The sequence below is a fragment of the Aedes aegypti genome, chromosome 2 (genome assembly GCF_002204515.2).
Source record: "Aedes aegypti strain LVP_AGWG chromosome 2, AaegL5.0 Primary Assembly, whole genome shotgun sequence".
NCBI lineage: Eukaryota > Metazoa > Arthropoda > Insecta > Diptera > Culicidae > Aedes > Aedes aegypti.
The window spans coordinates 103885704-104029882 of record NC_035108.1 but is presented as its reverse complement, the minus strand read 5'-3'; the positions used below and the strand labels follow the sequence as shown (position 1 = coordinate 104029882).

Below are 144179 nucleotides of genomic sequence, written 5' to 3'. Positions count from 1 at the left end.
TTGATTTCCGCAGTATAGACCACTCTTCTGGAAAAGCTTCCTGTTGTGCCATTTTCCATAGAAGAATCTCAGCCTGTGCCAACTCTTCTTGAGTGAGTATTTGGCGATGTAGCTTCTGACCAACATTCCGTCGACGCAAACTGTTGGAAAAACGGATAACGTACGCAATTACGCGAAGGAGCTTTTTCCATCTGCTGAATCGATTGTAGTTTATCACTGGTTCGTGATTCCAGTGAGTCTGAACACGCCGAATTTCCTCATGTGTAGTGGTTGTGCAGCGCTGCTCGGGCCACGATGCTTCGTCTAGGTGTAAAAACCTAGGTCCCTTGAACCAGTGGCTATTACTATCAAGATTCGGGCCGGTTTTCCACTTTGTTGCATCGTCGGAGACATTTAGTTTGGATTCCACCCATTTCCACTCCTGTGGTTCGCTGAGAGTTAGGATTTCTCCAACTCGTACCGACACAAACTTATGGAACTTCCTATGATCTGAACGGATCCAGGCCAATACTGTAGTAGAGTCACTCCAAAAGAATCGTTTGGACACCAGAAGAGAGTGGTATTCGAGAATAGCAGCAACAAAACGTACTCCTAGGACTGCTGCTTTCAGTTCAAGTCGTGGGGTGGACAAAGTCTTAAGAGGCGCCACTTTACTTTTGGTTCCTACCAGTGCTGTTTGGATATGGCCGTCATACACGAGTCGGAAGTACACCACACAAGTGTATGCAATATCGCTGGCGTCAACGAATGTGTGAACTTGTAGATCATCAATGTTGGATGGAAATGGCGCGAAATAGCACCGGGGATTTTCAGTTCATCTAGTTTCGGGAAAAATTATACCCAGCGACGCCATTTTTGGTTCAGGTCTTCGTTGATCGGTTCATCCCATCCCGTTCCAGCTGCCCATGTTCCTTGAATAATAACCTTCCCATGGACAAGAAAATGTGAGATGAGTCCTAGAGGGTCGAAGAGGCTCATAACAACCTTTAATATCTCTCGCTTGGTAGGGATGTAGGCTTCATTAAGTTTGGAGCGTAAATCTTCTCGTAGGTTAAAGGAGTAGGAGAAGCTGTCATTGTTGGGGTCCCAACTCATGCCAAGAACAGACTGACTGGTAGAATTTCTCTCTAGCATTAGTTCTTTCGGTTCTGTAGCTATTTCTTCTCCTATTTCTCGAAGAAGTTCCATGGAGTTCGAACGGAAACCACGAATCTCGAAGCCTCCATGCGAGTGAATCAACGTAACTTCCCTCACTACGTCTGTGGCTTCTTCCACGGTCATGAAACTATCTAAATAGTCATCGACATAATGACCTTTTATTATTGCTGTAGCTCCACGTGGATATAGGTTGGCAAACTCCTGCGCGTTTAAGTTTTTCACATATTGCGCAGAAGCAGGTGAGCATGTCGCCCCGAATGTTACTACGTCCATGACGTAGACCGCTATAGGATCACCTGGACTATTTCGCCAAAGGAAGCACTGCGCCATGCGATCCTGCTCACGGATTAAGAGCTGGTGAAACATCTCTTTGATGTCACCGCAGACTGCTATGGGGTATTGCCGAAATCGGCTAAGAACTGCTGGAAGTGGAGTTAGGAGATCCGGCCCTTTTAGTAGTTTTGAGTTCAAGGAGACTCCGTCCACCATCGCTGCCGCATCCCATACGAGTCTTATCTTGTTAGGTTTTTTGGGGTGAACAACTATTCCTAACGGCAAAAACCACACTCGCTTGCGATCTGTGCTCTCCAGTTCTAAATCAGTAGCCTTGTGGGCATAACCCTTTTTCAAATATTCGTCGATTTTTTCACGAACTCGCTCTTGTAAAGATGAATTTTTGTCCAATTTCCGTTCTAAAGCCTTTAATCGACGTACGGCCATTGGGTAGCTATCCGGAAATTCAGGATCGTCGTTTCGCCACAGTAGCCCAGTTTCGAACCCGTTTTTGGTACGCTTCGTCGTTTGTCGCAATATAGTCCTCGCACGTATTTCGTCATCGGATTCTAACAATTCCGATTGTCCGCATACTCCAGCTTCCTCCAGTGCGAAATATTCACGAAGCTGCTCGTTGAGCAAGCGGTCGCTATCGACAGGTGTGGCGACATGGAAATGAACTACAGCACGTGGTGACGGTGAACCAGTCAAGCAGCCATATACGCTCCAACCCAGTCGGCACTTTGCTGCTATCGGATCGGTAACTCCGCCTTCGCGCACTTTAAGGGGAACAACCAGGCGGAGGTTGTCCAATCCAATGAGTAACTTTGGTTGAATTAGCTCATAATCCTTTAGGGGAAGGCCACGCAAATGTGGATATTGTATGCACAGTTCTCCGTACTTCATTATTTGGGTGGGTAATACTAAGCAGCTCACTGTCCTAACTTCACGCAATTTATAGCGGTTTAAGCTATCCTCCCCGGAGATTTCAAGCTGAATGCGTTGCGATCTTCGTTCTTCCCGTGTTATCTTGCCGGTCCACTGCAGAGTAAGTGGTTCTGCGGGCCCGGATACGCCCAAACGATTTGCGATTGCCTCCTCCAAGAACGTGTTTGACGAACCTTCGTCGATAAAGGCAAATACGACTTCTTGACGATTCTTGGCATAGAGCACTACTGGAACCACACGAAACATAGGAGAAACCCCACCATTATGCATAAGATGATTGATGGAGACATTGGTGGTAGTTTGGGAAGAGGGGGATGGAGAAGTGTATGGTGTTTTTCGCGACAACCTTCAAACCCACAACCTTGCCAAGATTTACATGGCCACTTGCCGTGACCGTTCAAACAAGAACAGCATAGCCCCTTCTGATGGACGACTTCCCAGCGCTCATCGACGTTCATCGCCTTAAAGCGATGGCAATCTACCACTCGGTGTCCCTCGCGTTCACATGCTGCGCATGGCTTACCTGACTTTCTCTGACTTGATGGTGAATTCAGATGCCCTGAATATGATGACATCAAAGAATGGGCGTGTAATGAACTCTTCTCCTTTGATCGTCGTTGCTCACCCCTGAAGCTTTGAGCTGAGGTCGGCAATTCGAAAGTCACTTGGCTAGCAGCGTCCACTAACCTCGTCATGAAATCACCGAACGTTGCAAGAGTCGGATACGAATGCTTGCCCTTGAAGATTGCCCAGTCCATTTTTAGCGAACCAGGCAGTTTCTCAACTAACTCCTGCATCAGTACGGGGTTGGCCAAGTGTGTGTATTGCTTCGCCGCTTTAAGATGGTCCACAAGATTTTGGACCACTAGCCCGAACTCGATTACTGTCTCGAGACGGTCTTGTTTAGGAGCTGCAGTGCGATGCACCTTCTCGATAAGGGTTCTTATCAGCAACTCCGGTCTGCCATACAGTGTATGCAATGTGTTGATGACTTGTGGGACACTCGAGGGAAGAAGGAGCCGACTACGCACGGACTCGAGCGCATGGCCTCTTAGGCATCGCTGTAACCGAATCAAATTTTCGGCATCGGTATACCCACAAGCTGCTGTTGATTGCTCGAAACTGGAGAAGAAGATTGGCCAATCTTCAGGATTGCCGGAAAAACTCGGCAACTCCTTCCCCATGACTTGCCTGGCTGCAAGTTGACTCGCACTAAGTGCCACGGGAAACGCTACCTCCTCCGGATTCGGTCGTGACAATTCAAACGGCCAATGCTCATACGGCCGGTTGGAATTTCGTGGTTGTTGCGGTTCTGATTCTGGCGGAAGTTGTTGGCCGGCACCCAGGTGGGACTGCACCGGACGACGGCACAAAAATCTTAAATTATTATAGACTTGGAGTAATGGAAAAAAATTGAGATCTTAACAGTTTACAATGAATTCAATTTTAGCGGTTTTTAAAGAAGTATTTTTTTGGGAGTATGAATGTAAATGTAAAATGACAAAAAATTTGATTTCCCAAATAGGTATGCCAAGTTGTTTTTAAAATTTATATTATTAAATAAAAAATTTTGGTGATATAAAAGACACAAACGGTGATCTTCTTCAAAACATCTTTCTTAAATTTTGAAAAGTTTGGAAATCTGCTAAAAAAGGATTATTTGTGTATTCTTATTTTTCTTTTTAAACAAATTGGTGGCAATATCTTGAAATTTTGGAAATAACCAAATTTGGTATCTACTCTACTAGACAGTGATGCATTTGAACGCGTTCAGTTCGCGTTCCAGTTCATTTTTTGGAACGGAGCGATCAAGTAGGCTTGCTCATTGTTCAGTTCAAAAAATTGAACTCTAATGAGCAAAAATTTGAACGCAGATTGTTCTGACAGATTTCACGGTATCTTATCGTGCCAAAATTGTTTATGAGGTGAACAAAGCAAGACATAATATATTCATTTATGACCGAATTGATTTTATTATTGATTCAAGACATATTTTTCAAGTAAATACCTAAATCTATGCTTCAATTACCATTGTAGTGCATTGCGATCTGAACGGGCCGTTCGAGAGCAGCGACAGGCTCCGGCTCGCAAGTTCACTGTCTACTGCGTTCTCGTGCATTTTTTGAACTTGCTCCGTTCAGTTTTGGCTCGCGTTCAGTTCGAAATGCATCCCTGCTACTAGACCTACTACCTACAGTAGATCATATTGGGTATTCCCTTCTTCATAGTAAAACAGTGTTGTAGAACTAAAAAAAATAATTACGTTTTGATTTTCAAGTCACTTTTAGTCACTTTTTCGAGAATCGGAAGTCACTATTTAGTCACTTATTTCTCGAATCTGGTCACTAAAATAACTTTTTTTGGCATCACTTTTTGCTACCAGCCCTGCAATTCAAATTTCTCATCAAAGTAGTCTATGAAACACTTTTAGAGCTTCAAAAAATGCGTAATTTGGTGAGTGAAGAAACTCTCTATCTCCTTCCGTTTAGGAGTTATTGTTGTTTTTCTCTCAAAAACATGCCTACTTTGATTGTGAATATCTCTGATTGGGGCAAATATAAAAAATATCTTTTGATGGCATTCAAAAAACAAAATAAAATTGTATATTATATCAAAAAATTACAGATGTGTTAATTTTGTAACTCTAATAAAATGCCTTGAAAAACAAAAGATTTTAAGCAGAAAAACTTTAATAACTTTTGAACTAAAATAGATATCATCAATATTTTTGCATGAAAATTTGCGTTTTGTTAAGTTCTTAAAGTCGTTCATAGACCGCTTTGACGAGAAATCTGAAATAGGAAAGATAGGGCTCTAAAACTATTTTGAAGATTTTCATAGTATGTATTTCTTTATTATGTTGCATTTTGAGCATGCAAATGAAATTTTAGACAAAAATGATCTTCTATAAAATTGTTTCTAAAAATATAAGCTTTCATACTGTGTCATTTGAAACTAGGGTGGTCCACAATATCACACATATCATATAATCAACTTTTTTATTTGCAAAAATACTGGTATATGCTCTTAGGCAAAGCGATAGAACTTGAAATTTTGATCAACTTTGCCAAAAAAAGTTTTTATGTAGCTTAAAATTTGACCAATCTAGAGCATTTTTTCTTAATCATCGCAGGGTGGTCCAACAAAAATAAGTTTTTTAACTCTAGTTTTTTGAATATTATTTTCTCGTCAAAGTCGTCTATGAACGACTTTTAGAACTTAACAAAACGCAAATTTTCATGCAAAAAGATTGTTGATATCTATTTTAGTTCAAAAGTTATTAAAGTTTTTGTGATAAAAAATATTTGATTTTCAAGACGTTTCATTAGAGTTACAAAAATAACAAATTTGTAATTTTTTGATATAATATACAATTTTATTTTGTCTTTTGAATGCCGTCAAAAGATATTTTTTATGTTTGCCCCAATCAGAGATATTCACAATCAAAATAGGCATGTTTTTGAGAGAAAAACAACAATAACTTCTAAACGGAAGGAGATAGCGAGTTTCTTCACTCACCAAATTACGCATTTTTTAAAGCTCTAAAAGTGTTTCATAGACTACTTTGATGAGAAACTTGAATTGAAAACTCTAGAGCCAGAAAACCAGTTTTGTTCGGACCACCCTAGGTCACCGTAGGAAAAACGCTCTAAATCGGTCAATTTAAGAGATACAAAAAAAACTTTTTTTGGCAAAGTTGCTTGAAATTGAACGGTCTACTTGCTGAAGCATGTATAATATAATGTCTACAAATAAGAAAGTTAGTTACACAATTTCTAGGAAAATGTGGTCCACCCTAATTTTCAATAAAACCAAACAAAGGGCTCAACTAATACAAACAACTTTGTAGAAGACCGGTTTTATTTATTTATTTATGCACCATCTTCGGCTACGCCGTACAGACTGATTTCTTAATAACTACTTAATCTAAACCTCTTATTCTAACACTGAATACATTTTTGGACATATTAAAATCAAACTCGTCACAAACATTATTGAACGAACGCAAACACATATGAAAACAGTTGATGTATCCAAAATTAGATCTATGGAAAGGAATCACGAATAACACTGAATTACGAAGACGTCTGGAAGGAACATTCCACGGAATCAATTCTAACAGATCAGGGCAGTCTATATTGTTTGTGATGAGGTCAAAAATGAATAATCTCTGCGATCTGATGCGCCTTGCAGAGAGAGATTCTAAGTTAATTAACTTAAGTCTTTCCGGATAGCTCGGTAAATTTATCGGATCATTCCAAGGAAGATGACGCAAAGCAAACCTTAGAAAGCTTTTTTGGATACGTTCAATTGCCAGATTATGCTTTACGTAGAATGGCGACCAAACCGGAGATGCATACTCAAGAATGCTGCGTACTAGAGAACAGAATAACGTCTTAAGACAATAAATATCGGTAAAACCGAAAGCATTGCGACGGATGAAACCAAGCACGTGTCTAATGTTTCATTCTAAAGCTCAAAATGCATCTTTCCGCGTAAAACTGATTCCTGGACCATAGTGCAATGGAATGAAAACCCAGTTTGATCAACGGTGACTACCCCCAACCGTCCTTTTCAGGACGACAATTTCATTTTAAAAGAGTTGTGAGAATTTTCCACCGTGAAGAGCGACATTACTGATGATTGGATGTGATTGATTCAGATTTTGGTCAGTCATTTGCACGCAACCATAAATGGGAAATAAATTTCCCATTGTGCGCGCGCGGGGCAATCGTTGACAGTGTTTGCATGAGTCGGATAAATTGCGAACGGCACTTGACCTCCCGGTTAGGTCCGCATTTAGAGATGATCGCATAATGCCGTTGTCGCCGTCGCTACCTACATGATACTAGAGCGATCAGTATCAACTCGTCGAACACAGAGCTAAAACTAATCAGCAACAGCTTTGTTGACGTTCGATTTGGTAAGACATTGTCGATCGAATGGAAATACGCACACAGAAAAGACTGCGAAAATGCTACCGCCGCCCGACCCGAACGACGGGAACCTATGTTGAACTTTGTTTGCCTTTTTTCTCCTTTGAAAACTTATCATCCGAAACTATAATTGATAACTAAATAAATTATGTAATCAATTGTGGCCCTGAAAAGGGCAGTTGTTTAAAATTGTGCTTCAATGCAATTTAGGCGCGTTCGCCACGGATACGACGAGTATCGAAAGGCTTCGGAACCCACTTAAGCAATCAATCTTAGTGGATCATGCGTGGACCTTCAAGCGGAATATTTGTTTGTTGAGCAAAAGTTACCGCTCATGCTTCTTCTTCCATCGACCGGTTGAAGTGTTAATCGAACCAACCAAATAATAACACAAAATGTTCATAATAGGTCAGAATTGACATGCAACAAATAGTGTGAAAATTGATTAGTAGAGCACTTATTTCCGACCTACAAGAATTCTGTGCCAATTTTCGGATTTTCATACAAAGTAGGCCAAAACCGTATCGAAAATCGGTCGGTCGAAAATCATCGAAAATCGGTCGAAAATTAGTGTTGGGTCGAAAATTGGTGCTGTTCTCTTAGAAATCTTTCATAAGTTCGTTACGGTCTCAAGCCAGGAAATAGAAGAAGCTAAAGTTATCCAACGTCACTTTGGCGGTCGTATCTCGGAAACAACCTCTTACTTTTTAACTTTATTTTTGCAAAAACCTTAATGTTTATATACACTCCGATCTCTTTTTACGACACCTGTTTTTTATTTATTTATTTATTTTCGTCAACCGACGTAGACTAGTACATTTTACATATACATATTTTTGTTTTATTTCTTAATACTAAAATTATGAAATTTATAAAAAATATTGAAAAAGAAAGTGTAGTGTAAGTAATGTTAATTTAATTTTGTTTTATGTTATGTGTTGCGATTTCTAATGGATTTGAAGTATGTTTTTAGATTTTGCCGAGACATGGTAAAGTCAATAGTTTCGCAATGTTGATTGTAAATGGCCATCATTTGATTTAAAGGTCCGTTTTTGGCATAATTTGTTCGATGATGATTTGTCAAGAATAAGTTACGATTTCGTAGTTGCCTAGAAGGAGCGTAGAAATTTAATTTTGATAGAATTTCTGTAGAATCAATACGTTGCGAAACGATATCATTTACAAATGAAACTCTTGCGATTTCACGTCGCTCTTTCAACGTTTGTATGTCAATAAGCATGCAGCGTGCTTTGTAGGGTGGAAGTGGAAATGATGTCCAACCTAATTTACGAAGAGCATATAGTAGAAATTGTTTTTGTACAGATTCTAATCTTTCTTCGTGTGTCATTGAGAAAGGAGACCATACAATGCTGCAGTATTCCATGATTGATCGTACATATGCAATATATAGAGTTTTAATTGTGTATGGGTCATGAAAGTTGTAGCAGAAGCGTTTTATGAACCCTAGCATGTTATTAGCCCTGTGAATTATTGTATTGTAGTGGTCTACGAAAGAAAGCTTAGAGTCTAAGATTACTCCTAAGTCCCTTACTCTTTCACATTTTTCCACATTTTGATTTCCTAATGAAATTGAAATGCGTGGTGTTGTTCTTTTTCTGCTAAATGATATTAGGTTGCATTTTTTTACATTCAGTTCTAATAGGCTTTTTTTGCACTATATGTAGAATTTTTCTATTTCATTGCGGAATACATTGATGTCTTCTTCATTTCTTATTTCCAGGTAGAGCTTCATGTCATCGGCATAAATTAACACTTTGAGTTTATTGAAAATGAAGGAAATGTCGTTTACATACATAATAAAAAGAAGAGGTCCCAAATGAGAGCCTTGAGGGACACCCGAAGTGACTTGAATTGGTTTTGATTTGTTTCCTTCGAATTTAATTATTTGTTGGCGGTCAGTTAAATACGATTCAAGCCATTTCAGCAGTCTTGGCTCGATTCCATTTTTTTTAGTTTGAAAAGTAGCATTGGTATGTCTATGCGATCAAATGCCTTGCTAAAGTCCGTATAAAGAGCTTCTACGTGGTTTCCATTGTCCATTGCATTCAACGAATAGTCAACAAATTGAAGTAAATTTGTTGAGGTCGAGCGCCCCTTAAAGAAGCCATGTTGTGTGTCAGTAATTCTATTTTTGATTTGAAGAAATAGTTTTTCGTTGACAATTGACTCGAAAAGTTTTGGAATACAAGAGATAATGGCAATACCACGATAATTACGTATGTCAGATTTTCGGCCAGATTTAAAGATAGGCACTAAAAAGGAGCTTTTCCATATTTTTGGGAAGATTCCGGATTCAAGGGATTTATTAAAAAGCCAAAACAATGGCGCTGTAAGTTCTTTTGCTAAATTTTTCATAAATATTGGTGGAATCGTGTCAGGGCCGGGACCTTTTGAAGCGTCCAAATTCATTAGAGCGTCTGAAAATTCCCGCACATGGATTTGATTTACACCAATATCTCTAGAAAATTCCGGATAAAACGCAAAATAATTGCGATCGCGGTCTTCTTCCGAAAATGTAGTATAGATTTCTTGGAAAAAATTTGCATATAGATTGCAAATTTTATCTGAGTTGTCACCCACATTTTCATCAAGGTGCATAACGGATGGAAAATTGTCAGATTTTAGTTTTGTTTTTACATAATTGAAGAAGTTCTTTGGACAGGACTTTATTTCAAGTTCAGTTTTTTAATTGTATTCTTCAAAAGCATCACTGATGGCAAGATTCAGTTGATTGCAAATGTCCAAATATTTTGCTAAGTTTTCATCTTTCTGGTGTTTCTTATAAATTTTGTGTGCCTTTTGCTTCCAATTTTTCAGATTTTTTATGTGGTTGTTACCATATTGGATTTTTTGTACTGAGGTTTCGCCGTATTTTTTTGGAAGGAATTTCTTGTTTTATGATTTCTAGTACAATTTCATTGAATATGTATGCAGCAGTGTCAACATTTCCTTCATTTCCGATTATTTCTTGCCAATTAACACTATTTAGTCTACATTTAATTTTTTCATAGTCTGCTGATTTGTATTCAAAGGCTTCCTCGTATTCATAGTCGTTGGGTCTTGCATTCTTATGGATGAATAGGGAATATTCGATTGTGTGAAACGCTTCATTTTTCCATAATGGATTCAATGACTCAGTTACACAGAAATCTTCGTAAATGTTTGTCAATAAGAAATCCAAATAACAGTTTTGTCTGTTTTTAATATGATTAATTTGATTTAGTCCTAAATTTGCGGTTTTATCGAAAATAAACTGCAATGTTTCATTGTCCCCGACTACTGGGAGTAAAATACATTCATTTTCAGAGTCCTGAATGAAATCAGCATTGCGTTGGTTAAAATCACCATAGATGTGAACCTTAACCTCTGGGGGGAGTTGTGATAAAATTTGTTCGGCACATTGTAAGAAATTATCATACGTGCCTTTATGTGAATGGTCAGGTGGAAAATACACTGAGGCAAACAAGTGTGTTTCACCTGCTATGTGTGACTTTACCCAGACCTGTTCGAATTATTTAAAATTTTGCGTATTAATAATTTCAGAATTAAAATCAGTTGAAAGAGCAACGAGTACTCCCCCGCCTGATTTTCTTCCGGACTCTGAAAAATTTCGGTCGCCTCTGAATACGTTGAAGCCGCTTCCAAAGACTTCTTCGCTTTTTACGCTTTCATCCCAGCTTGTTTCAGTTGCCAGAATAACCGAAAAGGATGAGCCTAAAATGTTTTTATAGATTTCCTTCATTTTTGCTGGGCTTTTCATGCGATTGAAATTCTGACAGTATATCAAGATTTCAGCCACACTCTGTTTACATCGCAAAGAAGTTTTTGGAGGCACATCGTTTGATAAAATTATACTGCGTTCTTCCGTGGAAGTGGGCGTCCTTACTTGCGAAAATTTGATGGTCCTGGTGAGGGAGAGAAGAATTTATGCGAATTCTCCCGCAATTGCTGAAGTCGGTTAGTACGCTCGCTCGATAGATACCGACGATACGCCTCCAGATCCGCTGCTGCTTCAGCTGGGCCAACTCCATATTCCTGGTGTACGTCCGCAAAAATTCGTAGAAGATGATCGGGATCCGTTGGCAATCCTTCCGACGCAAGTACCATCTTGATGCTAGTTGGTGTGTTGCCATCGATGCAGATATTTGCAGACTGGTCCTTCATGTATGCCAGGTACAGACGGTTCTTTTTATGACCACCGAAATTCAGATCAACGATCGTATTCATAAATGATCAATATCTTCAAAAAGTTATTGAAATAGAGGGTCATGATGTTCAGCAAAATTGATCAGCAGATTAAGGTCTAACATGCGGGGGTCATTGAAATTCGGTGTCTGCCACCAAGCGGCGCTGTACGCATGAAAATTTTACTTTTGGGTTTATCTCAGGATCATGACCACTTAGAAAGATGGCGTCTTCGACAAAGTTGTTCAGTAACTCAAGGACTATTATTATTTGAGCCGAAAAATTCGAGATTTCGCCACCAGGCGCTAGTGAGCATGAATCTTTTGTTTTGCAGTTATCTCAGGATCCTTACCACTTAGAAAGATGGCGTCTTCGGCTAAAGCAGTAGCTAAAGCGCTTTCATTATAAAACCCATGAGATTAGAAATTCAGCTGTGCAAGTGAGCATGGAACTTTTGGTTTGCAGTTATCTCAGGCATTTTATATATTTGTTACATATTCCCCGAGCATTTAACTATCTCATTTCATAGGCACGATAAATCTGCAAGAGTTCCTTGCCCACACTTCACCGAGAGCAGTCTCTACAAATTACTCAAACTTTGTATGAGAAAACGCCATAAAAGGCTCAATCTGAATAAGCACTTTCCACGTTAACAATTTGAATTTCCAATATGTAAAACCAATGTAACTACTGTTTGCATTTCTCGTCCTTCCATTCCATCAACAACATCCACCTTCACGTATCGATAGATATGTAGGTATTGGTCCCGATTTGACAGACTGGGAAACAGCCCGTCACGTAACGTAAAAGCGCGAGCAGCGTGAATTGATAATTCATTTGTTTCGTGTCGCCCCATTCCCCCTACTGCAACAACAGCGACCGCAACGAGCATTTCTTTTTTTTTCCCCGCGGTTCGATCCAATGCAAACAGGAAGCCCTTTACCAGCCCTTCGCCGCCTGGTAGCTCGATTACGTTGTGGTTTTGGGTAATAAAGTATAGCCTTTCCGATCGAACGCATGTATGTAAATATCAATTTGTAGCCAATTAAAATGACATAAAAGTAATGACCACTGTCGAGCACAATGTATCAATAAAACAAAAAAAAAACATTTGTTCGTGGTGGAATTGTTCCCTCCTTTTTTCTGGTAGAGGCTTCAATTGACTGAAGCTTTGTGATATCGGTAACACTCTGGTCATTCAATCATTAATTTCATTTATTAGTGTAACATTGCATTGTGATTAGAGTCTAGATTCAACGCAATAATCATGGATTGTCGCTAAAATTAGCGCTTTGGGACCGAGCTCACATTTTCGTCCTCCCATAACAATTCACTAATTTCGGCGACAAGTAATAAAAATGTTAAATATAAAATTCCTCACATCTACGGAACCGTCCAAACTTTGTCGCCTCTAAAATTGAAAATTCCTTAGCTTAGGCAGCCCATGTCGCACCCAAAGCGAAACACTTTGTAGACCCATCCTGGAATATTAATTACCGCACGCTAGTCTGGACCCCCTCTTAGCGCACGGACCGCACAATACATACAGTGTTGGTCAATGCATTTGTAACTTTTTCGATTTAACATACAAAAGGATCGATTTCAATGAAATTTTCATAGTTATTCAAACATAACTTGAATTTTAACATAGAATTTTGATTGATTAATTTATTTTTTTGATTATAATGCATTGAAAATTTTCCATCGATAAATGTTAATTCCAACTTCTTACTAGGAGGGACATTCCGATTAATTCTACCCCGCTGATCGATGTTACCCCGTTTTATGATAGGACTTTGGTATTGTCAAATAAAAAGTTATAATTTTTATCAAAAGTAGCACTTTGGTGAACGTTATTAGGGGTAGTCGGGGCGGTTTGGCCAATGGGGTGGAATGAGCACCCCCTTAAAACTGCATAAATCCTTTAAATTTCATCTGAAATAACATGCAACCTCAAAGCTGATAGAAAATTAAGCAATAGGCATGTTATAAGTCAATGTTCAAAACTCAAATAAAAATAAATAAATAATGTGCGAAAAAACTGCCCATATCGCCCGAATTACTCTTTTAAATTTCATCATTTCAGAATGATTGTACCCCGTTTGGCATAAAGTCGTTTGGCATAATGGTCGTTTGGCATAATGTTTGTTTGGCATAATGGCTGTTTGGCATAATGGTCATTTGGTATAATGGTCATTTGACATAATGATTGACTTGAAACAAATATCGGCATTTTTTAAGCTTTTACCGAGCTCAACACCACCGAGCCCACAGCAAAAAAATTTGGTAGGTTCTAAACAAGCGTGGTGTTCGTTCAGAGATTATCCGAGCTAAGAATTTCAAAAATTGTTGTGACATTATAGAGCATTACTAAATAAAACTCGTGACGGGTCTCTACATCTCAGAACATAGAGTACCCTTGAGCTTGTTGCGATATACATATTTGAAAACAGTAAATTGGCAAGGAAAGTTCGTAGTTATTCATCAAGGGAACGCTCATAGAATATTTCGCTGCATATCAAGCTCTGTCCTAGTTTGGACGTAACACTCGCTGAAAATTACTTGATAAAAGAATGATTTTTTTTTTGCAAAATATCAAAAGCTCTAATCAAAAGATCTAATTATGCAACTTAATGCAAAAATAGCCTTTATACGAGAGCAGATTATTTTTCGTTTAAAATGTTTCAGACTCTAACGCAAAAATATCTTTTCACAGCACAGCTCAAATGAACAACATATTTTTAATGGAAAATATTTGTGGCAAAACTTTTCAACGGTTCAATATAAATTTTAATTTTGGGAGTGAACATCAAAAGCACCGTCTATTATCGAGAAAAGGGAAAATTTGTGATTGAAATAATATATTTTCCAGCATATCTCGTAAGGAAATCACGCGTTTGCCCCAAAAAAAGTTTATATTGAATATTGGCATGTTCTGAAATAATTTTAATTCTAACAACACATCTGGCAAGAATTGATAATAACAATGGTTCACAATTAGCTTTACTAAATAATAAAATTTATAACAGTATAAACATAAAGAACAGCCTATTTTTAAAAGATGGCAAAATTTACAATTAAACCAATACAAGAATTGACGCCAAAAATTATTGCGGCAATGACTGGTTCCCCCGAAAAGTGGTAACGAGAAAGAACGATGAACAGTCAAAAGAAGGAAGTATTCTGGCATTCTCGGCTATACACATGTTGGCAAAAATGCTGAAGACGGTAAAACTCGAAAGAACCGCCAATTAAATAAAGAAGGGTGCATATTAGATGGTCAGTTAGTTCACCCCCTGAAATGTATATAGTTACGACAATTATGGGTGCTAAAAATTTTCCGGGGGAGTGGGCTAGTCGAGGAAACGGGATATTCGGGAAATGGCATTCGGGGAAACGATATTCGGGGAAAAGTAGCACAACCCATCAAAGTAACTGCAGTAATCGATTTCTTTTTTCGCTGATAATTTGAGCAGATCAATGTTATCGATTGCCGCCCTTTTGTCAGTTGTATACAAAAATACTTAAAAAATATAGCTCCAAAGAACAGCCTATGCATGAAAGAAGGAGAAATTTATTGAAATTTGAAATCAACAGTTTTCATACCTATAATAATGGTTACATCATATTTAGGAAAAAAAAAAATAGAACAATTAATAGAAGGGTAAATTTGTGCTAAATATATAAAAATCTTCAGTGCAAAAAATTGTTCCAATAGCGAAACTCAAAAGAAGAATTAATATATGAAAGAAGGGTAATTTCTGGATAAATAATAAAATGCTATTGGCAATAGGGTACCGGTACCAATGGTTGTAATGTACCAGTAGATTGGACTATGGAATAAAACGTACATTTTTCGATAAAAACGAAATGTGCTATTTTTGGTGGATAGATCGCATCTAGTTTAGTCGATTTGTCAAATTTCAGCTTTTTATCTTATCAAAAAGTCATATAAATAATTAAGTTTACGTAAAAATTGGCTTCCTTGCACCAATAGTAGCCGTCGTGTTCCAGTAGTGGATCAACGGTTAAAAGCAGTTTTTCAAATGGATGTATAAAAATGAAGAAAAGTCCCAGAGATGATCTTTATGGTTCATTCGAAAGATATTAGTTGCTGTTCCGAGGGAAAAATGTTAAACCTATGTAAAAATTTACCATTTTGTTTAAAATTTCTTGTATCATTCCCGAACGTCTACTACTGGAACACGTGTACCAATAGTGGCTCAAGAGATTTTATGTTAAAAAATCAGTTTTATCACTCTTTTTATATTTTTCCCATATAGTAGAGGTTGAAATCTTTCTGTTGACACCAAAAGATCTCTGTTAGGACTTTTCGTTATTTTGTTATGATTTTTTATAGCTTAGGTAGTCCACTAATGGCACCGGCACCCTACCTTTCCTAATATGCTTAAATTTATTCAAGAGGGAATGATTGTTGAAAAGAGTGCCATTTTGTACCAATTGACTCCAAAACAAGCCTTGTGTCATCAGAAAGATTCAATAGAAACCTAAAAACGAAAATTAAGAAATTCTTGGTTTCAGACTCATTATGCCAAACGACCATTATTCCAAACAACCATTATGCCAAGCGACTTTATGCCAAATGATCATTATGCCAAACGGCTTTATGCCAAACGACTTTATGCCAAATGACCTACCACCTTTCAGAATGATGATGTTTGACTGTTAGAATATTTTTAAAAAAATATATCTTCTTGCACGGAGTATTTATAAATACTAATAACCTTCAAGTGTAGTAACAAAATAATTGAATTTTTAGATTATATGAGATTATATTGCAATCAAAAATGGGGTGCTGATTGATTGATTTTGAAAAATCAATCATTCATCCGTGAACTTAATAAGACAAAGGGAATCATGCGGATCTATTGTATTCATCTAAAAATTGTTGGAAATCATGCAAACATTCGAAAAATTCATAATATTTTCAGCAGTTTTATCGACTTTTCCTTAAGGTGGACAAACTGCCCCACTTTCCCCTACTTTTGAATTCGTGATTGGAAAAATTGCTCAAAAATATGAGTAGAAATTCAAGAAATGAGTTCTAGCTTAGCAAAGTAGACCATTTTGTATGGCACCTCGAAAACGTTGCACATATATTGTCCAATACTGTACATTCAACGAGCCAAGCCCTCAAAGAACCGAGCCGACCGATCGCACATTTTATGTTCCATTCAATTGCTCGTCTCGAATAAAAAAAGTGAGGCTTCCGAAACGCATGTGTGATTAAGCGCGCGGCTTTCATTCAAGTATAAGATAGAAACGGTTCTTTTAAACTTCGACTGAAGAAAAAGAACGCCGAGATTCGCACAACTTATTTTTCTCAACTTCGTGGCCTCGGTAGACTGCTTGGGACTGAAGTTCGTTAAGAATGCAAAAATTTGCGATGGGAAAATGGTGATATGACTTATTTTTCCACACTCCGATGGTGACGAATTTAATTTACAGCAAGAAAAATGCAACAAATCCACGTATGACAATCACGCACGGTTCCAAAGAAAGACGTCAAAATAAATCGATTAGGGTCGATGTACCAATAGCCGCATAGCTAAGAACAAAAATTCGTATAAAATCGAAAAATAATGCTAGCGTCATTATTTTTACATCATCTGATAGCATTTTATCTTGGTTTTGTGGGAAAAATATAAAACCTACGAAAACTCAAATGTTTGTATTTATTATCGCGTGTGCCACTATAGTAGCACTATTTCTAATTTCTGTTCCTATAGTAGCACTAGTATCACGGCGTCGGGAAAATACTTATCCTAACCGTATTTTTACAAAACTTTTATATTTTTCCTACAAAGTGTGGATCTTACGCTTTCGTTTGATGTAAAAAAAGTTATTATTTCATCAATTATTTCGTATAATAAAAAATAGTTTCTCTCAGTAGTGCTACTATAGGAACAATAGATTTACTATAGGCGCAAGGGAGCTCAAATTTTAAGCAAAAATATTTTTTCGATCATTTTTTGAGCAAAATCAAGATGTAAATCAATGGTACTTAGATAAATAGGTCCTGACCTTTATGTCAAAAAATGTTTTGAAAAGATTTATAGCAAAACAGCCGTGAAAAGTCACTAGTGCGACTATAGGGGACTGTCCACTAAGGGAACACCGACCCTAGTTGTATTTAAATTGTACCTTTCGTGCAATGTGTGTAAGTACTATGCGTCACATTTGCATATAGGCCAGCGCGGTACTTCTTCTTTCTGGCGTTTCGTCCCCACTGGGACAGAGCTTTCTTTGTACTTCCCCCAGCATGACAAAGTAATAAAAAGAAATAGTTTAGTCATTTTTTCAATTGTTTCTCAAATTACATACCATTGCTGAAACAAGTAAATGTTATAAATGTTGTAAACACAATTATTGGAAAACTGAATATTATTTAAAAAGTGAAGGGGCGGGGCAAAATGAGCCACCTACATTTAAGCAAAAAGAGAAACACAAAAATACATTGCCTGAAATTACTAGATAATTTTTTACTGCATAGTCATCTTGGTGAACCATTACAAATAGAACACTCCGTTAGAAAATAAGTTGAGCCAAGTGTTGCAAAATTATTGGGATATGCCGTAGATCGGATTATTAATTAAGAACAACTCTCGCGAAACATTACTAAAGGACCTATGTACAAATGAGAGGCTCTATTTGTTTACTTTCTCTTTGATCAATAACTGAGTCACATTAACCTCTTCTGTTGCGTTTTTTTGTATGAAACGCTAGTCAAGGAAATTGCCTTTCGATCTGTAGTGAAAAACTTCGCAAAAGCTTTACTATTCCACTGTGTTAATCGAAAGAGAGCAAGAGAGGAGAGAATCTCTCATTTTTACATAGGTGCTTTAGTAATGTTTCGCGAGAACTGTTCTGTTCAAAGGTTGGGAACGATCTCATTCACATTTATTTAACGTCAAATTACAATTATTTCATGGCTTGCTGGTTCATCAAGCGCCTACTCTTCAACACTCCTCCTCGATTGGTGAACTCCTACTGCGTCACGGAATCTTGCCAGCTTCTGTGGTGCCAGCGGCTTGGTCAGTATATCCGCTACCATTTGATCGGTGGGGCAGTAGCGGACGTCGATGAGATTGTCTTCGTGCAGCTTGCGGACAAAGTGGTATTTTGTGTCCACATGCTTCGAACGGTTGTTGACCTTCGTTGACTCCAACTGTTTGAAACAGGACTGATTATCTTCGTGTACCACCCAACTAACAATTCAGAGCCACAAACAAGCATGCATGTTTAACTATTGTTCAATAATGGTAATGGCAGCTGAATAAAAAATTTGCTCTATAAAGAGCTGAGAAGGTGCTTTTTTAACACAAACTTAGATCAATGTTCAACGTTATGCATTAGAATGAACAAAAGTTGAATCGCCACTTATTAAACGTATCCAAAGATTCTCATTCGACTAGTCAAGATTGTTCTACAAATGAGCTGAACAAGACATGTTTCCCCCAATTAAAAAGCCAATATTCCACTAAACAAATGTATATGTATAAAAGGATATTCAGAAGACGAACTAACGTTTTACTTGCGTCGCACTTCAGCTATTCCCACATGTTTAACATAAGCATGAATAAGAGCTGAATAAGTATCTTATAAAATCCTAATTCAGCTTCAGTATATTATAAGAACAGTTGATCCAATAGAGGCCATAATGACGATTAACAAACACATTGTTCAGCAGTAAATAAGCCTTGTAAAAGCGATCACACTATAGCTAAATTTCATAAAATGGACAAAATATCCGAAATTCGTGTTGAGTTCCGAATGCATTTCAAAGCTCATAAATTATGCTTTCTTAAAACTTTTGAAATAGCTGTTCAGGAAATAAACATGGTCAGTCTCCAGAAATGCAGAATCATTGTGAAAAACAAAAATAAACATTTAAGCTAAGTATTCCGAGTAGGAGCAAAGTACTGACAAACAAAGCGTGATATTGACTTGATTGACATAGGAGATAAAATATCTGAAGACAATATCAAAATTTTGTTCCTGGAACTTATAAACCTATGAAAAATTTGATGTACGCAGATCTAATGAATAGCTCGCAGCTATTGGTAAAATATTGTAGAATCTAAATATGACATGCCAATTTTGTTCTAGTAGTTTATTTTAGATATCATTTCCAGATGTTTTAAACCATATATCTATCAAGTTAATATAACTTTTAGCTATCCATATTATATTTTCTATTGCCAAGCCTTTTTCGCCTGCTCGGGATGTTTTTCCGTACAAGAAAAATGGAAATTTCTTTGACAGAATTGATTAAATAAATTTCTATAGCCAGCTACATTTGAAATGACATTTCTTCACAACTGAATAAAAACTGCGCTCTAAGAAAAATGATTTACTTGGCCATTTCTGAAAATAAAAATCGCATCAAGATTTTCGAATATTTTTCTATTCAGGTGGGTTCTGAGGACCTTTCAAATTATTACAGAGAACTTTTACTTCAATGCATATGTAAGAGGTTTATGAAAAATACAAATAAAAAAATAATCAAACTGTAATTTATAAATTTAAGTTAAATAATCAGTTTTGAACAAACTAAAACTTATTATGAAATTAGATTAATCATTTCAGACTGTTCTTACTTTGTGTAAATAAACATTATTTTGACCAACATCGACATAAATTTTCTCACTGTGCGTTAAAAATAGCCGACTGAACTCAGCTAGGATCAGCACTCAACAGCAGCTGAATAATATGCTTGTTCAGTTGTAGATTAGCGTACCATGTGTTGATTAGACGTTGTCGAATAGAAGCTCGAACATGGTCAATATTCAGCTATGAGAAGTTTGTATTTTGCACTGGACGGTATAATCATCAATTCTAGGATGGCGCAGATGGCAAGGCATACCGCTGAGGATTGGAAGGTCTCGAGTTCGAATCCAGTATACAGACGATTTTTAAATAAGATTGTTATACTATCATAATAATAGTGCGCACTACATTTATAAAGTGCCTAGAAAAATATTTTTTGTTTTTATTAGTATTTAATTATTTTTAGATCAGCCGTATAAAAGCTGAACTAAATGCTTGTAAAACGTTTTTAAAGCTGCAAAATAAAGTTGGTATTCAACGACATGCTTTAAAGTTTCTCCAAATTTGTGTGAACAATGCTTTAACAAAGGTTGGCCATGAAAATTATTAAAATGTTATAAAACATGATGCTGGATAAAACTGCCATAATGGTGTTTGTTAAATGAGTGAATGTTAGTTGGGCAGCACCAGGGTTGGGACATCAACGGAGAAATCTTGGAGCATCCGGACGATCCACGTGAGCTCCTGACAGCACTCGGCGAGCGCCACGAATTCGGCTTCGGTACTGCTGAGCGCCACGCACGTCTGCTTGCGCGAACCCCAGTTTATTGATCCGCCGCCGAACAGGAACACGTATCCGGAGTTTGATTTGCGACTGGCTGCATCGCTTGCCCAATAGTGTGGGACAAAATTTAGATTCTCGCTCCAGTCCACTTTTTGGATTGCATTTAGGTCCCATAACAGCTGTGCAAAATTTCAGCTCGATTGGAGAAACTACATTTACGCGCCAGCTGTTCAAAGTTTGTATGGGATTTACTATGGGAAAACTTTCTTTTGCAAATAAAAATCGCCAGAGGTCGCCCATTGACCTCTATAAAAATTCTGAACACAAACTTCGATAGGTATTTTTACTATGAAGAATATTGCCGAAGACCGCGAAACAATCCGACACTTGTGAAAAAAGTTATTCAATGAAAACCTGTTGGCAAGGCGACGTTGATTAACACGTAAAGGAATAACAATAATAACAAAATCAGGCTAAATTTCCGAAGAGTCTATGCTGAATAACTTTTTCCACAAGCATCGGATTGCTTTGCGGTCTTCGGCAATGTTATTTATCGTAAAAATACCTATTGAGATCTGCGTTCAGAATTTTTATAGAGGTCAATGGGCGACCTCTGGCGATTTTTCTTTGCAAAAGTAAGTTTTCCCATAGTAAATCCCATACAAACTTTGAACGGCTGGCGCTAAAATATAGTTTCTCCAATCGAGCTGAAATTTTGCACAGTTGTTATGGGACCTAAATGCAATTAAAAAAGTGCACTGGAGCGAGAATCTAAATTTTTCATATAACCGTGTCCCAGGCTATTGCCCAATCTGCGTCCACATAGACCTCCAAACCGGAATCCTCGGCCTTCAGCGTGAGCTTGTGGTCCATCGTCGACTTCAAATAGCGTAGGACACGCTTGGCCTCCGTCCAATCGGCTTGAGATGGTGCACTTACTGAACGTCCCAGAATGGCTACGGGTGCAGCGATGTCCGGTCGAGTGTTTACCGCCACGTACAACAGACTTCCTACCAAACTTGCGTATTGTTCGTTGTTCGGTAACATCTTCTACTCCTCCTTCTGTTTTAGGTGGCCAGGATCCAGGGGATACTTCGATGGCTTCGCTTCATCCATTCCGAACCTCTGCAGCGCCTTTTGGATGTAGGCCTTCTGGTTGAGTGTGATAGCCTTACCATCACGTTGCACTTGGATTCCGAGAAAATGCCGGATGTTGCCCAACGAAGAAACGGTGAAGTGCTTGTTCAGGTCCCGCATCAAGTCCTCGTACTCCTCCTCGCTGTGGCACGCGATAACGATGTCGTCCACGTAGATCACGAGGTACGTGTTGCCTTGACTACCGCTCCGAACGTAGAGACACGGGTCGTGGGCGGACTGCCGGAAACCCATCTGCTTCAACACACCGTCGATCTTCTTGTTCCAGATACATCCGGCTTGCCTGAGTCCGTACAGGCCTTTCTTGATCAAGCAAACTGCATCCCTGTCTTGCGCTTCATATCCGGTCGGTTGCTTAATGTAAACTGCCTCCTCTAGTTCTCCATGAAGACAGGCAGTTTTGACGTCGGCGTGTTTCACCAGCAGCCCCGCTGGCCGGCAACTGTCAGCAACGTCCTGAAGGTGACTTGGCGGACTACGGGCGCGAATACTTCATCGAAGTCCGTCCCGTACTTCTGAGAAAATCCTTTGGCTACTAATCGGGCTTTGTAGCGCACGATGTTTCCGTCCTCGTCCAGTTTGACTTGATCTCGTCGTCCATTGCTGTAATCCACTGTTCCGCTTCAGGACCCTCGATTGCTTGCTTGTAGGTTCTCGGCTCCGCGATCGCTTTTCGCACCATACCAGTCGTTTCCCGGTACCGCAGAAGCGCCATCCACTTCGTGCTGCGGCTTGACCTCCGAGGTATTACAACTTCATCTTCACTTACTTCATCTGCTTCTACTTCACAGGTCGAATCATACAGGCTGGAATCGGAATCCGCCGGCGTAGCCTCCTCCTCAAAAGTACCTTCGTCATCGCTGTCATCTTCAACTTCTTCATTTGCATCGAGTGTGTCTTGCGGTATTACCGACTCGTACTCCACGGTTGTCGGAAATGGTTGACCTCGCTGGCTGACTGCTTCTTCTTCTTTGGCGAATCTTGCATCACGGCTGATCACGACTTCGTTCGTAGCTTGATCGATGAACCGGAAGGCTTTGTGGTGATCCGAGGTACCAACAAACGTTAGCTTGATTGCTTTCGGTTCCAGCTTCGTCCGCTTGACTTTGGGAATGTGGACGAACGCTGCACATCCGAACCTCTTGAGATTTCCGTAGTCTGGTTTCTTGCCGAACCAGAGTTCGTGTGGAGTCTTCTCTACCGACCGAGACGGTAGCATGTTCTGCAAATGCACCACCGTGTTGACCGCTTCTGCCCAGAAACGGTAGCCCATCTTCGCATCGAGCAGCATGTAGCGCGCCATCTCCACGATCGTCCGGTTCTTGCGCTCCGCAACTCCATTCTGCTGCGGTGTAGCTTGTCGTGTATTGCGGGACGATTCCGTTCGCCCTGTAGAACTTGCCCAGCCGCTTCGCCTTATACTCGCCTCCCTGGTCGGAGCGAATAATCACGGGATTCCTTCCGAAACGATTCCTGACCATGTTGACATACTCCTCAATTTCTCCACGGCCTCTGACTTGCGCTTTAGAAAATATACCATGGTGTACCGACTGTAGTCGTCGATCATCGCGAGGAAGTATCTTGATCCACCTGGCGACGCACAGTGGTTCCATTTGTTCTACGAAGCAGTCATAAATCATTTTACTCAATAGCCGGTGGCAAATACCATGAGAAATCGTCAAATTAATTATTTTTGACTGTTAAAACTCCGTCGAGGTTGATGTCGTAATTCATATCACTTCAAAAATTCTGATTAGGATGCGGAGATCATAATACGAAGGCTCTGTTGTATGAATGATTATATGTGCGTAAAACCGACTTTGCAATTATATTTCCTTCCGTGTACAAAATTAACTAAAGTATTTAATATCTTGAATAGGACCATGAAATCTCTACATTGAAAACAATATATCAGGATTATTTTTTTTTTTCAACTTGAGAAGATTCCCTGCTCAGACTTGCTTCACATGCTCAAAAGCCTAGTTTTTAGTATGTGGATATAAAAAGGTATTGAACACTTTTCTAAGTGCCGGAGATGTATATACCAAATGAATACTTGAAATATTTATTAATTGATAAAACCAATTTCACATCAAATCTCTATCAAAATCAAATAACGAACATGTCACCTAATGTAATTAACCCTATGTTTAAAATACTTAAAACTAAGAAATAATTAATGAATTATTTGTTAATATATTGTTGCTTCTTAATACATTTTTTAATCTCAGTTTTATTTTTTAGTGCTGGATCTATAGATACTGGTATTTTGTTGAAGATCTTGTGTTGATGTACAAAATAAATAACATTTTCATTTTGTTCCTCCTACACTTTGAGAAGTCATGTCAAATATATTAGAATGGCTGTTGTTCCATTACTAATATATAAGGATTTTATCATCTCAGCGCTCACTAAAACTACTCATCAAATCAAAGTACAATGTTGCAAGTGTATTCATAGTGAATTGAAGTATTAGTAGTGAAAATTAAATTATTTTGTCCATTCATTCCAGCCCGCATACTCGTGAACCATATCTGTACTGTTTCCGGTATTATTCACAACCATTCGCGACAATACCGTAACAGTTCCATATAACATGAAAAATAACAATAAACACACCACACCAGAAACAGTTTTTACCGTTCCGCAAATAGTAATTGGGCAAATCACAATGTGGGGAATAGGCGGTTAAGTTATGTAACCATAAAAAAACACAGATTTTCCCGAACAAAATTTTTCGTTCACAATTCTTCAAACTGTTGACATACTATCCATTTTTGCCTAATTCAGTATAGAACAAACAGTTGAAAAATAGTTGAACTATAAAATCACAAAGAGAACGAATAATGTTTGATTAATTGTTGATTTACGTTGCTGTATGGTATTTTAGTCATTTACTGTACAGTTCTGTTACTGTAATATTGTACCGAAATAATTGCTAATTAAATGTCCATAAGAAACAATAATATATAAATATTAATTATGTTTATTCATTATAAAATTTTGTTGTCGTTAGTTCCTCCAACTGCAAATTTCAATTTATTTCTATAGCTTATTTTTTTTTTGTTTCTGCTCCATACTTGAACCCTCTAAATATCGACTCTCGGAGGTTTGACTGTATGCCTCTTGGCCTCTGGGCCGCCGGCGACATCTTTGCTGATGGGTTCAACCCAGCAGCTTCACGACTTTACACTTCAGATACTGCTACGATTCCCGAAGGTATGACCAGTACAGCCTACAAGAAAAAAACACATAACAGTGGACAAAAACGTCGAGTCTTGATCATGCTTTAATTTTTTGTAGCTTACCTATTTTGTTGCACGTAAAGTCGTTAGCGAAGGTGGGTTCGGTTGCTCCGGATCCGGCCAAAATGTTCCAATTTGCAGTCCCATTTGCAGGTAATCTTAATCTTGCTATTTAAGGCAGCAACGGTGGCGAGTTTCACTGATTTTTGCAGTCAACTATTTTTTCTTAATTGAACGCACCACTTCGGGAAATCGAATTTGCACAAGCAAAACAAGCAGCAAGGCGATGCTGTGCAGTTTTCGCGAACTTCCAAATTTCTGTGTTTTTTCTTCAACTTTTGTTGACAGTCAAATGAGGTGTGCAGTTACAAACACGCTAAAAAATGCTATGTGACTGAATTAATCTCACACATTTTTTTTTCGCGTTTCTCCACCGCAATGTAAAATTGTTTTTTTTTTTTTCATTTCTCTAAATGAACCAAAATATGTTTGATTAAGTTGTATAAAAACAAAATAATGTTTTATTTTGGTTTTATTGTTGCGTGAAAATTATTGACCATGTAAGTTATAGCCGTGTATAAAAATAAAGCTCACAATTTACCAAACTGTAAAAGTAAGGTAATATATAGTGAAATATACATGTGTATTTGTTTTTGCATAAAAAATGCACAAACCATTTGGGAGAGGGTGGTCATACATTGCTACTATTTCTAACGATCTTTCATTCTCATATATTCCAACAAATTATGCACCTTTCGGTATATTGTTACCAGGTCCGTCACACTCGGGCTCAGATTGGGTACCACTTCTAGTACTGCATTTGGTCCCTCGGTAGTGCAAAAGGTACCCACGTTTGACAGATCGCAGTACACTTTGAACGGCATTCTAGATTACCTTATGAGCCATAAAATTTTGGGTAACTGCAAGGGACATGGGGGTCTTTAATTTGTCTTTGTTGTTACAGTTTGGTATAGATTGAACAAACCAGTTTTTACAGTAAACAAAAATCAGACTCGTATTGTTCAACATAAAGCACACTGTTTGTGATACACTAACATTAACAGAAATCAGAAATATACTGTTCGGAAAGTATGACAAATTGTGTTTTTCTATGCGGGAGTTAGCTACAATTATACTGGCATGTAATAAATTCTTTGAATATTTTTATCATTGCCATTATTGGTAAAACTAACAACTTTGAAGGTACGCTGCTAACTTATTTGCAAATATTTGCAGCTAGAACCTTCACAGGTTCATTTTCCTACTCAAACATGATCATGTGAGGGCTGAAGTTTTATTAAATGTGATTAAGAACATATTCAAAAACGTACTTCAAAAAAAGTTATGTTGTTATTAAGTGAGTATATTTCTATCCTCTTTAACCACATCAATACTGACTCCTAGATGTCACATAACACTCTAAAATGTATTGGAAGTGATAGATATACATCTGTACTAAAGTTCTGTAATCTAAACTGATTGAAAAATCAATTGATTTTGGTTTGCGAAGACAATGAACAAAGTGCTAAAATCGCTCAATTTTCATTTTTAACACATGAAAAATACACTCCATCATTCATAGCCCTACAATGAATATTATACAGGAACGCCATCAATATTTATGTTTTTACAATCTTGAGATCATAAATGATCCATGAAAAGGTAAAGGAGTGACAAACGAGACAATTTGTTTTTTGATTTATGACCTATGGGCGGTACCACTGTGCGACGTCGTGTTTATTGGACCGCAGATGTCCGTGTGAACGATGTCCAGAACCTTTGATGATTGTCGTGCGGCCTTCTTGGGAAATGGTTGCCTTGGTAACTTCCCCTCCGCACAGCACTCGCACGGACGCTGGATGTTGCACTTGCGCATGGCCACTCCTGTAGCCAAATCCTCTCGCACCACTCGCTGGATCGCTTCAGGATCTCGATGGCCAAGCCTTCGGTGCCAAACGTGGACACAATCCTTCGGATGGTTCGCAGCTGCCACTTGCATACCTTGCTCCTTGACGACCTTCAGGTAGAACAAACCGCCGACCTTGCGCGCTACAGCGGCTACCACTCCTCTGCACTTGATGACGCATCCTTGGGCCTGCGAAAAATGCACGTCTGCACCCTTCGCCAGTAATCTGCTCACCGAAATCAAGTTGGACTCCAGTTCGGGGACGTAGTAAACATCCGACAGGGTAACCTCGTGTTCTTCGCCTTGGTTGTCACAGCATAGCAGCTTTCCGGAACCGATTCCCTTCACGTGCGTCTGGTTGCCGTCCGCCAGGGTGATGGATATCCCCGGACAGCTCCGCATCTCTTCAAAAAACGTTCGGTCTGCGCACATGTGGGATGTCGCGCCCGAATCCACCACCCACGCCTTGGATAGTTTTCGTCGATCGCAGCCTGCCATGAACGCATACGATGACAGCTTGCCAATTTTCGCACTTTTACCTCTTGCTGCACCGGTGGCAAATCACGCTTCGCTTCTCCCCGCCCGCTCGCAGCATCGCTTCTCCGTGGTGGGACTTCTCCGTTCGCTTCTGAGCTTCGTCGAGCAGCTTCCGCTTTACCAGTTCCATCGTCAGCTTTTCATCGGACCTGCTCTCCAGCGCCGTCGTGAGCGTGTCGAAACTCTCCGGCATGTTCTTCAGCACCATCGCGACTTGAAGGCTTGATTCCAGCTCCTGCCCAGCGTTGGCCAGGCTAGCGAAAAGCTCGTCCATCCGGAAGAGGTGGCCTTCCATATCTCCGTCGTCTTGATAATCCGCCTTGCACAGCTTCTTCAGCACCGAGACCCTGGTGCACATCGTGGTCTTCTGGTGATGGCCCTCCAGAGCTTTCCACGTTTCGCTGGCCGTCTTGCAGTTTCGGATGAGAGGATGTTGGCTGTCGTCGACAAGTAGGGCAATCGTGGCTCGAGCTCTTGCATCTCCGTCCTTCCAGGCATCCGTCAGGGGGTTTTTGGGCGGCCTCCGTGACATGCTTCCAAAGGTTCTCCCGGATGAGCAGCATCTCGACCTTGAATCTCCAACTCTCGTAGCCTCCGCTCCGTAGCTTCTCAACCGCTAACTTGCTTCCGTCCATTTCTTCTTTTGAAAAAAGCTTCAATTCTTCAGTGGGAAAAAACGGCTGCCCATAACCTATTGGGATATGCCGTAGATCGGGTTATTAATTAAGAACAACTGTTCTGTCAAAGGTTGGGAACGATCTAATTCATACATTTATTTAACGTCAAATTACAATTATTTCATGGCTTGCTGGTTCATCAAGCGCCTACTCTTCAACAAAAATTTCCTTCATTGTTTTCTCTTTTCATTTCATTTATTAAGTTAACAGATAACACTGAATCAACAATTTCACGCCACAATACTCGGTTCGTGGCCGCATCTCTCCATCCTCGGTTCTGCCCCACGTTCCCCAAATCGATACGCACTTGATCCGCCCACCTAGCTCGCTGCGCTCCACGCCTTCTTGTATCAACCGGATCCGAAGCGAACACCATCTTTGCAGGGTTGCTGTCCGGCATTCTTGCAACATGCCCTGCCCATCGTATCCTTCCAGCTTTGGCCACCTTCAGCATACTGGGTTCACCGTAGAGTAGGGCGAGCTCGTGGTTCATCCTTCGCCGCCACACACCGTTTTCCTGCACGCCGCCGAAGATCGTCCTTAGCACTCGGCGTTCGAAGACCCCAAGACCTTGCAAGTCCTCCTCGAGCATAGTCCACGTCTCATGCCCATAGAGGACTACCGGTCTTATGAGCGTTTTGTACATCGTGCATTTGGTGCGGGGGTGAATCTTTCTTGACCGCAGTTTCTTCTGCAGCCCATAGTAGACACGACTTCCACTGATGATGCTCCTTCATATTTCCCGGCTAACGTTGTTGTCCATCGTCAGCAAGGATCCGAGGTAGACGAACTCGTCCACCACTTCGAAGTTATCCCCGTCTATCGTAACACTGTTTCCTAGGCGGGCCCTGTCGCGCTCAGTTCCGCCAACCAGCATGTACTTTGTTTTCGACGCGTTCACCGCCAGTTCGACTCTTGTTCCTTTGTTTCAAGCGGGTGAACAAATTTGCCATCGTCCGCGGAGCAGACAAATTGTCCGGATCTCGTGAAAATCATGCCTCGACTGGCTCTCCGCATGACACCTTCAAGCGCAATATTGAACAACAGGTACGAAAGTCCATCACCTTGTCGTAGTCCCCGCCGAGACTCGAACGAATTGAAGTGTTTTGCACACCGTCCATCGTTGCTCTATTAATCTTGTGAGCTTTCCGGGAAAGCTGTTATCGTCCATGATCTTCCATAGCTCTAAACGGTCAATACTGTCGTATGCCGCCTTGAAATCGATGAACAAATGATGCGTAGGGACCTGGTACTCACGGCATTTCTGGAGGATTTGCCGCACGGAAAAGATCTGGTCCGTTGTCGAGCGGCCGTCGGTGAAACCTGCTTGTTAACTTCCCACGAACTCGTTTGCTATAGGTGATAGACGACGGAAGAGAATCTGGGATAGCACTTTGTAGGCGGCGTTTAGGATATTGATTGCACGATAATTTTCACACTCCAGTTTGTCGCCCTTCTTGTAGATAGGGCATATAACGCCTTGCTTCCATTCCTCCGGTAGCTGTTCCGTTTCCCGGATTCTGACTATCAGCCGATGCAGACAAGCGGACATCCTGTCCGGGCCCATCTTGATGAGTTCGGCTCCGATACCATCCTTGCCAGCGGCCTTGTTGTTCTTGAGCTGTTGAATGGCATCCTTAACTTCCCCCATCGTGGGAGCTGGTTGGTTTCCGATGTCCGCTGTGCTGACGTAGCCATCGCCTTCGTTGTCCTGACCTTCTGTGCCTGTGTTCTCTGCGCCATTTAGGTGTTCATCTTTCGATCACCTCGCGTTCATCCGTCAAGATGCTCCCATCCCACAGTGATTTTTTTTGCCGATTTTGTGATCGTAATGGAATAGCGTCTAAATAGTTGGTTTTAGCGAAAAAGTTTGTTCAGGGAAGTTTCTTGATTTGTAAAAGCGCTTCTTTTGATACTAGCGGCCAGGTGATTAAATCACCTAAAAGTGAGATAAAAAAATATTTTTTTTATCTGTTGAAGATAGACGGTCGGTGTCTTCAGCAAAGTTGTAGCACATGTTAATTCAAGACACTTTGTCGAAGACACCAAATTTCTATCTCTTATACATTAAAAGATATGTCATTTTTTCTTAAAATTACCCTTAAAAATCAAAATTTTAGTATAACTTTTTTCTAACATTTTTGACATTTTTTGTGCCTTCTACAAAGTTGTTCATCTACCAAAACTACATGTTTTTGCTGAATATTGCAACTTGCTATCTCTTATGGTAAAGTAGTTATTTTCAAATAATCGTTTTTTATGAGGCTTTTTTGGACTAATAGCATTAGTTTGGACGCAGATTGACGCACTTGGCGATTTGCGATTTTGAAAGGGCTATTTTATGACTTTTAATTGACACAAAGAACTTTTGGCCAGAAGCGGTCTATTGATTGCTATGTTTTAACTAGTTAAACCATAAAAATGCATTTAATTGCGGTTTCACGACATTTTATCGTTTTTATTACGTTATTTCATATTACATATGTTGCATTTGATACGTTATGGTAATTTTCAATATATTTTTATTTACTCCCTCACCTACAGACATCATTTAGCATGGAAATTTTTATCTTTTTTATTTTTGTTTGAGTCATAACGTTTCATCAAACTTCTGACTCTTCATAGAGCGTTACGTAATTTGTGAACGATGCCATTTGTTTGTCACGCAACTATTATTTGTTAGTGGCAGAGCGTAACATACTTGCTTATTTCAAAATCTCGCAATACGCAACATGGCTAATAAACAATCCTCACTGCTTTCTTTTCCACGTTCCCTCCTACTTCAAGCATCGGTCTGTTTTGCCGGTAAACAAATTAAACAAACAAATAAAAATGATTAATCATTGTAATAAGGAATGGTACAACTAAATTTTAATAAAATTTCTAGTTGTATTTGTTAAACCAGACATTTTTCAACAGCTCTCACTGAATTCACGGAGTTTTTAACAGTTATAACAGAATTCAAAAACATGCACTGAAGTTAAAGTTCTGATTCATGTGCAGTTGGCGCTCACTGGTACAGTTTTATTTTAAATCAGCAAATACTTTGTCTGCATTAGTATGAGTGAAATTTACATTCACTATAGAAATGTCGGCACACATATTATTCACGATCAGTTTTGTTTAAATTTTGTCCCTACATCATAGAAGAATGTGTATAATACAAAAACGATTTTTATTAGCTATGTCGCGTGTCGTGAGATTTTGGAAGGAACAAGGACATTACATGGTAGCAACAAAAATAAAAATTGCGTGACAAACAAATGGCATCGTTCACAAATTACGTAACGCTCTATGGAGAGTAAAAAGTTGGGTCAAACGTTATGACTTAAACAAAAATAAAAAAGAAAAACATTTCCATGCTAAATGAAGTCTGTAGTTGAGGGAATAAATTATAAAATAATGAAAATGACCATAACGTATCATACGCAGCATGTGTCATATGAAATAACGCAATGAAAATGAAAAAAAAGTCGTAAAATCGCAATTAAATGCATTTTTATGGTTTAACTAGTTAAAACAAAACTATCAATAGACCACTTCTGGCCAAAAGTTCTTTGTGTCATTTGAAAGTCATAAAATAGCCCTTTCAAAATCACAAATCGTTAAGTGCGTCAATCTGCGTCCAAACTAATGCTATTAGTCCAAAAAAGCCCCATAAAAATCGATTATCTAGAAATAACTATTTTACCATAAGAGATAGCAAGTTGCAATGTTCAGCAAAAACATGTAGTTTTGGTAGTTGAACAACTTTGTAGAAGGCACACAAAATGTCAAAAATGTTAGAAAAAAGTTATACTAAAATTTTGATTTTTAAGGGTCATTTTAAGAAAAAATGACATATCTTGTAATGTATAAGAGATAGAAATTTGGTGTCTTCGACAAAGTGTCTTGAATTAACATGTGCTACAACTTTGCTGAAGACACCGACCGTCTATCTTCAACAGATAAAAAAAATATTTTTTTATCTCACTTTTAGGTGATTTAATCACCTGGCCGCTAGTATCAAAAGAAGCGCTTTTACAAATCAAGAAACTTCCCTGAACAAACTTTTTTGCTATAACCAACGGTTTAGACGCTATTCCATTTCGCATTTCGATCACAAAATCAGCAAAAAAAATCACTGTGCATCCTTATCCCGGCACATCTCAGCTCGCGGCACGAAGCCTTTGCGGGATGTGTTGAGCTTCTGATAGAACTTCCGCGTTTCTTGAGAACGGTACAGCAACTCCATCTCTTGGCATTCCACCTCCTCCAGGCGGCGCTTTTTGTCGTATTCTTTCAAAATCAAACACTTTTTTCATGGCGTCACCAAGTAATATATGTATTTTTTCCAAATTATTTTTTTTTCACCTCGCGCGAACTGTACTCAACCGTCCGCGTCAAAAATCGTTATTAGACTGAGGAGCATGCGCAACGACATCGATCAGTCTTACTGCGTCACACACCCCTGTCTCTTTTCCTCCTTCACTTCGCATCATTCCATTCCATTCAGTACCAGTGCCAGTCATAGTGTCAATCGACGTATTTCTCTTCCGCATCCATTCAGCTCAACCCCTCTGTCTCGGAGCGGAGACTCTCCGCTTCCGTTCTCGTTCTTCGCATCGTTCGCATACATTCTCGTGTTCTGTTCACTTGCGCTGGAAGCGAATGCAAAACTTACGATTACACTGAACGAAATGTTCTAGAGATTGAAATATGCAAAGTTTTCTTTTAGCGACAAACTTAATAATTTTGTTTCCTTACGATAGAATTATTTTTATTTTCTAATTTACTCTATAATACTACATTCGCTCTCTTCTATACTCTTCATATGATTGATACATAAACTGCTGTCATATATCTCTGCTACAAAAGTGTTAATATATATGTTTTTTATATATCTCCTTCATTTTAAACTTATTATTTGATTTAAACAATAATTAACAAAACAATCATTCTATACGAATGAAACGCATGCAGTATCCCAACGTTTTGTTACAAAATCTTGCTCCAAATATATACATAAATACATGTGGATACATATGGATTTAACTATTTTCAAGAAAAATTGCGTGAACGATAATAATTGTTCAATCGTGTACAATCAGAACATAAAATTTGAAATTCATTCATTCTAATTATTTGTATCTATTATAAGTCTTAAACTCTTCGTTTTATCTTGTCAATTGTTGCATCTTTGACTTTTATTATTGTCAAGATTTGGTAATTTTATAGACATTATTGATGTTTGAAACTGTCCTTACGTGAACTTATTTAATTCAATTGTAATACCTTATTACTATGTTTCATAATTTATTTAACTGCAAAAATCGATTACATTAATAATTATTTATTCGAATATTTGATGAAAATACTATGAGAAACATGATCATCATAATATGCATCAGCAAAACTGTCCTATTTATATCAGACTTTTATTTGTTATTATATAAATTCAACTAAACAAAACATACTCATCGAAAAGTATCATCATTAGTTCATCTTATAAAACCATTTTTGCCAAAATAATATCGTCTTCCGCATTATATTGTGATTTCCGTGTTTTTTTTTTATTATTTTCACATTTTGCTACAATCAAATTTAATCAATCTTTCATCGACTGAAAATCATTGAAATACAATTTAAATACAATTTAAAACAATTTAATATTATGTTACACAACACTGTTTTGCTTTTTTTAATGTTTTATTTTTTTTATCTTACAATTTTGGTCAAGTTCCTATTTTCGTGAAAACAACTGTGGCTTTTTTTTCGTACCTGTGTAACTTAACTGAAATTAACTGCATAAATATAACTATTCAATTTTTAAATACAAAATATAATATTGTTCAGTATAATGTTTTAACTCTGTAGTAAACATTGACCTTTAGTTTTGATAAAAGAAAAGACAAGATCAAAAATTCATGATTTATTTTCTATGTAGGTATTTATATATAGAGTTGTTTTTAATGCTTCGTATATTTTTTATTTTTCAAATTAACCTTTGATAATATTTTCACAATAAATACTAGATTATTACATAATTCGATTCATCTCAATATTCTTAACAATGAACGTTTTCAATAACATATTTTAATGAGAATTTCTTTAGTGTTTTTTTTATGAAGACAACTTTTTTACCAACATTTCTATACATCGTAATAATATGTTTCAAACTCAGATTAAACCTCGAGGAATCATTTGTTTTTGTTAAACGAACACTGGTACATTATTATCGGAGTAGTTTATTCACTTTATGAATTTTGAGCACTTAAATGTATCACCTTCGAATTTTAAAACATCCGTTTTTTTTTTTTGCTATTCAATATTACTGTGATTTCCGAAGAAGTTCAAAAACCATTTTTTTTTGCACATTAAACATTTAAGAGTTTCCCACCCTTCATTTCCATAATACATTTTCTGTTCTTATAATATGTATCATATTTCTTGTCATATATTTTTTTAATAATATTTATCAAATTTACGAATAATAAGCCAGATAATTTCCAATAACCTACTCATTGAATGAATTTTCATGTTCTATATCTTAAGAAGCCCCTGAAAAATCTATCCAGTAAAAACAGTTAATTTACTTTCAAATTTATACAAATTTTACATTTTCTATATCACAATACTAGCTAGTTTTCATCACTTCTCTTAGATGGAGCTGACCACGCTCCTGAAAATCCGTCTAGTAACCAAACCAGAACAACAAATTTTACAGGTTCAAAATACAAATAAGTATTACTAACTGATTTTCATCACTACTCTTGACTTATGATAAATTTTCGCGACAAATGAGTTTTAAATGTTCTAAATCTCACAAACTAGCTGATTTTCATTACTTCTTTCGAATGGAGCTGACCAGACTCCCGAAATATCCATCAAGTAACATAACCAGAAAACTTCGAACCTAGTTTCACAACAAACGAATTTTCCATGTTCTACATTTCGAGGTAATACTAGCTGGTTTTCATATTTTTTTTTTTTACTGACGAAATTTTTGAAAAAATTTCAATTTTTTTCAAATTCTTATCAATTTTCTAGATAAAAGGTTTTTTTTATGTTCTATTTCTCAATAGGTTCTGTTTGATTTTGATCACTTCTTTTGGATGCAGCTAACCAGGCTCCTAAAAATCCATCCAGTTACACAGCCAGACAACCTGCAATCAACTTTCTCAACAAACATATGTTACATGTTCTATACCTCAATAAGTAATACTAGCTGGTTTTCATCACTTCTCTTAGATGGAGCTGACCAGGCTCTTGAAAAATTCCGTCAAGTAATAAAACCAAAAAAAAAAAATGATCATTTTTATTCACCAAACAAATTTTACATGTTCAATATTTTAATAGTTAATACTAGCTGGTTTTCATAACTTCTCTGGATGGAGCTGACCAGGCTCCTGGAAAATTCCATCAGGTAATAAAACCAAAAAAGTTTTTGATCAGTTTTCTTAACAAACGATTTTACATGTTCTATGTTTAAATAGGTAATACTAGCTGGTTTTCATCACTTCTCTTGGATGGGACTGACCAGGCTCCTGAGAAATTCCGTCAAGTAACAAAACCAGAAAATTTCTAAACAGTTGTCTCAACAAACAAATTTTACATGTTATACATTTAAAAAGGTAATACTATCTGGTTTTCATCACTTCTTTTGGATGGAGCTGACCAGGCTCCTGAGAAATTCCGCCAAGTAACAAAACCAAAAAAATTCTAATCAGTTGTCTCAACAAACGAATTTTACATGTTATACATTCAAAAGGTAATACTCTCTGGTTTTCATCACTTCTTTTTGGATGGAGCTGACCAGGCTCCTGAAAAATTCCGTCAAGTAATAAAACCAAAAAAGTTTTTTTGATCAGTTTTCTCAATAAACGATTTTACATGTTCTATATTTAAATAGGTAATACTAGCTGGTTTTCATCACTTCTCTGGATGGAGCTGACCAGGCTCCTGAAAAATTCCGTCAAGTAACAAAACCAGAAAATTTCTAATCAGTTGTCTCAACAAACGAATTTTACATGTTATACATTTAAAAAGGTAATACTATCTGATTTTCATCACTTCTTTTGGATGGAGCTGACCAGGCTCCTGAGAAATTCCGTCAAGTAACAAAACCAAACAATTTCTAATCAGTTGTCTCAACAAACGAATTTTACATGTTATACATTCAAAAGGTTATACTCTCTGGTTTTTATCACTTCTTTTTGGATGGAGCTGACCAGGCTCCTGAAAAATTCCGTCAAGTAATAAAACCAAAAAAGTTTTTTTGATCAGTTTTCTCAACAAACGATTTTACATGTTCTATATTTAAATAGGTAATACTAGCTGGTTTTCATCACTTCTCTGGATGGAGCTGACCAGGCTTCTGAGAAATTCCGTCAAGTAACAAAACCAAAAAATGTCTAATCAGTTGTCTCAACAAACGAATTTTACATGTTATACATTTAAAAAGGTAATACTATCTGGTTTTCATCACTTTTTTTTTTGATGGAGCTGACCAGGCTCCTGAAAAATTCCGTCAAGTAATAAAACCAAAAATGTTTTTGATTAGTTTTCTCAACAAACGATTTTACATGCTCTATATTTTAATAGGTAATACTAGCTGGTTTTCATCACTTCTCTGGATGGAGCTGACCAGGCTTCTGAGAAATTCCGTCAAGTAACAAAACCAGAAAATTTCTAATCAGTTGTCTCAACAAACAAATTTTACATGTTATACATTTAAAAAGGTAATACTTACTGGTTTTCATCACTTCTTTTGGATGGAGCTCACCAGGCTCCTGAAAAATTCCGCCAAGTAATAAAACCAAAAAGTTTTTTTGATCAGTTTTCTCAACAACCAATTTTACATGTTCTATATTTAAATAGGAAATACTAGCTGGTTTTCAACACTTCCTTTGGATGGAGCTTACCAGGCTCCTGAAAAAAAAAACAGAACAAAATTCTAATCATTTTTTCAACAAACGAATTTTACATGTTCTATATTTTAATATGCAATACTGGGTGGTTTTCATCAATTCTCTTGTGTGAAGCTGACCGGACACCTGAAAAATCTATCTAGCAGCAAACGAAATTTTAAGTTCTATTTTTCAAAAGAAATATCGATTTCCATCACTTCTTTTGAATGGAGCTGACCAGGCTCCTGAATAAATTCGTTAAGTAACAAAACCAGGAAACTTTCAATCAATTTTCTCAACAAACGGATTTTATATGTTCTATATAAGTAATACTAGCTGATTTTGATCACTTCTCTTGGATGGAGCTGACCAGACCTCTGAAAAATACCGTCAAGTTACAAAACTAGTAAACTTCCAATTACCTGTTTTTTTTTCAACGAACAAATTTTACATGTCCTATATCTCAATAAATAATACTAGCTGATTTTGATCACTTCTCTTTTATGGAGCTGACCAGGATTTTGAAAAACCCGTCAAGTAACAAAACCAGAGAAGTTACAATCAATTTACGTAAAATAAAACAATTTCAAAATTTTCAATAAATAATCCAAGCTGTTTTTCATCACTTCTCTTAGATCCGTCAACAAAATCAGAAAACTTCCAAATCAATATCTCAACAAACGAATTTAGCATGTTCTATCTCTCATCAAGCCATACTATCTGATTTCTAGCACTTCTCTTTGATACGGTTAACCATACTCTTGAAAATCTATAATGCAAAACCAGAAACTTTCCAATCAACTTTTAAAACAAACAAGTGTAACATGGTCTACGCCCTACGGTAACGCGCAATTCATTTATCTGTAGTTTTTCTTGCAGGACACCATACAATAAACAACAGCAAGTTGAAAAAATAAAGTCCCACGCATTTTTTCTTTTGAGTCTTAACCTCTCTCTTCATTCATAGTTATATTTACAAACGCTTCAAATCTACTTCTTGGTGGCAGTAGCCCACTCGCTTTGCATTTTAATTATTTCCTTCAAATCTCATTTTTTTTCGTCTAGCATATACAGAAATCACCTAATTTGAAATGTTAACAGTAGCCTACTCGCTTTGCTGATTCAATTCTTTATTTTAACTCTCTCGCTGCCTTATTAAGCATCATGCAGGAATCCGCTCATCTGCAGCGCTAGCAGCTGGGTTGCCAATATGCCAGATTAATCTGGCACTGCCAGACTTTTCATCGAGGAAAAGACAAAAAGACAAACTGCTCAATTTGCCAGACCTTTCCCAATGAAGCCAGACTTTGAAGCAGTAAACATTTTTTTAGGAATATCCTGAAAAATATGGCACTCTAAACACTTACAAGAGCGGTGTACAAACTAGGAAATAAATATGCTGGTATTGTAAACGAACAGCAATATTCAATAAGATTTGTATTTTTGTTTAATTTAGCTGCTTTTCATTATTATACGTTGATATATTGGCATTTAAAACTCATTTTTTTGTACACACTACTGCTCATTCACAACTTGACGGTTAGTAGTTCGAACTATTTTCAGATAAATTTTGGAGCGCAGTTCTCATTCATAAAGCGATTAAGATTTTTGTAAACAGACGCATGGCGAAACTTTTTGATGGTTCCATCGTTTGATCTAAACTTTTACAATCATGAGAATCCAAGTACCAGTATCTAAATCAAACATAAAGGACTCATTTGATAAATACCAAAGGTTATATACTAGAATGTTTTCCAATACAGCCTTATGTATTTAAAAAAAGGCCAAGCTCAAGTTTCAGTGTTTTCTTCACTAAAATTCTGATTGAAGTGAAATTAGGGTAACTTTTAGTTCATTTTCAGTTAATGGCGTATTATTTTTGTTTCGTGGTAATTTTTCATCTACTAGAATTTCTGAAAAAAAGGTGTCTGCCAGATTTTGCAAGACTTTTTATTTTGAGCTCGCCAGACATTTTCCAAAATGTACTGGCAACCCTGGCTAGCAGTAGCCCACTCGCTCTGCTGATTCAATTATTGAATGACCACCCCGAATATCCTTTAACTATGTAAAAATTTAGATTTTAAATTTCGTAAATAAAAATCAATTTGCAAAATTTTTGCAATTTTACCTTCGATTTCTTGATACTTCTCCATTGTTCCCACTGAAAATCTTACCTCGAAATTTCAACCGCCATGTTCACTTTTACCTTTGATTACCAAATACTTCTCCACCGTTCTCACTAAACATCCTACCTCAACATTTCAAACGCCATGTATCCGATCTACTCCTCTGCTTTTTTCACATCCGTCTTATAGCATTCCTATCGTAGAAAAATAATCACATTTGAAATTCACACAATAATCAATAAAATAGTGCACAATTATATTGCCGATTGAAGTTAGTCACAAACAACACTAACGACTGCGCCATGTCGTATTCTTTCAAAATCAAACACTTTTTTCATGGCGTCACCAAGTAATATATGTATTTTTTCCAAATTATTTTTTTTTCACCTCGCGCGAACTGTACTCAACCGTCCGCGTCAAAAATCGTTATTAGACTGAGGAGCATGCGCAACGACATCGATCAGTCTTACTGCGTCACACACCCCTGTCTCTTTTCCTCCTTCACTTCGCATCATTCCATTCCATTCAGTACCAGTGCCAGTCATAGTGTCAATCGACGTATTTCTCTTCCGCATCCATTCAGCTCAACCCCTCTGTCTCGGAGCGGAGACTCTCCGCTTCCGTTCTCGTTCTTCGCATCGTTCGCATACATTCTCGTGTTCTGTTCACTTGCGCTGGAAGCGAATGCAAAACTTACGATTACACTGAACGAAATGTTCTAGAGATTGAAATATGCAAAGTTTTCTTTTAGCGACAAACTTAATAATTTTGTTTCCTTACGATAGAATTATTTTTATTTTCTAATTTACTCTATAATACTACACCAGAATAGGCGGGTTTGCTGTTTCCGCTTCAGTCTGTATCGTTCCCCGTTTTGCCGCGTACCATGCTGCAGCATTGCAGCCCGCGCTGCATTCTTCTCCTCTATAACCTCCTGGCACTCCTCGTCGAACCAATCGTTTCTAGAGCTCCGTTCCACATATCCGACAATGCTTTCGGCAGCGTCGTTAATGGCTGCTTTAACTGTCCTCCAGCAGTCCTCAAGAGGGGCTCTATCGAGCTCGCCCTCATTCGGCAACGCTGCCTCAAGATGCTGCGCGTACGCATTGGCGACATCCGGTTGTTTCAGCCGCTCGAGATTGTACCGGGGCGGGCGTCGGTACCGTACATCATTGATGACGGATAGTTTTGGGCGCAGTTTCCCCATCACCAGGTAGTGGTCGCCACGATAGATTCTGACGTCGGTTATGTCGGAGAAGTGCCGTCCATCGATCAAAACGTGGTCGATTTGCGATTCTGTCTGCTGAGGTGATCTCCAGGTGTACCGATACGAGAGGCTGTGCTAAAAATAGGTGCTACGAATGGCCATATTCTTGAAGGCGGCAAAATCTATCAGTCGTAGGCCGTTCTCGTTCGTCAGCCGGTGGGCGCTGAACTTTCCAATCGTCGGTCTGAACTCCTCCTCCTGGCCAACCTGAGCGTTCAAATCTCCTATGATGATCTTGACGTCGTGGCTTGGGCAGCGGTCGTATTCGCGTTCAAGCTGCGCGTAAAATGCGTCCTTGTCATCGGCGACAGAAACGTCCCGCCAAAATAGTGTTCCAGCCAAGCCATCTAAATAAACCACGAGTTTCAAGGTAAATATTATATTTTAATAGGATCACCACGCCGAAAGCTCCCCCATCCGAAACGCCCTGGGGGACCTGGGAGTCGCAAGAGGCCTTCGGTGCCCATCCCGGAATCTGCCGTTGGCTAGACCATCTGCTTGGGGCTTAGGCACGTCCCCGTCTGGAACAGCACGATTTACTCCCAGGGTCAAACGTAGTTTCACACTGAACGGTGGCAAGGACAGGTGCTTCAGTTTCCGTTTGCTTGTTTCCCTCGAGCTCAAAGAGGTATTGCGGACTCGATCTTAATCAATCCTAAAAAGCAAGGGGATGATTAAAGGCGATTAAAAAGTTATACATGCAAATCGGAATTAGATTTTGGTTTGAGTTGTCAATCAGCAATGAAAATTATCATTATTATTGATGGGTTACTAAGGTTTTTTTTCGAGTTTCAGTTCAGTGGTGGTAGTGTGCTTGTGTCAAATAATTTATAGCATGACGAGCGTAAAAAGCTGGTTACATCGTTTTCAGTTGTTTCCGATTAACTTGGAAGCTTCTGAAAGAAATTAATCATATTTTCCTTTATCGGTATTTCGTATATTCGTAAGCGAGATCATCGGGTTGGTAGTCAACAAAAGTTGTATAAAATACATCTACAAATTTTACAGTCCGATTGAATTCGGTGGTATAATTTAACCGGAATCTTCTGATGGATTCATACCGCATTTATTGTGCTTCTTCGGCGGCTTACCGAAGAAGAGTATAAATAAATTATTATAAAACAGATTCAGCTGTTACGTAAATAAAATGGTAATAAAATGCTAAAATCTTTAATTTAAGTAGGGGAACTTACGTATTCTCGGCAGTCTAAGCCGATGCCGCTCTTCTTTTGTAATTTTCTCGGACATCAGCTGACAAATTCCGTGTTTGTCTGTTTACATTTATGCGTTGCTCAATCCTCTATCGATTCACCACACCGACAGACTTCAAAATGCTCTTGGAAAAAAATGCTTTTGGAAATGTTTTTACAACGCTGCGAACATCACTTGTCAGTGTGACTATTATCGGCATGCACATTCTCTTCGGCGACTTTCCCATAAGATCTGCTGGTGAATTTCTTCAGCTCCAAAATCAGTCGCATTCTGAGGCGTGTTCATTTGAATTGATGACATCTCTGGCGATATCGTTTGTTCAGTCTCGGAAATCTCGTCAGCGGGAAGCGGGCCGAACAAACAATTATCTGAATATTTCCATTGATGTGCTTTAATAGAAATATACTGTGTATTTGGTGTTTGAAATTTGGTTGCCGATAATAGCCGAATGGTGCCGAAGCCGTAAGTATCCCTATGTACAAAAAATATATTGAAATCATATTCAACTTTAATTTGAAAATTGGGTCCATAAATGAACCTTGACACTTGAGATCATGTTTGACGTTCGCTTAGTCGACAAAAACACCACAGGGGTTTTAGTTTTAACACTGGGGTTGTTCCTATCTGACATTTCGGAAGGACACGGAAAACAAAATACACCCAAAATTTGAGTTTAAGCCAAGGGGTGTGACAAATTCTAAAACAAAAAAAACGACTTAAACCAACGGAAAACATTAGAAAATTGAGTAAACATTTGTTTTTGGCCTAAACTTAAGCGTATGGCACTAAAATCGGGACAGGGCTTTAGGACCCTATTGACGCTTATATTGAGCTGTTCGGTAATCCAATCCACATGGTTATTAAATTAATTAACTCATTAGGCGTGGTAAAGATGGACAAATTATGGGTGAAATTATGAAATAAACCCACGTACTCGGCTGGGATTTGAACCCAGGACTCTTATATGCTAGACGAGCGCTTTACCAACTAAGCTAACGAGCCACTTGGTGACCCAATAACTGAATTGATTACAAGTTTAGAATTCAAATCCCCACAGATCACACAGACTCCTTTCATAACCCATATCCGCTCGGTAAAGCGCTCGTCTAGCATACAAGAGTCCTGGGTTCAAATTCCAGCCGAGCACGTGGATTTTTCCTTTCATAATTTCACCCATAATTTGTCCATCTTTACCACGCGTAATGAGTTAATTAATTTAAACGAAATAGAGTTTGAAAAACCCGTTGCGGGATTTGCATGCCAAATTTCAATTGGTTGTTAAGAACCTCCGTTTAGAAATTTGGATGAAGCACTAAATTGCAAAGCAGAAGTTGCGAGGTTTTGCGTTCCATGTCACAGAAACGACAGATATCATTCTGAACCGGGACAACATTCTTCAAATGATGTCTACTCGTACAGTGTCTAGTTACTAGACCAGGAGATTTCTATAAAATTTCTTCCAGATATATCTACAAGGGATTCATCTGAAACATTTATAGTTTCTATATTAGAACGTCGCTAACAGCTCATTGTGTAATTCCACTAGAATTTTGTGCTGCGATTATTTTGAGATTCTTCCCGATATGTCTTTGCTTCATAGTTGCGAATCTCAGCACAAAGTTGAGGAAAGTTCTTCTATTCCAAGGAATTTCTTTTCAGTTGATGATTAATGATGATATCTCAGACAACCAGAATGTACGCATAACGAAATCACCTTTTGCGTTATGCGATGCTCATATGCGCAAAATTTCATGCCTAAGATGTTGCGAAAAGGCCTTATACGTACAAAAGTGGAGGCGATATACGTGCATATTTCATATGATGAAAAGCAACATGTAATGCGAGTGTGTAAATTTTATTGCGATTCAGTCTGTACTCTTATGCGACTTAGTTTATGATAACAAAGTAGATTTGACAGCTGCTACGGATTGATCCGACTTACTTTGTACGTGTATACGGGACGAAACGAAATGTACATATGAACTCATAAAACAGCGTTTTATGCGAGGAAACTCATCGATCAAACGATATCATCCACCATGTAGTGCGGGTGTGATGAAACGATTGTAAATAAACGACTTTGTTCGTAAACTGTTATGCGACTTTTGGTTGTGTGGGATGGTTCTACCATCTGCCATCTGCAAGGCATCTGCCTATAGCACTGGAATAATCTGAAAAGCGATTTGATCAAGATTGTACTTTTGTTTGGGAGCAGTCAGTCTTCTGTATGAAGGGCCAAAAATGGATGTGCGGACCCACAAGCATAGACACTTGCACGAAACCCGCGGCAGGGGAAAAGAATCTCCTTCCAGAAGAAAGTTTTCACGAACAACTGTAAAATCAAGCCCTCGATTGACAGAATACTCCCAATAGATGGGGTCGAAGAGCCCGCCTTCAATCCACGAAATGTTAACAACAGGGAGGAGGCAGTCCCAGGCTCCCTGTCCAGATCGCTTCAATCGGGTGCCCTGTTGGTCCCTCACGTACCCCGTTATTTATAGTGGCATGTTTATGTAATATACAATCGGTTACAATTCATCTTACCTTTATTTATGTGTATTTAAGTACGATTTTTTAATTAGTATTCACTCTTTATTGTGTTCTACAGTAGCTATTCCTATTAATGTATCTCTATACATTTAATCCCTATTTATCCTTTGTAGTTCATTGACGTGTTGCCGTGTTTATCAATTAATAGTATATTTTTGCGTAAAACCGACGTTATTTTGGCCGTTTTATTATTTTTTTTTTTAATCGTGTTACTTGTATGTCATATTTCTATTGTTTATGGGTACCGTAATCCGGGGTATCATTGATCAGCGGGGTTACATTGATCGGTATGACGCATCTCGTAAAATGTTCGTATCATCTTTTATTGATGGAACATTTCCAAATCATGAATGGTACTTCTCTTTCTTGTATTCATGAGCTAATGAAAGTGAAGATTTTTGCGGAAATTGCGTTTACCTTATGCGTAAATTTGTCAATTTTTCGAAACAATGATTTTAATGGGTAAGGATGACACTACGAAGATTTATGTCTCATATAAGTTCTGCAAACGATATGAGCAAGGAAAATGCGATTTTTACTAAAATCGGCATCGCCGAAAACGATTCCGTTGTCAAAACTATCATAAGTATGCTCAATTAGGCAGCATTAACGAATTACTGTAAAGTGTATAGAATTTCCTTAGGAAATTGCCTACTTTTAAGCGTTTTCCTTGGGTCGGCGTGTTTTTAATTTTAAAATAACTCAAAAAGTAAATGACTTGTAAGCGTTTGACCTTCATATTCGGCTTCGGGAGCCATGATTTTAGTAAGTAACGACTTTTTCAATATTACCGAATATTGTTAACACAGGTGATCAATGTTACCCCATATCGACTATATAAAAAAAATACTTAAAACATTGTTTAAACATGCTTAAATCTTTCAAAACACAAAATGCAGTATGTAGTCACGAGCTATGGCTGGCAGTACTTGTTTAAAAAATATAAAATTTGCAACATTTGCATTTTCAAACGAAATATTTAAGAAATATTCAAAAAAAATGATCAATGTTATCCCGGTTTACGGTAACATTTATCTGACATTAACTAAGCTGAACATGACCCTCCATGGCTACATTGATTATATTGAAATTCACCACTGCAATTACTGCTACTAATAAATTTACTTTAAATAAGGCGAAGATGAATCGAAGCCAAACCTCAAATCCTCAAGAGCACGGATCTGGTGAACCAAGCATCCGTTTAAGCTGAAAACCTAAAAAAAAACCTAATCGATCAGGTCCTTAGCCCAAACGGATGCCTGGCTCTCCAGATCCGTGCCCCATAACATCCGAACCTTGGCCTCGATTCATCTTCGCCTTAACCTAAACATTTTATTCGATTACGTGTCCCGTTACATCTATTTATTATTAAAGGTGGTACACAGGTCGTTAGTTAGTTTGAATCAGTACTATCGAATTGTGTGTTTCTTTCCTACTCATTTTTACCTTTCAATTATCTATCTAATCTCATCACTCATTTCTTCATCTCTTCATTTTTCTCTTCCAATGCTTGTACTTTTTACTTCTACCTTCTTCTTCTGATGATTCACCATCTGAAATTTCACTGAAAGTTTCTTTATATATTTCTTCTGCTTTTTTCTTTAGCTTATCTCTATCTTCAGCCAATTGTTTCCATTCTTCTCTATCTACCTCGCTATATCTGTTCAAATCTTTTTCTAAGGAGCCTTTCCACGGGAAACTTGGTCTTCCTTCTTTTTTCTTTTTGAAGTTTAGTCTATATGCTAATCTTATGGGGTGATTTTTCTCTCTTCTAAGTATATGTCCGTTGTAACTAATTCTTCCTACTCTGACTCTTCTATTTATAATTTTTCCATCTAACAGTTTTCGCGCATCAAATCTTATGTTTTGTGGTCTCCTACAATGATTATATATACTCCTAAGAATAAGTTTTTCATAGTTTGCCATTCCTATTCTGCTTTTTTCGTCAACACCGCGACTTTTGTTCCGTAAGTTATTGCAGGGGCTAAAACTGTTTTATAAATTAACTTCCCTAATTCCCATGAAGGTTTAAAACTCTTACAAAACTCTATAACTGATCTACCTGTTCTATATGCGTTTACGCATCTCTGCCTATTTGTTGCTTTTCGATCTAAAGTTGCCGCTAGACACACTCCAAAATATGTTATGCTATCACACACTGTATAAGGCCTACCACTTAACATAATTTCGTAAGGCATTTATCCTTTGTAATTTGGAAACCTTAATAATAGTTGACACTTGTCATAGTTTAATTCCAGTCCTACCTCTTCTAGCTGTTTCGCTAATTCTTTAACTATTTTTTCCAATTGTTCCTTACTATCTGCAATAATTAGCAAGTCTTCGGCAAAGGCTAAAAGCAAGGGTATTATGAGGCTATTCACATCCATCAATTTCAATTCTGGAATTTTTGAGGCTACTTTTCTTATAACATCCTGCATAATATAATTGAATAAAATTGGAGACAATGAACATCCTTACTTTATGCCCTTGCCTCTTTTTATCTCCTCAGAAAATTGACCATTCCATAACACTCTTGTCATTTCGTCTTTCATGCAAGCTATTACTCTATCTACTAACGTCGTTGGCACATTCAAACCTAGCAGTATATCTTTAATATTGTGTACTTTAATTGTGTCAAAAGCTTTTCTAATATCTAGTGCTAATATATATAAATCTTTTCCGGCATTCCAATTTTCCTCCATTACCCTTCTAGTTACAAACATGTGTTCATCTGTAGATCGATTGTTTGTGAATGCTACTTGATGTAAATCTGGTTGCCCTGCATATTTAGTTATTTGTTTAGCTATCCACTTTGCATTTACTTTATAAACTACGCTTCATAAAAAGATTCTTTTAAAATGTTCTGCCTCTGTTGCCTTTACTTTTTTTGGAATTGGTATTTAAGTTGATTTGAATCAATCACTCGGATAAATGTTTTCTATGTATGCTTTTTGTATAACTTTTACAAGGTAATCCTGGGTTTCCTTGTCTGCATTTTTAATATATTCCGTAAAAATAAGATCTGGCCCTGCTGCTTTTCCATTACTTGAATTTCAGATAATATCCATAATTTTTTCGGATGTTGGAGGTTGTATCATTGGTGTGTAATCATGCGTATCACAGAACTCTATTGTTGGCCCCTCACTCTCTCTAAGCATTCGATCCTATACCCTCGTACTTATATTAACTATTCTCTTTTGTTTTTGTTTTACGTATCTTTTCAAATAACTATGTGTTTTCCTGATTCGTTGTCCTACATCAAAATCATTTAGGTTTTTAAAGAAATGTTTAATTTCTTTTTCTTTATGATCATTTACTGCTTGAGTGAACTCTTGTCTCCTGTTTTTTAACTTATATTTATAGTTTATCATATCTGGGTGTTTTTTAAGAAATTCTTATTACACCTTTAAACTATCAAATGCTTTTCTTCTTTTAGGAGTAGACGGAATCGTGGATAATCTTATTGTTTTGTTAGCTGCTCTTTTCATTCTGCTCGATAATTCTTTGTAACATTCCTCAATTGTATTTTCCTCAATTTCTTTTTGACTTTTGTTGAGTTTTAATTGCTCTTGATACTCCTCTTTTATTTTATTATCCTTAAGTAGCTCTAGGTTTATTTTAGTTGGCTCATTTCTTTCATTTGTATTTCTCACTATCTTCTCAAATTTTATTCCTATCGTTACTAATATGTGATCAGTATTCAAGTGTGTCCAATTTCCCCTGATGTATTTTATTTTGAAATCGGTCATCGTTGGACTTAGAATATGATCTATCTGACTACGTCTACTGCCACTTCTCCATGTAATTTCAGTGCCCACGCCAATTTTTGATGACACATTTTTTAGTTTTGCCGTGTGAAGAAATATTTTGAACGTTTCTCCGTTATCATTGCATTTATCATGTCCTATCATTTTACCTATCCATTTTTCATCTTCTTGGTTCATGTCATTGATCCCTAACTGAGCGTTGAAATCACTTACTACTAAAAGATGTTTACGGTCTTTTTCGTTTGCTGTTATTTCATTTAACTTACTCAAAAACGCTGCTGGCTTCACATTAGGTGCATGAATATTAATAATAATGAAAACGTTATCCTTTGCTTTGATTTTGCACCACAGTATTCCTTGTCTAACCTGTTTCATATTTTGAATTGTAATGTTTTACGTTCCATGTCACAGAAACGACAGATATCATTCTGAACCGCGACAACATTCTTCAAATGATGTCTACTCGTACAGTGTCCAGTTACTAGACCAGGTGATTTCTATAAAATTTCTTCCAGATATATCTACAAGGGAATCATCTGAAACTTTTATAGTTTCTATATTAGAACGTCGCTAACAGCTCATTGTGTAATTCCACTAGAATTTTGTGCTGCAATTATTCTGAGATTCTTCCCAATATGTCTTTGATTCATAGTTGCGAATCTCAGCACAAAGTTGAGAAAAGTTCTTCTATTCCAAGGAATTTCTTTTCAGTTCTCCAAAAAATGAACTTTAATTTCCATAGTTGCTACGCAAAATTTTTGTCGATTAACACAATATAGTTTCTACAATACATAAATAAGTACGATTAAAATTGGAATGTTTCAACATCAACTTACCCTTCTAGTTCCTTTCACAGATGATTTCAACGGCATTTGGCTCCATGAGGATCGGCTCCAGGCATCGCAGAACCGCAGATCCAAGTATTTCATCCAGCAGAACGTGAATCAAACTGAAAATGTGAAGATGTCATCGATACTAATCTTGAGCCATCGATTTAATACTCAAACTTACTTCTCATCCGTCACAAACCTCCACAGATTCATCTGCAGATAATGTGCGTCCACCTGAATTTGCTGCAACCCATACTTGCTGAATGTCCTCAGCCGAACGCACTCCAGAAGCGTCTTCAGGCAGATCTTTATGATTCCGGTTATGATCGAAACCTTGGAGAACTCGACCGAACTGAAGATTTCGATCTTCTCCGAGAACAGTCGATGGATGTTGGACACGAAGCTGCTGTCCATCTGCGAAGGCGTGTAGGTGGACCACGTGGACCGATACTGGGACTGTTTCGATGCGGTCAAACTGAAATGGGTTTTCCGGCTGGAATCGCTGCTGGCTGCCGTGCGCAACTCGCTGGTGTCGTACAGTTCGCCGAGCACAAGGTCAATGGCGGCCAGTTCTTCCACGACGCGCTTCATGACCGCTCGAACCGAACGGGGTTCCAAGCAGTTGAGCCAGTCTCGCGTTTCGACACTTTTACGAAGCATCTGCGACAGATTCAGCCCTTGGAGGCGAACGTACGAATCCAGGAGATGCTGAGCCGAGTCACGCATTTCCGAGCAGAGCTCCGTTTCGTGCACCAAAGTGGTGCTGTTTTCCGAGTCGATATCGTAGAGTTCGTCCACCAGTGAGATTAGGACATGAACTCCGCTTTTGTCCATCTCCAGGCACATCTTGGACAGAATCAATAGCAGGGTCGGTGGGCTGGAGGAGTTGAGGCTTCCAAAGGCGTTCATGGTGCTGGAAATGTGTCGCAAAAATCCTACCAGGAGGTTCTCTCGGATGCTTTCGATGCATGCAGCTCCCTTGGGATCAGTTTTCAGATTGAAAGACCAATCCGATTGGAGGAAAATGAGCAAATCTTGAAGGAGCCCTTTCACTTTCTCCATGGTCGAAACGTACAGATTCGTGATTAGCTCTTTGAGACCGGAATGGGTAGAATTCGACGACGATGATGAAGTGTCCGACTTGGCGGAGACCAAAGCCAACCGAATCGAACTGAGATTGTCCGAGAAGTGATCCTTCAGTGACTTCATGTGGGACTTGCACAAATAGTAAGCAGCGTTGATAATGATATCGATTCCCGATTTGTTCATATCCAACGCCTTGCATAACGACTTCATTGCCGTCAATCTTCGGTGCAATCGATCCAGCCCTCTCAAAATGATCTGCGAATCTCCGTGACCAATCTCAACTTCCGCTCGGTCCTGCACCAAAGCCAAATACTCATCGATGTTCCGATTGACAAACTCATTCAAATCCATCCGGGCGATAATTTCGAAATCATCAACTTCCTGTTCGATATGCTTCACAAGGAACATATCATTATAAGAGCTGATCACCAACGTCAAATCATTCAAGAATCCCTCGATCCCCAAATCGATAAACTCGATCATATCCCGATCGGTCTGATCCTGCAGCATAACCAGCTGCTCGTGCAGTCTCTTCGTAGCGCACTCCAACATCTCCTTGGCCAGCGCAGACGGCTTTTCATCCAGCTGCAGCAGCAGTTCCCCGATCTCCGTCAGCGATTGGGCCGTCTTTCCGGTCTTCTGGAACTCCTGCTTCAGCAAGCGCTTCAAATCGTCCAAGATCTTCACGCAATCCTCCTGAATGCCCTGAAACGACGGCTGATTGCCGTACTGCTGCAGCACCTTCTGGGCATGGGAATACTCCTGAACCGCCTGCTGGTAGTTCCCCTCTTCGATCAACGTCTTCAACTTGGCCGGAAGCGACGACAGGAATTGCAACTTCTTCAGCAGCTGGTGCTTCCCCGAGAGCCTCGTCAACTGGGTCCGAGTCTCCTGCAGCGTGTCCGTAATCTTCTCGCTGCACTCCGTTATCGAGGCCATGTTCGACACCAGCAGATTCATTTCCGTTTCCATGCTCTTGAAGTCGGTTTTCATCTTCCGGATCGTGTCCGTGGCCGAGATGAACTTGTTGTAGTTTTCGTACACCAGGGTTTGCATGTCGCTATGCAGGGTTTGCGTCTGGCGGACGATGGCCGCCTCGGTGTCCATTATTTGCTTGAGGGAGCATTCCTTCAAAATTTAGAGGAAGAACATTAGTGGATTTTCGTTCCGATTCACCGAAGAGGAAAATGGTAAACAAACCTTCAACAGCTTCTGCAAGTAGCGATCCGAATCGAAACTGGAACTATCCATATCGTATGGATTGCTGGATTTCTCGCTCATGTTTTGATGTTGTATATTAAACGTTTTAAAAGTTTATTTAGTGTAAAATTATTAAATTACTGCAAATACTGAATAGTTACACTACGCGAAATTGTTATTTTGTTTGGCTTTTTGTCATTGATGACGTCCACTTCTGTCAAAATCAGCTGATGATCATCAAGAGAGGGTTCGGACAAGTTTGGCCGAAAAAGTGTAGAATGGTTTCACATGTGAGCAAGATGAATAAATATGTAAGGAAAAACTTCTCCGCCCGAGAAAAGTAAAAGTCAGCTGGGTCAAGGTGCAGCTTCGTGATTGCTTGTTGTTGCCGAGTAGCGCAGAACCTTGTTCCCCGCATCAACAAGTACTATATCAGTACAGTTTCCCGAAAGGTCCACAACCATTTGGAACAATATCTGAATGGTTTTGGTTACAATGAAAAATAACAATATATCCACCATACCCGAAACGTTTTTAACAATTCGACAAACGGTAAATAGAAAAATCACAATGTGGGGAATAGTGGTTATCACGCCCAATGGTATGGGTGCCTTAGTGTAGATGTGGTTGTGAACCTTAGAAGAAAACAATGGATCAATGCACGAGTTCACTATTTGACGTTTGAGCGGTGCCGTGTTATTTACGTGACCATGGCAACAAGTGAATTCGGCACCGCTCAAACGTCAAATTAGTGAACTCGTGCATCGATCCATAAGCACTCTGTCTCGAAAAACACCCAGATTCCGGGTGTAATTTCTTCAAATTGGGTAATATTTCCATATGCATTTTGAGGAGTCTGGAAAGCGTGTGCAAGTTTCTTTGAGGAAAACAAAAACAAACTGTGTATGACGAGCGTATGCTAGTCTACGTGTGTTCAAATGTCACTAAGCTCTATAGGCGGTTAAGTTATGTAACCATTTGAAAACGTCGATTTTCTCTAACAAAATTTCTCATCAACAGTTTTCCAAAAGGTAGACATACTGTCTATTTTCCGGCAAAATTAATGTTAGCCAAATAGTGTTGATACATTTGAACCATATGTTTCTAAGGGAAAAAAATAACGTATGCATAATTATTGGATTACGGTGCTTTATTGTATTTTTACCCTATTCTATACTGTTATGTAATATAACACTTAAGAATCAAACACAGACAAACAGACGTAACACTTAGAACAAATTTCTTAAAAATCCATCGCCCATTTTACACCATCATCATCTGGTGAGCATGTTACACGAAAAGGTGTTTCGTGCAACAAGACCGGCAGATGGCGGTAGTGTGAAACGTCAAACGCAAATAAAAACGATGCGCGCGCCTCTGATTGTGAGATTTGTAACATAACGAATTTGAAATGATCGTTAAATGAGTGGTCGATGGAAATTTCGTCAGTGTTACGTCTGTTTGTCTGTGATCAAATATTTGAATTGAATTCAATAAATAAGAAATAATGAAACAAATGAATACGTGAAAAGAAAAATAATGCTCCAACTTGATCAATTCTTTACTCAAATCATCATAGTCCCTTAAAAAACTGACTTCAGTGGTACGTTATTAAAAGTTATTCCTTGTGTTGGGGTTAGGTTGCACTAAGTCCTGAGAGCAAACTCGAAATTTGGTGATGGTAAGCTTCAAGCTACAAAAAGGATTTATTTAGTAATTCATTTTACAATTTAATTATCTGGATACTCATATTTTTAGTGAACCGACAAAAAAAACGTAAATTGAGTCTGCAATAGGGTCCTAAAACCCTGTCCCAATTTCAGTACCAAACCCTTAAGTTTAGGCTAACAACACATGATACCTCAATTTTTAATACAGTGGGGATTCGCTCGTTGGGGGTCCGCTACATGGAATGACTCGATGGTTGGATGTTCGCTGGTTGGAAAAAATGCCAACTAAAAAGCACTCGAATGTCAAGAGAAAATGTCAAACTGACTTTGACGTCTGACTACCCGCGCATTGAAGTCTCCATATATAGAACAAATGTGTATGTATATGTGCGTTTGGTGACGATTTGCGCTCCAGATGCGTTAGTCTGGAGCATTTTCACCAGCTGTCAGTCGTTCCAACTAACGGGTCGGATTCGTTAGATGGAAGGCAGTCGTGTTTCAACCAGCGAATCCCGGCTGTATTTTTTTGTTGTGTAAGCCCAAAAAACATTTTTTTGTGTTTTTGTTGGATTTTGTCACACCCCTTGGCTTTAACTCAAATTTTGGGTATATTTTGTTTTCCGTGTCCCTTCCGACATGTCAGATAGGAACAACCCCAGTGTTAAAACTAAAAGCCCTGAGGGCAGTTGTTAATTACACCTATCGTCTGATGAGTTGCAAGATTAGTGTCAATGATGATGTCGCGCTACACGATAAGTGTTCATCTGCAACAACCAGACAGCTCACCAATCCACCCCGAGGTGGATCGTGCTGAGTTGTTGAGTTGAAGGAGAGCGAAAGAAGGAAGGCACAAAAGTCTGTTTGACAGCTCTGCAGAAAGCGCGTGCGCACGGAAAGAGCGCCAGTTCGGCTCGATTTGCAATGATCGATTATTATTATTAATATTTTTCCGCTATTGGATATTCTATGGTTTGGTTGATCGATGTTAAAGTTTGTTTTAAAAGCAGCTCCACTTATTTTGAAACATGTTGCCGTGTACAATAGTAGACCTGGGAGGGAGAAACCAATACAAAATTTCTGTACGTCATAGTGAGCCGGGATTCCGCTGTCACGAACTGTCACTGTGAGCCCAGATCTCAAACATTGGACTAACATGGAAAAAGCGCGTAACTGATTAAAACACATTTTCGCATTTCATCAAAAGTGACAAAAATCGAATGAAAATCAATTCATGCACACAATGCAAGTAATGTCACGTGAGCACCTTTCAATCGGATTGAATATAAAGCATTGAAAAACGCATCGTTTTACGTTTTCCAATAAAAATGAATATTTAGTGTATAGAAAACTGTGGCCCTTTTTCCATGTTTGTCAGGAAAAATCGAAAGTACACAACAAAAGAAAACTAGCGATTTTCCCCAAGCCTGCCTTGATTGTTGTTGGCAAGCTGGAGTTATCTTGCAGTTCAAACAAACATCGTTCTATATTTCGTGTGTAGTATCGGTGCCTCCCTCCCAGTAGTAGACAACACAACTAATTTAAGTAAAATAATTTGAAATTATAATTAGTACATAAACAAAAGGGGAAGAACTTTTAGGCTGGTTGTGCATTACGATAAAATCTCTTAACATAAGCAATGCTCGTTGTTGGTTCTTGTGGAAGGATCAACATATTCGGCTTAACGAATCTTATTTTAAATATCGAATAACGCCACATGCAATTGAACAAAAAGGATGTGATTACAATAGACTTTTGATATTTTCAATTCTGAACCACCGCAAAAAAAAAATATTGGGAATCAAAATTCTCCTGAGAGGGATGATGTGGTGGAGGCTCATTCTAATTAATATTGTCGTTCAATAGGGTAACGACTGTTTATTTCGTTCTTAAACGCTAACAGTTGGCGCCAGCGGCAAAAAGTACAGGCAACAACCTTTCGAACATTCAGTTTCTTCCACTGGCCGCCGTGCGACGACACTGTTGTTTGTATCCCTCTCACTGATCGCGCTACGCTGGATTCTCAAAGTTCTCAAATTTTCAACACAAGCGCATGGAAGAATGGTAGTCGGAGAACTGTCAAAACGTATGGAAAATAATGAAAAACGTAAATTACTTGCAATTCGGAAACTGGATCAAAAAAGTAGTGATTAGAAATCAAGTGCAAAGTGAATACATAACTTTTTGTGTTTGGTTCATCTTCCGTGGTGCTTTCTTTGCTTCAGGATTTCGTTTTTACTACCACTGAAAAAGAGCCATCTATTGCCTTTTCAGTTTTGAATATCGCCCTATTATGGGGATAAATTAAAATTGTTATTGTTCTATACATACTTATTTATTATAATTACCTGTAAATATTGATACAGCACAATTCAAGTATTGAAATATCAAATAGCAAACATAGATATGGTCGGTGTTCAGACAGACTGAACCAAGTGTTTTTTTTAATCAAGTATGAAAAAGGTACCCCAAACATGTGAAACATCAAAATATTATAGATATTTACTGTAATAATGGAACTTATCTATTTGATGATACATTTGTATCAAAACAACATGGAAGATTTAAAATTGATGGAGTTCTTTACGTATCCTTAGAGCTCCAAAATTCATCTAGTCTGGTCTGTCTAAACACCGACCATATGATCCTCAAAAACTCATGAGAATGGTATTTCATGTGCTTGAAAGATTTATAAATTAAATTTATTATTGATGTTACGAGCTGTGTCTGCAGTGAAACTTAATGCTACACAAGAAATATATTTGAATCAAAGTATTTTTATATATAAATCATATGAAAAAAAATTGTTCCAGAAATTACTCTAGAATTCTTTGGGAGCGTCTCCCGGGATTCTTCCTAAATCACTCATGAATCCTTCAAATCTTCTCTGGGATTGTTCTGAAAATCTTGAGATTATTTCTGAATTTTCTTCCAGATATCGCTTTTGGATTCATCCAAAAATAACGTTACCATTCCGGTATTACTTCTGAGATTCTTTCGGATATCCCATTGCGATTCTTCTGGATTCTTTTTGGATTTTTTTTGCAGAACTCTGTATGTGATTTTGCGTGTATCTCCTTAAGGATTACTTTTGAAATCCAGGAAATTAAATTCTTTGAAATTCTTGAAAATTGTTTTTGAAATACTATGGAAGATTTTACCAAAAATCCTGATGCAATTCATTTGGATATTTAAAGAGGATTTTATCAAAAAATGTACGACTCTACTAGAAATTCTTCGAGAATTCCTCCGAAAATAACTCTAGATTTTTTTCCGGAAATACTTCTGGTATGAGGGGGTGGGAAACTCGGCTCACTGTGCCCGGCACATTATTTTTAAAAAATCCATCACATTGGGAGCGGTAGTGTTTCATGCTGTCAATGAAATGTGATCGGGGTAGTGGCGGGACGCATACGCCACTAATGCCATCTGTTAGCTGATTGCCACTTGGTGATTTGTGGCGGCTTTGTTTTTACACAAGTGGCTGAGTCTAACTTGAACGTCTGTCTGCGGTGTAACGTAGTCTGCACAAATCTCGCGTAACAATTCAAAAGGGCCAATCCTCAGATCGTTGACTCTGAGAAAATTCGATTTGAATATTATTCACCACATTTTTAATTCCTATTTTTCAGTATTCAAATCAATCAATGTGATTTCTTGCTAGTTGAGTGACCATTTATTATTACTACCCGCTAATAATCGATTTTATTCTAAAAACTGACAAAAATGTGGAAAAAATGATGAGTTTAAATGCTTGGCCCATTTCCGATTTTCATCAAGGCATGGGTCTTTTTTATTGGCCAAAATATAATTTTATTAGCGTGTTTGGCCCAAGGCTAGGCCTTTTCGGTTTTCAATGAATGAGCAAGAGAGAGTCATTGGTCTCTCACCATGCTAAGGCCAATGACAGTATGCGAAATTTTCCGATTGTAGGCCCTCTTGATGGAGCGAGAACCAATCATTGGCCTTTTCGAGCGAGGGCCAATGAATGGTTTGGAAAAAACCGGTTATTGGCCGTTTTGAAAACCGAGTTTATAACGGTAAGTTTTATGATTATGTTGACAATGTTTGCATAGTTTGTGGGTGTTGGGAGATGCTATCGAATGGTATCAAAACGCGATTTGTTTACAATTTGATCATTGGCCCTTTAGAATTGTTACGCGAGAAATCAAGTGGTGCGATGTATTTAATTTAAACCACCAACATAGTATTATGCGTGGCGCGAAAAATTCTCGCGCCGGCGATCTTAAAAAACGCCTGTAGATCGTCGCAGTTACTTCAGATCGTTTTGGCGTCTTCTGCGCGATCATGCCTTGGACAATCAGGAATAATCGCGCAGAAGGCAACAAAACGATTTCTCGAATACTATTTCAAATGGACGTAAGTCGCAAAATGTAGGAAAATGGGTTTTTTGTTACAAACGATTGCAAAAGTAGCAAAAAACATGCCAAATTGAGAATTTTAATGTATACCGTCCATAGAAAATTTTGGAATTATTTTTACACAATGACGAAACATTACTACCATCCCTTTCGAAAAAAAAATCGGTTACACCATGTTGGTAACAAATCGACGAATCCATCGAAACAACTGAAAGCATAGATACGCTAGAACGAAAACAGCGAAAGTAGTAAAAATATAAACATTGAAACAAATCGACATTCGTCGTTTTGATGCCAGTTGTTGTGTTTGATTAAAACCACATTGTGCAACTAAGGGTTGAACAAATCAGAAGTGGAATTGGGGTTATTCAATCAGAATTTACGAGTCAAGTTCTATTCAAAGCCGTTTATGCTCAGATATTATATATTATAGATATTATGTCACGTTTTAATGGGAGGAGGTAAGCGTGAATAACCTTACAAAATTTTCGGTAGTCTCATACAAAAAGTGTAGCGAAGACCCTCTTCTGGCAGGTGTGGCAAAAAATGTTGAAATTGAGCGTGAAATAATTTGTGTACCATACCTTAGCTTCCGGATCCACAGCGTCATGCGTTCAACTTAAATAAATAAAAAAAGTTCCTCTACTCGTTCCTCTTCTGCACATTGGGAACCTAAATGTTTTGGGCGGCCAAATCCATGACGATGTTCCCCAGGTCTGATTTGTCGCCGGTTCCTTCGTCGACAGAAGCGACACGGCCGTGTAAAACAAATCCGTACAAAAAAGAGAGCACTTATCCTTTGAGCTGGAACGTTTCCGTTGCCGTTCCCGTCGATGGCGATCGTGTTCATTGGAGCGGCAATACCCTCGGTAGTCTCAGCTGCTGGTCGATTTTTCGGTGGTGGTGATCCTTATCACTGCAGCTCGAGTGTTTATCCCTATCGCGAGATTTTGACCAGGATCGCCGACGGGGATGCTCCCTTGAGCGAGACGGCAACCAGGAAGTAGGCATATCTGGTTTGGGACGATTGATATAAGTATGTAGTATATCCTAGAAAGTAATGTACACTTACCTCACAGAAGATTTGGTTCCAATTCAATCAAAACTAACTGCAGACTCAGCTGCAAACTAACAAAACTAACTTGGCTATTTCAAAACATACAAAAACAACCCGTTGTTTATCTTTATAGTATACTGTTTATAAACATTGAGATTCTTTGTTTAATTTAAGTGTGGCGTAAGTAATGTTTTCGTTTGCAAATTGACGGAACATTACGACGTAAGCAAACATGCAGATGATAACATAACGTAACGTATTGACGAAAGTAACGCACATACTTTCAGCTCGACTTATGAAAATGTCTTATCTCGGTTTATGGTAGCAAAACGTGGTAAAATATATTTTCTCAAAAAAACATAATAATTCCCAATTAAACTGTTATTATTACCGGCAGAATGGTAGATCTTTTATATATTATGTATAAACGACATATTCTCATTGAATAAAACGCCTGGATCTTAAATAGTGTGATATTATTCACTAATTTATAAAGTTGTACATTTAAATGAAAACTATCTTAGGGTTTAATGATATTTAGTTTGCAAAGTAACATCGACTGATAACGTGTGTTCACTAAAAGATCTCAGTTTTCAAACTGACGGTCTGAACGTCGGGCCTACTATGTTTTTTCAGATTCACCACATCTCCCTTTCTTCCAGATCAAAGTTGATTTACAAAGTAATCTCGCTGCCAGGATGGTCGACACATTATACGAGGAGGGCGACTTGGTGGTGCTTGATCTTGATTGTACATCGGATTGTCGTTAGTGTCATCAACGGTGGATGATGGTGGTGGATCCTGATCGTTCATCGGGTTGTTGATTGTATCGCCCATTACGGATGTTGATGTTTCTTCATTCGATATTGCTTGTGGATTGTATATCTTCTTGAGATGGGCGATATTCCTTTCCAGGACGCTCCCTGAAACAGGATCAAGAATTTTAACGCGGTTTCCTTTTCTTTCCATGACTTCGTATTGGGTCTTGCCGAACGTTGTAGTAAGCTTTCCGGTTGATATAAGGTTTTGTAACAAAACGCGATCGCCTTTTTGAATATCTGAGGGTTTTGCATGGCGCCTTACATCTTCTCTTTCTTTGCCTCTATGTTTCAGAATTCTATCCCTATCGTGAACTTCAGAGTTAACAGGAGGCGCCGTCTCGATATCGCTTATTGATGGTATTTTGGAACGGATTAGACGATTCTGCAACAGAACAGATGGAGCTTTACCTGTAACGGAATGTGCAGTTGTATTGTACATCATGAGGTACTCAAGCAAATCATTTTTCCAATCGCGATTCGTTGAATGACTTATTTTTAGCCGCTTCAAAAGAGAACTGTTCTGCCTCTCAACTTCACCGTTCGCCTGCGGCCAGTATGGCGCTGTGTGATTCAGAGTTATATTTCTTGAAAAACAGTATTCTTCGAACTCAGTACTTATAAACTGACGACCATTATCCAGAGTAATTGTTCTTGGATAACCTAAACGGACGAAGATGGGCTCAATTCTCTTAATAGTTTCCTCTGACGTAATCTTCTTCATGGTGCACACTTCCTTGTATCTACTATAGTAGTCCACAATCACTAGAAGGTATTCGCTCGATGGTAGAGGCCCCAGAAAATCCATGGCAACGTCTCAGAACAGTTCTCTTTTGAAGCGGCTAAAAATAAGTCATTCAACGAATCGCGATTGGAAAAATGATTTATTTTTTAGCCGCTTCAAAAGAGAACTGTTCTGCCTCTCAACTTCACCGTTCACGATGGGTTTATCATCATATTCGTCTTCGAACTGTATCAAAACAGCTCCTAAACCAACGGGCGATGCATCCGCAATGACTCTAGTTCGACGGTTGTTATCGAAAAAACCGAGCGTTGGCGCTGAGCATACAGCCCGTTTCAAATTATTGAACGCTATCTCGTGCTTCGTCGTCCAGTCGAATTTTTGTCCACTGACTGTCAACTGCCGTAGGTCGAATGTTTTAGTTGCTAAATCGGGAATGAATCTTCCTACATAGCAAACGAGTCCCAAAAAACTTCGAACTTCTTCGGCAGATGTAGGCGATCTGAACTGCTGCACTGCTGTTATCTTATCTTCCGTTGGTCTAACGCCTTGCTGAGAAATGTCATGGCCCAAAAATTCTGTTTCCGTAACTTTGAATTTACATTTCTTAGTGTTCAACACGACATTGTGTGCTTCTAATGTGCGTAGAACACTTTCTAAAGCAGCGTCATGTTCAGCCTCCGTCTTCCCATGTACAAAAATGTCATCTTGATAGTTGAAAGAGTTTGGACAATTGCTCAGAATTTGCTCGATAATACGCTGGAAATGTTCTGACGCGCTGCAGATTCCGAACATCAACCTGGTGTATCGAAACATACCAAGATGAGTAATAAATGTCGTTATGTGTCGACTTGACTCGTGCAACTCCACTTGGTGGTACGCATCCTTAATGTCAAGACGAGAGAACCACTTGCAACCGTTTAACCTGATCACAGAAGTTTTCTAAATAATTTAATTTGAACAATTAAGTTGTCTAATACAATACCTTGCGAGAAGATCATCAAGCGTAGGAATCATGTGATACTCTCTTCTGATTGCGGTATTAGCTCGACGCATATCAATGCACAGTCGAACATCACCGTTATCCTTGATAACAATTACTACGGGGGAAACCCACGGGCTGGGACCGTTAACTCTTTCAATAATACCCATTCTTAGAAGTCGGTTGATTTGATCTTCAACTTGTCGACGGAGAGCAATGGGTACACGACGGACATGCAGAGCAACGGGCGTCACGGTTTCATCGATATCGATTCGAATTTTAACACCTGGGCACAGGAATGATTAGGATATTATCTTTATTGATGACATATTAATAGCTACCTTTAATTACAGGAAATTTATCAACGGTATTCTCAGAAACATGTTGGATGAACTCCGAGTTGTTGACACTAGGCAAACCAATCAGCAGCACTCCCAATCGTTTTGCAGTGTCTCTACCAAGCAAATTCTGCTTACCATCTTTTATTACGTAGAAGGCGGCAGCAAAATTCAGATCATTGCCCTCCACAATCGCTATGTTTGCATCGAACGTGCAAATGATGTCCAATGAATCCTTTTGTGCATATGCTGATAGACGTTTTGTGGACGGTTTCACATTGTCGACTGCAGCATTCCTGCTTTGCAAGTAGACCCATGTCTGTTGATCAATGATGTTGTATTTGCTGCCCGAGTCAATCATCATTTCAACGAGTATATTGCCCACCTTGCACCAAACCATTTCATCGTGGTTATCGCTGATTGCGTATATGAAGGAGTCCTGCACTTGAGCTTCCGGCTTCATATCACGTGTTGTAGAGGTTTCATCATTGTTAATAGCATTAACTTTTTGTGTTTTGTGACCGCGAGGGTTTGGATTTTCAGCAGATGGTTTGCGTTTCCAAGTACCTTTGTTGGAACCAAAATAACACTTCTTGGCAAAATGTCCAACACGGTTGCAGTGGTGGCATTGAACGTCTTTGGCTGGACACTTTTCTCCTGGCTTGTGCAGCCTCAATCCACACCGACTGCAATCAGCTGTAGGATGACTTTTCGCCCAACGTGATCTGTTTTCACTCTCAGTGGTAATTTTGTTGACAAACGTGTTACCACGACTTGCTTCCAACAGATTTCCAGCACCGGAGGTACGCTGGCCAAGCTCGCGAACCTGATGCTGAACGGATAGATGGGTATTGACGAGGGTAGTTAGGTCATCCAAGTTGATTTTGGGCTTTTCTAAAATTTTCCGTCGGAATTCGGGAGGCGCAAGCATGACGATCTTGTCTATAACTGCTGCATCTCTGCTCTCTTTTTCCGATGATCCAAATCGACATTTGTTGGCCAGGACTTTGGCCCGTAACAAGAACTTGTCCAATGTTTCTCCGGCATCTGGTTTTTGAGTCCAAAATGAATATCTCTCGAATGTGTCATGCTGCTTGGGAGCAAAGTAATGGTCGAGTCGACGAATCATACTATCAAATTCGTCCTCTTCATCCTCGCACTCTTGGTTTACCTCAGGCAAGCTTTCGTAAACCCGTTGGAGTTGACGACCAGAAACAGCAAGGAAAATGCTCTTCAATTTTCTCTTCTTTTTCTTGCTCATGACGGCCGCGATATACTCGAACTGCTTTTTATAGTCAAACCATTTTTGCCTGAGTTCCGTTATTGGAACGCTATCGCATTCAAAAGGCGGTAGTTTGAACAGTTGTTCTTCCATGTCTGAGAAATGATTGAAATTAATTTCAATAGTACCATGTGCATGGTGTAAGTACAAATATTGGAGAATTGTTTTGAATATTTTAGTCTAGTTAACACGGGGTTGCCATTAGCAACCTATTGCCGACCGCCTGACACAACGGACCAATCCGTTGTATTGGCAGTTTTTTTTTTTTGTAATGATCTAGCCATTTTTCCGCCTGACTCAACGGATCAAAACCGCTTCTGAGGCAGTTCACTTTTAAGGTGAACTTGTTTTTTTTTCCGCCTAACACTGAGGCAGTTCGCTGTTAAAACGAACTTGTTTTTTTTCCGCCTGACTCAACGGATCAAAACCGCTCCTGAGGCAGTTCCCTTCTTAGGTGAACTTGGTCTTTCTTTCGCCTGACACTGAGGCAGTTCGCTGATAAAACGAACTTGATTTTTTTTCCGCCTGACACTGAGGCAGTTCACTGTTGAAGCAAACTTGATTTTTTTCATTCCGCCTAACTCAACGGATGAAATCCGTTCCTGAGGCAGTTCCCATGTAGAGGGAACTTGTTTTTTCTTTTACCCGCGTATCGCAATCTGTTGCTGGGCAACCGCTTGTTTAGCTTGACTTTTCTTTCTGGAACAATCTCCCAACATTTGTAAAAAAACTGATTTGGTTTACCTTCTGATTTTGTTTGCTTGAATCACCGCAGGTTCTACTCGTCGCCAATATGTGATATTATTCACTAATTTATAAAGTTGTACATTTAAATGAAAACTATCTTAGGGTTTAATGATATTTAGTTTGCAAAGTAACATCGACTGATAACGTGTGTTCACTAAAAGATCTCAGTTTTCAAACTGACGGTCTGAACGTCGGGCCTACTATGTTTTTTCAGATTCACCACAAATAGGAATTAAATTTAGATCAAAAATCTTCGAAGTTGATTATCTCAACAAAAAGTGCAAGGGACTTACGTCTATTTGAAAAATTGTTCGAGATTTGAAGTAGCTTCGGCGATCTACAAGCATTTTAAGAAGTTTTCAAGATCGCCGTCGCGATAAATAATCGCGCAATGCACAGTATTGACTTCGCAGCACCGTTATCAGGCTTGGATTCTATGACACTACCCCGAACGCCACTACCCCGAAAGCCATTACCCCGAATGGGTCATTACCCCGAACGCCACTACCCCGAATGGGTCACTACCCCGAACGCCATTACCACGAATGGATAACATTTTGAGACATATTCTAGTTAGAGAGTGGGGAGATAATTGTACGATTGCTTTTGAGTATTTCACGAGTTTGGCTCAAAAATGTATTTCTCAAATATTAGAAGATAAAAAAGCAGCTAGTTGTTCAGCAAATAATTTTTACACACTAAGTTTTGTCCTCTAATTTTGGGAAGATTCACACAGCCACATTGCAATGCTCTGAAGAACAGCCTATTTCGAAAAGAAGGGTGAATTTATTATGAGAAGGATAGCTATAATATGTACAAAATTAGGATGTAGTAAAGTCTCTTATTGGCCGTCGGTAGCCACTTCCTTTACTCATTTTATAGGTGTCGGGCATTAAGACTAAGATCTTCTTAAAAATTTTGTTTCGTAAACGATGGTAATGGAAGTTCACCCTGAGATAGTCGCTGCAAAAGTTGTTCTATGGAACCCGCCTAAAAACCAACCTAATAGACGACCGTTCCGCTATCGCACCTGTACATGTTAGAAAAATCGGCGTCCTCTGATTGACGCTACAGTAAGAACTTTTGATGATTTGTGGGATCATTAATTTGAATTTCTGTGAGATAACAACAAAAAAAAATATTTTTTTTATTCAAGATAATGAAGAAATGATGATGGCAGAAAAGTGGTGAGTAAATCCATAAGAGACCTGTCTGTTTTAATACAAGAAGATAAAAGAAAGGGAAAATTTCCGATAAGAATTATAGCAGAAATCACTTTAGTGAATGCCTTCAAGATATATTCCTGTATAAAAAGCAGTTCTATATGGAAATATTAGTGACTAGCTTATCCAACAAAAACGTGAAAGAACAGCCTATTTAAAAAAGAAGGGCAAATTTCAGGTGAAATGTTTGCAGCTATGACGTGAATGATCACTGTAACAACGTGATGCTATGACACAACCTATATTCATAAGAATGAAAAATATTTGTTCAAAAACAAAATTGAAATATGAACACCACCAACAAGTCCAAATACTGGTGATTACGCATCTGTTAAGCAACACCATATTGAGGATTATGGATTCGAATTCCTTTCAGTCAATAAGAGGCTTATTTTATCAAAGCCCATTCACAAATTTCGTAACGCTGAAGGGAGCAAAAAAGTTTGTGGGTGGTTGTCCTCAAAATGTTACAGCCCATTCACAATATGTAGAATTTCCATACAAAAAAGTACGAGGGGGTGGGTAGGTGTTAAAAATGGCAATTGTTGGCGAAATGAAATTTGTGAATGAACCCTTGAATTGCGAAGGTGCCCACTGAGCTGATAAACAGGCACTGTCTCAGAAAGAATGAGAAGAACATAGTTGCCATCAAGATATTTCGAAAGAATAAATATATGATGAACATTTTACCGACGAATTTTAGGTGCCATTAATTACCAGCCATCATTAGAGACGCATTTTTGCACGCAAAACAAGATACTGTACTGTATCTTATACTATTCGGGGTAATGGCTCATTCGGGGTAGTGGCGTTCGGGGTAACGGCGTTCGGGGTAATGGAATGGAGCCCACGCTTGCCTATGAGATGCGAAGTTTTCTGGATGCGAAAGTATTGTCAAAATCGAAACAATGGGACGGCGGCTGTGAAGACTCCGGGTGGCTGTCACAGATGTAAATAAACGGCTAAGCTGAACTCGAACACACTAAGTCATTATTGACGAACTCCAATGAAATGTTATACGCCTTGTAAAATTAATATCTATAGTAAAATTAATCTATATAAATAAAAATGGAGTGATGTTTGTATGTCACGAAATGGCTTCCGAACGGGTCAACCGATTTGAATGATTATTTTTTCGTTTTGTTCGTCAAGTGTTCCGACGTGTTTATGGGTATAAAAATCTCAGGATATTCACCGGGAAAGTCGGAAAAACGAGCGGGAACGGAACTGTCATTTTGTATGGGACGATCCATAGCGTTTTTCAACAGCCTACTTGATGGCAAACCGAAGTTTGCCGGGCCCACTAGTTAGTAATAAATGTGAAGTCTCATTTATTTTTCTGCCTGTGGTGTAAGAAATTAAGGGAGTTTTCATACTTTGTTCTGGGCAATTTTCTCTCAGTATGTAAATGAGTTCGCAGCTCCAAACTGAGATGCGATCGTATTCTGGATTTTACCAAAAAAACACAATATTTTTTACCGCAATACTGCTCTCAGTGTGACTTCGAAGCAGCGTGCAAATTATTTTCCGGGTTGTTCTCATTCACATTCTAAAAACCTTTGTCGACCACCATGTCCGAACCCTCCCTCTGTATCTTGAAAAGCCTTTTGTTGTTCTTTCCGACGCCAGCATTAGTCAACAAAAGGCTTTTTTGCTCTCACTGCACTGCTCTCTCTTCGCGAGAGACGCCAAACGACGGTCACGTCGAGCAACGACGCCGCGCCGACGGCAGAAATGTGTCACTCCTAAAAAGATTTACAGATCTTTAAAATTATAGAATGATTTTTTATAATTTTCACATTATATAGGAAAATTAATATAAAATAACCGATACTCACTCCATTTAATTCATGAAATTTTGGACATGTCATATAATGTAAGACATGTTTATCTGAGATTAACTTGTTGGGACATTGCCCATATTGCGCTGTATAAAATCCATTAAGCGTGCCACGTTCTTGTCGTCGTCAGGGTTGCCACATTTAAATCTGTATTTTTTCTCTCAATTATCTGTATTTCTGTATCCTAGAACAAAATATCTGTATTTTTAATCTGTATGCTTCAAAATTTAGCTAGAAGTTGAAATTATGCAGAAAAAATCATGAAAATACCAATCATTTGTAACCACATTGCGGAATTGTCACATCAAAGGTTGAATTATAAAGTTTTCAAAAATAGAAATTTTCGTTTCACTCAAAAATCTGTATAAATCTGTAAAATTTTGGCCAGATTCTGTATACAGAATCTGTATATCTGTACTTCAACAAAAAATCTGTAATCTGTATTTACAGATTCTTGGTCACAAAATATTCGAGAAAATCTGTAAAATACAGATAAATCTGTATATGTGGCAACCCTGGTCGTCGTCGCCTTTCATTCAAAGTCAGTCCGCTTTGGAGCTCTTTACTCCAGTTACCGTCCATCGTCCGGTGCGAGTAGTCGTGTTCTGCTGTAGCGTGTGAGTTTTGACCGTTCTTTGTGCGCGTCTTCTGAAGTAGCTCAACTTATTTTTCTTATTACCTCTCCTCCTCCATTGACAGCGAATTCCAATTTTGTGTGATATTTTTCTCATTAATTTATAATCGAAGAGAGGTGAATTGGGATTTGAGTGACTTAACGCGGATTTGCTCGTTTCAGTGAAGATTCCAACGAATAATTTTGTGTTCGGAAACTGTGACAAATTTTAGCTGGAAAATCTCCGGAAGAAAAAATTGCAAACGTGGTTGACACATTCAACAGCATCATCCGTTGCCTTGCCACCCGCAACTCTACGCCTGCTGCGATTCTCTCACACTGAGCTCCGGGAAGGTATCAATCTGTTTTTGTGTTGGTGGTGAAGAAGAAGCGATGATTAATTTCATTGAAGAAAACAAGTGCGATTGAGGAGTAAACAAATAAGTATTTTACGGAAGGAGGATAGCAAATGCCCCGGCCGCAATAATGTTCTTCCGCGGGGGCTTCAGCTTCCGGCGCAACCTCTACTCGAAGCTGATCCTGGTGCTGATTTTGGGCCTGTTTGTGTTGTTCTACTTCAAGAATTTGAATGGCAACAACGGGAACGTGAATAGCATTCCGATTGCCAATGGCCTAGTGGGAACGTTCAACCGGGGGAATTTGCTGGCCGTGGTTGGCACCGATGGCCAGGATAAGATTTTCGAGCAACTAGTGCTGGCCGACTTGGCCAAGCAGGAGAAAGGTTTGGGTGATAATGGAAAAGGGGTGGATTTGAAGGGGGAAGCGAAGGAGATCGGGGAAAAGCAGCTGGCCACGATTGCCCTGAATGAGGAACTGAGCGAGCATTTGAGCTACAATAGGACCCCGCCGGACGAGAGGCACCCGGCCTGCAAGAGGAAGACCTACGACCTGGAAAGCCTTCCGTCCACCAGTGTCATAATTATCTTCTACAACGAACCGTACTCGGTGCTGGTACGGACGGTTCACAGCGTGCTGAACACGGCCGATGACCGGCTTCTGAAGGAGATCATCCTGGTGGACGACGGCAGCAGCAACGAGGAGCTGAAAGGGAAGCTCGATTACTACGTCCGGACGAGGCTGCCCTCGAAGGTGAAGGTCTTGCGACAGAGAAACAGGTTAGTTTTGCTTCTTGCTTACCTATCACAGATTATGTCTGAAATGTCGTGGGGGCGAGGAATTGTTGGCGCATAATATTAACGTTGTTACGTTGTAAGCAATTGGAGGAGAGAAAAAAAAAGAAAAGTAATGACTGGTTCAATTGTTCTCGCGCCTCGTACTCGTGACACGTCGCCGCTAACCTGGGCAGGTTGTGAGGTAAAAAGAAAGGGAGAATTCTTTCCCGTTGTTCGTCGACCACTGGGGCAGTGTTGCCCAAGTCATGTGGGAACGGGCCACACATGTCTATATTAGCGTGATCTAACGTTGACATCTTATTGCATACTAGCAGACGAAATCGTTGAAGGTGATTCCTTCAAAGCGAGTGTCTAAGGGGTCTATTTTATAAGTCGAGTCGATCAAAATGACTCGACTGGAGTCGCTGTCGACCAAAAAATTCGCTCGACTCAGCTCTGTCACTCGAGTTTTTCGACAGTTGTCACTCTATGTGACTGGATTACTATGGGAGTCGACGAGTGACATCTGAAATATGCATGATTGCTTTGATCGACAATGAATACAGACGAGTCACATGAATCTGTTCGATTTACAAAATAGGCCCCTAATATACTGGAATTCTTCTCATACCTCATGTCGGATTCCGTTCATGAGACTGAAATTTATTATCTTAAGTCTTTAATCCTTAAGTTACCAACCCTCCTCCTCGCAGGGCTGATAGCTGGTACCTGGGAGGGAGAAACCAATACAAAATTTATATACGTCAAGGTGAGCCTAAATTTTGCTGTCACGAACTGTCACTGTGAGCCCAGATCTTAAAGAGTGGACAAACATGATAAAAGCGCATAATTCATCAAAACATATTTTTACGTTTCATCAAAGTTGGCAACAATCGGTTGGAAATCAATTCCTCTTGGATGTAGCAATGCCACGATGGCACTATTTATTTTAATTGAATATAAAGTATTGAAACAAGCATCTTTTACTTCTTTCCCAATAAAAATAAAAATAAAATGCCCAGGCCATTTTCTCATGTTTGTCCAGATAGATCAAATGTGCACATCAAAGGAAAACCAGCGATTTTCCCCAAGCCTGCCTTGATTGTCGTTAATGAGCAGGAGTTATCTTGTAGTTTGGAAAGGTGTTGTTTCATATTTCGTGTGTAGTATCTGTGCCTCCCTCCCAGGCTGGTACCATTTTGAAAACTTAGCCAGTCTCCAGAGAAATTTTTAGGATTTTTTACGCGTCTAATGCACAGGTTCTTGTACGTTTTTTCTCAGATTCCTCGAGGAATAACTTGAAGAATTCTTGAAGTAATTTCTCCAGAGACTACTTCTAGAATCATTTCAAGGGATCACTCTAGAAACGCCAGGATTCCTCTGAATGTACCTTTGCCATTTCTCCCAGGAATTCGTTCAGAAACTCCTCCAGCGGTTTTCAAATAATACTTGGAGAAATTTCTCCAGAATTGGCTCGATAAATCATTGAATAGTGCTCAATGATTTATCGAGCCAATGCTGGAGAAATTTCTCGAAGAATTACTAAAAAATCGCTGGAGGAGTTCAAATAGACCATCACCCTATGTTCTATAGTGATTACTATGAGAAAATTTTTCAGGAACAATCTCAGGATTCCTCCAGGTTCATTAACTCTCCCAACTTTTTTCATAAACTCTTCCAACGGTTTCACTATTTGTAACCCTACCAGATCTCCTCAAAACATCCTGTAGGAATACTTCCAAAGATTCCAGCAAGAAAGTCTACAGTGTTACTACGGAGTTTTTTAAGAAATTCGCTACAAGAATTTCACCAAAAATTCCTACGCTGTTTTTTTTAGATATTCTTTGAGTCTTTTTCATATGGATTCCTACAAGAATTATTAGGTTCATTCACATTTTTCATAACGTCTAAAATTATTTATTTGATACCCACCGACCTCCTCGTAACGCTTTTTGTATGAATATTCTAAAAGCCCCTTCATCATTATGAAATTTGTGAATGCCATTTATGCTCAGTTTATCCCAGAATCTACTCCGAAAATTTCGATTAAGGTACCGTGGGGCAAGTGGGTAATGGAATTCGCATAGTTGAGATTCTTCCAATTCTAGGGACTTTAAATTGAAACAAATGAGGTTGTGTATATTTTTTAGCTTGACTCCCACCGTATATAAGCAGCATGCTGAAATCGATTTTTATGAAAAATTGAAGAAAAAAATACAGAAAAAGTTTTTGAAAAATGTCTTCTTACTTTTCACTTGCCCCAAAAGTGGGGCAAGTGAAAAGTTTATCGTTTTGTACAATAAATTCAAAAACAAACAGTTATATTCACGATTTCTATTAGCTTTAACACTTGTTAAGGCTTCCCAATGAACAATAACATAAGTAACATGTAAACAAAGAAAATGTTATTCTTTTAACTTCAATTCTCTTCTGTTCAGTTATGTTAGTTGAAATGATTCGACAACATTATAACTGCAACATTTCCAATGTTAGGTCTTACATTATAGGACAGCAATTGCATTTCTGCGCTGTAGAATTTCCACCGATCGTTATTTATTCTTGAGAAAGTCGGATATGACGTCGGATAACTCTTCGGGAGAAATCAAACGGAATCCTTCAATAACGTATTTAGGGTCTTTTTTATGTGGATAGACCTATACCCCATTTTTATGTTTTGAACTAGGTTTACATAGACATTCCACGAGATTTCCGTGTGTTCTCTAATATTGCAACTTTTCAGTCAACGTCTTTCTTTTAATTGGCTGCCCGAAGTAGACATATTGATATTGTAATGTTTGGCAACATCTTTTAGAGAATTTCCATGATTTCTAATAGCTTTTAACGCTTTAGTATAGTGTTTCTTGGATTATCAGCACGTTATGTTTTTCTATGATAATTGCGAACCATGTTTACTTATGGCTACTTAAAGAGAAAACACAAATTCAATCTCTAATGATAAACTTTTCACTTGCCCCAACAGATAAAAAAAATTGACGATGTTTAAATTTAGTTATTTTTAGGTCTACGTCGAATTAATTCTAAAACTTTTTTATTGCAGTTTGAAACTGTCACAGAGGACAACTAAGAAGTGGTACAGAAAATTATTTTCCGCAGCTTTTTTCCACTAAAAATATTAAAATAAGATTGTACGCCGCCAACTTGTTACGGAGTAACAGTTGACAGGTTAACAATTTTTCAGTCTATTATGAAACAATGGCTGAAAAATCTCAGAAATCTCTTACCTATCGTAATGTTCTCAATAACCTCAAAGGTTTACGCATGAGTTTAAAACGTTAATTCACATATTCAGTAAAATATATCAATTGTTTTCACTTACCCCATTTACCCACTTGCCCCGCGGTACCTTATTCGAAAGTTTATTTAAGATTTCACACCAGCAAATACTACAGCAATTATTTCAGCTGTTCCTACGATCATTCCTTCACAAATTCATCCAGGAATTTCATCCTATGTTTTTTAAGGAATACTTTAACATTCTACAGCATTAAATTTCCCAAAAATTATCTTTGCTGTTCGTCTATAAAATCCTCTAAGACTTCTTCCAGAAGTTCTTTCTTTTGAAGACTACTTACACCGTCTTCAGCCAAAGGCTGCACTGACTGAACCATCACGAACATTAGGCAACGGACAACACGGAAAACCCAATATCCTATGTAGTTTCACACATAAATGGTATACAGAAAATATCTTCATTCGTGGAACTCGTAGGAATTATTTTCAAATCATCACGAATGCTGGTAACATCTGTCGATGGAAATTGGTCGTCAGCGAACATTCAAACTTCAAACTTACCGGGGAGTCTGTGCTCCCATTTACTATGCCCCGTAGTTTCTGTTTCAAGGTTTGTTCTTGTTGCGAAAAGAGGCCATCTGTGTTGAAGAATATGTTTCAGTGTCATCTTCGGACTCGTCATCAGTCAACGTAGCTTACATTCTTGCTCGGGTCGTGGTTCATTTAGCGTTTCATGTCGAAACTCATGATGGATCAATTTCTAGATTGACGGCTTGATGATCAGCACACAATTTGACCGCTATTGGAATAAAACACATCCAGCTCGTAGAAATCACCTCTCAACGGACAAATTGCAATCACCGTATTCTTAAGCTTTATATCTCCAACTTTTGGTCCAAAGCTAATCGTCACTTCAGCATTGGTCATATGCTTCACCGATAGCAAGTTTGCTCGCAAGTCTGAGATAAACAGTACGTCATAAATAGCCCTAATGGTTGACTGCACAAATCGTACCTTTATGCCACGCAGCCAAGGACTGGTCCTCTTGTTCCACACCAGTTATGACAGATAGTTCTAACCTTCTCCATGAGTGTTGATTCCCGGAATTTTAAAGTAATTAACCCGCAAACACCAAAGAATTTTAAAAGACACGGACACCGTCTTCAGCCATTTAGCTGCACAGACTGTAACTTAACACTAGACAACGGACAAGCATGCTCCAGTGGCACAGCCATAAAACATTCCTGACGAAAAGTTTCAATGGCTGAAGAGGGAATCGAACCCGCACCCCATGACACGATGCCTGACGACACTAACCGCACGGCCACGAAGCGCACAATTTCTCTATGAAAATCTCTATAGTGATTTTTGCAGAGATGTTCTCAAAGCTTTCTCCAGGTCACACTACGACAATTTCTTAAAGGATTACTTCAGGAATGTCCCCAGTGACTTCTCGAGAAATTCCTCAAGTAGTCCTTCCGATATGTTTCTAGGAATTATTCCTGTGATTTTTTCCAGAGATCGCTTCAGGAATTCTTCCGGAGATTCCTCCAAAAATTCATCTGAGGATTCTACTAGAAATAACTTCATAAATTCTTAACGAGATTTCTCAAGAGCTTCAAGAGTAGTGATGTGAAAGTTATTGTGACGACTTCCTTCGGAAGAGAAGTAAAGCCGTTGGTACCGAGATGAACTAGCTCAGGGCTTAACATATCGTTAATAAAGATAGAGAAAGAGTGAGAATCATGGCATGAAAATATCGGGTTGAAAAGGTTAACTTGTTCGAAAACTGAAGGAGACAGCATCGAATCTTGGGTCATCGAGTTGGAGAAGTATCGACATACTTACATTTTAGAGTCAAAGTACACTATATTAAAGTGATTATTTTCATGTTAAAAAAAACATTACATCGGGTAAGGGAAAGTTGATTGTATTGTTCTGAGCACTCATAAACGTTTTGTTTTTTGTTATCGTATTTCGTATATACAAATTTGGAACGCTGTATCCAAAATAGGCAGTGGTATTAATTAAGTTTTTTTTTTCAAGTACCGCCATGCGGGGTGAAATTGGGCCTAGGGGGTGACTTTGACCGCCTCTTTCGATGCATCTCATGATTAGTAGGAACGGCAAAAAACTAATCTATGATAATCTATTGGCTATTTATAACGTATTCTTGAAGCTTGGCACATTGTTTTCATTATTCTGGCATTAGCTTGCTGTAAAAATCTTGGCCCAAAGTCCCCCTTATGGACCAATGTCACCCCGCACGACGGTAGCTGATTTATTGATTTCTTTTTTTTTTGTGGACTACCGTATTTCATAGATTTTTCGAAGACTTTCACTTTACCGCAACAGGAACAAAGGCACCATCCATCAATATTACAACCTCTGTGATTTTCTGGCAAGTCGAGAAGACTTTCACGGATTGGCGCTTTTGAAATAGACTTCGTTCGTTGAAAAAGCAAGAGGTCCATATTGAACCACATCAAAAGGTCCGGATTGGACCAATTCACATTTTGAGATGTTCAAACCAGTTGAGGACAAACAGTGCATAGACATTTCAAAACCATATGGTCAGATGAAAGCTTAGGCTTGGGGGATTCGATTATGTAATAACACAGAAAGATTGGAGAATTATTGTCAATTCCTGAGGCTTGGAAATAATGCTAACCGATAGCACACTAGAGCACTTCAAAACAACAAACTAAAAATAAAAATCAAACAAATTAACTGGAAGGCGTCAAATGTTTTGTGTTAGATCCTAGCCAGACGGTGGGTAGAAAAACGGTACACACGATCTTTACAATTGCGCCAGTATTGAGAAATGTTTGATGGTCCGAATTAGAACAGGGTCTGAATTGGACCACTTTCCCCTAATTCAAAAGATAGCGTGATTATATGTTCTGCAAAAACATGTTTTTTCATGACAAACAACTCAAGAAAACTCAAAAAATGTAAAAAAACTTGAAAAAAAGTTATGTTAAAAAATATAATTTTTAGGGGCCATTCACATACAACCAACGGCATATATCTCAAAAAGTATAAGAGATTGAAAAATCGTGTCTTCGACAAAGTTGTTTCAAATTGCCAATTCTACAACTTTGCCGGAGACACTTTATGTCTATCCGAATGTTATGAAAAAATAGTTTTTCTATATCACTGCTAGGTGGATTGATCACAAAACATTTTAAAACAAAAGATGCGCTTTAATATACCAAGAAACTTCTCCGAACAAACTATATCGCTTAAATCCACGGTTTGGACGCTATTCAAAAAGCGCATGAAATCGACAAAATCCAACAGAGTGCCCTGTAGGTCGTCTTATTATTCATAATTTTCTCCAAATCTCTCTAGTATCTATTTCTCCAGGAGTTCTTCAAATAATTTTGCGAGAAATTTCTAAAAAAAATCTATGAATTCCCTTAGGAAGAACTTTTAATCACAACCGTATTTTCTAGTCCAGTTCCGACAAGCTGTATTCCATTACTCCATGAATTTATCTAGGAAGTTCTCCAGAAAAAAAATCCAGAAGATTTTCCATGTAATTGTCCATAAGTTTGGTAATTCATCCAAGGAGTATTCCAGGGATATTTCAGAAAAAATATAGACAGAAATTTCTCCAGCAAAATCTCTACAGTAATTATTCTAGAAATTTTTCCAAGGATACTAAAGGAATTTTCTTCACCCATCCTATTTTACAAATCCATTGAGAATATGGAGTGACAAGAGAACCGCCCTACGATGCATCCCAAGCCCCGTCTTTAGAACTTCTAATTTGTCGTGAAAGTATGAATTGACCAAAAACAAAATAGCCGCCAAAGAAATTTTGTGTGGAGAATGTCGGTCCCTCAAGGAACATTTGAATATCTTAAAAACTAGATCACCAATGATTAATATCGACATGGATTCTTGAACTGGAAGAGTTTTTTGAGAATTTGTGAATAATTTTGAATAGAATTTGTGAATGAATTTTTAATAAAAAATCCTTTTCAAAATTTCTGGCATGAATTACTTGACATGAAATTTTTCATTGTGGAACAATCTTTGATTTTTTTTTCTTGCAAATGTTTCTGAACGATTTCCTGGTGGAATTCGAAGAGAAATCCCTGAAGAAATCTTTGAAAAATTACGAAAAAAAAATCTAATAGGAATATATTTCTCTGAGTATCTTCGAATGAATATCTAAAAAAATGGAGACGGAACTGACGCTTCTCATGTCGAGGAATTGCAATCGAATTCCATCCCAGAGATAGTCAATTATGATGTTGGAGTTTTAGTGACGACTCTCTTCGTGAAAAAATAAAGCCGTTGATACTAAATCGTTCATAGATGTGTAATATGTGTGGACAGATTTCATACTTACTTGATGGGCAACATTTCCTTGCTATTGCGTTGAATCTACGCCGAATGAAGAAGCCTTCTCCATTGGACCCGGTCCTGGGCCAATCGCTTCTAGTCGCCCCAAACGTTAAGCGACCTTATATCCTCCTCAAGATTTCATATAATTTTCAAATATCATAATACTTACTATCGTTTACGGTTATTAAAATTTCCGGAAAGATATTGTGCTCTGCAAGGAAAATCCACGTTGTGCGATTTTCTTAAAATATCGATATTCCGTCGCAGTTTCAGATTTAGCAAATTTGGAACATTCGCATCCTTGAAGAAACAATCCAAGCCTATTTGAATTTTGTCGTTGCGTTTGAATTGCGCAAAACACACTTTTCATATTTTCACTAAGTAAACATGTCTTTCGTTCAAAATTGTATCATTCATTGATAGTATTGATTATACTGAACCAACTCCAAAGTAATTCGAATTCAAAGAAAGAAAATATACGGTGTTTACCAGGGATTGAATCCTGCAAAAATTGAGAGAATCTCTCGCGTATCGCTCTCTGTAACTATCATAACATGCTGCACATTATGAGAGACTGTTTATCGTATAATGCTACAACTTTGATCAGATTGGGGAGAAAGTAGTGCATGATAAAACCCCTCTAAACATGCTCCAAGCCTGGGGGACACTATTGCTATTAGAAGTTCGTGGATTGTTTATCTTGCCAGTAAAGAAAAACACCTATCCCCAACGGTAAATAAGCGAGAAAAATGGATTTTATCATCGCTCTCTCTCTTTGGGGCTCTCGCTCACTGCTTCCATTTATCAGACTTGTTACACCTTGCGATACAATGACGATCGTGGACCGCAACAGATGGGATGTTTTTCTTTGCTTGCTTTGATCGTGCTTCATACTCAAATGAGAGCGAATTCTGCAAAGCCTGGTGTTTACAATGCCTATCTGTGAAGCAATTTATAAAATAAATCAAATGGAACAATACCTACTTGATTCTGAAAATAAAAATCGCAGAATGCTGCGAGGAATGCTTTGAAAAACTCCCGTTTTTGAACAATTTCTAGAAGTCTATACAGGAATTATTGGAAAAACAATATTTTGAGATAAGTTGGTTTCAAAACTAGTTACTGTTGAGAACCCCTGCAGCGAAACTATCTCCACGGTCACGGGAATATGTAGATAGAACCACCACCAATCGAGCAACCTTCAACGCTGCTTTCCTGCAACGTGTCCGTTTTTTTTTTCGGTTTGTCATCTTTGTGGTGGTACTTTTTTGGTCTTCCAGATGCTTGCTCACCGGTACCGCCGCGGTCATCGTCGTCACTGTTCGCACTTCTTCGCGGCTGGATTGAAAGGTGTCGTTGTGACGCTTTAGTTATCTTCGTCAGAACGATTCCTACGTGGTTGTTTATCGTGATACGCAGAAATACAAAAAAAAATCAACAGGTAGAAAGTGCGGTTGGCGGTGGAATGGATGGGATTATGCCATAAGCTTGATGATAACATCAATAACAGTTCAGATTTGAAGATGCTCAATTGTAGCTTATCGCTTATCGCTCTTTTGGAGTGTGTGCTTTATCAGAACCGATCTGCAGGTGGTATTAGGCGGAAATATTTTACTCATCGGTTATCTTTGATTGTGCGTTTATTTTTGGCAATGTGGTCAAATACAGGCTGCCTTGAGTCATAGAAAACATGACATATGTATGACAACAATAAATATGGCATCGCAATTTTTTTTTATCAAGTTGACGTATTAATCAAAATATTATGAAACATCAGTCAACTATTTACTCTACTCTTTTACGTATTCCAATCCTCTGAGTACAATCTCAATAAAGAGAATCTAAAAGTAGATTGAGTATTGTACCTTTTAATTCCGCCTTGATTTCATTATCTTTTAATAGATACGCGTATTTCGACACTCTGGATACGAGTAACTGAAACTAAAGAAGACTACAGGTGGTAGTCGAGATACGCGTATCTGTCAAAAGATAATGCAATCAGGGTGGAATTAAAAGGTACAATATTCAATCTACTTTTAGATTATCTTTACTGGTCGTATTTTTCTGGAAGGTCTATGGCATCTAAAGTATCCATTTTCCTCTTTCTCCTTGCAATGAATCCTGGTGCATAGTTCTAGAGGCTCCAGAGAAACCTAAAGAGACTTTCACTCAATTTTTCTTGCTGCAGCAATTCATCTTTTAACATCTTCAGAAATTTCTTCTAGGAAACTTTCAGGATCTCCTCCAGATATTCTTGTACAGATTTTCCACACACTCTTCAAAGAATTTGTTCAAAAATTTCTTCAGATTTTTTTAATGGAATAAATGAAAGAATTTATTCAAAATCCAATGCAACTTAATGTTAATAGATACTACTCAAGGATTTTATACCAATTATTTATTAAACCGATTTCTCCAGTAATTACTTTAACAGATCTTTCAAATATTTCTACAGTTCTTACAAGAAAATACTCGAAGGTTCATTCTATAGTTTTTGAAGAAATTCGTTAATTCATTCCAGAAAACCCTACAAGAATTCCTTAGGGAGTTTCTTCGCCAATTATTACAGTTATTTTTCCAGTCATTTTCATATGTATTCCTTCACGAATTCATCGACGGATTGTCTCTGTAAATGCCGTAAAATACCTCTAGTAGTAGTGATTATTCCAGGAAATCTATTAAAAGCTCTTGCAGAAATCGTTCAATAAATTCAACCGGGGTTTTCTCATTCAGTTCCTCCAGCTTTCTTTTCTAGGTATTTCTTTTACATTTTGTCCACGAATTACTTTTTCAGTTCTTTTCATATAAAATGTTCATGAACTTTTGTATTTAAAGTTTTACATAAAAATACAAATATTTCCCAGGATTCCGTTCGATGTTTTTCAGAAAATACTATAGGATATTATGCAGGTATTCAAGGATTTGTTTAAGAAATGCCTCCCGGATGCTTAGAAGGAATTTCCCTAATAATTTCTAAAAATAATCCTCAATAATTCCAGGGAGGCATTCCATGAAATAATTCCTGAATAAAATTATGAGTACTTCCTTGAAAAATTTTTCAAATATGTTCTGGAGGATTTCCTGACGGAATCTTTAGATGAGTTTCTGAAGTAATTTCTAAAGGTATCCTCTGATATATTCCTTGTTGAAATCAAAAACGACAATTCCAGGGGAAACCTTAAGAAATCTGGTGAAGTGTTGCCAGAGTAATTACTGATTCAATTCATGAAAATGTCCTAAACGAAAATCTTGGACACAATTCTAACAAAATTGATGGAAAAAACACTTCTTAAACTCCTGGAAGACTTCGGGTTTCCTTGAGAAATTTATTAAACTATCTTTGGGGTAATTTCTAGAACAAATCATGGTGGAATCTCTGAAGTAATTTCTCAAGTTGAACTTAAAAAAAAATCATGGAAAATTTCCACAAGGAACCCGTTAAACAACCAATAAATGCATTCCTGAAGAAATTTTCAGAGTTGTATCTGAAGAAACCTTTGGGCAAATACTAGAATTATTTTCTGAAGAAATTCGTGAAAAAAATCTGTATAACACTTGTTGTGATTGCAAGTGTAATTCCTAATAGTCGCAATAGAAAAAAAATAGTATTGTACATATCCGTAGGGCCTTCCTTAGCCGAGTGTTAAGAGTCCCCGGCTACAAAGCAAATCCATGCTGAAGGTGTCTAGGTTCAATTCCCGGTCGGTCCAGGATCTTTTCGTAATGGAAATTTCCTTGACTTTCCTGGGCATAGAGTATAATTGTGCTTGCCACACGATATACGAATGCGAAAATAGCAACTTTGGCAAAGAAAGCTCTCAGCTAATAACTGTGGAAGTGCTCATTGAACACCAAGCTGAGAAGCAGGCTCTGTCCCAGTGGGAACGTAACGTCAAGGAAAAAAAGAAGATTTTCTACTAAAGGTATGCCATTTATTCAGCAATTTCATGCGAAACTTCGCACACCCGATCAGTCGAGGTCACTCAATTTGGAATGCCCCGTACAAAGCGTCAAATTCCGAAAAAAAAATCAATCCAATCAACGCAGCGCAAGGTTTATTCCCAATAGGTAATAGGTTGCCCCTCATTGGACTGAGCGCAAAGTTCCACACGCAGCACAATGGTCGGACTCCACACAAAGAGGCGGTCAAAACTAACAAATATGATTTTGAAACTTTTATAGCTCTTATTACTTTAAAATATACATAATCAGTCGTATGATCCTTGAATGAAAATGTACTAAAATTATATGTCATCAAACAAGCCGAAGTCAAAAAATTCTAAAATGATATAATAACATAAAGAACAAAATTCAAATGTTTTGAGATTTATATCTAGTTCAAATGCATTTCTTATGAAATCATGTAAATTATTTTACGGTGCAAAAAAAGGTACGTAGTTCGTAATTCTGAAACAATAAAAACACCTAATATTTTGACCAACCTTCATTGTTTTCCGACCATTGTGCGCGGGCGTAAACCGAGAGATAGAGGAAAAAAGCGGATCGCTTTAGCTAATTTTGATGAATCATTAACCATATTTACGCCACCTCATTACAACGGCGTGGTCCATTGTGGGCAGCCTTCACGCGAATTATTGCCCGATTCCGTTTGGGCCTGCGAATTCCTCTTCTTCGTTACACATTTTGTTCCGTTTGTGCATTTTTCCGTCCATCCAATCGTTCGGACGCATCATCGTACTTACGGTTTACGTTGTAAAATTCATTGGATGGCAGGGGTGGAAGGACCAAACTTTGGCTGAAAACGGGAAAAATATGATTATGCCCTAGGAAAAGATGACTTAGTTTATTCAAAAACAGCCAATAAAATCAAGTGAAACAAACAATACTTTTGGTACAAACAATTAAAAAATCAAAATAACATTTAAGAATATATTATTCGTCGAAATATTTGCAAAATAAATTGAAAATTTGCTTTGAGAAATTAATATTTTTCAAGAAAAAACTCAAAGTAAACACTACAATACAAACAATTTCAAAAGAAAAATACAAAAACAGTACTTAAAATCTTATACATAACACTGTGGAACACGTTTTTGTCTCAAGCACCAAAATACCTCTATTCCTCAATTAAGGGTTGCTGAATCTATTGCCGTTTTCAAAAATATCATAGCACGTCTAGTTTTTGATATCTTGGCTGTTGAAAATGCAAAAATTGACTATTTCAGCCAACTTGCTTGCAAGTTTGCCAGCTTGTAAGGCAATTTATTTGCTTAAATTGCCACAGAACTTTATACGTAAAACAATACTTATCAACAAAGTTTATAATATTTTCGATGCGGAAAAGTTATGTTTTAATGTTTTAAAAAAGTTTTGTATTTTCCTATATAAGAGAAACGAACACTTTTGTATGGAGACAGCAAACATGTTAAAAAAATCGGTTTAATCTAAATTTAGTCGTGCGATTTCTACCAAATTTTGTCTAAAATGGAAGTTTAAGGGCAAAATCGCATTCTTGTTGGACTAGATCACGAAAAGTTTGATAAATTATACTTCAAATTTTATGTAAGCATTGATAAAAACCAATGTTTTACACAACTTTGGCGACCTGTAGCTAAAAAATGTGACGTGCTGGAACATTTATGAAAATGGCAACAGATTCAGCAACCCCCTACTCGAGACACATAATTTGGTCCTTGAAACATGCAAAAATGTCATTTTTGTTACGCTGTGTAATCATTTGTTTTGCAGTTATACCGGCAGCTTTTTAATTTCTCAGTTCTTCTTTTTGACGTTTTTCGATTTTCTAAATGCCTGTTTCAAATCTTCAATGGATTTTTTTTACTATTCATTTATTTTTCTTGACGTATTTTAAATTAATTTCACGTTTTAGTGTTTTTTTTTTAATTTACTATTATTGCTGTTTGCGTTTGACGTGCAAATCTTCTCTAATTGCGCTTCGAATGCGGTAATACAAAGTAATCAAAGGACTCATAGCAACCATGATCCATATCATTGCCAACTTAGCAAAGAAACTCAAATTCTGACTTCGCCTTCTTTGTGAAATATCTTACCGGGTTTGGTGTTCCCGCATTTGATATTTGCATTTGATTTCAAACGCACACAGCAATATCCATACAAATATCTAATATCTTATTATTCTATTAGCCACTTTTTGATGGCTGTCGCAGAAAACTTGGTGATGAGCTAAGAGCTATGAGTTCTAAAACGGCGCCATCACCCTTGAAAAATTGTTTGCGAGCTTGCTAAAAAATTTTCGCACGAGACCGCACCGGACGAGTCCAAGATAAACAAAAATTTCGCTTTCGCAGATTACAAACATTTCGGACCGGCATCTGCACTAGCTACCTACCTATTGGCTGATGCTGCTGCTGCCGTGCTTCTGATTTGTTTCCCCGGTGCGTTTGGGTTTATGTGTTTTTTTACCTGATATGTGTGTTTGCCTTGGGCTCTCCAAGCTCTCTAAGGTAGAGCGCAATTTGATTGGCGTTCATATTTGCCCTCGCCGTAAAACGGTGAGCTTGATATATTCCTCGAAAAAAAAGTAAACTGGATGTTTTGCAGCCTTATGTCACTGCTGTGCGAAATAATGGAAGCTATTTTCAGCACTTTCACTTGAGCTGAGCTAAAGAAAATGATCAGCAAGTAGACCAATCGAGGTTGGCCTAATGCACGCAGGAATGTCTCTCGTAAAAAGGCGGCTAATTTAGCTCTCACGCGTGAAAACATGACCGAAATGTGCCAATCATATTGTCTGCTTTGATCAAATTTGGCGGTTTATTATTTTTTTCACAAAACGCGCCCTTTTTCAAAAGTTTTCACATCCATTTTTTTAGATATTCTTTCAACTAACTTTCCCTAGAGAACCATAGTAAAAGTTGGTTTTCATGGGTACCTAACTCGATGATCCACAACTCTAAACCTTCCTAACTCGATGGCTTCTTCAATATCGAGTTATGGAGAGTTGACTGTATTTATATATGAATTCCTTCAAGATTTTATTCACAGTGTCTATCAAGAATTGCTACGAAAAATACTCCAGGGATCTATATTAAACCCATCAAATTCGACCAGGAATTGCTCATAAAGTACCTTTTTTTCTCATTTCTTTTCGGGTGTCACGCATTTTAAAATTTACAACAACTATTTCAGTTTCACAAATTTCCTCCAGGAATTTCTTCAGAAAATCCTGAATAATATTATGCAGGGAAACTATTTTTTATTATTACTATTACTATTTATATCTGTAGTCATGTCTGTCTATCTATATGTCTGTCAGTCTGTCCCTATTTATCCGTAATGCTTGCATAGAAGATGGCTTGCATACAAGTTACTGAAAGATGTATCCTTTCGAACATTTTTGGTTCAAATTTTTAAGAAATTTAGAATGACAATTCTGGAGGAAATGTTAAGAAATCTCTTAGGACTTTCATAAGAAATGCCTGATGGAATCTTTGCAGTCATTTTTGAAGTTATCCGTGCAAGAATTCTTAACTTTAACGAAATTCTTGGATGAATTCCTTGAGAACTCCGTGAAAGAATCTCTAAATGAACTCTCCTTCAAGAGTTGGGAATGAGCAATTCTCGCTGATACCCTCCCACTATGTACACTTGGTCGTTCAAAATGTTTAAATTTATGCCCATTCGAAAGCTTTTGTCGAGTAACTAAAGGAACTGGGTCCATCAATTTGACCAACCGAATGTAGTTCCTTTAGTTACTCGACAAGAGCTTTCGAATGAGCATAAATTTGAACATTTTGAAAGACCAAATGTAAATCTGTATCTGTATCTTATCATCTTTATCAGCTAAAAGGATGGTGTCTTCGGCAAGGCTGTTCAGCATATGAAGGGCTATCTGGCGGTGCTGCGAAATTCTTGAGATACAGGTAATTGAAGAAAATGTGTTGCTAGATTCATTACGAGTAAATGGTTGAAGTACAAAGAAATCAAATTTAATATAAGTAAAAATAAATTTTTATTGATTTCGTGGAATCGAACCATTGTAGACGTTTCAATACAAATTGATGAGGAGACAATTGATCGCGTGCATGAGATTAAATATCTTGGCGTGATAATGAATCTTAGAGCTTATTGAAACAAAACAAAATGTATTACTATATCAATGTACAGCGAGGATTCGCTGGTTGGAGCATGACTGCCTTCCATCTAGCGAATCCGAAATTTTGTTGGGATTTAAACCACTGCGACCATTAATTTGATCTATTGTGGTAATCCGACCCGTTAGTTGGAACGAATGACAGATGGTGAAAATGCTCCATACTCACGCATCTGGAGAGCAAATCGTCACGAAACGCACATATACATACGCATTTGTTCTATATATGGAAACTTCAATGTCTGAGTACCGTAGACGTCAAAGGCAGTTTGATATTTTCTGGTGACATTTGAGTGCTTTTTAGTTGGAATATTTTCCAACCAGCGAACTCCCTGGCCTGGATCATGGGGATTGACGGTGCCAAAGTGAAGGTGCACCGTAAAATAATATCCGTCTGTATAACATATCACCTTCCCAATACTTTGGCACACCTCTAACGGATCATGATTTATCATGAAACGGCTGCTTGCAGGCTGAGGATCTGTTAATATGTTTCTGCATATTATCAGGTACTCTTCGAATGGAGGGACCGCCAGGGCTCAGTAGTTACTTATGCACCACTACTTGTTGTTGCAGTTTGTTAGATGAATTGCAGCATCTTTTGTACTAATCGGTAATGGTGGATAGGTTTCGAAGCTAACGCATGATCCAACTTTTTGTTATGTGACTTAAAAGTGAGTGTTCGGTGAGTTTCTGTGTAACACTCGTCGTCATAAAATTAATGATTGTGAGGGTGATAATGATACTTGAAGAATTGCATAGTGGTGATAAACTGTTGAAATTGCATTTGAAGTGATTGTGAGGGTTACATTAATACCACAGACATAATAATAACAATATGCATTTTGCACTTATTTCTTTAAACAAAAACACTATTGCCTAGTTCTTTACACTTTTACAATGACAGTGTTCATAATAACAGCAAGTGCAATAGAAGTGATCGAAGTATTTTTTTTTGTTACGGTCGTTGCGATAATTCGTAGTTCAATTAAATAGTAAAAAAATAAAATTAAACATCCTTCAACTATTGGTAATAAAATAAATTGGTATGAAATTGGCGTGATGTAATATTGGTGAAACTTTTAGCTGTGATAGTGGAAAGTGATTACGAAAGTTCATGAATGATAATCGGTTATAGAAGTGATAGTCTCAAAAACAAAAGTGTCGACAGCAAAAGAGTGGCAATTATGTGACAGTGAATGATAAAACAAAATGGGGAATGAGGACTTTTTAATAAAACTATTTCGTTCTTCACTTCAACCACTCTAGTAGCATTTCAGGCCTTATCATACTTTGATAGTAGTCTGAACTACTAGACTGCAAAACTACGGTAAGGGCTGATTGCTGCTAGGGTACACAGTGACCATTTGAGCAACATTGCTTAGGAACGTCTGTGTGATGGACGCAATAGAGGCTTATAAAAGCAAATGCTGGGAAGGAGCTTAGGGCAGATTAAAAGTGCCAGTACTACCCCTATCGCTACCGAAAAAAAAAAAAAAAAAAAATATTTTCCAACCAGCGAACTACCAATCAGTCATTCCATGTAGCGGATCCCCAACGAGCGAATCCCCACTGTATGCTGATCAAAAACATTGTTTTCTTCTCAAGAGCCCTAATGATCCTAGAAATAATTATTGGCTACGCCTAGGAAGTGATCCAGACATAGTACACACTTTTAATGAATGCTAGATCGAAAACCACTCTGTTGTCATGAAAATAGGAAAAAAAAAATAAACAACCACACGTCATTGCGTTTTCCTACATTATTCAGATTCACGAAGATTTGGTCTAATGTCCAGATAATTAGCATATCGACACATGGAGAAAAAATCGGGCATGAAAATCACATCGAGGTATGGAGATATCGAGATATGCAGAGGGAAATTGTATGCAGCATGAAGGGATTGAAAAAATCATCGACATAGAGAGATATATCGAGATGTAGAACATCGAGATGTGGAGAGTCAACTATAATATTTAAATTCTTTCATCGCAGATGTTATTTTTTTCAGTGATTCGATTATCCGAAGTATTTGATTATCCGGAGTGAAAAAAATTGATACCCCGGATAATCGAGTCAAACCTGTACTATGGAAACTTACAAAGCTCTTTATATCTGTAAAAATAATCAGACCATTTGTTGTTTGCAAATCTGGTTAAAATGTTCAGAATGAATTATCCTAAAGATATATCGTCTTATTTTAACTGCTAAATCTTTCATAGTTATTAATTCTATTCGGAAACTATCAATACATTGTAAATTTGTCTTTCAATGATTTATGCTTAAATACAACAGGATCGTAACCTATATTTGCAGTTTACGAACTCTATAAGCTCTGCATAAATTTCATAAAAAAATCTATAATATAAGCATAATTTCAACAAGCTTTTAGTTTTAATAGGGGAAATGGCCAACTTGTCCTGTAAATAAAACACTGCACTAAACAAAGTATTTGCATGCAATACCCAGTGGCATAGTCGAAAAAATACTGAAGAAGAAAAGTGTTACAGTATGGAGCGGAAATCTAACGCTCACTCTATAACACAATGCGTTTAGTGCCCGACGAGGCCGCAAAGTTTCTCAAATTGAGTTCAGAAATGACAGAGTCTATATACAGAGAGTTGCGCGAAGAGGCTTCTTTGAATGATTGTTCTCCTTCGTCTTTGAAAATAGCCCCTATTTGTTTTGCTGATCTGTTCGATAGATAGACGGTTTGACAGTTCGATAGGTAGATTTGGTTTCACTCTTCGCGCAATTCATTATTTATACACTCTGAGTAATGACAAGATATTATTATTTTTTACCACTTCATATGATTACCTCGAAAAGGATCAATGGCTTCGAACCCATTCCCAAATGAAAGAATCATTCTTTCCCATATTTACTTCAATACGTTGTTATCAAGATTTTCCTACCAGTTAAACCGATTTTCGAGATATGACATTTTGGTGATATTAAGTAACAAACAAAATAGACCCCTCAACTCTTACAATATAGTTTTACTTCACGGAACAAGCCAAAAGTATATTGAAATATATTTCGCCATAAATCGAACGAGTTTAGTAACTTGGATAAAGTAGAAAAGATAATCCCCTAACACCCCACTTATTTTCAAAAAGAGACTTTTTTCATAAGAAATATAAAAAGTCGAAATCTAGATAAAATTTACACAATTTTTTGCCTGCGTTGTGATCTCAAATAAATTTACTTATCTTCTAAGTTACTCACATATATTTCATAATATTGTTCCATAATTTTGTAGATAAATGTATTTAGCCTATAAAGTTCAAATCAAGATGTTTTGAACCGTTTTCAATATCTAGACTCCAAAATACTTTATTTTCATAGACATCCCATATCACATAATGTAGTTCACATTCCTCCGAACAAATCGAGCATTTCAGATAACTTTCGACGTTTTTGTGGTTTGTCAAACTTGATGGAGAAGTTCAATCCCTTAAAACCCCATGAGTCCTTAACACACCATTTTACTGTACTTCAACTATCTACTCGTAATGAAGCTAGCGACACATTTTATTGAATTGTCTGTATCTCAAGAGTTTCAAATCATCGCCAGATAGTCACATGCCGAACAGCCTTGCCGAAGACACCAACCTTCAAACTGATAAGCATGTTAAGATACGGACAATTGAAGAAAATTTGTTACTAGAGCCACCTAGTGGATAGATTCTCATTCAGGACTTCTACCACTAGATAGCCTTCAATCTGATGAATAACTTTACTGAAGACACCAACCTTCTTTAGCTATTAAGGATCTTGAGATACAGACAAATGAAGAAAAATTGTCACTAGCGCCACCTAGCTGAAAAATTCTCAATCAGACTTTTCACCGACAGATAGTCCTTGATCTGCTGAACAGCTTTGCTGAAGACATCAACCTTCTAGCTAATACGGATCTTGAGAAACAGATGATTGAATAAAATTTGTCACTAGTGCCATCTAGCGGATGAATTCTCAATCAGATTTTTCATCGCCAGGTAGTTCTTGATCTGCTGAATAACTTTGCCGAAGACACCAACCTTTTAGCTCATTTGGATGTTGAGATATCCGTTTGAAACCAATTTTGCACCCCTCCTGTCTACGCTTTTTACGTTACCAAGATAAAGGGGAGGGGTCAGGGGGGATGTCTCACCCAAGTATTGTAAGCAAGGATGGAAATCTAGTGATCATGACAAAATAAATGATGCATCGCGGTTGTTCTTTATCGTGCGAGCATAGCAACAACGATAAACCATTAGTCGTCAAGTCCTAACAACAAACTCCGCTCCTCGAAAAATGAATCGCTTAGCATGTGTGCTAACGATCCATTGTTCGCAAACCAAAGTCATAACTTTTGGAGGATGTTTTGGCTTTTATTCCACGATCTGCCTTCTAGTATGCCATTTCTGACCGAAAATCAATCAGGCATGGTTTGGGCGAAAAATTATGCCGTGAAGGCCTTCTGATTCATGTTGATTACGACTTGTTACAACATCCGACAAACGGTTTGTCCCGCGACAAACAGTGCATCGGATCCTCCATATATCCTTACTATGCGCGCGAAGTGAGCAGTTCAAATCATGCTTCTGCAAGAACAACGGCCCTCTTAGACCATTCAAATACTATGTTGTTAGTCGCTAGAGGCGATTTTTTTTCATCCTTGATTGTAAGACCAACTAACCGCATTTACATCAAAATTTATTTCAAATTGATTGATCTACTAGTCTCCGAATTGTGGTCATTTAAAACTTCAAGGTCCGTCTCGGGCTTTTAAGGGTTAAATTACACACTTGATGTGTTGGTACAGAAAGGCTCAATTTTGGCCGTATTGTACTATTTTTTTTGTAACTGAACTTTTATCAACCGAAACCTTTTATTAATTCACCTGCTTCAATAATGATTAACCGAAAGCTTTCTTTGCCAAACTTTCATTCGTATATCGTGTAGCAGACACAAAAATACTCTATATCCAGGAAAGCCAAGGAGCGAAAACGACGTCATAGGCTTTAAATTTATAAATTTATTCGTCGTAACGAACATAAAAGCCTATTGCATATATTCCAACTTATCTGCAACATAGTTTCATCTAGTGTGATTTGGTGAAAGCTGTTATAGTTCGTCCACTTGTACAACTAAAATGTAATAAAACTACTGTATTTCGATAAATATCTTCAGTTCAATTATGTACTTTTCACTTTACCACCGAAATCACATGGACGAATAGGTACCGAGCAAAATCTGATTTGTGATCGGCTGAGCCACGCCACATTACGATACAAATTTCTGCCCGCCCCTGTGTATGACTTACTTCACTGGGCACTTATTTACACTATGGAAAACTTCGTACATCTTCACTGAAGGATTTCACTTTAATCACACGTAGCAAAACTTCTATGATTCACGAAATCTTAAGAAATTCCCTCAACGATCGCATATAATTGAGAACGTAAACAAAGTTTTTCATCCGTCCGGACTGAGAAAAAAAAACATCCATATTTCATCATGCTGATGGAATGAAGGGAGAAGCCTGTAGATCTAGATAGGTATTCTGATAAAACATTCTATTATAACGTTGAAGTGTTGTATTTTGACCACTCACAGTGAGACGAATCTGAAACTGATTGCGACCGAAATGAAAAAGGATACGACCAATGTAGGCAACAGTTAGTAATAATTTCATTGCATTTTTTCCAATAAACGATCAAGATTGGGAAAGAGTTGTTTGGCATCGGGTTTTAACAGCATCATTCACTGCAATACTGGGAAAATTTCAGGTTCTCGCTGTTCAAAGCTTAATATCCAGTTTCCCCAGGTATTTTTTGACAAATACTCTCACCGATTTCCTTAGTTGTTGTTATAGGAGATCTTCCAAAGATTCCTACAGAAATTCTGCCAGAAAAATCTACATAGCTTCATTTCAGAGTTTACGTTTCATCTAGCAAGATCTACAAGAAGTATTTCGCATTTTTTTTTTCAGTAGTCCTTCGTGGCTCTTCCATCTGAATTCTTACATCAGTGTTCCTGGATCATTGATAGAAGGTAGCGAACATGTCTGCTAAACCGGAATAAGGAACAAAACAAAATGCTTGTGAGCATCAGAGTGCTCGCATCTGTCATGCTCGTGAGTAAACGAAGCTAAAATGATTCGTGAACGTGTTCAAAGCTGTACAGAGTCATTTGTGCTTTTGGGAAAAAGCTATATTTTCACTCCGAGATTTCTGGTCTCCAAGGGTTTTGACTGGTAGTTTACTGTCGATTTGATGGACGTACAATTGAATTGTCTATCAAAACCATAAACAATCATACTATGTTCGGTTACTCACGAGGAAATGTTCGCGAACTTTTTGCTATTTCTTTTGGTATGTTCTCACGAGCGGGCGGGTGCTAACTTACTCACACCAAGCCTGTTCGCGAGTCTGCCATGTTTGTTTTGCGTTGGTTTACAATAATGAGGTGCTTCGTGATGCGAATATTTCCACAACTGCCTGGGATTCCTCTTGAAGTTCCTCCAGAAGTATTTCTAGGAATTTCTCCAGCATCGCAGTTCTACAGTTCTTCAGTTGTTGCAAATAATTTCTAGTAATTTCTCAAATTAAATCTACATGGATTCTTCAAGTTCGAGTACATCTAAAGTTACACAACAGCTAATAATACACTAATCATATAAGTAATTCCTCAGATGATTTCTACACATTTTTTTTGGGGAATTCGCTCGATAATCTTCGAATTTCTGTAGGATATTATGTAGAGATTTGATTGATAATTGTCAAGGAAATTCTCAGCTTTCCTCAAGAGCCAATATATCTTTCAGAGAACCTCGAGGGATTTAATCGAGAGTTGCTTTAAGATTTAGTTTTACCAGATGTTGCTTCAGGATTTCCGTTTTATAAAAAACATTTTTTGAAAACTTTTTTGGGAATTTTTTGAAAAAAAATCTAAAAGAGTCCTGGAGTAATTCCTGAAGTTATTAAAAAAAAGTTTGATTGAAATCCTGAACAACAGTTTTGTAGGAAATCGTAGGCTGAAGAAAATACTGGTTGAATTCTTGACGGTGTTTTAAATTTTAGAGAGTGCTAGAGAAAAGATCTTTGGAGAAATTCATGATAGAATCTCTGAAGTAACTTCTGTGGCTATCCTTATTCATAAAGGTATCTGAAACGAAACTCTTTGAAGGATTCTTTAGGAAATCCTTAAAAATCATTGAATAAATTTCACTTAGTCGCTATCGGCCCTGTTTATACCATAAACAAATTTTCTCAGCCTGGGGCCTTCTTTAGCCGAGTGGTTAGAGTCCTCGGCTACAAAGCAAAGCCATGCTGAAGGTGTCTGGATTCGATTCCCGGTCGGTCCTAGATCTTTTCATAATAGAAATTTCCATGACTTCCCTGGGCATAAAGTATCATCGTACCTGTCACACGATATACGAATGCGGAAATGGCAATTAAGGCAAAGAAAGCTCTCAGTTAATAATCGTGGAAGTGCTCTTAGAACACTATGCTGAGTAGCTGGCTCTGTCCCAGTGGGAACGTTAATGCCAAGAAGAAGAAGAATTTTCTTAGCAATGATAGTGGCGGTGGTTACGTCAACTTTGCATGGGCAGCATATTAAAAAGTCTTAAAATTATCAACTTTTCAACATTACTGCCAAGAACAGTCACCTTGCGTCACCCTGTACACATAAAACTGTACTTCTCTTCAGTGTCAAGTCAAAGCATCTTGCTTGCAGACTGAAGATAGGACAAACAAGTTTGATAAGGTATGATTCTCAAGCTTATTGTCATGCAACTGTTTTCTATCAAAATAATAATCCATATATCCAGTCGGAGACCGAGTTACGTGACATGACTCCCACGGAACGTGCCATCTGCTCAAACAAGTAAAGTTCCCCAAGTAAAACATCCATCAAACTAGAACAACAGGCAGATAGAAGACAATCGCAAGCTGCCCTTACGAGATTGTGGTTTCGGAATCACAAGCATTGTGCGCGTTTGAGGTGACAACATTGCAAACCACATTCAGTAAAAAAGTAAGAAACAGACAGTTAAGACGAAAAAAGGGCAACAACACACGAAACGGTGGACGACGAAGTCGCCTAGTTTGGAGACGTGTCATCATTAGACAATCAGAAGCCACAGCTCATCAACGTGAGAAAAGCCACAACTGAATCGAGCTGTGCTACCCTACTATGTAATCATGCAAAATGGAAACCCGGTTGGCCCCCGTGGAATGTATGGTTTTGGGACAATGCGATACCTAATGGTCGGCCCGGAGTGGGATGGCGATCTGTTGGTTGCCAACGAGTCCAGACGTTCGTTGTCAATTTGCATAGAGGTTTAGAGTCCAGAGGTTTTCAGATCGTGGTGCTCCGCGAAGCGTTGAGAAGTGCTCCGCAGCCTTTTCTAAGATGCTTATGAACGATCTTAAGTTTCTTCACTCTTCATTAGTACAGTCACCTCACAGTTAAGGATAGATTTACTTATTTTCCCGGGAAATTTTGATTTGAATTATTTTGCGTAAAATCCGAACATATTTCCTTCATACTTGAGTTCAATTTCAGAGGTTCACCTACATTTGCCATCAATTGGACCTGATATAACGAATTTGTAGCATCGTTTCCGTTGTAATCAATTGTTTTTGAGACAAAATCATAATATAAAAAAAGTAACTAAAATAAAGCTTATTTTTATTATTTAATATTAAAGGGTAAATCTTTAACCATCTTTCACTTCTCTCCCTTAAATTAATGACCAGGTTCCTGGCGAAACAATTTAAATTCAAAAAGTGCTTCGTAAGCCAAAATTTCTGGAAACCCCTCGATAGGGGATACTGCTATGAATACCTACTATCGCTTAACTGTTCAGTTCGATTTGTAGTTTGTGGTAGCAAGCCAGCGACAACGACAAGATGTGACACATGGCGATTAGAGTCCAGGAGAAAGAGGAGACACACAGAACTGCGAGAACCAGATGCATAATTTACTGAGCTTAGCTCGAAGTCACGACCGCAGGATGGATGGTCCGTCAAATGGAAACATATCAACAAGAGGATCTGAAATCGAAATCGGTTGAACTAGTTGATGCCCTTTCGGTGTTCGCAATTCCAGGGTGTCCATTCAAAATCAGTTTTCCAATTCCCGGATTTGATTTAATTTGATCATTAGCAAAAATCTTCTACAGACTCCCTCCTTTACTTCTGAGTCACATAACCGATACAGCCATAACAAAATAATCTAACACAAAACTAATCAAAAAGGGGCCTTTTTTCGTTTTGTCATAAAAAATTACCAACTTTTAAAAATTTAATATCTAAGAAAAAAACAGAAATTTTTAAAATCTTGTGTTTGGAACATCTAAGAGCCCAACACTAAAGATGGTTTACTACCCAAACTATCATGGATTGTTAGAACTTCAAGTTTGCTAAAGTTTCCCTTAGATCAGATTTTTGATTTTTTAAATATATCAATTATTTTTTTTTTTTTGCCAAAAAATCCCATTTAATTTTAGAATTCACCGAACCTACCTTCTAGTAAATACTGAAAATATATTATATAAATATTTATTTTCCAGGGAAAGTTCCCAAAATAGGAGGATGCCTTGTACTCACTATAATTCATCAGAAATTCGGAGACATTTTTGAATTATACCTATCTTGATTCAGATCTCAAACAACAATGTTTCTAATAGCTAAGCCAATCTATATTCGGGTGTAATTCTCGTTGAATACAAGTGCAGATCTTTACAACAGAAACGAAATCTCACCAAAATCATTTGACATAACTCCAAATAAGTTTCTTCCCAGGGATCCATCAGAGATTTTTCCAAGAATGTCGTCGAGAAAAAGCAAAAGTCTGCCTAAGAATGCCCAAAGGAACTTGCCATTTATTCATCCATCAAAAAACTCTCCATGTCACTAGCAATACGCTGCGAATGACAGGAATAATTCGTTGTGAATTTGTAGAACTCCATTCAAAACCTCGACAGTAGACCTGTTCATATTTGAAAAAATCTCTGTAAATCTTCCGGTCAAGTAGTATTCTGAATTCTCATGCTAAGAACATCGTCTGGTCAAATTTTCAGCTCATTTGATAAAGATTACGGTGTGCTTCAAGTTAAAAATGTGTTTTTGGGCTTATTTCAAGGTTTGAAAAATCATAACTGGCATGTGGAATATTAAAACCCCTTGCTATTACCACTATTTGAAAGCTAATTTTATTCTGTTAAAGTTTGTCGAAGACGCTAATAAGATTAAATTGAGTTTTAACATTGTTTGATCCAGATTTGTTCGCCACAGTACCCAGAAATCACAGCTTTCGCAATATATATGGTCTAGAAAACACACATTGACATTATTTCTTCAAGCCCTAGTCAACGGGAATCAAACATAATAAACCTATGAATTCATTGACCATCAACTGCTTACATGTTGCTTAAGGCAATCAATTACAAAAAATGCCCGAAGATCGAGCACAGCATCGCAACCTGATGAAAGTTAAATCGTGCGTGACACATGTACCGACGAATGAATGAATTGAACAAGTTAGCATTGCTTTTTCTTTTCAATTGATGATTGTTTTGATCGCATTTCACTGACCATTTAGAACGATTTGAAAATAATCATCATCATCGACTGAGAAAAGGCAGTGCTAACGCGTTCAATATTTATGTTCTTTGAAGCTCACGGTGGTGCTTTCGGCTCACTAACAGCGGATTTACAAATGTGCTTCATAATAATCTATTTTTTACAATTTATTTTCGTAAGATAAATGGTAACTTTAAACGGTATTGACTTTTAGATGTGCATAGTCATCATGTCTAAAAATTTAAAATCTGAATTTTTCTTACAAGTATGCTTTCCAGAGAAAACACTCACCGAAAATAGAGATTTTCAAGAACCTCGAAACACAAACCTCAACCAAACTATGTTAAAACTTGCTTCAATCCTAAAACCGTGTTCGACAAAAGTTCGTAGAATTCGATAAACTACTGTGTAGAGGTATTTCCGATAAGGTTTGGTGTTCCTTTCGGTAGTTATGATTTTTTAAAGCTTGGGAATAGCCCAAAAACACAAAATTGATTTGAAGCACACCTAAATTAACTCCAAATTGACTGAAATTTTGACCAGAAGTTCATTTCGACATGTTAAATGGAAGTATTGGTTGACTGGGGAGTTTCTAGACATTTTTGAAATAATGAATAGGTCTACTCGACAGAGACCATAGATCACGGATTCAAGCAAAAATCCCAAATAAAGCTTCTTCAAAATCCGAATCAGTTCATCCGGGAATCCGCCAAAAAACAATTCCTAATGAATGTGTCCAAATTTTAATTGAACATATTTCCCAAAAATGCTAGCTCAGCATTTTAGCAACCGTTAAATATTTTCCCAAAATTTCAAGAAAAATTCACCAAAGCGGTTTTCCATGAAAATAATCATAATAGAAATTAATAAAGCATCTCATTAAGAACCTACCAACAATCCATCAAAACTTAAACAGTTTTCAAGGATCTCAATGATATTTACTAAAAACAACTTTGAATGTTCTTAATAATATCTCTAGCCAGAAAAACATTTTACAAGTAATCGATAATAATTGTGAAAATACATCTGCTAAGTATCCCTTCTTGAAATAAACTAGAAACGTTCAACAATCTATCAGGAAACTCAGTTGTGCATCTCTTGTCGAAATTATCTAGCGCTTTTTCCCGGTGTGTCCAACAATTTCCCGGGTATTTCCCGTATTTTTCCCGACCTTTTGCAATTCCCGGGTTTTTCCCGGATGGATGGACACCCTGCAATTCAGAGAAACAAATGTTATTTGAATCTGGGTTCCGGATAACCGTAGCAGTAAACGAACAGCTATACAGTAAGACCAAGCTGAAGGTCGTGGGTTCGAATCCCATCGGTCGAGTATCTTTTCGATTTGGATTGTCAAACAGTATCGCCAAAGATGTAATTAATTCAAATGAACACGCCTCAAAATGCGACTGATTTGGAGATGCCGAACAGATTCGCCTGCAGTTCTTATGGGAAGCTGCCGAAGAGAATGAGGCTGCCGACAATAGTCACACTGACAAGAGATGTTCGAAGCGTTGTAAAAACGTTTTCAAAAATCTTTTATCAAGTCTGTCGGTGTGAATTGATAGAGGATTGAGCAGCGCATAAATGCTAACAGACGAACACGTAATTTAAATGCTGATGTCCGAGAAAAATACAAAAGAAGTGCGGTATCGGCTTAGACTGCCGACAATACGTAAATTCCCCTGTACACCAGAAATAGTTTATATTGCAGCCATTCCATGAAAAACCAATCTAGTGGGTCACCGAATTCCGTGAAAATTAGCCATTTTGTTCCTTATCCTAAATAAGGCTACACGTGTTTTTGGATTTTTTTTATTAGGGTGACCATTCCCGAAATAGGGTGACCATTCCCGAAATAGGGTGACCAGAAAAATCGCGACTTTGCAAAATTTTTATCTTCAAAAAAATCATAACTTTTAAACCGTTTGACCGATTTTCAAGCGGTTCAAAAGTTATGATTTTTTAAAAGATAAAAATTTTGCAAAGTCGCGATTTTTCACCCTATTTTGAAAATGGTCACCCTAATCAAAAAATCCAAAAACACGTGTATCCTTTCGGATAAAGAACAAAATAGCAACTTTTCACGGAATTCGGTGACCCACTAGATCGGTTTTTCATTGAATGGCTGATTGTTGCTCTCATTTCAAAATTTGGTAGACTCAATTTCCATGAAACCTTAATTTTTAAGCCCTATTTTAGAATGAAAGCGTTAAAACAGCCATTTTTAGTGCTAGTTGCAAGAAATTTCATAACGTAGCATTCCAAGTGTGGAAAGATTGTCTCTTCATCTCTTTTATGACGAAGGCGCATGGCACCTTATAATTATCAAATGAAATCCCCATTCAGAAGCTTAGTTCGAATTTCCTTTGTTTGAACCGTGTAACATTATTCGGTTTCGTACTAAATTCATTCCACCTCGACGCCCATTTGGTCACATTTGATTGCAAATTTACGACGTGCATCGACCCATCAATCACACTGTTTGCATGGCAATCGACGGCGAACGATGGAATTGTAGTTAGGTACTGTATCCAGCCTCCATCTCCCCTGCTGAAGTCCGAAGGTGACCCATAGGTACGTAGTTTGCCATCTGCTGTGATGGCGCAAGGAATCAATCGCCCAAGCAACTCCAAAGGCTTTGTGTGTGCTTTTATAGGATTTTTTTTCGCGACCATGTTCGATTTGAATTGTTTGCTGCTGCAGTTTCGATTCGAGTTGCATGATGATGAAGCGCCACAGAAGTAGCCGCGTTTGTTCGGCTGTAATCCAACTCCCAACACTAGGGGGTACAGTACTGGACAGAGAAAAGTACTTTTAGTGCTCAGGTAGCCTGCATTTTTCACAAACTCAGAAATAAAATATTTCGAACGCAAACTTTTTAGCTATCGTAAATCTTCTATTTTGCAAAAAAAAAATGGCTAAATTTATGCAAATTTATAGATTTTTTAAACCATTAATTTTAAACTTATTCAAACAGACTCAAGTCAGAAAAGTTAACACACTTACTTTATCAATACTACGCTGCCCATAACTGCATATTTGTAACATTCGACAAAAGTAGGCATTGAGTAAATGGAATACCAAGTGTGCATTTTATGGCAGTATAGGAAGAAACTAAAATTTCTAAAAATGACCAGGAACTCATAAGTGCTTATTTGAGGCTGATATTTTGTACAACTCATATCGCATACTAGGCGAATTGTCAGAAAATAATTCTGATAGAAATTTTATTGCTATTACATTACGAGGCTCATTTATAATCCCAATGTAACTGTTATGTGGTTATAATTGCCAATGTGACAAAACAACTTGGTATTTTTTTCGAATTTTCTAGAACAATCTCACAGATTTCAGTAAGTGGATCGAAAGTATTTATCATTTGATGACTCTCCATGGTACTAACTCCAATTTGTCAAAAATTTCGAATGTGACTGTTATGCAGTTATGGGCAGTACGTGTTTCGCAGATGAATTCTACTCGATTGTTCACTTTTAGTATGTTTATTTTCAGGATTTACAAAACGACGTAAATCAGATTTTCAACTTTAGCAACCTAACCATTACTTTCGCCGCTCCGTTGTATGGAGAGATAAAGTGACTTTACCACGAATCAAAACAAAACACTACACTGAAAATAATCCACACGTTCGATCCATATTCTTTTCAACGTGGATCTGTCGTGTCAAATGGCAAGATGAAATAACGTGTAAAACTTGTAATTCTGTTAAGGTTTGACTTTGGTTCGATAGCAAAGGCTTTCACATACAATGTCAACGTCTTTTACGATTGCGATATCAATCACTAGTACAACTAGGTTGCCTAACATGACAAGGACTCACACTTGCCATCTACGCGTGACATGATTATTAACGTGTTATTTTTTAGGAAACCATGCGCCCATAATGGGTGCCTGGTATCAGAAAATCAAGAAATCGCTAATAAATTCTACAGCAAATTTTTCGAAAATTTGTATGTTAACGTGTTTTACATTTGAATTTCGTTTGCTGATAGCGACTAGTTTTACACCATCGATTGACGTGTTTTACAATTAGTGAAAATTCACGTGTGAAACACATTCATCGAGCTTGTAGGATGTTTTCAGTGTACTTGAGTCGATTTTACACTGGTACAAAAACGTCGTAACTGAATGAAACGGTTTATCATTTGGTCATACAATTTTTGTGGGAAACGATAGGGACTGCCTAGTGCTTTAACGCGAGCTGATTGCATGCAAAATTTAAGCGATGTACACGGTAAAAAAAATGTTTAAAAGGGGATTCATTATAAAACAGTTTTAGAAGACAAGTGGTGATTCTTAATTAATTTCCTCAAAACCGTATGAAAGTTACTTACGTCGATTTGAAAAAGTAATCGAGAGATGTCGTTCTACAGAGTTGTTGATCCTTTTGGTATTTTTCTAAGACGACATCAAAAATTAGCAATTAACTTGAAATGATTTAGTAAACGGTAATCGACACCAAAGCAAGCTCGATTAGTTTGGTGAAGAAGGAATGTTACAAAAAGGAATACAGCAGGGTAAAACCCAAGTACATAAACCCTGATTTTCTAACAGCTTTCAACGTACATACAACAGTTATTATTCAAACTTATTTGAAGCCTGTATCTGAACGCATAAGAAATCTAAACTTTTTTGTTTGTCGTAATGGTCGGCTGCATGGAGCCTGTGGTGTAGTTCATTCACAGGCGTATAAAACATCAACTTTTTTTTGTTATTTGAAACCAAAATTTTTGAAACTTTAGGTATTTCTGTTGAAACACAGCTTGGTAAATATACTTTCATAGTTGCCTATTTACCTTTTCAATGCACTTGGCAGCAAGTCCATTTGCTTCAAACTGACTTGCAGAAATTGACTCGCAATCAGTCAAAAAATTGTCATTGGTGATTTTAATGCCAAACAACGCTCATAGAATAATTCGCAGAGCAATTCCAACGGCATAATTTTATTTGATAGGTGCTCTTCAAGATATTTTCCAATTTAATACCCTGATAGCTCTACTTATTTTCCTCTTCTAGAAACCCTTCTACGATTGATTTGGTCTTAACCGGTTAGTCATGCTGATTTTGATGTCCCTGTTGCATTTCAAATATCCCATGGACCGATTCTCAATCCTATCAGCTCAACTTTTCAATATCAATTGGAGCCCTTGAACCGTTTTGTACGGAAAAACAACCAATGCGTACTTCATTGCGACCAGTACTGTTGTTGGTAGATCTTTTCGCTGCGATGATTGAATAGCAGCAGCGTCCAACTGGAAAAACAGTACATCAAGACCATGATGGGACGGGGAACCTGCCAATGATGTTTCAAGTGACCATTCATTTTACGGTTCACGGCCTTTGGGGGCCGGTTGTAATCTGGTCCGGTGGAGTTTTAGGGCCGCCATAACGACGACGGCAAGTGATGATGGTACCAAATGGCGAATGTGTACTAATCAGCTCCGTACCGAGGAGAACAATAGTTCTTCTCCGGGGTTGGATGGATAACGACATGGTCCGTTGTTAAGGTGCTTACATTAGCGTGACCGGTCGGGTATAACGATGCCGCGGATTGAATCGGTAAGTTGGCAGACGTCATCTGGAATAGAAATTGTTCAAGTTGTTGATCTATCGGATCAACGTTGTTATCTAATGTTTCTATGGCGGCTTCAAATTTCAAGTAGCAATTTCGCAGAACTTAAGAAGGCAGCTTTTTTCTATATGATACTTCTGGTAATTACTCGTAATTTTCGTTAGCTATCTGCTAGTATTCTTCTAGTATAGTTTTAATGAATCTTTTCAATATTATCTCGAAATTTGGCAAAATAGATAAACACCATGGAATAATAGATTTCTGGCATTTCTTAGCCTACAGTGTAGTCCGTGAATACAAAATAAAGCCTCACAGAAGGAATTTGGGTTCAATAATACACATATAATAGCTGTGAAAAGTACTCATAACAAAACCAAGCTAAAAAGCAGGTGCTGTCCAGTGAGTACGAAACGCGTCTTCGAATCATATGCTCTAATACAGAGGTTTTTAAGACTTTATCAACTCGTGACCCTTCGCTAGAACATGCTAAAACTATGAGAGAAGCGTTTTGGTTAACTAAAATTGGTGGACCCCGTGTATGCCAGCAAAATTTGCGAAAAAGCCCATTCAATAATTTGTATATTCTGAAAGAAAATTTAGTATAACGATGGCTTCAGAACTTTTGAAAATCTCTTGGAAATAAGTCATACAATATTGTGGGACTTGTTCATATTTTCAAAGCGAATTCCTCCTTGTTGACATCCATTCCTTGTATGTCTACTTTTTATTAGCAAATTGATTTCGGAAAATGTTTACGGATTTACATAAAAAATGTTCTTCTTTCACAAGTTCAGTTTTCCCTCGAAATTCCTTCAAACAATCATCGATTCTGCCAAATCTAATACTGAGATATTTCGCTGAAAGTTCTATTCGAAATACTTCTGTGAATTCCTTCAAATATTCCGAAAAGTTATTACAAATTCTTCCACGAAGTTCATCAAAATACTTCACAAATTGCGTCAAAAATTCTTCTATGTTTTCTCTTTATAGAAATTTCGCTTCAAATTCCCGGATTATTCAAGAATTGGAAAAAAATGTTTTTGAAATGTCCCTTGCTTTTGAATCTTCAGAGGAAATTTATTGAAAACCCCCAGGAAAGCTTCCGAAATGAGCATAGGAATCTGTAGAGAAACATGTAGCAAAATAACTGGGAAGGGTGAAAGGAATAATAAGATATACATAAATAAATGTGTATTGCACAGTTAATTTATGATCATGCAGGCAAATTCCGCCTAAGGAAATTTGCTGTTACAGTTAACTCTCCCTTACTCGATATTGAAGGGACCATCGAGTTAGGGAGGTATCGAGATACAGAACACATATTTTTCAAATTTTAAACTTTTTATTATTTTGACAAAATACATTGAGAATAGTTATTTTAACGTGAAAAACAATACAATTTTTCCACATTTACCTTTGTGACACTTTTTTATCGATCTGCAAAAATTAAAAATTTTAGCACCCAGAAATTGGCAGTATACGTTAATTTTACTATCAATTTAATCATAATAATCTAATTCATGAAATTCATTAACGTTTGGAGGACATTTGGAACTTTTCATGAAAATATCGAGTTAGAGAGGTAAACTTACTTGGGAAATTGAACCAGATAGCATCGAGTTAGGGAACATCGAGTTAGAGAGGTATCGACTTACAGAGGTATCAAAGCATGCTAGATTGAAGGGACCGCGCTTTCCATCGAGTTAGGGGAAAAATCGAGATACAGGATATCGAGTAAGGGAGAGATGACTGTATAAGGTTTTAACGTTTTGAAGTAAACATGTATGCGATGAAACACGTGTCAAATGTACAAATTGAAATTGAAACTGCGAAAAGAAACCTCGTTCTCCGGTGGGGATCGAACCCAAGACTCCCTATTCGCTTGATGGGCGCTTCAACCTACAAGCTGCGGAGCCACTTGAGAGACACCGACGCTTGAAGGCGAACTGAACTCGATTACCCCAATGCACATGAGATCACAGTTTCTTGCAGAATTCTAGAAAACCAGAAATCAAAGAAAGATAGATCTCAAAGATAATTTCTAAAGAAGATTCTGGTGAAATTTCTTGTGAAATTTGTTTTTTTTTTGTAAATTTATCAAGTTTTAACTACCCTGTAATTTACCACTAGAGAAAAGATTATAAATAATCACTTTTCATTCATTGTACCATTGGCCATATATTGCTCTACCTGCTTCAACATTTCGTTGTTTCTCCTTCTTTCGCATGACGCCATGAGGAACTTCGTACAAAAATCTTTCCATACTCCAAAAAGCAACATTATAAAGAATCTAAAAAAGGTAAATTATAAGAGTTTTGAAAAAAATCAGAATTCTTATACGTATAATTCCTGATTTTTGAAAGTCCATCAGGAATATTTGAACAAATTTTCAAAATACAGTTGAAGCTCGTTATAACGACAACTTTTATAACGACAAAAGCTCTCTATAGCGACATTTTTCGGTGCCAGGAAAAATATTTCAATGTTATATCTACTCTCTATAACGACTTTTCTCTATTGCGACGGTCCCTTGCGATGTCGTTAAAACGCGCTTCGACTGTCTTGCAAAAGTTTAACACAATACATCTTCGGTAATGTCACATAGTAATGATCTTAAAAAATACCGGCAATATTTTCGCGTTAAACTCTTACAGTATTACAAAATAATAGCCCCTTCATAAAAGTGTGCTTGAAATTTCTGAAGGTGGGAAAAAATGAATCCTACATCAATATGTTCACCTTTAGAGTGATGCAAATTTTGAAATATTGGCTCACCTATGCTTAAACGATGTCAATAATGGTAATTAGCATCCTCTCAAAGTTTTAAGTGATTCGGAAGACATTTGACTGTGCACACGCCATTTGAAGTTTATATGGAGATTACTATGAAAAACGCCAACCTTCTGTGTTCAGCCCCCTATCACTTCGTCATAATATTTTATGGAAAAGTGAACAAATTCTTCTCATGCGAAATCCTTTCAGCTACAACTTTGCCGAAGACCATGTTTTGATCGGACGTCAGGAAAAATTGTTATTCATCATCATAAAGTGGGTTTGCATTTTACATGTTTCACCAACTGTTCGGCAGGCAACATTGGTGCTTCTGGCGGGAAGAATAGATCAAAGTAATCCAGGCTACTATGTTCTACAGCAAAAAAGCAGTGTTGCTCTGAAAGTAATTGAATGCTCATCTCAGCATGATTTAGACTTCGTTATCAATAATAACAAATTATCCTTACATCCTATCAAAATATGGTCTTTGGCAAAGTTATAGCTGGGAAGATTTCACATGAGAAGAGTTTGTTCAGTTTTTCATAAAATATTACGACGAAGAGATAGAAGGCTGAACACAAAAGATTTGCCTTTCCCATAGTAATTTCCATATAAACTTCAAATGGCGTGTGCACAACCAAATTTCTTCCAAATCACTTCAAATTTTGGGAGAATGATTTTCATCATAATTGACATCGTTTAAGCATAAGGGAGCAAAAACTTCAAAATTTGCATCAGTCTATTCGCCATAGTATCATGAAACTTCGGAGCTCATACAAAATGTTATTTAATTTTTAGTTACAAATACTTTCAGTAAAAATTACATCCGTTTTAAAACCAATCATTTTCTATTATAAAAGACGAAGAACACAAAACAAGATTTTTTGTGGTGAATTCTATGAGGACCACTTAAGATTTTCTGTGTTCTGTTGTCAACAAGTTTTAGAAATTCTACGCTACAATTCTTGAATTTTATGACAGGAATTCTGCATTTTTTTTTCGAATTATGTTTAAGCTGCAATTATTCAAAAAATTTCTTACAAAGTTCGTTCAAACCTCTTTTTGTATGTGTGTCTCTAGGAATCTGATGTAGAGTGATTCGTTGAGGAATTTGTAAAGCAATCCCTGAAAAATATTGAGATATTCCTGGAGTAGTTTTTGCACCGAAAAATGGATAGTGGGTAAATTTTCGAATGTTATTTATGCAAGAATAAATAATTACAGGGTGTCCATCCATCCGGGAAATCCGGGAAAAGCGGGAAAAACCCGGGAATCACAAATGGCCGGGAAAAATACGGGAAATACCCGGGAAATTGTACAACACACCGGGAAAAAATCACTAGAATATTTTGTCAAGAGATGCACGACTGAGTTGCTCGAGAGACAGTTAACGGATTCTAGTATTACTTTAGCCCAAAAAACGTTGATTCCAAGGAAAGATCTTCGGCCTATTTTTTCACATTTGCTATCGTTTTCATATGAAATGCTTTACAAATTTCTGGCTGAAGATATCCAGCTATAATTGCTTTTCGACAGATACCTGGAGCAACTGATTCGAATTCTTGAAGAAGTCTTGTTTGGATTACTAACTTGACTAATTCGTGATCCGTGATCTATGATAAAGCCCTTTGGGGCTCCCTTATCAGATTTTGTATGGATTTCTGCTGATTTACAGCGATATCTTCCTGAAACTCTAAACGTTTTGCTTATGAGATTCTTAATGAGTTCATGAGGAACTTTTTAATGGATGAATAATTGACATGGTACTCTAGGTATACTTGGGCAGATTTTTGTTTATTTCTTGACAAAACATTTGATGGATTGCTCTGAAGATGATTGTTTATGTTATGTAATTATTTGTTGCAACCAAGCAATCAAATGTATTTAGCGAATTATCGTTTCTGCGAGAGTCGCAGTAGATCAAGAATTTCTTAAGGAACCAGTTATGAACCATGTCGTCTGACGCGAGGCGTTCTTAGTAGATGTTTTGTTGGTGATTAAAAACTTAGTTGGTTTGTGGAACAATGATCTGAAATTAGTTATACAGAGCAGATTTTTATCTTCCAATTTCCTAGGAATTCTAATAGTGCATTTTCCATACTTTGCCCCTCTCGATTAAAAGCAAAGTTTTTCGAAAATTAAATACATTTTGTAAACAATATATTTTAATTGATACATCTAAAAACACTGGTCTGAGGATAACTTCAGCTAATTTCAAGTGCGGACAATTGTCTACATAATTTTGATTATGAATTTATTTTGATCTATTTTATATATATACAATTTGGTGGACTGATAGCGCACTAACAACGACGTTATTGTTCAACCATACCATTTAATACCATTCAATGGCATCACGACTGTAATGACTGGCTAAGTCGCTTCAGAAATTTACAAAACCTTTGAGCGATGGAATGAATGGAAAAATTCTATTCTGAAGGCAATTTCCATTTTAAATTGATTCATTTTGCTGCTCCAGTGATAAACACCAAAAATGTTTTTCTTCCATAGTCAAATCATCTACTTGCAAGTGAATTTACCTTCAAAATCCTATTTAAAATTATCAGATGCATCCAACATACCTTTTGAATGATAAATTTATTCATTCGGAAAATTCAAGAATTTTTTCGATCATTTCTCCCGATTCCATTTGTGCTTCGTCTTAATTCTCTCACGTCTTTCGTGTTCCATCTTTTTTTTACCACTGATTAAACAACTCTTCCGGTTCAAAAGGTTTTAATAAGCTTCTCGCTATAAGCAACACTTCATACCTGTTTGTCTAAAACTCTTTCAAAGTTCAAAACCGTTAAACAATATTTTTAAAATTTCTTCCTTTTTTTGTTTTAAATTATACTGCCCATAACTGCATATTTGTAACATTCGACAAAAACAGGCATTGAGTAAATGGAATACCAAGTTTGCATTTTATGGCAGTATGGGAGGAAACTAATATTTTTAAAAATTACAAAGAACTCAAAAGTGCTTATTTGTGGCTGTACAAAGCTCCCGAAGCTCATATCACACACTGGGTGAATAGTCAGAAAATAATTCTGATGGAAATTTAATTGCTAATACATTATGAGGCTCATGGATAATCTCAATGTGACTGTTATGGGGTTATAATTACCAATCTGACAAAAAAAACTTGGTATTTTTTTAGAATTTTCTAGAACAATCTTACAGATTTCAGTAAGTTGATCGAAAGTATTTATCATTTGATGACTCTCCCCGGTACTAAATCGAAATTGTCAAAAATGTCGAATGTGACAAATGTGCAGTTATGGGTAGTTCATATCAAATAATAAGTCGAATGATAACATTTGCATTTTTTTCGTTTTGTCATACAAAGTGGTCAAATTGAATGGAGTGGGTCTAAGCACCGTTTTGTCCCAAATTCCGAACATGATTCTTATTCCGAACAACGGCGATTTCAAAGGTAAGAATTAATATTTTCAAAGTTTTTAGATGTAGATGACTTGAATCATGGAAGAATTTATCATCCTGTATAGAAATTTCAGAGATTTTCTTCAAAAATCGCTCTCAAAACTCGAGTGCTCGGAATATGAATCATGATCGGAATTTGAGTACGGAACTTAGTGTGATAAAACGAAAAAGTTGCAAATGTTTTAGTTATCATTTGACATACAAAAGCAAGCTGCTGGAGAATTTATTTAAATATTTTAAGTGTTAGTGATTGGATTCAAATAACCCTCTATTCTGTATAATTCAATATTTATGGAATTGCAATTGCATAGCTAATGTTTTCCAATATTTGAAACTATAGCATAAATATTTAAATGCTGTTTTGACATTATCAAACTGCGGTTTAGTGAAATACCTATAAATAAATGGAAACTAAATTCGGTTTTTCATTTACTGCATAAAATAATCTTATAAAATTTATCGATAAAAAAAAGATTATGTATTCGAAGACCTGCTTCAAAATCCATAGTTCGAAAACTAATATTTTGAAAGCCAGATAAAATATCCAAAACTTTTTGTTGAAAATGTTCAACAACATCCGGTTTAAAACCTAGGCATCCGGGAAAAATCCGGGAATTGGTAAACAGATTTTGAATGGACACCCTGTAATTACCATTCGGAAAAAATGGAGCTATTTCTAGAACCTGAAAGAATATTTGAAGGAACTTCTGGAGAAATGTTTTAAGAAGTTCAAGAATAAATAGCAAAATCTTATTAAATCTAATGGAAAATTTCTTCAAATAATCCTAAAAGCATCGTTAGTGCAGTTTAAAGTAAAAAAAACTCTGGTAAATTTTTCGGAAGAATCTTATGTTTCCCTAAGATAAGATCCCTAAAACGATTCTCTAAGAAACCCCTGAACAAATTACTAAGGAAATCTTTAATTATTTTCGTTAGGAGCTTTATAGGAATGTTAAAATTCCCTAAAAATGTCTTAGTAAGGCGTTTTTTTTTAATAAAATAAAATAATTGAGAGAGGATGGTCTTGACAGAATACAACATCCTCCTTGATTTTAGAGAAAACTAAAAAATAATTATCTGAGAAAAAATACATGTGCATCTGAGGCGAACATTTCAGATAAATCATGAATAACATTTTCCCAATTGAACTATTTTCAATTGCTCATGAAATTCTTGTGAAATATAACGAGGAGTTCCTAGAGTCACATCTGGAAGAATCATTCAATTGTTTTTCAGGAAGTCCGGATAATTTTTGCTGCGATTTTTCCAAACAATTCTGTAGAGAAACTTCAGGAAGTACTTCGAAAGCAACGTTGGAAAAACTGTATATGATCTCTCTAAAGAATTCGTAAAATGAATCCTTGCTTGGTGATCTTGAAGAAATTTTTGGTGAGAATTTGTTGTACTATTTTTAGGAGAAATACTCAGTTATTCATGAAAAACAAATTTTCAATTAACAACTGGAGGATACTTTAAACTAACAATTGGAATTTATATCCAGGAGAAATGATTTCTAAAAAAAGAAAAGAATTTCTAATGCATTCTTTGGCGAAATTATTCAAGAGATATTTTTTTGCACTTCGATAAAGAAAATCAGAGATCAGAGATCTGGAAATGATTTTACTTGGAAATCCCAAGACGAACCAGTTAAAGGAACTCTTAGAAAAGGCACTGAAAAGTACGAAAATAATTCATGAAGAAATTCCCGTGGAAATTCTCAGAGGAATCTCTTCAAAGCACATAGTTGAATACGTGGAAGAATCACAAAGGACATTCGTTGTAAGTTTGTTTTGATAGAATTATTGAAGAATTTTTGATTGATTTGTAAAATTGAAATTTTTTAAATATCACTGATGTGCCGCGAAATGAGACAAAATATCACTTAAATGAAATCAATACAAATCTGTTAAAACTACGAAATTTGCGAAATCGTGATTATTGCGACCGACATTACTTCTGTGAAACAAGTATTTTCTAGGAACACCCCAGACCCCCTTCAGAATATCCAAAACCCTAGCTAAGCCAATGATTGAACGAATATGCTAGGCTAAATGAGCTCAATTTTTTGGAGGACATTCTGCATTTGATCTAGAAGCGAATTAAATCATTTTAACCTATCGTTCTAGGTTTAAAAACCGTCACTTATCAAATGTTGTTTTTTTTTTTGCGGGACACCCTTATGAGCAATGACCAATTTTTCGCATATTAATGTTCAATTTTACGCTTAATTTTGTAAGCTTTACAGTGCTTAAATTTACTTCTCAGTGATGTTGTGTTCTTTAAGATGCCTATCTGGTAGAAACACTAAGCAAGGCGACTATTTATGTGTTCTAGGAACTTTATGTTTAATTGTTATGTTCTTCTTTTTTTTTCAATATACGTAAATTGTTTAAAAATGTGATAAAGATATTATTTATTTGTTTCGTCAATACTAGATGTTTTACATTATCGGGCTGTTTCTCAAATTTGGAAGAAGGGAGCCATCAGTGTAACATACTATACTGTTAGATACACTTCTTTCCAAATAGCCAGACGTCCACTCTTCCCGTTAAGGGAATCGTGTGGTAAATGTCCTGTAAGGAAAGAGACAAGCAATTGTGAGATCACTTGGAGTAAGGACATTTTTTTTTTTTTTTGAACAGACACCGACACTTTAATGCTTTCAGTGGGCATTTTGCCCTTTGAAGGAAGCACCACACTAGACAACGGACTAGCATGCAACGCCAAGTGGCACAGTTAGAAAACATTCGTCACGAAAAGTTTACCGGCCTGAAGCGGGAATCGAACCCACACTCCTTAGCACAATGCGGCTAAATGCCTGGTGATACTAACCGCACGGCTACGAAACCCACAAATCACCAAAAGTGGAAACAACGAAGTGTGTGTAGATCTACGATTCACTGAATTTTTCTCCAGTAGATTCAGTATCCATAAACGTAAAGAGCAAGAAAGTGCTTCTTGTTTAAGATGTACGTGTAGTGGCGCAACGTCGAAAAGGGCCTCGAGCGCTGTTGTGGGAGTTGTAGAGAACGCACCAGACATATCGCCATCAAGCACATCCTTAAAGATGGCTCAATTTTGGTTGGATTGTTCTCACTTCGCCCTTTTGCCACCACACAAGACATCCATATGCCAATATTGGTCGAACAACTGTTGGGTAAATCCATTTGATATACTTAGCTTTGAGGCCCCAAGTTTTACCGAAGGTTCGCCGGCATTTACCGAAGGCCATGCAAGCTTTTTTGACTCTAAAATCAATGTGAGGTGTCTATGAAAGTTTGGATCAGTCACATGATTGTCAATGCCAAAAAGACGTAAAGGTCGAATTCTATCGCGGTTTCGTCTTTCCGTAAAAAGAACAATAGATGTTTTATTCGGGTTAACCGAAAGGCCATATTGGCGACACCAACTCTCGAGTACTTGAAGAGCATTTTGCATCAGACTGAATAGGGTGCTTATGCACATACCAACTATCAATGCTAGATAGTCGTCGGCAAATCCATAAGTTGGAAATTGAGTTGCCTCAATAGCGTATCTGCTACGAGGTTCCACAAAAGTGGTGACAAGACTCCCCCTTGGGGGCATCCGCAAACACTCAATTTTCCAATCGCTGCTTGACGCAATGTTGAGAAGATATGTCGGTTTCAGAGCATTTGATGAATCCAATTGGTAATCATTGTAGGTAGACCATGGTTTCGTGCAGCTTCCAATATGGCATCGAAAACACGTTATCAAAGGCACCCTCAATATCCAAAAAACTTTCCAGATTGGTAAGCATGTTGATTCACATGAAGAGGCATATTTGCCAACTAAACATCACGGATGCGATGATCGATAATGCGTTCCAGACATTTAAGAAGAAAAGAGGTCAGACTGATAGGTCTAAAACTCTTCGCTTCTTCATACGACGCACGTCCTCCTTTTGGGATAAACTTTACAGTAATATCACGCCCGGATCTGGGAATATACTCGGTAGCAAAACTGCTTACAAGTAGCTTTTTCAAAACATGTTTGATAAACTCAAATCCCTTTTGGAGCAGAACAGGATAAATCCCATCCGCTCCTGGAGATTTGAAAGGAGCAAAACTATTGAGTGCCCATTGAATCGATTCAGTAGTTACGATACTGTGAGCCGAAGTCAGAGACTCATAACTACATGAAAAGACATTTGGTTCATCCGTAGATGCTATGTCCACACATCCGGGGAAATGTGTATTGAATAAACATTCTAAAACTTCTTCATCAGAAGAAGTAAAGTCACCATTAGGTGTTCAGCTAACTAACCATTTTGTTCAGCAAACTAACGTCACTCAAACTGAAAACATTTGTACAATGGTTTTTTTTCCAGCCGGATCGTTCAGCAGAACGAAGAGCCTTCTTGTAAGCCTTGAGAGCCAACTTGAACGACTCTGATCCAGTTGAACGGCGTCTGTTCCAACTCCTTCTAAATTGTTTCCTGGGTCTAGTCAGATCGGACATGCTTCTTTAAAAGCTTCCATAATGTTGGATGTTGTAGTATCAACGGCATCCTCCAAATCACTTGGATTTTCAATGAACGGACAATATCCATGAAATATGGTCGCAACCAATTCAGTGTAGAGTTCCCAGTGTGTTGACCGGGGATTCCTAAAACGCAAAGTCTGCGCAGTTACATTTGATTGTTCAAAGAAGATGCAGCGATGATCAGATAATAATTCTTCATCTGATACATGCCAATTCGTCAACTCGTGACTGATTCTATTCGAGCAAAGCGTTATGTCTAACACTTCGTCTCTAGTAGATACCATGCAGGTTGGGCGATTGCCTATGTTAAGTTATCCAAGATCTGTGCTACTTAAGTATTCCATCAGGCTGGAGTCTCTCAAATTGATAATTGAGCTGCCCCAGATGATGTGATGAGCATTGGCATCACTGCCCACAATCAGCGGAAGGCCTTTGTTACGCAGTGTACGACAACTCGTTTGAAATCATCTGTTGGGTATGGTTCATCATGTGGTAAATATACCGAACACTAGGCGTATTTACTGTTGAGGTCACCATGAGAAACATCGATTGTGACAGCACATACATCTCTGGTAGTTAACTCAGAAATGAGTGTAGCAACGATTGCTTTATTAACTTGCACGCATGCGTGGGGCATGGAACGCGAGTTTGCCATTACAGGTTTGCTGAAAGTAGCAAAAACTGGGTCCACAAGGTTATTTAGATAGAAGTCTTTAAAAAAGACACCGGCACGTTAATGCTTCCAGTCGACGATTAGCCCTTTGAAGGAAGCACCACACTAGACAACGGACTAGCATGCAACGCTCAGTGGCACTGTCGAAATACCTTTCCGGACTGAAGCGGGAATCGAACCCACACTCCTTGGCACGATACGGTTAAATGCTTGGTAACACTAACCGCACGGCCACGAAGCCCACAAGTTCCCCTTACGAAAGTAAGGTTCTTGAACTATCGCTACTTGAACTGTACCATTTTGCATGAGTCTACAAAGATTGATCGTTGCTGTTCTTTTATGCTGAAGATAGATATGAGCTAACCTAACCGTAGCCACTATCCAAAATAGGCAGGATTAAGCTATTTCCAATCTAAGCATGAAAAAGACCAGCAGCGAAAAAACAGATCGGTATCTATTGAAAGTCGCCAAAGGCGAAAAAGCACTGAATACACTGAGTGAAATGCATAGGTGATAATTCAAATTAAATAGCAACATATTCATAATCCCACCCTTATTTAGCCTCAGGTTAGAGACTGAAGCAGGGCAGCCGATTGTCTCGGAGAAACACAAGGTCACCTGCGCCATTGCTCCGGGTAGCACAGTGCAGAGGGCGCCCTGGTACTCCGCAGGCGGTTAGGTTTTATTTAGAGATCCTGACCATTCATTCTTAGGCACGGTACACAGCACTCCATAAATTAGGGATCACCTGTGAGGTGGACTTTTACCACTGGAACAGGCAGTCCGTAGTGTTAATTCTTAGCTAATTGAAACAACTGCTACCGACACTACACACTCTATCTGTTCGGTAAAAATAACTGGGTTTTTGAACTACCGAAAAAGTCAGTAAACTAGAAAAAATGTCAGAAATCGAAAAACAGAGATTTTTCACTGAAATTTTGCTGAGAGCTTTCTTTTTATATCATATATCGATAAAAAATAAAACATGGTGAAATTTGCTTTTCAATTACGCGTGGCGACAGTTTTCATTTTACTGACTTTTTCGGTAGTTCCAAAACCCAGTTAAATTTTACCGACCCCAGTAATTTAATCTAAGTGAGTACGCGGCTGTCTAGGCTGCTCGGGAAAATGAGCTTAATATTGATGATTAACTCTTGACGTGCCCAATCAGCCGTCAGAGTATAGTATATGCTATTATCTATTTTTTGCAAAAAAAAAAACTAGATATGTTTTATAACTAATTTCACATAGTGTAAAATTTTGAAAATTTGGACGTTCTCTCTGAACAGGAACTTGTAATTTTTTTAGTTAAACCCTTACAATGGGCCTTATTCAGTTCCATATTTGACTATTCCTTCTGATTCCTGAACATTGTCGAATAGTTTCAAATTAAGCGCGTTACGCTCAGTTTGATGGAACAGGTATAATACAGAGTACTATTTCGCCGCGGTCAGAGAAACGGGACTCTTACTTTGAATTCAGCAAACAATTAAGAAACATCAACCGAAGTAGCGATCAGAGGTTAGCTTCGTTAAATTCAATTGAGTCTAACATCAATCACAGACCGATTGCATCACTGATCTTACTACTATATACTGAAGATTTGTAACAACTCGTACCAACTATGTCGGTGAAGCCGGCTTTGTTGACTTGTCGTTTGAAAAGGGCACCATTTATCAGCGCGGTCGTCGTCGAGGCATTAACATCACCAGCGACATCTGCGGCACGATTCGCTGAATCGAAAAATGTCATGTCCAGGGAACTCTCATCCATCCGAAGTCGCGTGTGGAAAAGGGGCGCTGATTGAAGGAGTAAAATGCAATTAAGCATCTCCACAAGCCGTTCGTCGGTCAGCAGGTTTTCACGAGGAGAAGGCTCGCAATAACCGGTTTCTTTTCGGGGCGAAATTCATAATAAGGTATCAATATTATTGTGTGCACCAAATGAATGTTTGTGGCTTTTACGCGAAACTGCGACGACGGCGACGATGATGCGCTGTTGGGGAATGGATGCTGCGAAGTTTTCGAGATGTGGGTTTAGGTATGCACATTAGACCGGTTCACTTTTATGGACGAACCATAACTGCTTTAACAAAATTACACTTGGAAAATGAAACTTTATTGTAGGTAAGTTCAAATATCTGCCGTGTGGAACATTTCAAGTTTAAAAGGACGAATAATTGCGCTTGCGACGAAGTAGATTGAAACCATATGTGAAAAATGTTCTCAAAGTGAACAGGTCTAATGCACATAAACTAAACGCACCGCTTTTGCTTTCACATCCCTCGTGCCTGCGAGCGATGCAAGAGCCTTGGATGGACCGTCGGGCGCCGAAAATCGGCGTTTGTTTTACATCATCTCTAGAGTAGTGGTCTAGTAGAGTAGTACATCATCGACGGTCAGACACGCCATGTGGGGATGAGCATGGTGCTTAAGAAGTTGGATAACTATGCATGTTCCCTCAGCAGATAAATGTTAACTAATGTCATCTCATGGGCGTTGCAACACCGCGATTCGTGATCGAAGATGTTCAAGTCCAAATCATGGTGTTTTATCATAAGATGAAACACACTGGAATCATGATATCAGGAGTCGGAATCATAATTTTAGGACTCTGATTTCTACTAGACTACTGTAGATGTTAGAATTAAAAATTCTGGATCCAGCATTTTTTTCTGAATTGGAGCATATGTTCTAATTCGGTCAAATTAAGGGCTATAGAAATTTTCTTTTTGGCAAAATTGTTCAAAATTTAACGTTCTTGTACATTTACCGTAATGTTTAAAAAATTGATCATTTTCAAAGAAATAAATATATCTAAACATTCATTATAAAGCTGTATTCAACTTGCTTTGTAAAGCAGTTTTCTGAACTATAATCCACTGTTCCTTCGCCAATGATTGTAATCTCAGCTACGTCTACATCGTACAATTTCTTATCAGTCATCGAATTTTCATCCATTCATAAATCCATCACCACCCGCTTTTTTCCCTTTCATCCAGCGGAATTCCCACAGTCCCAGATGCGATCCCGATGTCACAGACGTCCTCCCACGTTTACAATTGGAGCTGGATTTGACACCGGGTTTATATCACTGCCGCCGCCTGATATTGTTCTAAAAATATTCCCATCCAAACGGAAGCGACTATTACAATTACGTCATCGCTCCGGCGACCGACCGTTTTATAAACGGAAGATGATGATTGTAAAATGATCACCCTCGGTCTTGTTTGTCACTAATGAGAAATTGGATGCCGAATTGGAAAACATGATTTTGCCCCAACCAAAGCTCTGTGGCCGAATCTAGAGGAGTCGTTTGCTGCAAATGGTAGCTGGGAATCGGCTTCGGTCCTAATTTAAATTTAATTCGGACGCCTCTTTCCGCTCTATCATGGATTCTTCAAATTGTAAAGCTACAATTTGCGTTGTAACTAACTGGCGCACAGTGGACCCGATCCAAGAATTCAAGACAAAAATTACGCATTCTGGATATTTCCCTATTTTTACTGAACTGCTTGGTATTGTAGATGAATGCAGGAATTTAACTGTCCACTATAAATCGTGTTTAAAAATTGAATTTTTGGCGGTTCGTTTAAAAACTGGGCCACTGTGTGGCGTTTTGTGATGACTTAATTGGACCAGGTGTTCTTCTTCGCAAAATGAGAATAATTTTGATTGCTTCTGCTTTGTGTTGTCGAAATATGATTGCATAAATAGGCTCAACTATTTTTTCGAATAGACACTTTTTGGAAAGACCACTTGCGCTGGATTGCGGGTGGGCTTTTTTAGTTCACTGATTTTGAACAATGGGTCATTTTCCTACCGGGCGCTCGCTATCTTCATTTTTCAATGACTGTTACATTTCATTTCTGCCCGGTATGGTCAGACGGCATAAGTATTCAGCGTAGCCATGTGGGTAAAGACCCACGTGTAATCACGACGAAATATTACCGTTGTAGGGGAGAAGCACTAATTTTCTACCTAGAGGAATTCTGTGCCAATTTTCCGATTTCTATACAAAGTAGGCCAAAATCGTATTGATGGGTCGAAAATTAGTGCTTTTCCCCTAGTTGATTGAGCTATTCTATGTAGGTTTGCAATTTTATCGTAATGCTACTTCGTTCTGATTTCCGATAATTAGTTTATCCTAAAAGGTGCGAGAGTTACCCAAAATCAAGTTGCCACCAGACTTCGATTTATCCGATTTCAATCCTTTCAGATTTCAAGATATTGTAGCTTCTGCAAAGTTTGATCGAAACTTTGTGGATTATTGTATTAGAATATTCACAGACAAACAACAACACACTAAACAACTGTGGCTGGTCGTAGTTCTCACGCTTTTATTGGCTTCATTCACACCTGCATGTTGTTTGATAATAATTACGTTCTTATAAATTTGCACTGCTGATAGAGGTAATAAAAGTGCAAATATTAGGATTACCCTGTGAGTCAGCGCAGTTAGTGCGAGAGATTATCGGTAATCAAATCATCAACATCATATTTGTGTTACGGTGCGTATTACTAGCGTAGTAATTCGTCAGCAATGTCTTTTTTATAGAATCTAGTAACTATGTAGTCTACAAATGATTGACGAAATAAATAAATATTACGAATTGTTCCATTTTTTCTGAACTTTCCAGACATACGTTTTACTGCATATTACAGTGATAATCGTGGAGTGATTTGCATACCCAAATAATTTTACTACTACCAAACGAGTTAAATTTCTAGAAAAGTTTTAATGGAAACGAACCACTCTAGGCGATCAGGTGGCTAATAATCGAAAAACTAACTGTTTCTGTCATTTCGCAATAATACATTAATGCAGGGTGGCCACCGAACCGGGAAAAACGGGAAAAGCGGGAAAAAGACGGGAATTTGAATCCACCGGGAAAAAGACGGGAAAACCCGGAAATTTAAGATGGTCACCGGGAAAATCCTTGTGAATGAGTATTTTCAATTTCTAAATCTACAAACCACCAAAAATAAATTGTACAAAGTCTTCGTGTTTGATTATATTGTCTTAAGGTATTTATGATTTTAGATAAATCAGTTTCATTGGAATGTATTAATCATTGATGATTCAATTTCTACTTTGCTACATTATACTTCTTCGAAATGTTTCACTTTTTCCAATGAACAGCAATGCTTCTATTTTTTCTCTCTCACTGACAGTTGAGCGGTTCCATTTGAATTCGAATATCGGTTTACTTTTGTATTTTTTGATTTGGCTGAAATTTGGCATATGCTTTCTTTATACCCAAAAATGCCTATTTGCATCATCGGTTCGCCATTTTTACCCTAGCGTTACTTTTGAGAAGGGCCTAAGAAAAAAAGCCTTAACAATTTTCAAAAAATTAAAACTCAGATACTATTTGTCTGATCGGTTTGGTGTCTTCCGCAAAGTTTTAGGTTATTGTTGAAACTATCTGGAAAAAAATATACACAGTAAAAAAAATGTTATTTTTTTTATTTGGAAAATAAAGCTTAAAAATCCATTTTCACAAAAATCGTTTTCTTGATTTTTTTTTTTTAATTTTTTTATATCTATTTTAAAGTAGACAAAAATGGAGTCTTTTGCACAGTGGGTCAAGATGGAGAAATCATGGACAAAAAAGTTATGATTTTTTGAAAAAAGGTGAATTTTTGAAAATGGTCATAATAAACTTTTTAAATATTTTTCAACTCGATTTTATGAAAGTACGCAAAATTTACAACAAAAAAGGTATACGGAAAAATCAGGCTAACTTTTACCGTTTTAAAGATACAGCGATTTCAATACAAAATTATGATATAATTTTCAATTTTCGGTCATTATAATATAACTTAGAAACGGTTTGTCCGATCAGTTTGGTGTCTTCCGCAAAGTTTTAGGTTATTGTTGGGACTATCTGGAAAAAATATACACTGTAAAAAAAATGCTGTATTTTTTATATATCGAAAATAAAGCTTAAAAATCAATTTTCTCAAAAACCGTATTTTTGATTTTTTTTATATGTTGAAGTAGACAAAAAATGAAGTCTTTTGCTTTTTTTTTTATCGAAAATAAAGCTTAAAAATCAATTTTCTTAAAAATCGTATTTTTGATTTTTTTATATGTTAAAGTAGACAAAAAATGAAGGCTTTTGCACAGTGGGTCAAGATGGAGAAATCATGGACAAAAAAGTTATGATTTAAAAAAAAAGTGAATTTGTTGAAAATGGTCATAATAAACTTTTCAAATGTTTCGGTAGCAATTAGCAAAATTTTCTCATATACCTTTTTTGTTGAAAATTTTGCGTACTTTCATAAAATCGGGTCGAAAAGCATTCAAAAAGTTTATTCAGACCATATTGAAAAATCAACCTTTTTTAAAAAATCATAACTTTTTTGTCCATGATTTCTCCATCTTGACCCACTGTGCAAAAGACTTCATTTTTTGTCTTCTTTAACATATAAAAAAATAAAAAAAAATCATAAATACAATTTTTGAGAAAATTGATTTTTAAGCTTTATTTTCGATGTATAAAAAATTAAAACATTTTTTTTACAGTGTATATTTTTTTCCAGATAGTCCCAACAATAACCTAAAACTTTGCGGAAGACTCCAAACTGATCGGACAAACCGTTTCTAAGTTATATTATAATGACCGAAAATTGAAAATTATATCATAATCTTGTATTAAAATCGCTGTATCTTTAAAACGGTAAAAGTTAGCCTGATTTTTCCGTATACCTTTTTTGTTGTAAATTTTGCGTACTTTCATAATATCGAGTTTAAAAATACAGTGGGATTCCGTTTTTGGCAACAAAGTTTAAATTTTCAGTTGCCAAAAACGGAACCGTGCCAAAATCGGAACCCATATTTCAAATTTTATTTTTCAAATATTGGTTTTGAAAGCATCATTACAATGTTAATACATTATTTTTATGGAATCATAAGGCGTTGAGACTTCGAAAAGGTTCACTTCGAAGCATTTTTCCGAAGGATTATACTATGCTATGAATCTATAGCCCCGTAATGTTAAATCTGGCAAACGTTTTTCTGGTGGCGTTTTTATGTCTCAACGTCTTCAATTATTTTTTTAGAAGGTTTATGCTTAATTTTTGTATAAGAGGGCCTTGTTAAACCAGTAATCGAACTTTATTCAAAATCTGGACATTTTCTTAAAACTATGAGAGAACACGAAGAAAATTGTTTTCTTATAAAGCCGTATTTACGAATCAAAAGCACTGGGTATTGCAAAACGACATTAGATTTTTTTTTCTAATTGTATGAACATTTAAAATCAGTTTAACTTTTGGACTTTAGCGTAAAATTTGAAAAATCGGGCGGTTTAAAATTGCTCCTTCAATTTATGTTTCTGATAAAGTAAAGCATTTTATAATGAATGGTTGACTGCAATCAAAAGTGCTAACATAAACATGAGATGATGCATAAATGTGACTTGTAATTTTGTAGAATTTAGTTTTTACTTGAAATAATTTTAAATTGAGCTTGATATATGTTTTACACCTACCTTTTGAAATCAACTGAAATTTACAGGATCCTGTTATGAAACATCAAGAACCTTATAGGAATCTTCAGGTTCTCATAAGAAATCTACAGAAAAAAAGCTTGAGCTCTGAAGCATCTTGACAAGCATCCGTAGGATCTTGCATAGAGTTCTCAGGATCTTGCTAAGGACTTTGCTAGGAGCTAACATCTTGGAATTCCGCTGCGATGTTGCAGAAAATTCTCAAGCCTCCGATGAAAAAAAAAACTTAAAAATTTAAAGTTTATTATTGTTAGGCTACCACTAGCACACCTCAAATTCCTCTGGGAACCTTTTCAAAATCCTCAGGCTTTTGACATAAATATTAAAAATACTACTAGAAATTTACATTATCCCGCTTAAAATTTACAGGACGCTCTAGAGTTTATTAGGAATCACCAGATTTCGGACATTATTCTCAATAACCAATTATACACTCTAAGGATCCCTCAAGAAGCTTGGAATCTGCAGATATCCTCATGAATTCGTTAAAATTTTTAAAAAGTCTTACAAAAACCAAGAATCTCTTAAGGATTCTCCAGGGTACAGTTAGGAAACTCATAGACTCAGCTCGTAAGGAACATTTTGACGTTGTTGAGACCCGTATCCTTGATTAACAATCTTGTATAGAATTCTGTAAAGTCTCCTAACAAATCTAACGCCTTAAAAGGTCTATAGAAAAGAGGGAACGAAGCTTTAAATAGTTGACGCAGAAAGATCAATATACACATCAATACCACAGACAAAAAGTTAAAACACTCTCAGTCGTAGTTATCGCACGCTTCAATGATATTATTGAGAATAAATTGTAGTTTGGACTGTATTCGCATTTGTCATGTTATTTAATGAAATTTTTTAAAACTTATGATACACGACATTTTGCTGAACATATTTGTATCTATTATTGCGGTGTATTTTTACATGCGCAATGTATGTAAATGCATAATAATAAAGACAGTGAGCCAAGAAGATGAGACAAGATTTATGATTGTAACTCTGTGTGAGTCATAGATTTTTTGTTGCTCTTATGTCGGTGCTGATGCTTTGTTCAAACAAGCTGTTCCAAATCTAGAAAAAGTGTTTTTTTATTGTATCACCTACTGGCAGACTCAAGTGGGCTGGTCACTCGATATGAATGCCTAAGAAAAGAGATTGGTCTTTAGTTGAGATACTAGTGGAGATTATTGGCCTCATGAAACGTTGTCAATGTACGACCAATGACCATTCTGAAGTAAATAAGCGTCCTTAGTGTTTGGTGAGATTTGGGGAAATATCGACGAAAATGGAGCTCTGGAATGTAATCAATGTGGAGTTGACCTGCTATTCAAATGACTGAAGCAGCAGACATGATAATATTAACAAAAAATTATAAATTTTAATGGTATTGAAAAATGTTGCCAAAAACGGATCCATTTTGTTGCCAAAATCGGGGGGTGCCAAAATCGGAGCATGCCAAAAACGGAATCCCACTGTATTTGAAAAGTTTATTATGACCATTTTCAAAAATTCACCTTTTTTCAAAAAATCATAACTTTTTTGTCCATGATTTCTCCATCTTGACCCACTGTGCAAAAGCCTTCATTTTTTGTCTACTTTAACATATAAAAAAAAAATCAAAAATACGATTTTTAAGAAAATTGATTTTTAAGCTTTATTTTCGATACATAAAAAATTACAACATTTTTTTTACAGTGTATATTTTTTCCAGATAGTCCCAACAATAACCTAAAACTTTGCGGAAGGCACCAAACTGATCGGACAAACCGTTTCTAAGTTATAATTTTTTGAAAATTATTAAGGATTTTTTTCTTAGGCCCTTCTCAAAAGTAAGGCTAGAGTCAAAATGGCGAGCTGCATCATCGGCATTTTTGGGCATAAAGAAAGCATGTGCAAAATTTCATCCAAATCAAAAAATATAAAAATGAAATTTGGGAAAAAAGTCGTCATTTTCTGTAGAACCGCTCAGTTAACTTTTTTTTATTTTTCTCGAACTTGAAGACATTGGATTCAAACTATTCTTTAGTTGCTGAATGTTCATAACACAATAAATTTCAATATTCTTGAAAATAATCCATTTTTATGAGCGCTTTTAATATGTCATTAGTTAACTAATTGACTAATAAGCAAAGTCATGTGTGACTTTGTTTTATTTTTATTTTTTTAATCTAAACTTATTTACTTTTGAGAACACACCATTTTTGTAAAGAAAAAAATTATGTATAACGGATTGATATATTTTAAATTAGGGTAAAGAATTACTACTTGGGTGCCTCGATGATTTATTTTGGCATCTGGGGTTTTTATCGGCCAAATTATCGAAAGCTCAGTAGTAAGATGCAGTTAACAAGAATATTGTTGATAAATAAAAGTTAAAGCCTTTCTTAGCCTAGTGGTAATAACCGCAGCTACAAAGCAAAGCTATGCTGAAGGCTTCTGGGTTTGATACCAGGTTGGTCCAGGATCTTTTCGTAATGAACATTTCCTTGACTTCCCTGGGCATAGAGTATCTCTATCACAGGATGAACGAATGTATATAATGGAAACATAAGCAAACAAAGCTCTCAGTTAACCCCTCTCTTTCCCATGGCTGCTCCAAAACTCCATTGGTTTTCGACGAGACAAACCGAACCAGTTGAATACTATGTAATAGTTACTAAAATTAATCCAAAAGTCAGCTAACTGTTTCAATAGTGCAACTTTTGTGAAACTATCAATTCACTATTGAAAAATTGTCGAACAAATCTAAACTGATTTCGAAAAATTTAGACCATTTGCAACATTGTTTGTTTAAGCACTTTTTATAAAAACACTTTTTTCGTAAAAGAAATAGTCGTTCAAAGAAAGGGTGGTAGGGTGCAGAGATACTTTGGCACTTTCATGATTCACTTTGGCATGGGGGTTATTCTCGGCCGAATTGTCTGATACTTTGTAAAAAAAGCACTTCAATACGAAGCATATTTGTAGCCAATATGAGCTTCGTAACTTTAAAAAAACCTCACTGCCGAAGTGAATCAAAAGTGCCAATAATAGGATCCGGCTCCCTATAACTGTGGAAGTGATGATGACACGGGCCCTCCAAGCTTGTCAACCACATATTGATGCACCGTGGCCAACATGATTATGACATTTTTGGGAATCTGACACTTTTGGGAAATCTGACAATTTTGGGTTGTACACGTTAGCTTATAACTACTCATTAACGTGGATTTAAGCTGGATAAGGCGCATAATGACGGAATTGATTTAAGTGTGTTTTTGCTTAACCATTACACGATTCCTAGAAATACGCAAGTAAATGAGTAAACAATTGTGTAAGCCACCAAATAAAAGGAGAAACTATCTTCAACGTGTTTTTGTTGTAAGCTACGGAGAAATCATCTTTTGATGCCCCCTTGGATGATGATGATGATGATGATTATTATTTAGCCACCATCAGCGCAAGGATTACCTATGGCTGCAGAATCATACCGGGATGGTATGATCTACCTGATGGTTTGTTGTAGCAGGGCTAGTTAATATCTTTGAAGACCTTTGGAAGACAACACTAAGGCTGTTTTCTCATGACAAAAGGCTGGCAACCCCACGCAGTTAGAAATAAAGAAATTAAAGATTATTTTTGCGACAAATAAATAAAAGAGTAGGGGAACCTGGTCCAATTCGGACCCTGTTCTAAATCGGACCACAAGCATTTCTCAATACTGGCGCTACTGTAAAGACCGTGGGTACAGTTTTCCTGCTCACCGTTTGGCTTAGATCTAACACAATAAATTTGACGCCTTTCAGTTATCACGTTTGCTTTTTATATTAGTTCATTGTTTTGAAGTGCTCAGGTGTACTGTCGGTTGGCGTTATTTCCAAGCTTCTATAAGCGACAATAATTCTCCAATCTCTCTGTGTTATTTTATAATCGAATCACCCTAGCCTAAGCTTTCATCTGACCATATGGTTTTGATATGTCTATGCACCGTTTGTTCTCAACGAGTTTGAAAATCTCAAAATGTGTGTTGGTCCAATCCGGACCTTTTGATATGGTTCAATACGGACCTCTTGATTTTCAACGTGTACTCAGTCTATTCTAAGAGCTTCACCCCGTGAAAATCTTCCCGACTCGATCGAAAATCACAGAAGTTGTAATATTGATTAATAGTGCCTTTGTTTCTGTTGCGGTCAAGAAAATAGCTTCTTTAAAAATTTAAGAAATGAGGTAGATTACCAAAAACTAAAGGAATCAATAAATCAGCTACTTCAAAAACATCCCCATCAATACCACAGCCAAGCTTTATCCAAAATAGTTTGGCAATACGCTATAAAAAGCGTTTACGAGTACTATATAAGAACAATACAGTCAACTATCCCTTATCCGATTTACTGTGTTTTTGTTCACAAGCTCGTAGGAAAGCGCAGTCCCTTCAATATAGTGTACATTAATCCATAAATATAAGTAGGAACTTCTCAAAATTGAATTTCCGAGACTTCGAGTCTGTTTGTTGCCTGCTTCAGTTTCCCATACAGTTCACCTTTTCAACCCGATATTTCATAGCAAAGTTTCAATGTGTGGAAAATTTTACAATATTCAACTTCAAAATTACTTTTTCGAATGTATTTTGTATAAAAATAAATAAAATAAAGCTCTAAAATTTGAAAATATGAAGTACACATCGATAGCTCCCATACACGATAGTCTGTTCAAAATCGAGTCAGGAAGAGTTGACTGTACCCAATTTTGAACAAATTTCCGATATATTTTTTAATGAAATTCATATTTCCCTTGAGCTTCTTCTGACTCGAATTAGTTTGAAATTTCCAACACATTGAGTTTATTTTTTATGCTTGCGCTTGCAGAAAAAGTTCAATAAGCTTTAATACCAAACAAATCTGAGTTATATTTTGTTACTAACATTGCAAATAACGATGAAATATAGGGTGGTCCGAATTAGAACATGGGGGGTCCGAATTGGAACAGGGTTGGTCCAATTCGGACCTTTTGGAGAAGTTGGTTCAAACATGTCTAGCCATGTCCTGGTAAGAGCTATCACAAAACTCTCTGAGAGAAAAATGTGCGCGCTGAATTGCGCTTTCTCGAAAACATAAAACTTTTCATGCCGTTCATCGTGCTGAAAAGATATGGCCAAAAAACTGTTACTAGGTCCGAATTGGACCATGTTCCCCTACATACAAGGGCACATGCCGACACTCCATAGTTTCTCTAACGATTAAATGAATGAAACATTGCGATATAAATTTGAGTTTTCACAAGCATGAAACGAACTCACCAAAAGTTGGTAATCCATCGTTAAGTGAAGTCACAATTACGGCATCAACCCCACTCTATTCGCTTGAATTCTTGATTATTATATGAACTGGAGAACATTGTCATTGGCGCCGTTTACTTAACACTCCCGCAGTTTGAATAAGAAACAAAACATTATGCACTGTTCTTACATGCACCAACGTCTGCAAAACGTTTTTGCAATCTTTTCGATTCCTTCAATTATTTGATTTTACTAATCATTGAAATAACAAAAGAAAAGACGAAAATCTGACGGGAACAACAATTTTCACTTTCGTTCACAAGCGCGGCACTCTTCCATGGCTCCCTATAACTGTGGAAGTGCTCATAAAAACACAAAGCTGAGATGTAGGACTCGCCTGAAAGTATTAGGTCCTATAAGGACAATTGAAAACCGGGAAAAAAGAAATTTGGTGGCCACCCAAATAAAGATCTTTAGTTGGCCAGCGTGTTACCTTCAAAAAACATCATATCGTAATTTTTAGAATACCTAACCTATTTGTATGATTTTTTCAGAGTAGTTCCTTATTACCTAGCTTTTTTTTTGATAAATTGACGTAAAACAAAATGATGCCAAAAACATTGTATATGGAGAATCGGAGTATCTTCAAAACCAGATGACAGATATCGTCATAGATTCTTAAACTATAAGAGTTTGTTGAGAACTTGTGAAAAAATGGTGCAAAAATATCGAAAAACAAAAAAACTTATCAAGGTTTGAATTTTTTTTTTGCGGTAATGGGGTTAAGGTACTATTCCTGGAACATTAGAGCAAGATCTTTTGTAGTTTCATTTATTCAGTATGTTAAAGTTATAGTCGCTAAGAAAAGTAGAGAATTCAATGCAAACACATGGTATACTTTGATTGAAGTATACTGCATAATTGTAATATTTTAAATAGATACTGTTCTAAGGAGTGCTTCGTGAAGCCCAAGCAGGACAGTTCGGTTTTGCGTCGTCCGATTGATTTTGGTGACGGATTCGCGCGTTTTTGTTGCCGGAGATTTTTTTTTCCCTCTGTTTTGGAGCGTCTTGCTGGGTAGTGCTTCGTGAAGCCCAAACAGGACAGATCGGTTTTGCGTCGTCCGATTGATTTTGCTGACGGATTCGCGCGTGTTTTCGTTGCCGGAGATTTTTTTTTTTTTTTCACCTGTTTTGGAGCGTCTTGCTGGGTACGTATTTGGGAAGGCCCAAGCAAGACGGTTTATTTTCGGGACGCCAAGAAGTTTTGCTGTCAGTGTCAGTTTTGTGTTCAGTCGAGAATGGATTACCAACTGGTGAGTTCGTTTCATGCTTATGATAACACATATTTTCTTGAAAGCGTTACTTTTATGTAATATTAAAACAAACTTTGTATGGTTCGTCACTATATGTGTCGGCATTATGCTTTTTTCTTATACAATTTGAATATACATATATTTTTCTCTTTTTGACATTATTAAAAATTATTTATTAAAAAAATCTTTTGAATTGTTCGACTATGTGAATGTTGACGTATTTTCTAAAACTTCTACCATATCGAGACAAAATGCACAGTAATACTCATATGTAATTTTCAAACAAACTATGTATGGTTCGTCACTACAAGTGTCGGCATTATTCCTGTTTCATATAAGTTAAAATATATACATGTAATTTTCAGTTTTCGTCATTAATAAAAACGTCTTTTGAATTGTTCGACATTATAGATGTTGACGTATTTTTCCAAAAACTTCTCGAGACAAAAATACAAAACTAGCTTTAAATACAAGTCGTATATTTCCCCCTTGTCCATGGATCGCATCACCGACCAGAGGTGACTCCCAGATCTTTTCCTCCCTCACTAATAAACACCCTTCCCGTGGTGATTGTGGAGATGCAGAGGTATTCTCGGTCTCTAGAAGCAACAATCATTACACCCTAACATTCCTTCCCCATCCCAACTGACTGTAAGGACTTGGCCGGCGCCGTTATTGATCAATAATATTAGATCTGCTAAAATTGCACTTCGAGAGTAAGCGGAAACTCCCATCCCTTATTCATTTGGATCGTAGTGCAATTCTTACCAGTTCCGATCAATCACGGAGTAGCAACCATTGACATGTACAGTCAGTCTATGCTATGCTATGCTATGCTATGCTATTTTAAATAGATACTGTTCTAAGCTTATTAAAAAAGCTATCTTTGAACAATAAAAAGAAATAAAAATTTGTACGTTTGATTAAATGTGAGGACACGCTAATTTTTTTATTGAAACTTAACACATCCCATACTATTTTGTCCCAAGTTGTCCTAGGCTAAAGGGTATTTTAAGGTAAATAATAAAGAATTGTAAACAATATAGCTGCACATATTTGGACTTTTTTCATCTATGTAGTTCTTCTAGACTTTTTTTAGTATTTTTAACAATTTCCAACAACAATTAATAACAGCTCAAGATTATTTCAGGGAATAATTGAATATAGTTTTATGATTCATATCTTCATAAATATGTGAGTTTTAGTATTTAGAATGGGTTTCACAGCATTTATCGTACAAATGGCCTATATGCATCTTTGGCATGAACATGATTGACGCGCTCCGTTATTGCAAGGCAGGAAATGTTGGCGTGTTACTTGCTTTATGGAAGCCGAGGAGTTCTCTACACTTCCACAAGAAAACACTGGGAGTTTGGATATAGGAAAGGATTCGTTTTGGTAAACGATACATAAAATTTGAAATGAATACGTGAGCCTATACACAGATGAGCGATACCGATCGTTGCTCACTCCACAGGAGTATACCACAGATTCAAATGATCAAACACTACTGACGCCCTTTTTTTCACCCGCACAACGCGAACCGGACGGAATCCGGATTCCGTCGCTCGCTTACAAAGAAGCATGCAACGTATTCAGCGGATCAAACACTACTGACAAAATGGCATATATGCAACTTTAGCAACAAAATCATATTTTGCCAACAACAAAACAGAATCTTTTTAATCAATAACTTTGATGTATTCATTCAATTTCATAGGTTATGCTCAACCTTAATGAGATAATACATCAATATTATTGAACTTGGAACTCCTGCAAACGCAAACCGTTTTATTTTAACTGCTAAATCTTCCATAGTTTTTAATCTTATTTGGGTGCAGTACATTGTAAAATTGTCTTAGAATGATTTTTATACTTATATGCAACAGGATCATAACCTATTTATTTGAAGTTCACGAGTCCTAAAAGCTGTGCAACAGCTTCTTAATAAGCTTTTAGTTTTAATGGCCAATTTGCCCTGTAAATAAAACACTACACTATAAAACGTATTTGCATGCAACACCCAGTGGCATGATCGGAAAAATACTGAAGAAAAGTGTTCCAGTACGGAGCGGAAATCTAACGCGGACTCTATAGCACAATGCGTTAGTGCCCGACAATGCCGCGAAGTTTCTCAAAAAAAAGCTCAGAAATGACATATTTTCCACGTCATAAGGTTACCCATTAAAGGATCAATGGCTTCAAAATAATTTCCAAATGAAGGAACCATTCCTATTTCCAAAGTTTATCAGTGTGATCGAAAGAATTTTGCAAATAGTATCAAGGAAAATCCCATATTCACTAAATACGTTGTTATCAAGATTTTCCTACCAGTTTTATCGTTTTTCGAGAATAGACATTTTTGGTGACATTCAGTAACTGACAAAATATACCCCATAACATTTACAATGCCGTTTTTCTTCACGGAACAAACCAAAAGTATATTGGAATATTTTACGGCATAAATTGAATGAGTTTAGTAACTTGCAAAAAGTAGAAAAGTTAATCCCTTAACACCCCACTTATTTTCAAAAAGAGACTTCTTCCATAAAAAAATTTCCCATACAAAATCAAAACAGTGCAGAGCCCTATAGGAAAAAACTTTAATACGATTGTGCATTATCAATGTTTTCCAACATTTTAATTGACAAAAATTAACAGAATGCTAAGAATCCAAAGAAATTTTGTGTTTCGATAGAGAAATGCTTCAATTTTACGATTTGAAATTTGATTGCCGAGAATAGTCAAACTATGCCGAAGCCGTAAATTACCCTATTCATTTCAAAAATTCCTTCACGGGTAAAAATGCAGCAAACAAAAAAAGAAGAAAGAGACATGATTTGGAGAGGAATGTGTGTTTTCATGTTATGAAAATACACCAGGACCAAAAGTCATGAAATCATGAAGCATTTTACCGTAACGCTGGCTGTACTTTACATTTTCAATCACGAAGCATACACTCCCGTGCATAAGTTTGGGTTCACCCCCTAAAAACATACAAAAGTGTTCTGTCCTTATCTCTGTGATTACACGTCCAATTGAAACTCTTTAAGCCGCATTCGAAAGGCAGAGTTATATTTGTCCAAAAACATTTTTTGAATTTTTTATACTAAATTTTTACTTAAAGTTGTGACATTTTTCAGAAAACACACTTAAATATCATATCTATTTTCCTCAGCATTGGATCGACAAAAATTTAGAATCCAAGTGTCATTAGAATCTTAATCTTATATTCTTTGAAGAGACCACACGAAATTTTGGCTAAAAATCTGGAAAGTATTCAAAATCAATGAAACAGTCAGTCAAGTCATCGTGCAAAAGTTTGGGTTCACCCCTCAGTATGATGCAAATCGTGCAAAAGTTTGGGTTCACCGCACATCATTTTTGTCGATATCTCTGCCATTTTTCAACCGATTTTAAATAATGGCGCGTACATGATTGGTTTGAGATTTCACAGATTTAAGTAAGTTCAGGTGTACCCAAACTTTTGCACGATACACCATACTGAAGGGTGAACCCAAACTTTTGCACGATGACTTGACTGATTGTTTCATTGATTTTGAATACTTCCCAGATTTTTCCGCCAAAATTTCGTGGGCAGGGTGTCTACTACCTGGAAAAACCTGGAAAACCTGGAATTATCAGGGAATTTTATTAAACCTGGAAAAAACCTGGAATTCTCAGGGAATTTTGATCACAATCAGGGAAATTACTTTGAGGCAGTAATTCATGATAGAATATGTTAACGACAATGGATTTTTGCGTCATAATCCAGAGCTACCATTATTTGCCAGAAAACTCTCTTAATTCGAAAAAAAATTCGGCTGCGCCGCTCTCATGAGCACTATATGAGCTATTCAATGAAGATCCTTTTAAGTATGAATTTTCATCAGCTTACCAAAACATGATTGATGTTTTTAATGTCTCTTTATTTATTTAGTGAAAGATTAACATATCAAGGGCTGGTAGCAGGTTTATTTTAGATACCATTTTTTTGCAAGTCTCTAAAAAGGCTTTATTTTTGATAAAAGGGGTCTGAAGTCTCTTTTTTCCATTATCTTGCTTGCAGATAATTAAGATACACAATTTCTTCTCATATTTCTCTAGAACAGTTTCAGGAATTATCCTTGTGGTTGCTCCAGAGATTTCATCATTCCTCCACCAATTTCTTTAGCAATTTCTCGTAGGATGCTTACAAGAATTTCTCCAGAAATTGCTTCAGGATTGAGCATTTCAACGTTACTACCTCTAGTAATTTTCTCAGGGTATTCCCTGTGAAAAAAGTCTATCCTAGGACTTCTTCCAGATACTTTTTCACTAACTTTTCAACCGAATTCTACAGTCGTTAATCTAAGAGATATCCAAAGTTTCCCACAGAATTTCTTCCAAGAAAACCCGACAAGAATTTCCACGCCATTTCATCTACAGTTATTCCAAAGAATAGCTCCAAAGTTCCTCGAGGGGTTATTCGAATGAATCTATTAAGAACATTACAAATAATTCCTTATATTCGACCTGTTTCCATTATTATGTTTTTTTAGATTTTTTCTAGAAATTTCTCAGGCGTTTTTTCCAAGGAATTTTGGAGTTCATCCAAACGTTTTGAATGAATTCTCAAAAAATCCCCATGGAATATTGAAAAGTTCATTTAAGGTTCCACACCAGTTAACACTCCAACATTTTTTCATGAGATCCTACGATTGTAGTACACACTCAATCACGATTTGCTTGTTCGGTAATTTTTAATACTGGGTACGAATTGTAAATCATAAAAAATACCGAACTTTCAGCTTTTTGATTGAAAACTTCTGACGTTTAGTAATATTTTTTTACTTTTTACTGAACTACGGTAGCTGTCAGGCGCAATTTTGCAACATTACCGTACAGGCCGAAAAGTCAGTAAAAACAATTACCGACTATTCAGTAGATGATGTTTTTTACTGACTTGTCGTCAAAATCAAATCAAAACAAACTGATGCGCATGCGCCGGGAGACACGGTTATGGCAACCAAACTTTTCCTGCACCTGTTTTGCGATTTATCGTGGTAAGTAGTCGAAATTTAGTAAGAAACTCAACCATTTTAAGCAACCAATACGGCTCAGGACGATTTAACTGCTTACGTTGGTAAATTCGGTTGGTTTCCACACAAGAGGTAAATTCATCTGCATCATTGAGTTTGCCTCTTGTATGCAAACCAACCAAATAATGATTTTATGACACATTTTTCGATTACTTCCACTGAGATATGAGCATACCGTAGATGTTTATTCGTACGAAAAATGCATGTCGATGTTCATGTTCATGTCGATTGGGTTTTAATTTGTATTGATTTCTGAAAAAAAAAACAGTATCCGGAAAAGCAAAGCATTAAGCATGGGAAACTGGAAAGCCAGTAAAAACGCTCAATAATTTTACTGACTAAGTCAGTAATTTGCATCAATCAAAACATATTTTGGTTTACTGGGTTTTTTCGGTAATCGTAAAAATTACCGAAAAACCCGTAGTTCCAAAACCCAGTAAAATTTTACTGGGGTCGGTAATCTGAATTGGCTGTGTAACAATAATTCCTTCACATTTTTTTTAGGAATTTTGTCCTGTTTTTTTCAGGAGTTCCTTCACAATATCCTGCGAGATTTGATTTTTTCTTTTATATTTTTCAATTATCTTAGCAATAATTTAGCAATAATCTTGGAAATCTTCTAATAGTTCTTCAAGAGTGACTTTCTAAAAACCTTTTCCATCAAAGGTGACCTAAGAAATTACATAAGCAACTGTAACAGAAGGTACCCTAAAATTTGCTTTAGGAATACGTCATGAATTTTTATCATCAATTTCTCAGCATACTGGAAAATTTCATTCAAATTTCCACGAAGAATGTTTGAGAAAAAAGTTGCGAAAACTTCCTTGAGAAATCTTTTAGAATTAATGGAGGAATTTCCGAAGAAATCTTAGGAGCAATCTCTGGAGTAATTCCTAAAGGTATCCTCAGAGAAATTTCCTGTTGAAATCTTTAATCAAAAATCTAAAGAACAATGTTGTAGAAATTCTTGAGAACTTGGAATCATCTGGAGAAGTTTCTAGCTGAATATTATAACATGTTTTAAACGAGAGTCTTGAAGGATGTTTGTAGAAAAACTGATTGGAGAATCACCGGACAAAATCCTAGAGGACTAAAGGCTTTTCGAAAAATATCTGAAATAATGGAAATAATTATAGGAATATCTGATGGAAGCTCTGAGGTATTGTATGTGATATTTTTTGGAAAAATCTTGATTCTATTTTGAGATACCCAAAACAAAACATTTGGAGGAATTCCTTAGGAAATTCTTGCAGAGTGAAAATCTCAAAAAAAGATATCAATCAATCCCCATCGTAATGTCGTCATAATACATGTTTGTCATTTACTGGCATATTTGTTGGTATGTCGTCGTAATGTCACGAGAAATTTGAAAAAAAAGTTTAAAATATTCTCAGAGAAATATGTAATCTGATCAAACTATTCTATCCTGGTTCCTGTTAGATCTCGTTTTGCTTTTTGATTACTGTTTCGTCTCTTTTTGATTACTTTTTAGTGTCTTTTTTTCTGGAAAGAGGTTTCTAAATTTCCTGTTTTCAAGAAACTCAGTCACCACCAGCCCTGCTTCATGCACAATTTTTAAAATTATTGGAAAATATTCGGTTTTAGAACAAACGATTTTCGAAAAGAATTCTGGAATTTGTACAACTTTAACCTTCCAGTCATCGCGCGGTTTGCCCCCGTCAGAACCACCGTGCTGCTGTTGTGAACGAAAAGCAAGGTTTTTTAGCGGTGTTGTACAAAATACAAGAGCGCGACGACTGAAGTGTTAAATTGAAAATTTCGTAACAATCATGAATAATTTAGAACTTTTCCGAAGGGAATGCGAAAATTCAACATTTATTTTAATTACCACAGTGATATGTTATACGGTCGAACGCGATTACCCAGGGGCTTGATAATTCGTGTTTCCATTTCCGAAAAAAATGGATCGGGATCCAAAAGTTTTACGGATTATTTGTATTAATTTAGATGGGTATATGTATATCTTCTTAAATATGTAGCAGGTGACCGTGTTAATGTTAAAATATTTTAAAGAATTTGGTTTTATGCAGATCAGAACTGTATGATTGCTTGCTAATACATCGATAAACTTAATATTTATTTTAAAATATTACCACAAATCCAAATAAAGTTTTACTTTTGCGCCCATGAAGTTGTCTTAGTTATCTAAACGACCGATGGAAATGATATGTACCATTCACCTGTACTAAAAGTACTTTCAAGAAGTAGCATACTGATGTACTTGAAAGTTTCGTTCAGTTCACGGAGCTCTAACAAACGAAATATAATACATCATCATTGGAAAATACAATTCATTTGAATAAAATTTAAGCTTTGGTATTGTTAGCATGTTCATATTGTAATATTGGATATTGGAATCGCATCAGCATGCTTTAAATAATGTTCAGAAGTGTATAAATAGCTATTAAATTGATTTTTTTTAAATTTGTCATTTGTTTGTTTTAGGGCCCTTTTCTTCACCTTCACTTAAGCCGTAAACCACGTTAAACCCATATAATAAAACTAGATTTAAGACCTAAGTGGGGGTGAAAAAAATCATAGACATATAAAATTAGAGTATTTCTGGAACTTGGATTTTTTTTGTTAAACCTGGAAAAACCTGGAAATATCAGGGAATTTCATTTCGGTAAACGAGTAGACACCCTGGTGGGGTCTCTTCAAAGAATATAAGATTACAATTCTAATGACACTTTGATTCAAAATTTTGGTCGATCCAATGCTGAGGAAATTAGATATGATTTTTCAGTGTGTTTTTTGAAAAATGTCAACTTTAAGTAAAAATTTAGTATACAAAATTCAAAGAATGTTTTTGGAAAAACACATACGAAGTAACTCATTGCCTTTCGAATGCGGCTAAGAAAGTTTCAATTGGACGTGTAATCACAGAGAAATGGACTGCACACTTTTGCATGTTTTTAAGGGGGTGAACCCAAACTTATGCACGGGAGTGTGTATGCCGGAACCATGAATAAAATTCATGGAAACATAAGCACTATTCATGGATTCCTATTTTTGATACGAAAAGTGGCAATTTAGGCCATGAAAACATGAAGTAGGATCTGATATCATAAACACAGCTCATGAAAATCCGATTTTGGTGCTGAAATGTGGCAAGTTGAGTCGTGCAATCATGAAGCAGGATCCCTGAATCATGACCTCATTTCACGAAAACAAACATTATAGGGGAAATCAGGGTAAAACCGACACTGTGGGTAAGCTCGACACCCTTTGATTTTTCATGTTTTGACCAGATTTTTATGCAGTTTCCGCCACGCTCTATCTTAACTTGTGAAAGTTTGTGTTTCGAATGACATTACCACTGACGATACCAATAAACTGCCAAAATAAACAACAAAATCATATTGGATAACATAGAAGCATCAGCAGTTGCAATATTTCGCTGTTATTCTTTAGCTATTTTGCATATGTAATTTTTAAAATGTCATTATTTGTTCTGCGTCTACATCATCATTTACTATTATTACGTTGATACAACATGAAGGAGAAATTATTTTTTGGTTTTTCGACAGCTGAAAACACTATTGAAAAATTAATGTACACTCGGGGTAAAATCGACACTTTCATTTGGGGTAAAATCGAAACCTTCCTTTGCCGCATAATCTAACTTCAGGGAATCTTTCTAACCGGAAGACTATCTCTGTAAATTATGTGAGTCTTTATTTCCGAATTCCAGTGAAGTTCACGGATGACGAACTTGTTAACATGTAAAATATGACACTATATGACTTGCCACAAGCTATCATTAAGTATTACAAAAAAATATGTCTTTATCACGTTTCAACTTATTTGATGAAGCTTGAAGAAGGTTTTCTCATTTAAAATTGAAAAGTCAATAGAATTTGGAATATTTTCACATAAATTATTCTTATTGTTTATTTACAAATCATGAGGTTCAAAAGTTTTTATTATCTAAATTAATTACACTTTTCTGTTTTGTTAAAATAAAACAGTATTTATTTTCACAACCAATCATTCGCTACAACTTCATCTTTGTAAGCTTTCCATGAACACAAATTAATAATATCAATGTGTATTCACCCCAACTTTATAATCTTAGCATGGGATATTTGAAATTTTCACATATATTAAGTGGATCTTTGGCCTTTCCACAATAATTTACGTAATATGTGAACAATCCTTTAGAGGAAGGAGTCATAAATGTCGAAAGTCATGTTTATGATCTTACCCGCACTCTCAATTGTCTCACCTAAAAATGATGAAATTTCAATTTGATTTAATTCACTATATAACCTCAATATATCATCCAGCGGTTACAATGATTGATAGATTTATAACCAATATGTGATTCTACAACAATTTTAGGTTCGTTTAACAAGCGAAAGTACACACATTTTATCAATAAGCTTAGGGTGTCGGTTTTACCCCGAATTCCCCTACACCAACTAAGATCAGTTTATATTTGCCATTGGTAAACAAATAAAATGAAGATTCGTTTAAAATCGTTTCGATCATCAATTGACTTAGCAAAGGGTCCACAAATTACTGGTGGAATGCATGAGTGATGGAACACTCCATAAGGACTCTGCGGTTGTGGAAACTGGAATTGGAACATCCGGCTGCCGAAGGCCTTTTGTGAGCTACTCTGTTGGAAGACGTGGGAAATGCATCACTTCCGAACAGTTAAAATCGCCGACGAGCTTGTCAAGCAAAATCAAACAAGTCCAAATCCGGCACTGATCACAATACTTTTCCAAACAAATAAATATTTTTATATTTTTGTATTTTTCCCATGCCCCAATTTTAAATGCTGCATGTGAAAATTTAATTTGATAATACAGTCATCTATCCCTTACTCGATATTCTGTACCTCGATATTCCCCCTAACTCGATTGAATGTGCGGTCCCTTCAATCTAGCATGCTTTGATACCTCTGTAAGTCGATACCTCTCTAACAAGATGTTCCCTAACTCGATGCTATCTGTTTCAATTTCCCAAGAAAGCTTACCTCTCTAACTCGATATTTTCATGAAAAGTTCAAAATGTCCTCCAAACGTTAATAAATTTCATGAATTTGATTGTTATGATTACATTGATAGTAAAAATAAAGTTTACTGCCAATTTGTGGGTGCTATTTTTTTATTTATGCTGAACGGTAAAAAAGTGTCACATAGGTAAATGTGGTAAAATTGTATTGTTTTTTACGTGAAAATAACTATTCTGAATGTATTTTGTCAAAATTATAAAAAGATTAAAATTATCTCGATACCTCTCTAACTCGATGGTCCCTTCAATATCGAGTAAGGGAGAGTTAACTGTATAACCTTTTACATAGAAATTTTTGATTTTAGAAAATCAATTCTTATCTAGCCAGTACAGACCCTACTTTTGTGTTTTGTTGGAACTTAACTAGCAATGAATGCCTTTATCAATATATTTCGATGTGGTGAGTTCAAGTACATTGTATCTAAGTTGTTCCACAGGAATTTTTGTTTAAAATTTTATTTAGCTCTGCTCGGAAGCATTTGACAAAATAGTAGAATTAAAAAAAAATCGCTAGTTTTTCTCTCCATATAAGATATTTTCACGAAATCATAGGTTTTTAGGTATTTGCAATATAAATAAAAACAATTTATTTTAAATTTACTTATGCCAAACATTTATAGTTTTGGATAGGCAACTAACATTTTAGATTTTTACATGTTTCAACAGAGAAATGGTTTTGACCCTTTAAAAAATCGACCACAGCTGAAACCGGATTTCCAGTTTCTCTTCAAATTTTATATGCTTAACTTTATAATTTCTAATAAAATTAGTGATAGTCTGATCATTTATTGTATCGGAAATGATAAATATATTTTTTCAGATTTTTATTGTACGTACTTGATGTTCTTGCACAAATTTCATACAACAAAGTCGCTTCAATATAACGCGATTTTTGCAAAACTGATAAGAGGAGCTTCCAGAAATGTAACACCATCAACAAACAGGTAGCGAAAAAAATACCCATGATTCACAATCTGCCTTTGATAATAACGAAATGTGAGAAAATCAGATTTTTATCTGCTCTAGTCTCCGAATGGCAGTATGGTAAAGTTGTGCCCATACTTTCTGGGACACCCTATATGACCGCCAAATATTTTTATTTTTGCAAATGAAGCTCCTGTATTTTCTCTTTCCAAAACCATGTTAGTGTGAAAGGATTGTTGAGTTTGAGTGAGCCAAGAATTGTCAAGAATCTAGGGGTCCTTGAAAACTGTTTTAAACATAACTAACAAGGGGTCAAATGGGCTATGGAAATACATAGGAACCCCTTATAAAAAATTCGCCACAAGAAATCGGGTTGAAATTCGTAGACTTGCCTTACGAACAGTGTTGTGAAAAACTCAATTTCTCACAACTCACGCTTGAGATTTTTCATGCGTGAGTTGTCGATCACCAAAATTTGAAAACAAAAATAATGTTTGCGGCAACCTGGAATCGGACCACAAACCTTGCAATCGATAAGCCACAATACACAAAGCGTTTGTATAGCAATAATCGTTCCATTTTTCATAAGGCAAAATGTATGAATTTCGATAGTCCAAGTTCGTTGCGTGTAGGTATGTACTTACCCGATGCATACAACCTACGGCTTACATGGTAAACGTATTGATTCGAAATTTAAAAATGCACGTCCTTTGCGTTCCATCTACGATAAGTTTTGTTAATATGTTGAGTCTTGATGAAATTTTTAACATTGATTAAATTATTCTTCCGGATCAAAAGGCTGTAAAAAGTTTCTCGCTACGATAACTAGAGGCATCACAGTAATCAAAATTGAGCGGCCAAATACTTTTACAAAAAATCTTCTTTTTTTATTTAGTCTTTGTACATATGCGCGTATTTCGACTACCACTTGTAGTCTTCTTCAGTGCTAGTTATTCGCATCCGTGGTTCAAACGGGCACTAGTTCTGATTTTTTTCATTTCCGATTTACAAGATATCTTCTAAGGCGCGATTTTTTTCTCAGTCAGGAATCAGAATTTGATTTCTGATCCTAAAATATTCTATGTTCTAACAGTTCTTTCGATTTCTATATAAAAATATATTTTTCTTTACAGAACCTGAAAAACGTTTCAATACTTTGAACTACATTTTTGAGTTATGAATGTAAACTTGTATTGACGTATCGTTTTGATTCATACTACGGACACTTAAGGACTCCTTGAAATATAACCCATAAAAAAGTATATAAAAAAATTATGCTGTATGATTCCTCCGCCTTATCGAGCCTTCAAAATACTTAATAGTCAATTCGCGATAACCTGCACCTCCTTTCCAAGGGAGATTGTATTGATTTGCTCCAATTAGGCTGAAATTTAAAGTGGATGTGCTTCTACATAAAAGAATATATTTCGCAAAATTTACGATTTTTATGTTAGGGGGAAGTGGGACAAAATGACCCCCAATTATTAAATGTTAAATGGAGCACCAGCAACTTACGCAACCAATGGTGAGTGAAGATTTTGATTCCGCAATATTAAAAATTTTAAATTAATAAAAATGTGTAGACTTCTCATGATTCTTATTCCGGACACTTACTTTTGCTTCCTATTCCGGACAGCAATCGAAAATTGTTAATATAAAAGTCAAATCATTAATTGAAATCGTCAAAACAGTTAAGCGACATATAATTTAGTTGAGCAATATATATTTTTATATTTATAGAAAAAGCTTATTCGTTTTAATACCTTGGAAGTGAGAAATTTTGAACAGTAAAAATTGAAACATTTTGTTTGAAATGTTTCCTATACAAAGTAGAGTGTCCAGAATTTGAAGCTGTCCGTAATATGAATCAAAACGGTACAAACAAAGTGTCTTACGAGTGATTAAGAGAATTTAGGGCGGATATATCGACGACATATGAGAGTACCCTCAGGATTTCCCCTAACAACCCTGCAATAATCAAGATTCTTCATTATTTCGCTTTAGTTCAACTCGCAAGTCTCGATTTTTTCGCAAGTTTCTTCAGAATAGTTTTTAAGAGTATGTACTCGTACCTTTTCACTAAACAATATTATTTTTCTCCTTCTTACAGAGTTGGTCTGATTCGGGCACGGCTGGCCGGAGCCCGATTCGCCAAGGCGGACGTCCTCGTATTCCTGGACGCGCACTGTGAGTGCATGCACCAGTGGCTGGAACCACTGTTGGAGCGCATCAAACAATCGAGCACGAGCGTCCTGGTTCCGATCATTGACGTGATCGAAGCGAAGAACTTCTACTACAGCACCAATGGGGTTACCGACTTTCAGGTGAGTTAGGATTAGGCTGACCATAAGCCAACCAGATAAAAACGGGACAAATAAAAACAAAAACGGGACAATTCAAAAAGACAAAGATTTTGCGGTTGTGCTACTTTTCCCCGAATTCCCCGTTTCTCCGAAGCCATTTCCTTAAATGACCCATTCCGTTGTAAAGCAATGCAGCTCAAAAAAGTGCAATAATAGTCTTTACCCGAGCAGGCGAAAAAAGCTAAGTAATAGCAAAGTTTGATGTGGACATACAAAAGTGATATGAACTTGAAAGATATAAGAGATAAAAGATCCGAAAATAATATCTAAAATTTACTCCTGGAATACTATTAGCATATCATATTTAGCTTTTATAAGATCTCACCAATATCAGCGAGCTATTCCTTAGATCTTCCAACATTAAATTTGGCTATGGCTCAGAAGTTCCAGGAAAAAAATTGTGATATCATCTTCAGATCTTTTATCTCTTATGTCAATTAAATCAATATCTCGATTTAATGGTCAGAACTTTGCTTCTGCTCGGGTAGTGAGATAGTGTTGAGTTAGAAAGATCGATAAGCTACCAAAGAAGGAGATATTTGATCATTCTCGACTAAATACATATTGCCAAAAATACATATTGTTAATCACCTTGAAATGCGAAAGGTTATGACAATTATGAGTTAGAACTTTTCGGAGAACTGAGCTATTCGGGGAAACGGGGTTTTCGGGGAACTAGCATTCTAAGAACTGGCGTTGAGAGAACGACATTCGGGAAACCGCCACTCTAGGGAAAGTAGCAGAACCAGAATATGCAATCCCAAGCTGCATGTCTGTATGATTCAATAAAAATCACTTAAGAACCTTGAAGCGCATTCTTTGATTTCCGAGAAGCAGAGTTTTTTAAGAATTCCATAAAAAAAATGTTACGCTTTTCAATTTTCCAATGCAAACGTATTTTTTTCTAATATTTCATTACTTTATTGAAATATCCACTTTTTAAACAGTTAATCAAATCAATTGCTTATCAGAAGTAAACGCATAGTTGTTTTTTTTTTTTCATTTTAGGTATTATTGTATAATTATCTTATGAAACGCAAAAAGTTAAGCAGAAACATGTATGGATCAAGTTTAACTCTGTTTGAGAAACTAATAATTGCTTGGAAAATAGATGAGTAAGACAATAAACTCTGAAATATTTCTATAAACTGTTTATTATGTTGTTATTTTTATTGTTTTTTTTGGTGTTGAAAATTATGTGCCAATTGTCCATTTCCTAAAATACGGGACAATTTGAGCATTTTCCATAAAACGACGGGACAGCCCGTCGAGGGGATGAAAACGGTACTGTCCCGTTAAATACGGTACGTATGGTCAGCCTAGTTAGGATCTTTATGAACTGGAGGATCGTATGACTCAATTCAATCGCGTATCGTAGATTGGTGGCTTCACGTGGGACGGTCACTTCGATTGGCATGATGTGACCCAGCGGGAGAAGGAACGCCAAAAGCGCGAGTGCCCGGAGAAGGATATGGCCATCTGTCCCACGTACAGTCCGACCATGGCCGGCGGTCTGTTTGCGATATCGCGGGATTACTTCTGGGAGATTGGCAGCTACGACGAGCAGATGGACGGATGGGGTGGGGAGAACCTGGAGATGTCGTTCCGGGTGTGGCAGTGTGGCGGCACGCTGGAGACGATTCCGTGTTCCCGGATCGGGCACATTTTCCGGGATTTTCATCCGTACTCGTAAGATTCAAAATTGTTTTTTTTTACTGGAGAAGGGGATTAACATTGGTTTCTGATTCGGGTAGATTTCCCAACGACCGTGATACTCACGGAATCAACACCGTCCGGATGGCTACCGTTTGGATGGACGACTACATCGACCTGCTCTATCTGAATAGGCCGGACCTGAGGGTAAGTAGCGGGGACTGGAATTCAACGGGACCGGAAATGATTCTCCCACTGTTGCAGGACCATCCGGAGGTAGGAGATGTAACCCACCGGAGGGTGCTTCGTGAGAAGCTCCGTTGCAAGAGTTTCGACTGGTACATGAAGAACGTGTACCCGGAGAAGTTCATTCCCACCCGGAATGTCAGGGCTTACGGCAGGGTGTCTTCGTTGGCGGAGAACCTCTGCTTGGACACGCTGCAGCAGAACGCCGACAAACCCTGGAACCTGGGTATCTACACGTGTTTCCGCACGGAGGTATCCGCTTCGCAGTTGATGTCGCTGACGAAGCGAGGCGTCCTGCGGACGGAACGCAGTTGCGCTACCGTACAGGACAACAACGCCGAGACCAGGTTTGTGGTAATGATTCCCTGTATAGATGACGAAGACATCGACGACACCTGGCGGATAACGGAGCACCAGCAGTTGATGCACATTTCGTCCGGGTTGTGCCTGGATAGTAGCGATCTATCCACGAAAAGCTACGTCCACGTGGCACCGTGTCTTCCGCGGGTTCGCACGCAAAAGTGGGAATTCCAGCACTAGCGTCCGCACGGGGTGGACGACGAACTGTAGTGTGGGGCGCGGGGGGATAGATGAACAGAGATCTGTATATTTTACTATTTATTAGATGGGACACGAATTACCTCGTTTACAGAGTCTGAGGCGGTCTGTAGACAACTCTTCTGAAGGAAGGAAGAGTAACGCAAGGCATGAGATGTTTTTAAGGTGATGGAACGATCGAGAGGGGCGGTGCTGTTATTCTCCGAAAATCGTTTGAATGGGGTGTGTGTCGTTTGACATGAAAGACATCCGGCATAACAGGCATTTGATATAATAGTTATTTGGCATAAGTGTTTTGTTAATGACAGGCATCCAGCTACGGACAAAACCTTAAGGATCATTTTTGAATAAAAAGTATAACGCTTGGAAATTTAAAGTTTTCCTTGTATGCAATAATCAAAAGTTTTTTTACAATTCACTTGTTATATGATGCTTTTTACAATTCCACATATTTGTAAGGCAAGAAAAATTGATATTTCGAGTTCAAACAAAATGGATGAAAACAAAATGGCGGAAACGATTCCGATTCGGAGTGGTATGTGGTCTTTTTATTCTAATGCATGCTCCTGTAGGGCGACAGAAACAGGATCAATAGTGTAGGTTCGCGGTGTGCGAGTGCGAAAATATTATCGTGTTCATTCGAGGATAGATTGGCAATTGGTGAGCTCGTTTCATGCTTATAATAACACAGTTTTATCATGCCAACGTTACGTTTATGTAATGTCCAAACAAAGTATGGACGATTCGTCACTACAACTGTCGGCATAATGATGAGGAGGGACATAGAATAAATTAACTGTAACAAAAACTTTTGATGGTTACTACGGAAACCATACAATTTTGAGAGTTACTCTTAAGTGGTATTATTGTTATGTCCGTAACTGTAATTCTGTTCATGCCAAATCACCCTATGGCCCAAATAGACAAATGGCCTGCTCCCTTTTGAACGAGTGTCTCGGGAAAAAGCACTGCCTCGCAGAAGATTCAGGAACCAGAGTGAAATTTATATGTGAGACGCGACATGTTAAACTGTATAAACTGGAAAAGCGAATAAAACTCTTAGCTAGGCATTAGTTAGCAAAAAAAAACAAAAGAAAAAAAACTGACGACAATGCGAGGTGTATCAATTCGCACCTTTTGAAACTCGCGTCCAAGCTGGTAGGGACATTCAAAAGAGAAATCACGAAGTCGAAGTCGTCGTCTCGAGCCATTCCCTCCTCTTTTATTATATTAAGTACAAGCTGCAGCTCTACTCTGTGAAGCAAGATTGACGTTTACAATTCTAGTAGATACCAGCTAGCTAGACACATAGTTAGGAGCCAGCTAGACCAGGCGACGAAATCGCGTAAAACAAATTTACCTAACACCTTAATACTACTAGGAGGTGTACTGTATGTAGAAGAAGCAGCTGAGCAACAGAAGATGAAATCGAGAGTGAACGAGAGATAATAAGAACTAATGTGATATAATGGAGCAACAACAACAACCCGGCGCGATAGGAGTAGGTACATATAGCGGGCGCGTGCGATGATCATATTCGCGATTACTCGCGAGCAAATAATAATGTTTACGGTTAGAGTGATATTCGAAGGGATAACCACTGCAGCAGAATTGCTTATTGTATGTCTAAGTAATAAGCAAACTATTGTCGTCCGTCGTCATTGGTTTGCATCCCGCGGTCGACAGCTGCGAGGCGGGAACAGAAGGAGAGAGTGATATGTAGTGCAAATTGTAATTGTCATGGTTTTGGTCGTTATGCACATTATGCTTTGCTTTGCTGAGGGATACTTCGGATATGGTTGAGCATTTCATGTTAGTTGCATGCTCCACATGTTCTACAAGCACCGACATTTGAACTTGGAGAAAAACGGGTTTGAGGTGCATCATCATCATCGGGAGTCATTACGGAAAGCAAAATTGCTTTTACTGGTTGTTATCAAATTGTCAACCACACGTTGGATGTCTATATTTCAAGATAATTGTATGACTTAACAATTGTTTTTGCGTTTCTGAATTATGATTCAATTTGTTTAGGATGCTTTTTTGAAATCGTGGACGCTAGCTCTGAAAATATTGTTTTATTTTTGGCTCAATTGATATAAGGTATACCGGGCAAGTTGAAATGCAAAGTTTTAAATGCGATGTCAATCACTGTTAGTAAATTTTTCTTCTTTAAATGTTTGGTCCCTCTGTTAACTTAATGTTTCTGTCAATGAATTTATAATCATGATTTAATAGGGTCCTAAAGCCCTGTCCCAATTTTAGTGCCAAACGCTTAAGTTTAGGCCAATAACACATGTTTACTCAATTTTCTAATGTTTTCCGTTGGTTTGAGTCCAAAAAACATTTTTTTTTTAGATTTTGTCACACTACTTGGCTTAAACTCTAATTTTGGGTGTATTTTGTTTTCCGTGTCCCTTCCGAAATGTCAGATAGGAACAACCCCAGTGGTAAAACTAAAACCCCTGTGGTGTTTTTGTCGACTAAGCGAACGTCAAACATGATCTTAAGTGTCAAGGTTCATTTATGGACCCAATTTTTAAATTAAAGTTTAAACATGATATAGCCGTTATTTCAGCGGGAAATATTGCTAAAGTAGTTACAGTAAGATGCTCTTTCGTATTATTAAATAAAAACAAGATTTCATTACAAATTTTAGGACCCAATTGAAGAATTCACTTTAATGCATATGAATTTTGTTAATTGATCCAGGGTTGCATTACGGTGTTAATAACCTTAGTTTAATTGGCAAGTACGCCATACTAATCGACCTGGAAGCCGTGAGTTTGAATCCCAATGGAAACACTTAGCTCTA

At 37.3% G+C, this 144179-nt stretch overlaps 2 protein-coding genes across 2 annotated transcripts; one reads left to right on the top strand and one right to left on the bottom strand.

Moving 5' to 3' along the window:
- Nucleotides 1-48940: 48940 nt before the first annotated feature.
- Nucleotides 48941-51543, bottom strand: LOC5577050 (vacuolar protein sorting-associated protein 51 homolog). The gene is made up of 3 exons (XM_001663097.2): nt 51324-51543; nt 49219-51251; nt 48941-49156 (listed from the first exon to the last, which is right to left on the bottom strand). Exons 1-3 carry the CDS (start codon nt 51402-51404, stop codon nt 49048-49050), a joined length of 2223 nt encoding a protein of 740 aa, XP_001663147.2. The 5' UTR covers nt 51405-51543; the 3' UTR covers nt 48941-49047.
- A 15436-nt stretch (nt 51544-66979) lies between these two features.
- On the top strand, nt 66980-142810 carry LOC5576843 (polypeptide N-acetylgalactosaminyltransferase 1). The gene is made up of 6 exons (XM_001662899.2): nt 66980-67019; nt 67102-68151; nt 138655-138868; nt 140286-140596; nt 140662-140767; nt 140825-142810. Exons 2-6 carry the CDS (start codon nt 67502-67504, stop codon nt 141344-141346), a joined length of 1803 nt encoding a protein of 600 aa, XP_001662949.1. The 5' UTR covers nt 66980-67019; nt 67102-67501; the 3' UTR covers nt 141347-142810.
- Nucleotides 142811-144179: the final 1369 nt, after the last annotated feature.

Coding starts and splice junctions, on each gene's coding strand:
- LOC5577050 (XM_001663097.2), bottom strand. CDS start 51,404: ATGAGCGAGAAATCCAGCAATCCATACGATATGGATAGTTCCAGTTTC. Junction 51,252..51,323: donor ACTTGCAGAAGCTGTTGAAG/GTTTGTTTACCA, acceptor TAAATTTTGAAG/GAATGCTCCCTCAAGCAAAT. Junction 49,157..49,218: donor AGGTTTGTGACGGATGAGAA/GTAAGTTTGAGT, acceptor TCACATTTTCAG/TTTGATTCACGTTCTGCTGG.
- LOC5576843 (XM_001662899.2), top strand. CDS start 67,502: ATGTTCTTCCGCGGGGGCTTCAGCTTCCGGCGCAACCTCTACTCGAAG. Junction 68,152..138,654: donor GTCTTGCGACAGAGAAACAG/GTTAGTTTTGCT, acceptor TCCTTCTTACAG/AGTTGGTCTGATTCGGGCAC. Junction 140,597..140,661: donor CGGGATTTTCATCCGTACTC/GTAAGATTCAAA, acceptor TGATTCGGGTAG/ATTTCCCAACGACCGTGATA.